Source organism: Lethenteron reissneri, chromosome 26 (genome assembly GCF_015708825.2).
Source record: "Lethenteron reissneri isolate LAM-NWPU_2019-01 chromosome 26, ASM1570882v1, whole genome shotgun sequence".
In the NCBI taxonomy this organism is placed as follows: Eukaryota; Metazoa; Chordata; class Hyperoartia; order Petromyzontiformes; family Petromyzontidae; genus Lethenteron; species Lethenteron reissneri.
In genome coordinates, this window is record NC_083804.1 from 11,756,563 (window position 1) to 11,900,741 (window position 144,179).

The following is a 144,179-nucleotide window of genomic DNA, read 5'->3' on the forward strand; positions in this document are numbered from 1 at the left end:
CAAAACATTTGCTTAAGATTCGGCGAAGCCATTTTGAGTTTGTGAAGTGAAAACTATGAGCAGAGACCACGCACTTATTCAATTATGCTTCAATTTAACTCTGCCCAACATTAATGCCCATCATCTGCATCCTACTTCATACATTACGTTTGGGGTTTTAATATTAGTTCGGTGCAAAATAAATGTGCCCTACTACTGTACAGTATCGTGATAGAGGGAATGTTCTTGTCTATCCCGAGTGTTTTTTATTCTGTAAAACAATTTAAGTTATTTTAAATGTATTGACTGGAGCTGCAGGTAATTTTTTTGTGTGAAAAATAATCCATTGAAAATGTTTAGTTATTTCGTCAAACAATGTTTTTATATTACCATATTCATACGTGTATATGCAATGTCGCGTCTTTAAATAAGAGGGAATAAACTGCTGAACTCCGCAATTCATAGCACCTGATTCTAAAACTGTGAGCCCTTGATTTTTTGTTACTTGTAAATATAAAAAAAAATCGCAACTGCATTGAATAACTCGGCACACATTGCACATTAGAGCTTCAAGTGCAAATTTCTTTTTCTTTCAATTAGCGGAGCACAAATAGAGGGTGAAACTGGTTTACATGTAGTTACATAAACCAATGTGAATGTAAAAGAACATCAATAATTGCAGGGATTACGTACAAGCCAGTTATTCACTGCAACATTATTATTTTTAGTCAAGAGAATTAAAACATTTGACACATTATAACGCTCGCTGTGAGCTGTATGGTCTGTCATTAACACACAGACACGAGGTCACATTAATGACGTGCCACCTGCAGTCAATGAAGCACAAATGCTCTTAAATTAACATCCTAATCATCAAACCATTAAGATTTTCTTTTGCAGACGGTTTTCTACGAAACCATATTCAATTCGCTCATATATAACTCAAATTGATATAATTTACCATACTTAGTGAAAGTTGCTGTTTTGTCAAGTTAGGATTCGTCAGAAATATGAATGTTTGGGTCATATGATACAATTGTATTAAAAATAAGTTCTTCGAGACCAGTAAACAATCAGTGCTCTGGCCATTTTTGTGGCTCAAAACGTACTTTATTTTTCGACACTATCAGGAAACATTTATGGTCTAGCCAATAACAATACAGAAATAAATTGCTGTACATATCGTTCTCAACTGGATGGCCAAATGTAGATACAGTACAATCACTAGAATGTGATTGGGAGAAAAAAAACACTGCATCGTAAATGTTGTAATTTACAGAAATTTGTCAATCCACTCCTGGATGACGATGAATCATGGCGGTTGTTTGACCATACCTCGCCATGCTAGTAATGTTGGTTAAGAAGAGAGGGGACACCAAGGTTGTTTCAGACATCACCTGCAATTTTTTTTAACCATGGCCAGGAATCAAATTCAGATAGACAGGTTCATAGTTCGTAAAGCGAAGTTCTCCTCCAAATATTATGAGCAATTGTGACACTTTGCACGAGAAACAGCAAGATCAAAACGTGCATAGTTTTGCTTTTTGATTGACCAGAACAGTGTAGAATGCCTCTCATGTTTGCCGATTCAGTGGTCTAAATTTCGTACGTGTCAAAAATGTGTGTGCCACAGTGGCTTTCTGTTCCCTTCGCCTAAGGATGTCATTGTGAGGCTTGCTCGTTTTCATGATGTGCTTGAAAACTGGCATTCACACACGAATCATGGGAACTGGCACGTTTCCATGTGATTATTATGTCGCAATATCTTCCAGCAAAATAACGCGAATAAAATGTGCAAGCAAGAAAATATGCTGTTTCAATGCGTTTACATTTTTTAATAGTATTTTATTTTGGAGGTGGCCTTAAGTATATAACATATATTTAAAGATTGATAGCGTAGAATGAAAAGTCAGCTGACATTTTACCGAATAGTTTACATTTATTCTTGTATTGGAGGTAAGTACTTTACAACATTGAGTCGCCTGCACACTCTGCAATCTTTTATGTGGTTGCATTGCAGACTTGTCACAGTGAACAACACCATAGTCAATTTGAATGCAAACTATTGGTAAACCAAGCAACACTAAGGTCAATCCAATTCACTCCAAATTAAAGTATTGCAAAGCCAATGTATTTGTCTGTCTGTTGTCAAGTAGCTTTTGGCAATCTTAGTATCAGCATTGTTTTGTTACGAAGCATACATTGAAGGCAGCATAATACTCTTGTGCCGATAATGCTTCGCACGTGATGCTCACCAATGAAAAAGGCATTGCCAAGGACAAGTGCTAGAGTAAATTCTATGTTAGGATGGCTACAACTGGAAAATGTCAGTGAAATATGTAAATCTAAGGCAACTATTGGAGGTGGATCAGGATTTTTTAAAAATGAAATAAACAGATGAAAAGTTTTGGAAAACTGAATTTGAAAAACAACATACAAATGTGCTGGAATAAAAACATGTATCAGTGCATATTCATGACTATGACATAATAATCTGAAACATGGACACTGGCAATTAAAATTCATAATATAGGTTTTTTTGGGTTAGATCACGTAAATATAAATGTGTCGTTAAACCCGCCACCACCCAACACAGCCAATTAGTAAGGTTTGTCACGTAAACAGAACATGCCAATTCGTTACTCGTCCAGCACACCGGTGTGTTGGAGAGCAAATCCACAACATTTACAATCTGAGTACGACGTTTCAACAGTAATTACAACTAGCTTCATCAGGCGACAGCTAAATCTGGCTATTGCCAGGCAAAAATGGCTGTCGCCTGATGGAGCTAGTTGTAATTACTGGCGAAGCCTCGTACTCAAATTGTAAATGTTGTGGATTTTCTCTCCAACACACTGGTGTGCTGTAGTAGTAAAGGATAGGCATGTTCTGTTTACGTGACAAATCTTATTAATTGGCTGTGTTGGGTGGTGGTGGGTTTTACTCCACATTTATAATTACACGATCGAACCCCAAAAAACGATATTATGGATGACATTGGTGGCGAAAGCCTACGTATTAAACTGACAACGAAAATGTAACAAAGGTAAAAAAAAACAGTGTACAAAGAAGCATGGAGAGACGCATGCTGGGAATTACACTGAGAAAGAGGAGCTTGGCTCAGGCAACACACCACACAAGTCAGACATCACATTGTTCAGGAAAGTAAGTGGGCTAGGGCAGGCCGCTTTGTGAGAAGGGATGAAGGACGATGGACAAGACTGGTAACAATAGAATGGCAGCCAAGTGAACTACGAAGCAGAGAGGTGAGATGGACCGTAGGATCACAGGAACGTGAGAGATGGTAATTGCATAGAGAGTCCTCTATCCAGCAGTAGCTTTGCAATGACTGATGATGATCATCAAGATACTACTCAAATTGGTAAACAAACACATGCAACTGTTAGCTTTTGTTTATGTCTCAATGACTAGACACTTGATATTGCCAATTCTTACTGTATACATGAATCATAAAGCACTTCACTGAAAACCATTGCCATTACACGCTGTGTGTCAGCTGCGACACATATCCTGCATACAAATCTATTGCTATAGTTCACTTGCAAATATTGCAATTGATTTTCACAATGAATACCATAAGCCCTTTATTGAACAGATCTGGACCAATAATGCAAATTTACTTCATTTAGGCAATGCTTGTCAATTTGCATCAAGAGCTGAACTTTTAGAGCCTAAACGCCAAGCTGACAAACAGCAATATTGAAGGTATTCTAGATAAGAGTTAATATTTATTAAAGTGAGCAAGCTTATACGAATTTGGGAAAAGACACGATTGGAGGAAATTCCCAAGTTGAAATTTTCACGGGAAAAAGCATAAAATAAGTGCTTTTTCCCATCTGCAGTTCTGTGGTTGAACACAGTATGGATGAGAGGCAAACAGAAATTGTTTACAATCCAGTAGCAAGATATCCATCTTAATAATTTAGTACTCAACACCAGACACAGCTAAAGATGGTAACTGATTGTTTAATTTGACTCGATGTTTATTTTTTCCTTGCGCTGATATGCAAAACATTGAGAAAATCAGATAACAAAGATAATACCAATTATTCACCCAGAAAAGCCTCGTTGAGTCTTAAATCTTTTTTTCAGGTGCACCCGGCATTGGGTTGTTTGGCTTTACGTGGGAAGAAACCAGATGACCTAGAGACAGCCCACGTAATACCAGGGAGTGACATTCAATCCTGACATCTCCTGGCCACCTCACACAACACCTGGCAAATTCTGATGCTCACCCATCCAAGTCCGAAGCAGGAAAAACTCTGTTCAGCTTAGAAGATTGGAGATAAAATGAGAGAGGCTGCAATCATTATGTTATCTTCTTGGAAACTGCAAGGTGGGCTTGTAAATCAAATATGTTTACATATTTTACACGTGGAAATTATCATACACTTTCACCATCAGAGCTGCCAGATTGGGAGATTTCATGCACAACTGGGTATTTTTTAAACGGTTGCTAAAAGTGAGTCAGAAAAAAAAACTACTTCAAAAAATGCTTGCTTCTTATTAGGATACGCTCTGCCAAATGGGGAACTTTGGGCTCAACCCCTTTTGAGTTGATCTGTCCAGAGATTCTGGTGCTATTTACTAAAAGAAAAACGAGCAGCCCTGTTTTTAAAAACGTAAAGGTATCTTGGTATAAACACTGTTTTACTTGGTTTGACCTTATTTTTTATATGGGTTTCTCCGGATTGTTACAAAAAATTTAACATCTAATTTATAGATTTCTACGACTTGGTTTGAGTACAGTGAGCTGCACTGTGTGTAGATATTTTGCACGATCAGCACATCGGGATGTAGCGCTTGTCAAAACAGTCAGTCTGACAAAATAAATGGCTGCAGACTCAGCCTGCAGTTAGCAGTCATTTAACATGTGCAGATTTAGCTAAATTGGCCACCTGCCCCTACTATAAAAGTTAACACAATTCATCCCAATTACTTGCTAAAACCCCTTTATTATTTTGTTCCCAAAGGGAGAGTCTGTTGGACTTCCTGTGTGCAGACAGCTGTGTAGAAGGCTCCATGGGTGGGACTTTTTTTGCTTTACAAAGTGAGGGTAATTATTACATCCTCACCAATATTTAGCCTTTGCAACCGACTTCCAGAAATAATATTTTCATTTTCCTTCTACAACTCTGAAGTCAAATCTGCTTTCTGAGTACTGGGCACACTTGTTATCAATTTGCGTTGTTAAAGTTTTGAGTTATTTTGCAGTGTTATGTTCTAAGTTACGTTCATCAATGGCCTGAAGGTTTGCTTCTGTTCATTAGCAAGACAATTGATCTATTTCCCATGATCAGCGAGTGGTTTAGTCGATAAGAGGTCTGCTGGGTGATGGGAGAAATCAAAGATGTTGATAAATGTCAATACATGATGCAGGCCTAGAGTCCTGACTTAAATTGGTTGTGGAAGGATTGGGACTGAAAACGTGCATACCATATTTCAATTTCTTATGGAAGACTTAGCATTCTATGAAACGTGCAAGATTGCCACTCAGGAAATACCCCCCCCTCCCAATCACACTAGTAACAATTAAAGTGTTGAGGGTGGGAATTGTTTAAACTGTTCACATTCTTCACTTAATTGTTCTGCATAAGAAGAACGTCTTACGCAAGCCATCACGGACCCATTTGGAAAGTAAAGTTAATGCTTTTTAATCATTGCGACGATATCTCTAGGTTTAAGCAACTCTGCGTACATTCGGAGCTGAAAAGGATTTCAACCTAAACTGTTGAATTATATTATCTGTAGACAAATTAGTCATATTTATTATTTTAAACGTTAACATTTCTAACTGCATTATCATGATTATGAAACTTATATTACGGGGCCTCCATTGCATTTCAAAATGCTCCTCACAACCTCCATCATCCCATGGGGTAGACACTTAATGTGGTTATGTAAAACCTGACACACCCATTATATTTTATTGACCTTCAATGTGACGCTCTGTAGGTAATCCCACCACTGGGCATGCTGTTTTCTGCTTCATTTCAGATGAATGCAACATGTGATCAAATGAATTACAGCAGAATCCCACTTATCCGACAATAGAAGTCACAGATAAGAGGGTAACGGATAAGAGAAGTTCTTCTTTATAACAACTCTAGAGAGGCTCTATTGACATCATTAGACCTCCTTTGCCAGTACCAAAAGATAATAGGGTTTTTTCCCCTTTGAGCTGTACGCCTTTTGCGTCCTCTGGTCGAGCACCAATTGGGTCGAGGCTCAAAAGAAACCCATCCCTTGGTGTGGACCAATCAGTTTCAAGGACAATGCATATATTATCATAGTATGTTTTTTTTTTCATTTTGACTGCAAGTATTGTGGTTAATGCAGACATGAATCCTTGTAAAAGGTTTCAGTTTTGTTGCCAGAAAAAAGGGAAAAAACCCTATTATTAGGCTCTATTGAGTTTCCTTTAAATTTCGATTTAAAGCTTTCGTGACTGCAGGGATTCATCTTCTTGGTTCTTTCGGTAAAGTCACGTAGAAGGAAAATAATAAAAATAAAACATAATAAAATAAAATAATAATATGTTTTATTATGTTTTATTTGTATTATTTTATTATTTCCCTTCTACGTGACTTTACCGAAAGAACCAAGAAGATGAGTTTCCTCTAGTGGAGGAAGCAGGTGTTTGTAGGGGTAGCACTGGCCAGATATCTTGGAAGAGGTGGGCGTACCCACACTTTACCTCACCACACTCAACCTGCCGATTGACTATTCATGGTGTACACATTTATAGTGCAGGGTGGACAGAGACAGGGGATCGAACCGGAGGCCTCTGGATTGTGTATCAACAATTGCACCATGCCAACATCACTATAAGGTGCAATAAAAAAAACAGTTTCTTATACAATTATCGTTATACTCCAGTCGGGGGTTGTAACAAGTGGCTTGTGTTTTCTCTAACAACTGGACCATGATAGTCCCTTAAAAGATTGGACACAGAATAAACAATGAGAGAAGCATAGCAAGAATAGACCCTGTGTGTGGCGTTGACTTCACGTCAATGGAGATTAGATCAATGGCTTTGTCGGCTCAGTCCTTTGATCTTGTGATATTCGTGCTGATCATGTTTAATAGAAGTCACATAGAGATGCAGAATCGACAGTAATTTTCTTGTGAACTACCAGAACCTGCGTTTGTTGATAACTTCCACGACTCGAGCCGTTCACCATTTACAATGCTTACTTCTAAGATATGCACACACACACAGAATTGGCTTCTGCCACAATAACTCTGGGCATAACGGAAATAAATACATTTAAATCTCATCACGCCAACAATGTGCCTCCTTTACCTTCCTTCAGCTCAAGATCGAGGCCAGATGAACTCTCTCCATCTGTGTCTGTCCTTTGGCAGCTTGGTTGCTTCAGCCACGCATATACCCCTTTGTTCAAGATTTTAAAAGTATATAACATCATATTCAAACAAATATTTTTTTCATTGTTTCATATTTGTCGACTACTACAACTTTCCAGATTAATTAAATACAAGCTATTTTGAAACATAGCCAACCATTTCTGCTATATTTTTTTTTTCTTTTTGGAGAAAGTTGACGGGTGTTTGGAATTTCTCCCAATATAAACAAAATTCCAGTGGGAATTTCCAAACGACAACATTCCCATGAACCGTTCCATAATGGCTTGGTATTTAGGAAAAATATATATAAATTAGCGGTAAAGAGATATCCTTTCACATCACGGCAACAGATCAAATCAATTCTAATTTACGTGGAGAGACCCGAGCAAGTTCCCTGTATACTGAGAAGAGAGCGCTCAGGATAATGAGTTACATGGATGGAATTTCTGCCAGCTGGCCTCTGGCTGCCCTGAAGCCTGACCCTGTCCCCTCTTCACTTTCCTGTTTGAACGCCCAGGGAGAGAGAGAGAGCAAAAGCAGAGAGGGGTCGGAAACACCATTACGAAGCATAAAGCCTCCTAATCTGGGTACAGATTCACAAAAGAGCAGGGATTATAATTATAGATTTTTTACCTGATTTTTTTTACAATACTGTATATCATCAACTATCTTACTGTCCAATATTATGATTTTATAACCGGCCCAGTAAATTCTGTTGTGTTTCTTGGCAGTGAAATAGAAATTTAAATATAATTGTAATTAATTATAGTTATGTGCACGAATGAAATGTAGATTCTGCGACTTTAATCACTTGAAATTTTTTTTTATAGCCAAAATCAATTCATGAGGCTTGCTTTAATTATGGCACAGTACATTCTAGTAAATAACAATGATATCTTCTTTCATCGTTAGCATGCAAGATAATATATCACTGATGAGGCAATCATCTCATTCAATGAGGGATGCATAGATATATATATTTTTACCGAACACATGCGGTATTAGAATATAAATGTTAGTTTAGCACTCGGGTCTGATGGAAACTAGGTCACCTTTTTCACATCTGCACCAACCTGGCAAATTATTTTTAATCACCACAGAGGGGCGATTTCCATGGGGGGGGGGGGGGACACGACAGTTTAACACTCTTTCTGCAAAGTGAATGCCCACTGAAGCAAAAAATGAAATTCACCTCAGTGACGGGGGATCTCTCCTGACGCTGCCGCATGTTGAATATTCAGATTTCGGTTCATGCGATTATGTCTGACACATCGTCACACTTACTTGAATTCTTCCAGAACTGAGTTCAAACTGAAGTTCCCTGAAGAAGCTTCCAGCACTTGGGAATGAAACGTCAGACATCGTGCCAATCAACACGCGTTACAACCTGGAAGAACAAGTAAGAGTTCTGTACAGCACAACCACGAAATCCAGCATAGTATGTATGTTGAACTTCTTTCACACCGTACGTAGCAACAGTGTTAATCAGAGGTGCGGGATAAGAACAACAAACTAAACACAAAAAAGACTTCTAAATAAATGAGTTTTCAATTCATATTTAAAAGTGCATGACCCCGGTGACTTCCCAATATCGGAAGAAAGAGCGTTCCAGATGGCCGCAGAAGCGAATCTTTAAGTGTGCGATGCAGTGACTGTCTTTGTTCGATGGTTACCCAAACGCTGCTGCGACGATGACCGGAGTGGGCGTGATGGTTTATGCTCCTTGACGAGATCAGAAATTTATTGTGGTTCGTTTGTGGCAAGAACTTTGTGTGTAATGAGCGCAGCCTTTTTAATGTATTTGCTCAGCAACTGGAAGCCAATGCATCTCGGTGAGCACCGAGCCACACATGGTCGGATCTTGCAGCAATAGGATACAAATACAGAGTTCGATGTCAAACATGCATGTTAAAAGAAAGGCTTCTCTCCCTCCCCTTTGAGCCATTGGGAACAGAGAAGGCTGCAATTTACATGTGTAAGCAAACACGCTGTAATTAATATAGTAGCAGTAATTAACATCCTCATCATAACATGAGTTGATAATTGTTGTGGTATATTCATTAATTTAAAACAATGTCTGGATTAATAGGTAATTAATGGAAGCAATACATTTTTACGACAACTTGATTAACCTGACTATAAAATGGAATTCTAAATTGTTACATAAAAGAAGGAATAATATCATATAATAAAAAAAACATGGAATTTGTTTGAACAATGCCTTGTATATCTGTTTTAGGGGGAAACTGTTCGACATTTCAAAGGCAAAAATCCAACCTTTTATTTTTTTACACTTTGTTCATGTGAATGTCCATGTTTCGAGCCTTCAAGGTAACATGGCTACGAGGATCTAATCAGGCAGCGATCCATTCTCAAACCTCTCCTCCCACCCCCATGAGAACACCCCAAAGAAGGTGGGAGTTCAAACATTTTTGAAGGTCAATTTTTTTTTATTTGACCTCCATAATGTTAATTACAGCAAGACAGAACAATGTCACATATCCAACTTACTCTGGACTGCAGTTATAGGTGGGTATGTGAAAGGTCAAGATGTGTGAACATCAATGAATATTACCGCTATACTATGCACAAATAGGTTATTGGACAAAAATAAAGAGCAAATTGCATTCCTGTACTTTAGAAGCTATTGCATATAAAACGAAGAATACATTACTATTTGTGAACAGGCCAGATTTGTGAACATAGACAAACATGCAGTTCTGATGGTAGTGCCTGTGCAGAGATCATTTCGTACAAGTGCTTGAACTTCATGTGATCACATGTATTTGATCAACATCTTATTGGGGCTTACAACACAAATCTTCAGCAACACTGCATTATTTTTGTCACCTATCCTGCGGATTTGCCAACTGAAATTTTCCCTTTTGTCATCGAAATGCACGGCATATGTCCTATTTACTAACCCTCTATTTGTATTTGAGCTTTATTCAGTTGATATGAAGGAGAAAGCACATACAAGAGGATGACAATCACAGACATGGCGTAATGAAATCAATTCATTCCTAGGAGTGCAATGCACAGAAGCAGCACTGAAGCATAAGGGATCGCAACAGCGTGGAGAGGCCTTCATCCAGCGGTGGATAAAGTGGCTATCAATTGTAATGATTAATTTGTTAAGGAAATAATAGTTAATGATGTTTAACTATTAAAAAAAAACATGTCAACCATTGCCATGAAACAAGAGACAACTACTTGACATATTCACTTACCGTCGATATTATCATGACACAGTCTCGCCTACGCACAGTGCGCTTTCAACGTCAATCCATCTACTCTGTTTTTGGTCTCGGATGTTTTTATTTTGATATCGCCGCTTAGCACACTACTAGCAAGGTTGGACAATTCTAGCCCATGCGCTGCGTATGAATCCCACTGGTCACATGACTTGGGGGGAAAGAAAAAAAACCCATCTCTCCTCCATAAAACAAAGCAGTGGTCTGTGTGCTTGAGCTGGCTCACATGGCTGTGGGGCAGAAATTACCCCACCCAGCCAGGCACGATGAGGTCACCCATGAAGGAAACACTTGGGAAGAGAGATGCCGTTTGTTTAACACGTAGTATGGCTTTCTGTGACCAATATTACCCATAATAGAGGCTTCTGGCAGTCGCCTGGTAATACTGGCAAAACATCGGACTCGAATTGTCAATGTTGTGGGTTTACTCTCCAACACACCGGTGTGATGTACTAGTAACGAATTAGAATTAGGCATGTTTTGTTTACGTTGCAAGCCTTACTAATTGGCTGTGTCGGGCAGTGGTGGATTTAACAACTTATTTAGAGTTACGCGACCTAACCCAAAAACCTCTACTGTGGATAAAATGTCATTTGTCCACAGGAAAGTCGGTGAGTGAGGGCGGACTTGTCACCTCGGGCCCGGGCAGACAAACAGCAGGCAGTCTCGCGATAACTCCCTAGAGAACGTGTTGAGCGTGGCGGAGTAAGGGAATTGTGAACTCTCCCTGAAATTTATCACCATCACAAGTTGAATAAGAGTCGGGGAAAGTTACTTTTGAAAAAACAGCTTTCGAAATGCATTTATTATGTCCCATGCAACTCTCGGTATGAATTGCAAGGTCCGTATAATTCCTTGTTGAACAGTGAAGCCTTTTAGTCTCGATGGGCGTCGGTCTCGATAGATTTCCAAACTATTAACCAGATGGACACTTTCTCTCTCTCTGTTGGCCTGCGCTGATGAAAGAAGTGTGATTCAGCACATTGTTTGCTCGTTCTGCAGTTGCTACAAATCGAGCATTGTTTAAACATAGTCAATAAGAAGAGACACCCCGTGTGATGGATTATCGCTCTTACAGAGGAATAAAAAATAGATATTTAAACATACACCTCACATTAAAATCTGAATTCACATCAAAGAAACAGGTCCTGTGTGTGCTGAAGAGCTGAACACTGGTGAAACATTAGTGCACGCCAAAAGCAGCAGGGTTGCTCAAGCAACTGGCTTGCAGGTTAAATAAATGTTAAATAAATTGGCTTACCTTGGCTACCACGTGCTTGGTATGCTGAGAGATTTATATAAACAACCACGCAGGCAGTTACTAATGAAACAAAGAAAAGCCATTGCGTTTTCAATGGTAAATATACACCACCAATGTATGCTTTCTTGTTATTTTGTCGACAGATCAGTCAATATATTGAACGGCGTGTCAGCAGCCTTTTGGAAAAGCCAACATTAAAATGGCAGAGTCATCAATTCAACTTGATAGAAACTTGACTGGTAAATTTAGCGAGTATTTGAAAAAAACGGTTTAGTTTTGTTATCCAAACTTCAACGGCTCAGCTTACGAGAACATATCTGTCACTGCAGTCAGACTTGGCAATCTACAGTGTGCTTTTTTAAAATGTATAAGATGAAAAGTTCTCAAGCATGCAAGATTTTTTCACATCCCAGTCAAGAATTTTGCATGCTGTGCTGGCTGCTTTTAGTGCGAAACGCACACACATTCCTGTATAAAATAAAAATCTGGATCAAGCGAGCATCTGTGAACCCCAAAAAGGGTATTTTGGGACACTTTTTAACTTTTAAAACAAATGGAAAAAATGATAGGGATTATGCAATGAGAGTGGGGAGGGAAAGTAGAAGCTCCACTGCATGGATTCGGGTAACCTACCCAGCCAGGTATAAATGAGAGGTATCATCCTAGCAACCGATACATTGCTAATTTCACTGGATGGAAAGTTTCCCTGTTGATTATTTTGCAACGACACTATAGACAAGAACATATTAGATATTGGCTGCATGCAACCTCGGTTCAATTTCTAATACACTCTTTTTCGCTTTTCATTGTCTAAAAATCAGGGATCAAGATATTTTTCCATAACGATTTAGAGTTTTGCACAAATGCGTTAGTGACATAAAATGAGAATATGTCTTTTCACTGTCTCATTCTGTCTTGCGTTTCAAATGATAAATATCATTATATGAGCGGATATGAGTCTCAAAATTCTTCATCATTATTACTTTCACTACCATTATAAATTGATGAGTGGAGTGGTGGCACAGTGATTAGAACACTGCACTATAAACCTGATCACGTGAGTTCGATTCTTGACTAATGTCAGAGGCACGTGATAACTGAATTCGTCCCAGGCAGCCCCTTAGCCAACGTGCATTAGCCAAAATAGGGAAGCATGATCAGACAGCCTTAATGACCAACATCGCGTGGGGATACCTTCATCTGGCTGCGCATGGCTGTAAATAATGTTCTATTTATGAAGAAAAATGGGAATAACTCACGTAAAAAAATTTAGACATGTGATTTAAGTGATATTATATTAAAAGTACGGTGCATAATTATTGTTAAACAAAGCAATACTGTATGCACATATCTTAGGACGTTGAGGCATAAGACTACTAAATGTACGAATACGTTCTTTAACATTCCAATCTTGAGCAACATAAACATTTTCCCAGATTTATTACGATAGCCAAGGGTTTCCTCTCTCTTTAGCTGCGCTGTGCTGAGGGTAGCACGGTAATAAACTTGTATTATAGTGGGTCAAGGGTACAGCGGTAATTTACTACAGATGTGCTGTCTCAATGACTTTAGTCTCCCAACCAGAAATGATAAAATAACAAAAAATCCCAGCATATGTCTGAACGCAGTTCTGAAAAACATGTTAAAGAGTATATCAATGGTTTCTGTTTTGTTTCCGATTCATTATATATGCTTATCAAGGAACAGTATTTTTCTGTCTTTATCATCATGTTAAAACAGATGTGTGTTCTTTTCCACAGCCTAGATTCCTTGGCTTTCCATGACTTGTTTGTTTACGAAGAGCTCTGTGTTAGTTCTGCCACTTTTTAATTGAAAAACATTGCCTGTTTAATGCAACTCCAACAGCCACTGTTATTTTTTTTCCAGCAATGTACACCCACGTAGAATTCCGTTAGGAAATAAATGCAGCTGTCATAAAAATAAGCGATAGGTTTTATATTTGTTTTGATAAGATTCCGTTTTCAGAACTCATTGCAAATCACACAAGAATGCACCATTTTGCTTCAGTCTGGAAATATTTGCATGCAATGCATTTGTCAAATGTTGAATGTCGCACTCTGCTGGAACATAATCTGAAGCCTACTGTTCCTGATCGGAGAGCAAATCAAAGGCATAATGCAATGTCTAGAGAGGGAAAGAAGTCAGTTCCTCAGAAGCCATGCAACACGCTGCAACATCACATGAATGTCACAAGTTTTACATTCACATGCCACTTAGGCACTGTTTGTTTTTGAGCTCCGCAAAGTTCGCGTCAAAATCAGAAAAAAACTAAAATTTTCCTGGCAAACGGCAATTACCTTTTTTTTTGCGCTAAGTGTGCATTTTACTGTCACACTAGATGATATGTGAAATGTGGCAGGGGAGGTCACGTGATTTAAGTCCGCAAGCCATTTTAAACGGATAGGGGGGTTTGTGCCGCACAACAACCAGATCTCTTGATGCTCTTTGCCTGGGAGCCGTGGCCACAGCTACAGAGCGAAGTCACGCCACGACGCGTGGCTTTCACTGAAAATTGACGGAGTGACCGTTAAGGGAACGGGCTTTGTCCCCCCCCCCTTAGGGCCCGATTCATAACGCCGCTAATTGGTTGCATGTGTAAATTCCAAGCGCTACAGCAGTGCTACCCAGAATTGCTCAATTGTTTCATCACATCTAATGGGATGTGATGCGAAGATATTCGATCGGGCAAATTTAAGGGGAGAGTTGGAAAAAAGGGAGGTCAGAAATGAGAGACAGCCTAAAAAGAAATAAGGCCGAGTGATAAAAACAAGTGGTGACAGACAGCAAAGCACGTGAGATGGCAATAAAGACTCGAACTGATTAAGAAATGCGAAGCAAGAAGAGGACAAAATGAAAACGACGCGCGCATGCCACTTCCATGTGTTGTGTGCGAATTGACATGCAACAAATAAAATAGTACAAGGGAAAACGAGCTTGTAAATGTGGGTTATCACGAAAACTTGCAGGTTGAGAGAACATTCTTTACAGAAAAGTAAATATGAGAACATATCTCTCTCTCTGTGGCAAGTAGACATTTGATGTCCTGTGGATAAACTGACCCCCCCCCCCACCACTGACATAATCACCAATGGAGATGAGTGTCTCCACATGCTGATTTTAACAAGGGGGACCTTTGACTTTTGTGTGCAGTATAAGCCCCGTGAAGCAGTAACTAAAAAGTTTAAGCAAATTAAAAAACTGTGTTGTGCACATTTAACGATGCACTTTTGTTAAGTCGGATGCTCTGTCCGTAGGTGTTTGCCAATAAAATAATTGGCAATTAAATCGATAGGAAGACGTGCACACGGGTAAATAAATAATTCAATACACTCTTTTTTTAATACCATTAATTAGATTTTGGCTGTTTCCAGTCACGGCTGTTTATTGTGAATTAGCAGTAACAATGCGGGGTCAGTCACTCTACCACTCGTGGTGTTTGCGTGCCTGTGCGCTGCTTTTCATGGCTGTAACTGAACCGCATTAGGTGGCTTGTCCCCCCCCCCCCTCTTTACTCTTCTGTGAGTTGTCTTTCATGCTCTTGTGAATTGAGCCATTATGGGAGCCGTTCCTTTTGGCCAGACCCCCTCCCACCCCTGCAGCCCAATCCTGGAACAAACTCGGTAGGTGGAGACTTCTTAGCATGACTGGCTCCCTATGTGTGTGTGTGGTGTATTTGTTTGCCAGTTTTCTATTTTCAATCGCCATCGGCGACTCCACAAGACATTCATCAGCATCGTGAGGGCCTCTTGTGTGCAGTGGCTTTTCAACAAGACACAGCGAAACAAATCTGTTTTTCAGTTTAACCGCATCCTGCTTGTAAAGCTGTTTAAAATAACTACAAATCAAGGCTGGCATAATGCAATATGCCACGCATGTTGCACTGTACAGCCATTTCTTTCCCCTTCAACGCTTCAATATGAATATGACCTGACCGCATTTCCTTTGTTGAGAAAGCCTGGCTCTCAAATTCTGGCAACCCACTCTTTGAAAAGAAAAATGGTAAATTACATCCTATCCTTTAATTACTGCTAACGTCTCTAATTCATTCCTTATTTTTTTTTGCAGCTACACGCCTGGACACAAATTATTTGAATTTTCTACAAAAAAAATTAACGGAGGCAATTTTGAAATGACACCAACGGCCGTGCAGAGGCCAAAACGTACACGCGGAGTCCGTGGCCCTGCATGCACATAATGAGCGGATTATATCATTTTTGTGTTCTGGCATAGAGGAAGGCGTAGCCATCGAGTCGTTTTAATTGAGGCTTCAATTAAAGGGTGACCTGCTTTCAATTAGTTCATTCCTACCGAATTTCTCATTGCAGAACGTTCTGAGCACTTTTGGATGTTGCTGGTAATCAATTAAAATGCTTGCAACATTGAATACAATATATATTTTTTTAAAATCATTGTAAAAACATGAACAGTGATGTATTTATTAATCCAGTTTACTTTATGCGTTTCACTATTAAAGCCATACCTTTTCCCACAAGTAATACCCCAGAAATCATTTAAACCAAATTTTTAAAGTAATAACATGGATTTTACAAACATATGACATATGTTTGTCTTGATTTCCCTGTGTCCTGTACTAAGCATCACTTACCACACTCAGACGTGTCCAGGTGATTTTTGTTCAGCTGAAATGCTATTTCACTTCTACCGTCTCATACAGCATAGAGATCAGTTTACCAGCACATCTTATATGGGTTATACCGGTAGCCGTGGAGCGCATACTCAATTTAAAAAAAGACAAAGATCCCCTGTATAGCCTTAACATATTGTTTCGGGAAATTGCTGTTTGCACAAGACGGTGCGGGTGGCCAGCACCACGCCCCACCGCCTTTGTCTCCCCAGTGGCGATGTTTACACACCGCACCAGGTACTAATTTGAGGCTGAGTCGACCTAGGGGAGGCCCAGGGCCGGTTCAGATAATAAGTCACTGGGTGTGGGCCATGAGCGAGAAATCGAACTGGGTCCGCTCTCCACACACACGCGTCCGCACACGCCTGCATTCTGTACGCCTGTTCAGCGGCGCCGGTGTGCTTGGCATGACACCGTGGGCACCCAGTGGCGGTCGCCTTCACACTCGATAGCCACGCCACTCCGTGCCTCTTGCGTGCCCCAGAGCCCCATGGACAGCTTTGCTTTGATTCTAGATTTGAAGCTTTCGTGACTGCAAGGATTCATACTCTTAGGTTTTTAGGTAAAGTCACGTAGGTAAAACAATTTTAATTAATAAAAGTAAAATAAAACAAATTAAAAAATTCACGACGTTTCGGAAGCAACACAAGCCTCCGTCTTCAGGTGGAACCGTCACAGCCACGACAGCTGTAGCAAGTAAATGAGAGATCACAAGAAATTACTTGATACAGCTGTCGTGGCTGTGACGGTTCCACCTGAAGACGGAGGCTTGTGTTGCTTCCGAAACGTCGTGAATTTTTTAATTTGTTTTATTTTACTTTTATTAACTTTTTTTTACCTACGTGACTTTACCTAAAAAACCTAAGAGTATGAAGCTTTGCTTTGCTGTCCATGTATTTTCAGTTGAAAAACTACTGTACGTCCGCAGTCACAGATGAAGCGTGCGTTGAGACTGCAGTGAGCAATTTGAAGCACGGTTGCCTCTTGAGGGTTTATACAAATGAGCCTAACAATTTGTGGAAAGTCAACAACGGTCGGTCACCCCATGCAGGGGCACAGACATATTTTGGAGGTTGGCGGTGATCTACGATTGAATGGTTCCCAGTGGTTATTGTAATGGGTAAGATGGGTTTCATTGGACTCTAGTATAATTGCTATATATTAAATCTATGCAACTACAGTACTGGCTACGGACTCAGTATTAAGTGTACTATTCACGCGCTAATGTTTGTCTTAAGGTTTTGTTATCGCAATCGGCATTTATTTAACTTTGTTGAAGTTGAAAAAAATGTAGACTAAAAAAAGCGTGTTTCGTAGCAATGTCTAAAAATGTTGGAGATGCCTGGCCAGCCATGACACCCAAAGTATACGTGGCCCCGATCTCATGGAAGAAACTGGCTTCTTCCAAGTGGTTGTGAAATGTCTGCCTCTGGCTCAAGGATGCCAATTGAGTTGATCACCAACCAATGGTCATGTAAGCATGGAAATACAGTGAACTGATCCGTGGGTGGATTATCTGCGCTGTGCAACACCCATGGTTCAAGTCAAGATATGCTTACATGCACACCGGTTCTATTATTATTCCCTGCTCCTCACTCATCGCAGGTCGTCGCTTCATAGCCCATGAGGCCGCAAATACATCGACAAGTAAGCTGAATTCTTTCAGAAACCATATAGAGTAGACAGACGACACGTGTGTTTACCCCATTTTACATAAGTAAACACAACATGGTTTTATAGCCTATCTGGCATTTGTTTTGTATTATCCCTCTTTTAGTTTCATCCTGGCTACCCCCTCGTCCCATTACTCCAGATAATCGAGAGTTGACCGTCCTCTGGCTGGGCTTAACTGCAGCTTAGATACAGCTCTCCTCTTTACACACAAATGGCATTGTGAAATCTGCTGACTGCGTGTTGTTGCGCTCATGGAGATTATATTTTCCTCTGATACATCCAGCAGCGTGGTGAAATAAATTTCAAGGTGCATCCCACAAGACCAATCCCTTTTCAACAAAATATTTTTCATTCCCCGATCGTATTTCCTGACGTCGATCCTTCCGTGGAAACGCGGCTCGCAAAGCACATCAGGAAATTGTTTGTTGTGAAAAAAAAGCAGCTTTGCAATTTCCCAATTGTTTTCTGACACGATGACTTGTTGCCACTGCCTTGGAGCCAAGATGATTGTTCAATTGTTTACATTGGACACGCCGTGCTTCATATTCACGTTGCCAAACATTTTGTAAACCGTAGACTTGGCAACGACAGTATGTTTGGTAGAACAAATGGCAGTTCGATTGCTTGAGTGCACAATGCTATATAGACTAAATTAGGAGTAAATAAACTACGTGCCAAGCCTGAATAATCATAGATTTCATATACATAATTAAAGATAAAATATTAAGCAATAAAATCATAATAATTTAAATCATAGTTGTACTTCAATACAATGTGACGTGCTCCACTTCTCATTTGTGTTTCCAGAATAAGTTTCGAGTTTTTAAAAATGTAAAATACCTGCAGAATATATTAGTGAATTGGCTCACAATTAAGAATAATTCAACGCATTTGTTTTCAGCGAATGAGACATTCAGTGCATTGTTATTAACGAACGCCCCTCTGCATAGCGAGGGTGCCGACAAAAATACATTTTGCTGTACGTGCCGTCCATTGTAACTTCCCTGTCAGTTAAAATATATAGCACTGTTTTATGTTCCTGAAATTGCAGCCATCCGTGTGAGTGGAGATTATTAATATTATTTTATTGTTTCGAAGCTTAGCCATTCTCAGTGTAATAACCATTTAAATACAAGTCAGTGTGTGCTGCTAAAATGGCTCCTGCTAATACTTTATAATAGAATGCATGCCTTGAGGGGAAGCTAAACGCTAAATATGGCATGTGTTATTTCACATAGTTCATCGACCACGGTTTACGAATTAACACTTGTTCCATTTTTTGTAATGTGGTAATAGCATAGTCAACAAACATGAAAGCAGCTCTTTGGGGAACTGCTTTTGTCACCAAAGCGCTTTTAAGTTTACAAGAACAAAGCTTGTCAACGTGGTTTCCTGCTCAGATAAGTGTGGAGAGGTGCCTAGTCGAGATCTGGACCAGTGGTGGATATTTCTTATTCCTGTGGCAAAGGCCCGTCTTCATACATCTCACAGTCATTGTGTTGATTTCCGGTCAGGCCAAGGTTCACTTTGTGGGTTCGTCATTTGGTTCGAGGGGCCCAAGGTTCGAACGGTCAAATTCGAGGGTCGGTCCGGGATTAGATTGGAAGGTCCATCGGTCATTTGGCTGTAATTCCTCAACTAGTCTCATCCAATGGTGAACTGTATTATGAACTGGTGACCTTAGTTCAATTCCTATCCATTTTGTCAATATCAGGGGGCGAGTGATAGCTGCACTGTCCTGGCTCCCCCCTTCCTTTGCCTACACATGGTGAATTATGGTCAAATAAACCCAATAAATGGCACGATGTGAAGTGATCTTCACGTATTATTATTACTTATGTGGGTGTGCATTATTATGAGAAGTAAGAAGGGCGAAGCCAACCACTGGCTGGGGTTGAACTCTGCCATCGGATTACTCTCATGATTATGCCACATGGGAGATATTGTCATATACTGTATTGCTCTTTAGCGTAGTTTGTATTCATTTTTGTGAGCCTTTCTGTCGAGATGTTGTGCCTTCATCCCAAAAGAGTACAATTTAAACCACGTTCTTGCATATCTAAGCCCAATACTCATAATTGCTCGCAGTTCCATTCACCAAGTTAAAACAAATCCTGAAAACTACTAAACGAGTTCTTTAATTTTCCTGAAAACAGTATTTGTAACATCTCAATCATGATGACTTTCTTAATGATTAGCTGTACATTATGTTACAATGCTTTTCTCGTGTGCCATCATTGGTTATCCTGTCAGTAATTGCAAAAGTTTGAGGTATATCCAATTTATGTACATACATGTGAAAGAGAAAATGTCACTGTCTCTTTCAATTGTGCTCACCGCCACAGCAGTGCTACCTCGGCTAACCCCATACCGTGTGGACTGTAGTCTGCATACACCCGCGTGTAAGTATTTATTGTGAAATGCCAAAGGCTATATTACTACAAACCGAGTCACCATAATGAAGCAATATAACAACCCATGTGTCCTAATTCACAAGGTGATAACCACTATTAAAATTGCACTATTTGTGAGAGCACATGTATTTTACATTTATTTTTCTTTCTCGAAATGTATTTATTAGATATCTGCACCGTGATGACCTTTCGTTTATTGTTGGTAAATTACAGCGGGCATGTGAGAGATCTCATCATAACAATGACAACATAAATACGCAGATAATGGTATCTTCCTTAACATATCTGTCTCTCCACATAAAACACGAAAGTATTTCTTACACAACCCACCAGCCGCATTAATTTTGTTAGATTAAAATCCTGAAAAACCCAGAAGAATTATGTCAAAGCACTCTAGACTATTAACGAATCATACCAGCTGAATTATAACTATATTTGATAAATGATCCTTATGGCGGTACTCCAGGGTACCAAATAATATTAAATGGCCGAGTCAATTAAATATTTTATTTCTGGGACACTATTTTTCCAGGGGTGTATTTAACTCCGCGACTGGGGTACCAATCAATCCGAATCAGTGCTACTCCGTGATGTCGAAACGCCAAACATTAGCATAAAGAATTCGTTATCGAAAAATTCAACTTTGAATAGTGCATCGTGTACAGCTCGTCGAGATGAGTAAATTGCCGTATCGCTGACCATAAAATGACTGCATTACGGACATTATGCGAGAGCCGGGGTACTATGGTACCCCGGGGTACCGCCATGAGGTTAAAATGTTAATTAAACTAAATATTTACGAATGTTTTTTATTAAACTCTATTTGTTGCGTGGGAAGAGCCTCATCTAGCAGTGGATTCTTGGGTCTTTCCGTAAAGTCACGTAGATAGGTTCAAAGAAAATAACAAAAAACTACGACGTTTCGATCGCAACACAAGCGGTCGTCATCAGGAAAAGGAGGTTAGCCTCTAAAGGCAAACTGTTTATAAAGGTTTGAAATGGGCGTAGCCCAAGTGTCAGCAGCATGGGCGGGGCAGCTGATGTTAATGTAAGTGATGGTACTCGAAGAGGCCAACGATGGCGCTGGTGGTGGGTTTCCACCAATTAAAGGGCTGCCAAGTAATCATTGCACCTCACTTTACACACTCACACTGTTGACGGTGGAGGTTGCTGCTAGAGGTGATGGTACTCGTAGAGGGCCACGACGGCACTGGTGGTGGGCTTCCACAAATAAAGGGCTCCTGCTAGTGGTGATGGTAGTAGTGGACAGTGATGGTCCCGGTGGTGGGCTTCCACCAATTAAAGGGCTGCCAGGTCTAAAATGGAAACATTACAGCGAGTTATGACTTAAATTGGTTGATAACGTCCTTCCAGTGATTGCTGAGTTTGTACCCATCTTCTCGTTTGAAATTGTGTCTATGTCTGTATATATGGATGGCTTCATGAACGAATCTTTGTTGATAGCCAGTGGGTTTGCGAAGTACCTTCGTCTTAGAGAAATCAATTTTGTGTTTTTTTCTTTGAACCTATCTGCGTGACTTTACCGAAAGACCCAAAGAATATGAATTCCTGCAGTCACGAAAGCTTTAAGTCAAGATTTAACCACCTCTATGGGGAAGGTTTTCACACAACTATTAGATATTTTAATAAACTTTGAGACAAGAAGGCTCATTTGATCGAGTCGCTCACATTTATGAAGAGATGCCGCGACACCAAGGTAATACCGATCGCCTTAACATTGACATCTGCTGCTGTCACATCTCCAAATGCTAAACGGATCTTGTTCAGGGCCGGCCTAGCCCTGATCTCAGAGAGAATAAGATTGCTCCGATTTGAACTAAATATTTTGGACAAGACTCTCCTGAAATCACACTTAACATTGATGGAAAAAATGTCTACATCTGATTGGGAACATGTAGATAACATGACAGCCACTTTAGCCACCTCAATGTCAGCTAATTTCGCAGTCACCCCTAAACACATCCCAGTGGATGATATCATTGCCCAGGTCGATGTAGCCCTTAGGGGTTTGGGACACATTATTGCAGATGTGGCAAGATCGGAAATCGCTGCAATCCTCAAAAACGCTAAGACACCTATCGGCAACATCAGTAAGGATGAGCGCTTTGAGCTTTCTCAATTAAAAAAGAGAGATGACATCATTATCCTCTCAGCCGACAAGTGAAATGGCACAGTGATCATGGACAAAACCACATACAATAACAAAATTCAGGATCTACTTATTGATGATAGCTATACAAAAATTAAAAGAGATCCCACCAACAGCCTTGTTACGAAAACCAACAATATCATCACTGATTCGACATCTTTAGTCGAACCAACCAAGCAGTTTTCCTTAAACCCTTCTGCTGCTAGACCACCAAAAATCCATAACGAAGGTACACCCCTTCATCCTATCATCTCCACCATTAACTAACCCACCTACAAACTGGGCCGATTTCTGTCTGAGACCTTATAACCATTCATTGGTAAGACCACCTCAGCTTTACTTAACTCAACTCACTTGGTATCATTAATTAAGGACATCTCACTATATCCAGGTGATTTGCTCATTAGTTTTGATGTAGTATCTTTTTTGCCAAAGTTCCTGTGCCTGACACCTTTGCAATTGTAGTGGGTCCAACTGAGTCGCAGATATTCTTCTTCAGAGGCAACACATTAATTACACAATACGTATATACAAAAGGGGTAGCTGCCCCTTTACCAGATACAGCCGAGGGTGGTGACCACCCAGCTAACTACACTACCATACAGGAGTTATGGCTATGACGGACCGGACTCGTACTCGGGTGCTGGGCCACGTGTTGGTGCCTCTTCAGATGTAGAACGTGGAGCTTCCAGCTTGCAGAACGAAGCAACCCCACCTTATATCCTCCCGGGTCGGGGCCGGCTCCGCCCTTGGCCCCGCCCACCTTCGAGAGCATTCCAGCTCTCTCTCGATCCCTCTTGAGAGCTCTCCCTGGACACGTGATCACCCCCTAGCCCCCCCCCCCCACCTGGGGGCCTCCCTATGGACACTCCGGATCACGTGCTTACGGGGTCAACCAGACTGCCATTGCCCGGGGCAACCCTGTCCCTGGGCTGACACTCTCCCGCTCCCTCTAGTGGGAGCCCGCACTACGCGCTATGCGTGGTACCCGCGCTATCCCAGTGCTCACCAAGCCCGCTAGGGCTGGTACTACACCCACCTACGGGGTGTACGCGATGACAGTGCATCACACGCCGTGCTCTGCTAGAGCCAGCATCACTCTGTAACACACACAATGCTGTCCGCGATGTAAGTACATTGCACGCAATGACCCTCTAGGGCTGGCACCATACAGTTACATCCCCAATGTCACTACACAATCATTGAAGATTTGGTCCAACAAGGACTGAATGCTGATGTACCGGCCCTGAACCAATCTACGTGACTTTACCAAAAGACCCAAATATTATGAATTCCTGTAGTCACGAAAGCTTTAAGTCAAGATTTTATGATATGGTAATCACGTGATGCATTTTCACAATCCACTGATGGATGAAGGCCTCCCGCACCCACACTGTGTTGACCATGGGGATTCTTTGACCATACTTCCCTCTACGCTGATCAATGATATTGTTGTGTCGATTGTGTTTGGATTACTTTGCACGTGGTGCAAAGGGTCACCTGGTGCGGTGTGTAAACATCGTCACTCGGGAGCAAAAGGTGGCCGGGCGTGGTGCTGGCCACTTACCCCCTCGTATGCTGAGCGAGCCTTCATTGGTGCTCACTAACAGCACTTGCCCCAACAGTCTGTTATAGGTTAGACGGAGGATCTTTGTCTTTGTGTTGTTTCATATTACCTGGATCAGACCAGAACCATGCTCCAGGAAATATTTTGGCATGCCACATCCATCTCACCTTCTTTTTTCCTCATAACTTATTATGAACAAATGCATAGGATAACAATAATATTAAAGGAATGTGGATGATCTTGAATAGGCTTTACCTTCTACATTACCCTGTATTCTAGTGGCAGTGCCTTATGCCAATAATTACTATTCCAAGCCAGACTAGCAGTAATCGTTTTGGAAAATATTGAGTGAGATATGAAAGCCTTCTTCTATATGGCACACAGCTGGCGCTGTGCAGTTGTCGCAGTGAGTGAGCACCCAATTAACATCAGCAGCGACTATAATGAAGTGTTTCTGTCGAGTTTTGTTTTCACACGTGTCCCGTCCACCATCTGGAAGGATGCAATTGTCACAAGTTTCGTTCTCCGTGTTTGCACCATTCATTCTGGAGACGCGTGGGGCATATTCTCAACATGCTGCACATTAGGGTTATCGAGATAATGGCACTAGCTGCTACGATATGTTATTGTACGATGTCAACGTTTAGTTTGGGTTTAAAAATATATATATTGCCATCTCATCACTATCGTTGATGACTTAGCTTGTCTTAATCATCTATTCCCCTGACAAAATATAATTAATTAACGATAATTAAATATCACAATAATAATAATTTTAAATATAGCTATTGCTATTAAATGAGAGCTTTATAAAACGTGATTGGGAGTAATTGATTTTTTTCCATATGCCAGGGTGACCAGCAACGTTGAAGCACAGTAATTTACTGCATGGCGGTTATATGACATCATTATTTCCATCGGCCATTTAATTGCGGTAATTATTTTTGTGTAACTTACCGTGTGTTTTACAGATTGTAAAGTTTTAATGATGAAAATACTTATGGCAGACATATGTTAAAAGTGAACTGCAGTTGAATAACTTTATAGCAATCCTTATTCATATTTAAAGTAAAGAACATCACAAAAATCAATTCATATTTTTGTAAAAATATAACTACAAAGTGAAGGGAAACAGATATCGCGAATATAATATAATGAGATTTCATATTGTATATCGAAGCAACTCTACTGAACATATCCTCAAAATGCTGGACATGCTCTCAAAGTGCAAGGTGTTTCCTGTTCAACTGATCACGGGTCAGTGCTCAGCTTTGTTGACTGCACTGAGAAAGTGGTGGGATTTCTACTTTTCTTACGTGGAGGCCAAACTATGCCTAAAACAACAATCCGTTGACTTTTGTGGTGCCACGACCGCGGAGCAACTCTGCAAACGCCGCGATCCCCTCCCGGCCCCCACCCTGAGCACATGCACACAGGCAGCACTTGCATCCACGTAGTGTCCTAGTGGGGAATTGCCTGGCACATCGGGTTTTAATCCGAAGAGCTTCTAGAGGGAGAGTCCCACGGTTTCCCGGTGCCAGGTGATTGGCCGACCCTCACAGGACGGGTTACATTGCGGTGCCCCTAAATTGGCTTAAAATTGTATGGGCGCAGAAGAAAAGGTTCACTGGGCCAACTACAATAAGTTATTCACGAAATTGGAAGAGGCGGAGGGTGGAATATTAGGCAAGAAGGGCAGACCAGTAGGTTAGAATTAATGAGCACGGAAGAACAATGGGCGAGCGGAGCAGCAGCACACTCTGTGGCACTCCATGTAGACGGCGCAGGTAAGCGGGTGATTGGCTGCATGGTACAATGCCACCCCGGGCATTTGAAGTGAGGGGATTAGGCCACGGGGGAGACGGTGGAGGGGGACGACGGCGCAGGTAAGCGCACGATTGGCTGCATGGTATGACGTCACCCTGGGCCTTTAAGTTTAGAGAATAAAAAGGGGGGCCCCGGACGATTTTGAGTCAGTTGTCTTCAACCTCCGGGCCAACAAGACCCACTCCAAATCTAGAATTAAGACCCACTCCCTGCCGTCCTTCTCCCTCCGACTCTCGCAGCAGCCGTGCGACGCCGTGAGTACAGCTACGAGGTACGTGGTAGGACGTTTGTGTAACTGGGTTCATAGGCAGAGTTAGGCCAGGCTCTCCTCGCGAAATATTCCTCCTCCATATAGTGTGTATTGGTGCCATTAATAAACTTTAGTTCAGAATATCGGGGCAGTGTGATTTCTGTGTGTGTGGGAAGAACCTCGGCGTGGTGTCTGCGATTGGTGTATAGCACGACTGCGTGGGGAGACAGGTGTGCGCCAGAGAGCGAGCACGGGGCCGCAGCGTCGGCGCGGTGTTGGTAAGTTGAGCGTGTGTGTGGGGTGCGCGTGTATTACAACATATACGGCCGCCATTGTTTACGCGTGCGTGTGTGTGGAAAACGCGCGCCTGCAGCGCCGCGTGAGTAATTGGGGCGGGGTACGATCAACCCGCCGGCAGTCGCGTGCGTTTACACAGCGTTTTTGCACAGCGGAATTAAGGCTTAACCACGGGGGGGGGGGGGGGGGGGTATGCGTGCATATTCATATCTGCCGCTGTTTCTTTCTCTTTAGCGCTGGTATGCGCATATTCATACTGTCGTCCGTTTCTTCTGTTCAGCGCCAACCTTTGTGAGAGAAATGCACGCCTGCAGGGGCGCGCGCGTGCACGCCTCCGCGTTCGTTTTTGTGGTGGTGTAATTTGAGCGCGCGTGAGATAACCGCGGGCGGTGGTGAGCCAGCCGAGTAGCGATGTCCCTCAGAGAGGGCGCTGGCGCGGGGGGAGTCAATCACCTGATCGGCGAGATCTTGCCGATGAGGAGGAGGGGGTAGTGGAGGGGGTGGATGTCGGCCTCCGCACTTTCCACAAAGCAGTATATATTTTACAAACCCTGCAAGGATGATTTGCACACTTATTATTCTGAGTCAGCATTCCAAATCACCTATTGCTCTAAGTGTATGCGGTGTTCATAGCTCAGATGCTATGAAGATAGATGATGAAATTAGACTTAAACTTTTTGAGGACATTGTCCGATTGCTATACTGCACTTAAATGGTCCTGCATGTCTACCTCACCACCTTCTACAATCTGGCCAGTATGGTGGAGTTTGGTCAAACAAGCCCCAGGAATTGCATAGTATGAGCAGGCCCTCATCCAATAGTATATTGGCAAAGGGCCATACATGTACACAATGAAGAGTCGAATTCCAATGTGTTTTCTGGTTGTACCGTGGGTTGTTTACCATTATGTCCGGCGTTTCGCTCCACTGAAGCTCCCAGCATGTGGAATTAAATGTCGGACATTGTGATCCACACACGGACAGCACAGAGCGAGAGTTAACAGAATAGAAATACTATTGAGAAAATCACAATCAGCAGTCTGAGCTTTGGAACCAGGCCCAGAGACCAGAATGCAAATGCGTAATCAATTGACTGGTTTAGCAGGATGGTGAGGCCATTGTAATGTTGTGGTGGTGTAATTTGAATGAATGGATGCTGCATTTATGTGCAAGGAGACTTTGTATCCAATCAAAACTCCATCTAGCCCTGCCGATTTTGTCAAGTTCGGGTGACTTTGGCGATTAAGTTGGGTTATGTTCGGTACTGTAGGAATCGACGAATCTCCCAGCACACGATGAAAAATGTTAGACATCATGCCAAACAGCAAGTGATACAACCCCAAAAACAGCAACTGACTAATTTAATTCATGTTTTGTTAAAACTATTTTGATCGGCGTGACTTTCGAACCTCGATTCTGGGTGATGGAATTACATTGACTAATGGAGGCAAAGCAATCTGCACGTGTGCTTGAAAACTGTCAAACTACAAAGCATTTGTAAATCATTCCATAAATTACCCCCCCCAAAAAAAAATCCTCCACGGGAGCCATTTGCATGACCTGGTCATTGGGAAAAATAACACGGAAAAAAAAAATGCCAAGCCCTTGAGTCCTCCATTGGTACCTCATTTGCCAGTAAAAAACATGATAATTGTTTTTTTACCCTTTTATCTGGCAACAAAACTGACACCTGTTTTACGAGGAGTCATGTTTGCATAGACCACAATACCTGCAGTCATAATGCAAACAAAAAACATAACTCTGATAATGTATGCACTGTCCTAGGCTCTAAGGAAAGCTGTCTCGGGTGTGGACCAATCAACTTCAAGGACAGTGCATACATTATCAGAGTTATGTTTTCTGTTTGCATTATGACTGCAGGTATTGTGGTCTATGCAAACATGACTCCTCGTAAAAAAAGGTGTCAGTTTTGTTGCCAGATAAAAGGATAAAAAAACAATTACCCTTGAGTGCTATTTCTTGCAGTCACTGAAGCGGCGTGCAGACATTTTGAGAGGAACGCTGGCACCAAACTTGTCGGACTGAACGATTTGGGGACAAAATCTAATTGCGATTTTACTGACAGATATTGCGATTTGGTTTGCGATAAAAAAATTAAGTCAAGATTCAATTCAATATTCACTGTGTAATAGATTTAAAACACGTGATGGAGCATTACCACATGATACCATCAAAATATGAACTGCTCTATATATTCTAATGCAAGGATGATAACTTAAAAAACATGTTCCAACATGTATTTATTAAAATGGTTTCATTAAAATAGAACAATCAAGCAGAGAACAATTGTTAAGTTAAACAAATAAAGATATATAAAAAAAAAACAATTCCAATAAAAAAGTAACGGGACTTTTCAAATCTAAAAAATCGCATTGTTTCAAAATTGCGATTTCGATTTGAAATCGATTAATCGTTCAGCCCTCCACCAAAGCAAGTCAGGTGTTCCAACTGCTCGCATCGTGTGTGCGACTGCTCTTGCAGTGCACCATTATTTGCACTGTAACTCCGCACGGTAACATAGCTTCCCTGTTCTCTCTCTCCCTTCTCTCGCCACCAGACGTTATAAGACCACACTCGTCGCTTGCTCTGCAGATGGTTAACCGTCTGTGCCGTAACATTTGATTAAATCACCTCCAACTCGTGATACAATTCCTTCCATATGTTACCAAAGCGGAATCTTTGTCGCGAGAAATGCTTTGAGGGGAAGTCAAGTTTCTTTTGGGAAAATTACTCGAATCCCAGATGCTTGAGCGCGTCTGACAAGCGAAAACCAGACACCGCTTGTATCGTCTAGGCGACCCGTGTCTGTGCTGCGTATTATAATACTTATCAAGAGGCCAGGTCTGAGCAACAGTGCAGGGATTTAAAGCAACATGTTTGACAATTACTGACGTTGGTATATGTTAGGGTTCGTAAGAAGGCTATATAAGCATTTCCTGTAGCCTTGGGGGCTTGTTAATTACTGGTACAGCAACCTTTTTCCTTCTATTCTCGGGGACAGGTTGAATCCAAATTGATGGAAACCTGCTTTTTTTGGTGAATTGTTCTTTCTGTGTGTGAGCTTAACTAACAAACACGAGGGTCGCTGTTTTAAGCTAGTGCATACATTCATCAGCGGAGTGAAATCTGCACACTGATCAAAGGTTTCACAATAAAAAAGCACCCAGACGGGTTGCCTGCGTTATGTAAAACCGGCCAGGAGAAAATAATAACATTAATGCTATACGGTTAATATAAAAATGAGTTAACATTTAATGAGAAGCGGTGTCGTCACGAGACGTCCGGATGAATGTATGCGTCTGTCTGCCTGCAAAAACCGATTCTTCATTGCCATGTATGGTGCCTGTGTGAACCGTTATAACCCCTTGCACTATTGTGCATGTCAACATGAAGCAGACCATCGCGAGGATCTGCAAGTTGAGCAAGAGTCACGCAAGGACAGCATCAAGGGGAGAGAGTTCAAAGAGCAGAAATGCAATTGAGAATCTCACAAGCAGCCATCTTGAGCTTTGGAACCAGGCCCAGAGGCCAGAATGCAAATGTGTGATCACTTGACTACATTAGCAGGCTGGCAAGCCCACTATAATGTTGTGGCTGCTTGCTGATTGACAGGGTCCCGGTGATCTGCCACCACCAAATGAATGGATGTTTCCTTTGCATGCATTGAGAGGAGTTTCCATCCAATCAAAACACAGCTCGCCCTGGCACGTTTGTCAAGTCAGGGTGACTTGGACAGCTTCGGTGATATAGTTGGGTCACGTTGGGCTACTGTAAGAATGCTTATTAACAAATAACGGTTCAGAGATGTATTATGCAAACATTATTATTGCCCTTGCCTTTTGACATAAACTCTAATTTATTTAGTTAGAATTGTGTTCTTGAAACGTTTTAGTTATTTTTAAGAGGAAAAAAATACTTTTCATTTTATTCCATTTCCAGTCAAATGTATTCCAGATATGAAAAGGACAAAGAGGATATAACTTTATCCAGGTTTGTTTATTTTGTTGCTCAAGCTTTAGGTTTTTTTTAACCTTGCGGATCTATTTAATTCAGAAGTTCAAGAGGAATTGTTTTCAAACATATAAGACACCAAAGTCAACGCGACCCAGTTGAAGAAATCCACATATGCTGATTTGCAAAGGTCTGTGTGGAAGGTGGATGAAACAAAAATTGCTGAAATGCATAAATTGTGATGACAGAGACAATTTACTATTTGCCAGTGGAAACGGCAGCCAGGATATTTCATAACATGTTATTACCGTGTCGAGAAATATTCACCTGTTGAAAATTGTTCCATATGTACTGCTTAAAATGCACTCCCACATTTATGGGAACTCAGGAATGCTGCATTCATGAGATAATTACAGTTTGTCTGCAAGGGGACTTGATTCTTGTGATCACAGTTACACTTGCCAGTTTTACAGACTTGCTGCTATTAATTAAAAGTGGGCGATCATTGCTCATCTATGCTTGATCACATCATGTGCTACCTCAGTGGCTGAATATTGAGATTTGGGAGTGAAAGGGTTAAGAACTCATTTCATATGAATTCCTTCTGCCTGTCCCCAGTGTATTGTGAGGGTTAGGAAAATGTCATGTCATTCACAATTTCAGTAAAGTATGTCAGATCTTCTTTAAAAAAAATCAGGATGAATTTGCCTCATGAAAATATGAATTCATTAGCTTTTGTACACGGTGGTCGTGACTCACACAAATGTGTTTCATCAGACGTTATTTGTCATCAGGTAATTTATTTATACGTATGAACCAGACTTAAAAATCGGTTTGCGAAATTAAGACAGCAAGCGTTACGTCTGTTGCAGACTAAGAGGAAGCATTCAATACACAGCCAGAACTGGGGAAATGTTCTCAACAGGATGACTATTTAACCTTTGCAATTGAAATACCATTGACAGCAAGCAAGGACATTCTATACGTCTTTTTTTAACCACATGCCTAAACATATCAGACATATAAAATTACTGCAATAATTCTGCTTGAAAAGAAAACTAGTCATAGATGAAAGAAATCACTGTTTAATTGTCCAACATTATTATAAATGGGACTTCATGGAAAATACTGTACACACAGCCTCACAATGCTTAAAGAATTAACAACGCTTACATTCATCGTAATTAGCTTCATTAATTGGTACCACATGTAGATGCACCTTTGAAATAATACGAACAACAGCAACGTCAAGGTAAACATTAGCAATATTTCATGACAAACAAACCTTTATGACTAAAGACAAAAACAAAGCACGTAGAAATCGCTGGAAACAAGAGTTCATTCAGCCTAAATATTGTTCGCAGGGAGAAAAATATGAATTGTATTTATTTACTTTATTATGCTGTCGGGGCGGGCGGGGGGAAGGGTAATACGGAGCATCCATAATAAATAAGCGAGGCGGTGCTGCTTTCCCTGATCCCTCTGACATTTCATAAGGTGCTTCGTAGGCCCTCAGCCAGCAATGCTTCGTACGCAGAAATAAAGCAGAGATCGAGGAAGTGTTAATCACCAACAGTGGGAAAAGTATGCTGACTCCTTGAAATGTTTGCTCGACAACTGTGGCTGCTGTGGCAATAAGGTTTGCTCCGGGTTTCACCAACAGGATTCATTCGATTCCGTGTGTGTTTATTAGTGTGCGTGTGTGTGTTCATGTAATAGCCAACAATTTACGTGACGTGAATAATGCTATGGGAAATTCAAGAAAACCTAAAATAAAGAAATGGTCAAAAGGACCAATTTAAATCAATTGTGCTCCAAATAACCTGAACATAAATGTTCTGTTTAAAATTAGCTTGGACAGTTCGCAGAAATATTTACAGTTTTACATTTCAGTGTCGACAGAGCTAAATGTTTTAAAGCTCATGGTTTATTGATGGTATCTAAATGTATTTTTTCGGTTGGTGTTTTTTGTATGCATTGTTTTATTTTACCTTTCAATATTTATGTTTCGGAATTTCAAAAGTGCTTGGCATATTTATGCACAGACACTAAATGTTTATAGCATAGTTTAATGACAATTTTGTTTATGTCAAATACTAAATGTTAAATATGTGTGTGAATTATGCTGAACCTTTCTACAGAGGCCGTGTCATTTGCTGCATTGTGCTGTTGACAAACATTAAGGGGTTATCAGTTGGTGAGCAATTTTTTTAAACAATTTACAAATCCATTTAACAATTCGTATTACTACCGTACCATAATCAAACACCTGAAGCATCACCAGATATGCAGCCTTTAAAACAAATTAGGAAATAACAAGAAAAAAACAACGCTCTTTAATAAGAGGCCAATAATTGTAACTAAAATAATTATACAAGCATTAAACCAATAGCTTTGCAATACGACATTACATTTAACCTGAACAGCTTGATTTGTAACATGATGGGGTGGGGGCAGGGGAATGGGGACCATGTAAATACATACAAGAGATTGATGAACCCTGTTTGATTATACATGTAACAAAGTACAAAGCTACGGCAATTATCCAGAACGATATTCTTTTTTTTTACCTTTCTAGCAATGTTAAGTCAATACATTGATAACTTTAACGTACTAGATACCTGTTTTTAAATTGTATACAAAGTAAATCATTGATGAAAATCGTCATAATTTTAACCATCATGCATTGCTGATATTACAACAGTTAGGTGCTTCATTAACTTGTGACTCTACAATGATTCACTTGAAAATGTGCCCTGTTGAAATCAGCAGGATGGGCTATAGAGTAACTCATTAAAACTTCTACACTGCCTCTTGACAAAAGCCAAAAAAAAATGTTTAACAATGCATGTGTGTTTGGTCAAGAATAATGGGGATCAGATGTTAACAACCATTTTTTCTATTGACTGTTGGTATATTTGTATGAATTAAGGGCTATCGTGTAGCTTTGATGCAATTATTACATAGCTGTAGTCTTAAATGCATTCATTTAATAATGGCATGGTATAGAGCTACAGATGCCAACAATTCACCCACGTTCAAAACAGTTAAATTAACATCACAGTTAAGAATATGAAATTATAATGGCCAAAGCAGTTAATTCATGTTGCCTATGCACGTGGCAGTTTTACAAGTAATACTCTCGGAAGGAGTTTTAATTTTATTTCCCACATGATGCGTGTTCATTATAACACGCAGTATCACAAATTCGCTTTGTCTCCTGTGGTGTTTTTCAAATTCTGCATCTCATTAAACCACTTGTTGTTTATCAAGCGCAAGCACTTGTGCCCAATGAAACCCAAAAGTTAGGGCACTCATAAAATATGGAAATGCTTCTCAAGGTAAAAAAATAAAGAATAAAAGAAGAGGTAATAAAATAAAATACATTAATTCAGAATTGAGCGTGAAGAGTGTGAACTTTACAACACCGCTCGCTCTCTTTTTTTTTTCAACGGAGTGCGGCGTTCACGCGTAGATCTCTTGGGTGGGCGCCTTCTGGTAGCTGCCGCTGGCCAGCTTGGGCTCGTTCAGGGTGTAACTGCCCTCGTCCTTCTTGCGCATGCGGTGAATCAGCACGGCCACCAGGAAGGCGGCCAGAAACAGGCCCACAACACCACCTGCGATCACCGCTGAAATGACAATAATAACAAAAACACACAACACGATTAACTACAGCGTAGATGTGTGTGGCTGTGTTGTACAGCGCTCCGATCTTTTCCGGGTTATACCGTGTGTTGTTCAGCATGATGTCCGACGTTTAGCTCCATGTATTTGGATTAATTAAGGGGAATTGTCGCTTTGATGCTTTGACTAAACAGCTGTTGTCTTAATTACATTCATACCAGTTTCCCCAATGATACAATTATTTTACATTAATTTGATTAATAGGGCATGGTATACAGCTACAGGTGCCAATAATTCACTAATGTGTGTTGCCAAAAAAAAATCTATTAACATCATCACAGATACATTTAAAAAAATCACATTTTGATGGTTAAACCAGTTAATTGATATGTTGCCTAAGCACAGTGAATTTCAATGTGCCTACTTAGCAATTTTACAAGTAATTCTTGAGAATATTCAGTTCCTAAATATTGAGGAATATTCTGCAAAATCTCCCAGCACGGCGAGCAAAACTTTCGTGCATCATGCCGAGCAACACGCCGTTCACCAGAACAACACATCTGACAGCAAGGTTATTGAATTCAAACTTTACTGGTGGACATTTTCAAAGTGTGCCGCAACAAAAACAATCTAAACCACCTTGCAAGAATGGCATGGTATGCTCATCCCCCCCCCTCCCCATGACCAGTATTTAAGGTCGTGTCTCTTAGAGCTCTCTTCACTTGATGCAGTAATTTTGCTGTGACGGTTCCACCTGAAGACGGAAGCTTGTGTTGCCTCTGAAACGTCGTGATTTAATTTATTTGTTTTCTTTTTTAACCTACGTGACTTTACCGGAAAAAAATGTTGTTGAACCAAATATAATTTTGCATAATGATACGTGCTATTGTTTTCTAAATGTAATTTGAGCTCCGTTTTTTTGCATTATTTGTTTACAACTGCGTAATTTTGTGGTTGCTTATGTGCTCTTGTGTGCGAGGATAAATTATACAAGGTAGTGTCCAAAGTCTGTAATGGTTAGCACATGGTTAGACTTCCTATCCAGTTCGCCAGTTTGATCTCCTGACACAGGCAGTTGAAACAATGGGGCAAGTTTCTTGAAGCCCCCTGCCTCTCTTCACACATCAGTAGAAATTGGTACACCAGTCCATCGGCAGATCGCACGCGGTGGGGTATAGTGTGAGTAACGTCCACCTCTTTAAAGATCTCTGGCCAACTATGAAGAATAGGCAAAAATAGAGGGGTAATACAAAACTCCCTCTTGTGGAACAGCACAAGTGTGAACAAGTATTTGCAGATTTGCATGGACCTTTTTGCCGTTAATGTTAATTGCAAAGAGGGATATTAAAAAAAAAACTGTCTAGGGATTGTTGTGGTCCAGCACCGGCTGCTTCAATTCTTTTGCCAAATGAGACCCAGCTGCTGTCATTCCATTGCCTTCACCAAAAGGACTGCCCCTGCTGTGGCTGAGGGCCCACCTCCCCACCTTCCCTCCTCACCACTCACCCTTTCCCCACCCTCACCGCATCGCTTAGTCCGAAACACCACAGTCAGCCGGCACACAACACCCTCTGGGATTAAAGTGCACATTTCTCATCTCTCCCTGCCACTTTACGACTCGGTGCTTCCGTTTTCCTTTTCTCTTTTTATGAGGCTCTGTTAAAAAATGTCTTGTTGCGCGCGTGTTGGATTTCGTGTTTTCTTGGTCGGTATGAGGTTGCGGTGTTTGGTTTCTGCATAGCGTAACCCTTAAAATGCCACTTGTCAGTTAAACTATTTGTAAGGAGGATTGAAACGTGGTGGCCACAGCGCTTTGTTATGCTGTAATTTCGTAAATCGTTTGCGTCTGTGTCAACTTCAAGGGTTAATATTGTTTCCATTACATCATTTAGTTGGTGTGTATCATTTACCTGCATAGTGCCATGAATTTGCTTAAAATGGAACATCTAGTACGCTTTCCATATAATACAAATGCTTACAACATAAATAAAAGCATTTATTGGGCGATAAATATTCTTCACACAGTCTGCCAATTAATGTTGTAATTTCTGTATTTGGAGAGTTGATGTCTCATGCATCACTAAGAAATCAAATGCATGGAAGTCAGCGCTAATGGGACAAGCAACGATTACATTGTTATTGAAGTTTAATCTGTCTCATTATGCAACCAGATTTGTAATTATGGCTTGTAAAAGTCTGGTGATTGTGGAAAATGCTCTTCAGTTGAGCAAATGTAGTTAAAAAATGGAGAACTAACCTTCATAAGCATTATTTAATCTGATCATTGTTTAACCTTTATTTAATTTACACTGAGGAAAATAAAACATTTAGCCTAATAGAGTTGTAATCTTAGTTGGCATTGACTTGAAGGTAAACTACATAGCATCTTCATCATCAGCCATGGTCTATCCTCTGCTGGAAGAAGGCCCATATAGAAGAAGGTCCTTACAGTTCTGCGATTGCAACAATCATTTCACTCTTGCACATACACTGATCTCATTGCTCAGTCTCTGCAGTGGTCTTCCTCTCAGATAAGTTATCTCCTTATGGCTAAAATCCTGTCACCAGTCTCGTTCATCAGCTACGATCCTTATAATGATGTGTCCTGCCCAAGCCCACTTACTAGTCAAGATGATGTCTCTAACTTACATTTGTTCCCTGATTCGTGAGTTCATCTTCCTCTTTCTCGATATAATTCCAAGCGTGCATTTCCCCCATGCCCATTTGCACACATTTGAGCTTTTGTTCTATCATGTTTCTTAGTAACCCATGCTTTTGACGTATGCGTCACAGGCTGGCAACATGCACTGGCGGAAAAAAATTCACTACCTTTTTCAACCCAATGTACCTGAAGCTAAATAGTATTCATTGCACAGTTGGATAGGTTACTGGAAATTGAAAAGTTAAAATGTGATGTAACAAACCCAAGTTAACCCAACTTTGATATAGAATTATTGCAACAACATTAACTGTGTACGTACATATTGTTGGTTCTTTCGGTAAAGTCATTGTTTAATATGTTTAATATTGTATTGTGTCCCTTCTACGTGACTTTACCGAAAGAACCAATAATATGAATCCCTGCAGTCACGAAAGCTTTAAATCAAAATGTGTACGTACAGTATACGATTGCATATATATGTTGACCATGAGTTGATTTAGATACTTGAGCTCAAGTAAAAAATTGTGGATATTACTTTGGCGTGGGCAAAAGTGTAAATCTGTGTGATGAGTCATTCTCTCTGGAAAAGGTTATGGTCTGTCCTCGTGAAAAATCCCACACCCCAATGGCAAGTTCAGACTTCTGACAGCATTAAACCATGCACTTTAACTGTTCCGTGTAAAGTTTGCAGCTTTTCGGTCATTTAAGGATCAGTGTGGTGAATGACAGACTTAAAACCAACTGCTTTTAACGAGCTTTGAGAGTACAATTATATGACACAGCTTCAAAATCTTTGTAAGGTTCTTGTAATATAAGTGTTTTGTTTTGGAAATTAAACGTTCTTGATTATAAACATTTAACAGTAAAATCATATATGCTTCGCATGCTGGAGTTTTATTTATCATGGTGCATTATCAAAAAATGTGACCATTTACATGGCAGCACTGTGAGAGATGGCGACCGCTTGGGGAAACCTTCATCCAGCAGTGGATTGATCTTGGCTGCTGATGATGATGTTGCATCAAACAACACCATCAGAATATTCTCCGACATACAGGAGGATAATGTTACCTATGTTATTTATGCATGTTATTTTACATTTTCTACGAGAAATGTTATGTTTTACGGTGATTGTTATCCAAGCCCATTTAGTTATACACTCGTGTGACATTCAAACAGGAAAAAAACAGCAATCGCTACCATTTCAGCTGACACATTGAAGAAATGTACTTACTTTGATTCATAATTTGTTTATTGTTGGGTTAGCTAGTGTTGGTATAACATCAAATGTTAACTCTTTGACTCCACCACCTGAAGAAGCCAAGCAAATCGAGTTATCACGTGGGCAAATATGCCAATTAATTGTTTGTTCAGTAAACCGGAATGTTTAAAAGTAAGTACTTCTTTACACTTTCCGACGACATTTCACTGGAGTACCAATAGCATTTGGAGACATGTCGAAATTATCACACATCTATTGAGTTGTTAGGTAGCATTGACGGACGTAAGAAAAATATTTGTTCTCAACTTCCCATAGTCGAGAAAGGAAGCACAATAAAGACCAAAAATGGACAGCGTTGGCGAGCAGACGCAAGCGAGATAATTTTAGAATGCGGAGCGTACTCGTGGGACTGGGAGGTGGTGTACTGTGGTTGCCACAGGTGCAGCGTGCTCCTAATTAAACTTGGGTCTAACCTTGGTGGGCTCCGAAAGAGTCTGCTGATCAGAGGGCTGCTCTTGTAACTCAAGAAGCCCCCCAAATCCCCGCATCAATGCGCAGGTTTGTGCACAAGGGGCGCACGGTGAAGACGCAGCACTTGTAAACGGATCCTGCCCATGTTTGTTTTGTGACAGCCTGGCTGTCCATATTTTCACTTGCAATAAATCTCGCGATAAATCATCACCGGATACTTGGAGTGTTGTCCAATCGTCATTGAGATTCATGTGTGTGTGTGTGAAATACGTAAGAAAAAAGTCTTCAAAAGGAAACGCACTGTGGGTTTCATCAGCATAGAAGCAAGAACTGGCAAAGGCTTGTGGAAAATGTATTCTTGTATGTAAATTACTAACTTCCAGCGCAGCTTGATGGATTACAAAATAGATCAGGGAGTAATGGGAGGCGGCTGGCAGATCGTGGACTAATGCACACATGGGGGTATTTATCCAGTGATTCTAGGATTTTGGGTTAAAATCCCAGCCTAATATCTGACATAGCAAAAACATGCTTCTCTTGTGCCGTGAGTTTCATGAGCTTGATGCAAGTCATTGTAAAAATAAACACTAGATCCATAGTAAACAACTAATTGCTGTTTGTGCTCAATTCACTGTGAATACACGCTTGTAGGGTTTTTTTTTATATCATTGTCAGATATGTAAACTTTTTGCTCACATAGAGCTTATAGGTATCAAAGAAATCGATGTGATTCTAATCGCATTGATGTGGGGGACTGTATTCACAAATTCTCTCATTTGTCATACACCAGGATAAAAGCATCGCTCTGGGGGTAAAAAAACTTTGTAGACAACATGTTGCAGCACAGTACAAAAATTCGAACATTTTTGGCGATTTCATTTCTCGCGGACCACAGGGTTCAGCAAATTTTACGATTTATTGCCAAATGGAAGCGTGGTTTATCAGAGTTTTACTGCATACGCTAATTATATGCAGCTGCTGTGTTTAAACTACAAACTGTATAAAAGAGGTTGACCAAATGAGGAAAAATACAACTGGAAGGCAAAAACGAGAAAACTAAATATAACACGTCGCTGATCGAAATTTCGACACAATCGGTAACATTTCTAAAGTGGTGGAGGGGCTGGCAATGAATTGTTAAACCCATATAAAAGAGACCCGCATTGGTTAGACAGCACAGCATGTGTGTGAGGTGCGGTGTGTGTGGATTGGGAGTGACATGTCAGGTGGTGTTTTATCTGCTGTCAGGAGGAGCTTTCCGGAGATGAACACGAGCTTCATTTTCTTAACGACGCTGGCAGAACATTCGTTAACATTTTTCATGAAAAAAAAGAGGACATGCAAAGATATATGAGATGAACAGTGGAGACTCAAATTGCTCCTCACTGCTCATGTGAGAATTGGGGGTGGTCTTCTGCATAAGTGGCCCTGCACCAGTTGTGGAAATTCCACATTCCTATGGCAAGAGTCAATCCTTTGATATGTACACCCCTCGTGATCACAATATTCGCACAGCTCTCTGTCCGTTCTCTAATTCGATTAAATCCTCCCCCCCCCCCCCCGAACGCCTTATTAGTCATGGGGTTTCTTGACCATACGTCACCACATAGGTCAGTGTGGGTTGGTGAAGGTGGGACCAAGGGTCTGGTAAGATAGCACTCACCACTGATGTTAGTCGTGAATGGAAATCGAACTCAGGTGACAGAGCTCACATCATAGTGCGCTAACCACTGCACTGCCACTCCACCCCTACAATATATGCATTAGATTGTACGTGTGAGAACTATGCATGCATGATTTACGCAAACCATATACCAATTATATGCAAATGTAATATAGATATAGACTAACTGAGTTGGACTAAAACTGCACAAATGAGGCAGAATAAAAGAGAAACAATAACAATGGGATGGTAAAAACTAATCAAAATTCACCGATTCTTGCATCAAATTGCAACTCCGAATCGAGTACATTTATCAAACCACTAGTAGGTGGAGGGGAGGAGAATAGGTGATATGTGAGGCAGCCCTGGCTTCCAATCCCTTCACCAGTCCACACTGACCAGCCTGCTGAAGTATCTTCAGCAACCCTCATCAGCGACAAGGCACGAGGAGGCCTTCATCCAGCGGTGGATTGATAAGATAAACCATTTTTGGTGCCTGCGCGGTACCCACCAGCGAGGACCTCGGTCTTCTCCAGGGGTTCCTCGTGCTGATGGTGGACGGCCGGGGAGCCTGTGGAGAGTGGTGGAAGAGCGGTCGTCCCAAAGTTTACCACGTCCTCGTCTCCAACACCCAGCACCACGTCCCGTACTGCCGGCACCTCCTGCATCGGTGTGCTTTCATGCATCTGGTAGACACATTAAACACACACATACAAAAAAATAAAAATATACATATTTTTACTTCCGTAATTTTATTCCGATTGTACTATCGGTGTCACGTCTTGAGATCAAGCGTGCGTTCCTTGTTCCACACAGTAAGGGACAGTGCTCTACTATTCATTCTGCAACTGAGGGTAATGTTCATCGCATGGCAGTCAAACTGATAATTTGAACTCCGAAAGCTGGACTTTTTCCATGTAGAGTGCAAAACAAAATTTTACGTAATGGATTTTGTGTGCAGTCACTGATGAATGGGCTGAGAGGATCCATTCTCTACACTTGAGAACATAATGTAATTTTCGGTGGCTGTCCTGAAATCGAACCCAGGATCTCAGTGATGCCAGCTCAGTGCTCTTAAGTTTGACTCATCAAGTCACCTCCATGTAAAACATATTTTATCAACTGACACATGAGCAAGTAAAAAAAATGGCATGGATTTTTGTTTTTGTTGAGAAAAAAAACAATGTCTGGTAACATGAAAGTCAAGATACAGTACATCTACTCTTAAGCAAATATTGGATGGAGCTTATATCTAGTGACAACCCTGATCCAGTGGTGAATATTCCACATTCCCATGCTAAGTGCTGATTGCAGGAATAATGTGATACATGGTCTGTGATGTAACTTTCTTGTAATCTTGCACAGGCAATGTTCTAAATGTGTTCAATGTTTGTAAACCATTAACAGACTGCAAACATTTGCAAAGACAGTTTAACACGTAGGCTTTCGCGACCAATGTTATTCATAATCAACGTTTTTGGGTTTAGATCGCGTTTATTTATAAATGTGTCGTAACCCTCCACCACCCGACACGGCCAATCAGTAAACATGTGTCACGTTGACAAAGACAAATAGTTCACTGCTTTAGCCCACCGGTGTGTTGAAGCCACAACATTTACAATTTGAGTACGACGTTTCGCTGGTAATTGCATCCAGCATCATCGGGCAATTCGCCAGCATCATCTGGCGAATTGCCCGATGATGCTGGTTGCAATTACCAGCGAAACGTCGTACTCAAATTGTAAATGTTGTGGCTTCAACACACCGGTGGGCTAAAGCAGTGAACTATTTGTCTTTGTCAACGTGACACATGTTTACTGATTGGCCGTGTCGGGTGGTGGAGGGTTACGACACATTTATAAATAAACGCGATCTAAACCCAAAAACGTTGATTATGAATTTACAAAGACGTTAGCAATTGGTCATAAAGACTTATACTGATACTGGATCTCGAATAGCTATGAGAGTAAGTATTTACAAAAATATATCTTTATTGCAGTAAAATATTAACATTCCTATAGCAATTCATGGAAATTAATGTAAAAAATCTAACTCAAATGTTAATGGGAAATGAATGTTCATGTTGGGGCTGTGTGTGTGTTTAGTATCACTTTTTGTTGATTTCTGACAGTGAACACTATTCATCCACTTACAAATTAATCTCTTCTGTAACAAATAATTTGAAGAAAATAATCACCTTTGACAAATTATACAGGGGACAGTTAAAGCAACAATTAAACATCGTCAGTGAAACCCCTTTTATTCTTAGTCGACTGTAACTCCCTACAGAAATTGATGGCATTTGATATGGTGGTGAGACCAAACCCTATCTGAAATTCACCTGACTTGTAGTATCATCCACCGAATCTGATTCAAAGATCCTGGGCACGCCATGCAGTATCGCTCTCACAGTGGCGCTAGTTACGCTGATGGCTGATGTCTCACTGTCCGTATACGTGGTTGCTGATGTAATTTCTGGATACTGTGCAGTGACGGTTTCACTCGTGGCCTTGTCATTTATTGTAGACGTGGCTTCTGACACTGAAAATTCAAATAGATCATCTCCAGACCGCTGGGCTGCTCCAAACAAATCTGGCGTCGTTGGTTCCGGCTCGGTTGAAACTTCGGTTGTAGTTGTCGTCATTTCCGATGTTGTAACAGCAGCAGTTGTTGTTGCCGGAGCCGTCGTTGCTAGATCGGCTGTTAGGAATCTGTCTACGGTTTGAGCCTCAGGGGCTGAGCCTTCTGTCGAGGTTGAGTCACTGTCTTCCGAGACTACACCCACCACATCTTTCAAAATTGTTTCTTCGCTGCTTTGTGTTGTTTTTGTCGCTGTAGTGACAGTTGTGAGCATTACATCCTCCGCTGACACCTCCACTAAGGGCTGCTCCTCTGGGGTATGTGCCGGCGTCATGACTGTGGTCTGTGCGAACGCGGACGCTTCCTCGATTACCGCAGCCACCTCCTTCCATTCGGTGGTTGCCGGAACCTCGGCAGACGACTGCGTGGTTGCAGAAGCCTCCTGAACGACCGAATCCGTAGATTCCTCCGCGGACGCCTCAATGCCTACAACGGGCACTATTGCCTCTTCTGTGGTTTCGCTGAGGGTGGCAGAGGATGGGGTTATCGATGACACTGTAGTTTCCAGGAAGCCGAGGGATGAGCCTTCGCCCGGCTCCAATACGGCCTCCTCCACCATGGGAACAGTGCTGCTCTGGGTGGAGGAGGGCGCGCTGGTCGGAGCTGCTGCTAAGGTGACATCTCCTTGTTCAGAAAGCCCTCCACCTGAAACAAGAGAAGAAACAACCGTGAAAGATAAAAGTGTAAGCCTGCAATTGCTTGCACATACCGATGCTGGCAGGAGGGCCCCCCACTCGAGAGGTCTCTAAAGAGCCCTTCTGGAGGGTATTTGGCTCACTGATCCATGCTGGCCAGACGTCTCGGAAGAGTCGGGAGTAACCGCACCAATCACATTGAACCTACCAATCGATTAACTGTGGAGGACCCATTTAAGCTCCTGTGTGAACAGAGGTGGAGAGATTTAAGAAGCTTGCTCCCTGTTCCAACTGCCAGCAACCTCTGGATTACATGACCATATGCTTATGATTGCACCATAGCAGTATCTTGAATACCTGTACAATAATAATGTCCCTTTACTCATTAAGGCAGGCCACACTGAGTATCATTATAAAAACAGGGTATTGCATTGGAATGTTTGGTCAATCCATTAATTTGAGTATGGCTTCATCTGGGAGTAAATTGGAGTACTGTAACAAAACCCATGCACACACACATGGAGGCAACACTCAAATCTCCATACAGATAGAGTCAATAATCAATTTCTGCACTGAAATTTCCTGCAGTCAAAGCCTAGAACACCTGGTATTGGCAGGCAGTCTCCTGTACAGTTTCCAACCAGACTCAAGCCTGCTTAGCTTCTGACTCTAGGCGACATCAGGCACATTCAGGCTGACTTGGTCATATATGCATGGACAGACTGGAAATAATACATGTTTACTTTACAAATTAAAGCTGATTTACGTATAAAATACAAGTATATTATCAATAATTACCCCATGGGTTATATGCAAGCAAATTTTCTCCAGCACTGCAGTGGTTAATGTTATAAGCAGTTTTCAACATGGTCACAGCTGGCTGTGTGCACCCAAGGTCTTGCCTTCGTGGTCTCAGCACGGTGGCATTTTCCGTGGCAAAGTCAGCTCTAGTTTAAACGCCTGTGCTGGCATTTACTACGAGTCATCAACTTCACATCTCAGTGGAAATGGGGCTCCAGCTGTGGTCACAGTTGGAAAAAATAAAGAGCAGCATTATTGGTCATTAGTTGTTATTTGAAAATATTTGTGTGTGTGTGACAAGGTGGGGAACGGTAGTGTAGTGGTTAGTGTGCTGTGCTACGAACCCGGCTCATGGTCAACACCAGTGACAATTATCTGAACCGGTCCTGGGCCTCCCCTAGGTCGACTCAGCATCAAATGAATACCTGGTGCGGTGGGCGCCACAGTGGCGAGATGTTAACTCCCTCGCCTGGCATACAGGAGGTCGTCGGTTCGATCCAGACCCTGACGCCTGTATATTTGGAGTCTGCATGTTGTCCCCGTAGCCACGTGGATTTCTCTCCAGGTCTTCCAGTTTTTCCCTCCACATTTAGAAACATGCGTTTAGGCTGCTATAAATTTCCACGTGATAAGCCATTTCATTGAGCTATCATTTGTGTGGCTAGAGATATATAGCTCAGTGGGCCTTACCTGGTAAAATAAAAATAATAAAACAAAAATAGTGTAAATGTCACCACTAGGGAGACAAAGGCGGTGGAGCGTGGCGCTTGCCATCCACCCCCTCCCGTGCCCTGCCGGCCTTCATAGGTGCTCGCTAACAGCACTTGCCCCAACAGTCTGGTAAGGCTATACGAGGAGATATTTGTCTTTGTAAAAAGGTTAAGGTAAAAGTGCAGCGCTGCATGCCTGTGCCACTGCCGACAGAAGGGCCTCTACTTGAGACTAGAGGATGTTTGGTTTACACCTCCACGCTGGCTGCTCGTCTTAGAAGAGGTGGGAATGCCCACACTTTACCCCACTATACGCGACTTGCCAATCGACACTGTGGAGTACCCCTTATACTAATGGGTTAATAAAAGCAGGGAGGTAATAAATACATTTTCCCATTGGTTTAACTGCCTCGCCAATCGAACCGGTGACCTCTGGATTGCAATTGCAGCACACGAACCAGGACAGCACAACAGCATCTCCTTTATGTAGTTTGTCTTGTTTCTGTCTCTTAGACCAATTTATTTATTGCTTCCTACAACTCACTAGATTAGAAACTTCTGACATGCCATTTAAGAATAAAGGTAAAAAAAATCACTTTGTTACATCTCTTACCCAGCCATAATATTCAGATTTCGCATCTTATGTATATGCATATTAAAAACCATGTTTTTAAATGTAATTGACAGACTTATTATTATCATAATCATATTACAGAATCGTGCTAACTAGTGGCAAGTTGCAGGAAGGCTGATGATGATAGTTGTGAAATAGGAAGGTGTACTGTATTTCCAGTGGATAGTAGGATTCTAACAATTGGATGTACTCTTGCGCTTCAAGATGAATCTTCTAGAATTTATTTTTTACAATGTGGTGGACGTAGCAGCCTCTAGCGACTGCAGGGGTAAACTCAATTGCATACAATATGTACAAATAAAACAACAATGATTATTACAAATGTGATGTGATGCGTGTATCATGAGCTGAAGAATCAACATGAATCCAACAATGATGCATTATTACACTCCTAAAATATAACTCAGTGAAAATGCTACTACTGCTTATGATGCTATCGGTGCTGGCGTTGATACACGTCGTCCTTCAATTTGTAGATAAGAAGCCAAAGAAATATGTACAAGGGGTTAAGTCTCAAGTTTTTCCTAAATCACCTGAGCTAAAAAAAGTGCATTATCTCAAGAGCTCATGAGAAGTTGCATTTGATGATTTATGAGTTTTGCAGTTGCGGAATGGAGCAAATAAACTCTGTCGATTCATCGTGGCTGGCACATTAATGCCAACTAGACATTGTTCTACTGGCCAGGTGCCTGTCTGATTATGGTGCCTTCCGTTCAATAACTTAAATCACAGGAATTTCAGTAAAAACACTTGATTTATCTAGCATTCCTAACGTGTCATTTCAAGTCCACCATTACCAAAAAGATATATTTATTATTGCACATGACCAAGCTTGAGCAACCGTTTGACAATGTGTTAATGGCTACAATATTGGCATTAGCGAATTAAATATGTGGGTAATTAAACTTGTGAACAGAATGTCAACAGTGCATCAGTTAAGATTGTTTTATTTGCAACCGGTACCGAAAAATCCGAATCTGAAGTTAAACTGCAAAGAACATTTCAGTCACCACTTTGGCAGTGATGTCACAAACAGAGACCACCAAAAACATGGAATCACTTTAACCACTGCTGGGAATAAATGCCATTTCCAAAAATATATCTTGTAATTTTTTTAAAATCTGTTAGTGGAAATGGTGATGGCAGCAAAGTAGTTTTGGCCTGTATGTGCTTGCACATGTACAGTCCATTTTTGTCAATCCACTGCTGGGTGAGGGCCTCCTCGTGCCTTGTAGTCCATTCGATCATACTTTCACCCCACTATTCAATGTGAGTGCAGAACAGCAATGGATTTTTCTGTGCTCCTCTCTGCGATTACGCCTGTCTTTTGTGCACAATACTAGTCCATGCTCAACCCGGCCGAGATTCTGAGATTCAGCACATCCCCGGATGATTTCATGACAGGACAAATGTATCCTGTGAATATAGATTTCATGAAAAAAATTCTTAAAATCAACAACGCTAAAGTACATCCGGCCCAAGTACATTTTTTGCACTCTGCTGGTGCAAACACATACCAGAGCCCCAGCCGGAGTTGGGAATTTCTCCATCCTCGTCGTCTGGCCCGTCTGCAGACGCCTCCATGTCAATGTCGATCACCTCCTCTGCATCCTGCGCCTCTGTCGGCTGCAATTCAAACCCACGCAAGAAGACATTGCGGTCACATTCACACGTGTGATGCACATGCACTGCGGGCACGGTTTTGCAATGAGGCTTTTTATCGCTAACCAGCCCCAACGCGTTGCTCAGCTATGTTTTTTCGGGTTGGACTGCGTTTGTACGAACCGAAAACACATTGGAGCTCCTACAGCACAACCGCGAAAACCCTACCCAAGTAGGAAAAAGCATCTAAGTGCACAAAGGATGGAATGGCAAGCATGTGTATGTTGGCACCCTCTCTGCTTTGTGTATTTCACACGGTCAATATCCATGAAAGGATACATGTGCAGCATTTTGTTGGTGCTTTGGAAAGCAGGATATTTTTGAAAATAAAATGAATTTACTAAATTGCAGCACTTTGCTGGATGATTGCCTCCAGACACTGTGTGAGGCATGGGGCTCTTTGACCATACTTTACCATGTGGGTTGGTAAAGGAAGGGGGGGGTCAGAACTGGTACACATATCACTTGCCAATTAAGTTATCTGTATTTGTATATGGGGAGCATGTGGTAGACTTTGTATGAAGAGAAAAAATGGTTGTGTTTCAAATTTAACAGCATAATACAAATGAACGCATGCTAAATCGTAACAGTCTAACCAGAAATAAAACATTAACATAATACAATGTCTCGTGTTGTATCGCCAGTATTAGTATACTGTATATACACCTTCAGAAAGAGGGTGTCATATATTTTTCATGCAAGATAAACTATGAAATAAAAATGCTGGAAATGTGGCATTAATGTTGCAGAAAGGGTGGTCCTTTTGGAGAAAACAGGAGTTGAAGTTTGAAATAAAGATGAAAAATGCTTTAAAATTTTAAAAGGCATCACAGAGAAGTTAAATATTTTCCAGTTTTTATCCAGCGTGAAGGCAAGTAAGAATTGTCTTGAAAAATATGCGCTGGGTAACTCTTGCGAACCTGAATCGGTATTTGAAAGATTTCCATTAAGAATGTCCATTACTGATACACAGAGCACATGATGCATGTGGTGGTTTATTTGTATTCTGTGAAAGGCATAGAATTGTATGGTTCATTTGGTGGCAATGGTTGAGTTTATATCAAATTAAAGTTGTCATTTTCATTTTTCTTAGCTTTGCATAATGTTGTCACCTTGGGTAGAAGAAAGAACATCGTGTTATTTATAGACAAAAACTATGCAAAGTAGAATTTACATCTTTATTCGCTTGAGAATTTAGAGATACCCAGCCTAAACCAGCCCCTAAAAATGCAAGAGTATCCTCTATATGTCCTGCATAGCGTCGTATATAAAACAAATGAAGCTTGCCAAGGCAGTAGATTCCCACTTTGGTATTTCGTGACCTTCTTATGTTATGTTGGCTCTTTTTATAGAGCTTGATGTTGACTTTCTAAACATAAAGAACATTCTCAGTACATAAACTGCCAACATGAATGTTCACCAACCTACCTCCACGCGTGAAATAATAAGGATTTTTTTCCCCAAAGTAAAACATTACGTGGGACGCTGCTGTAGCGTAACGGTTAGCACACTGGTCTTCTCGAGGTCGCTGGTTCGATCTTCCCACGTGGCATTTTAAACAATGAGTACGTTCCTTAAATACCCCCCCACTCCCACCTTCATCCACCCAGCAGCACAAATGGTTACACACCAAAGTTAGTTGATTGGAAAGTCATGTGTGGTAAAGTGTAGGTACTATACTGCCATCATGGCAGTTTAGGCCAAACTACTCTCTAGAGGGGCTCTCTGGGATAACCTTCTACATCAGCAGTGGTTTGAACAAGTAATTTCAGGGTTGCACCCTTTACCTTTGACATTGTGTGTATCACGGTTAAAATCTCGATGAGGAATGATGCAAATGCTATTAACTGAGATGAAGCCACAAACAGGGGTTTATTTATGTGGCTCTTCGATGGGTTTCATCCACAGTATCTAAGCAGCCTTCATTCGGGATCTTGAGCCTTAAATTTCAGTCTCTTCGATATTTAAATAACCATGGGCAGAACTCAATGGCAGAAAATATGACTGCTAATGGACAAAACTGATGATAGAGTGGCATTGTAGGTTACTGCAAGATCCGACACGTCCGTCCAGTGCTCGCTGAGCCGCATTGGCTTCTGGTTGCCGAACGGATACATTATGAGGTCCCACTCATTACACATGAAGTGATATCTTAAGTGTCACAACAACAGTTGGTTTATGCATTCAGAAAAGCTTGGCTGAGCTGCAAGGCCACTTTTCAAAAGGATCCTCTTTGAGACATTGCTCCAAATCCTAATTATTCGGCCATGCACCATGAGAAAACACACCCACGGATGAGCATGTACACATACAGCCCCTTATTAATCCACTGCTGGATGAGAGCATCCCCACATCCATGCACGTTGTGAAGGTTTTCTGACCGTACTTCACCACACTCATCTGCGCGGGTTGTTTAAGGTGGAGAGCATGGACGCAGGGACATAGAAACATAATACAATGACCACACTTCCCGATCTTGTCCACCATGTAGCCCTGCAGTTTATAACAACCTCTCTTATGCATGTCGGTCAACCACCCAAACGCTATCCAGGCTCAAAACCAGCTGAGCTTCCAAGATCTGACGCGATCGGACGCATTCTGGGAGTTTTGGTCACAGGCAATAGTGCGGATAACACTAATACAGATTACCATCTAGCTCTGCATGTCTCCCACGCGATGATCTCTGCATGGTCCTCGAACTCTGCCTGCAAGGTCAGTAGGGTGGTCGCGACATGGCGAAACTAAGATACATCACGCAATATTAATTCCAAGATGATCGTATCATTCGTCTTACAAAATATCATCATGTAATGTTTGTGGTTGCTCATATAATTTTGACTGAAATACTATATTTTATTCCCTGACAAAAGATTTATAAATGAAAAAACTCAACAATGCAAGTGTTAAATTAATTGCTATGATCTATTAAAACCTTGGAATGCTTTCTTATGTTTTCTGAACTAATTAATAGCATGGCGATGACATAATTATTTCCATAGTTCAATTCATTATTAGTTGTGTAAATAACAGCATGTGCTTTATAAGCGCTATAAATGTTTAGAAGACTTATGCCAAGCTTCAGTTGTATGAGCTTCAGTTCATGGTACAATACAAATGTGAAATACATTTACGAAGTTATGGAAATGTGATATTGTGTTAATCGTCATATCGTGAAAATGTATATCTTATCATATCTTGGAAAAATTATATCACGTAACAACTATAGTTACCATTATGCACCGGATTGTATGAATGTGGGAATCCACGTTCATTATGAGCAATGAAAACAGCTGGTAGTGATGATAAATATATTTTCTAGCCATGTGTATCTGCGTCTCCCACTGAATTTACAGACTGTAATTTAAAACATGTGGGCAGGCGAAAGGCATTTTTTTTACGTAAGAAAACAATATTGTGCCCAAGAGTATTTTGAAATGTGTTTATTAATTACGTTTCTGTTTATTTCTGTTGCGGATTTAGGCTGGTTGGATTTCACAGTATTACACATATCTACAAACTTACCAGTCACCGTCAACAAATAATGGCAATGAATGATATACTCTGAAATACCAAGAGAGTAAATAAATACGGTACAATATTTATTTATGCTTCAAATATTTAATGAAGGCCAGGAGGGAGCAAATGCCCTGTGGAGATTTTAGCAACGAGATCAGATCGTGTGCTCCATTGGCCATCAGGGTTGGCGACGGCGTGGGTGAAACCTTCATCCAGCAGTGGAAAAATCATAGCGGATGACAATGATATTTCACACCATCTGCAGAGTTAAATTCCATTTTTTTTTCTACAATGAAAGCTCAGCATGAATTGTCAACAATATACAGGATGTATTTTGCAATTGCGCCTTTCTTCAGAAGAAAAAGTGTTTTAGCGTTAAGTGAAGAGATGGAACTGGAGTGGTGTTTTGTGCCATTGAGCGCCACTGAGCCAGGTACATTTGCTTCAGTAGTCCGGTATTTTTTGTGGAGCATTACATAAATAGACCATCTGTTCTAAAATGCATTTTTCAAGATCAATGACGTCATTCACATTTCACAAGTCCAGGCCATTACGTACCAGCAGTTTGGCAAACATCCTAACCCACCCACATTTGCAAAATTAAATCATAAATGTGGCCCTACCACCTAATTTATGTTTGCTGAACATATCAACATTTTGTGACCGTAAGGACATTTTCCAGCAATATTTTCAAAGTGGTGTGGCCATTGCAACGCTAGCAATCGAAGCGCTAGGGCGGTTGACGCGCCATGAAATCAGATTGTTCTAATTCTCTAGAATCGTCAGAATATCAGCTGCCCAGTCATGACATAACCACCTAATTAGCATACGTCGCTTGCTTTTTTGATTGCTGAAGGTGCAAAGCCAGGAAATCACAAGTCACTGAAATTGGCCATGGACGGGAATTGATCGCAGGTCGCGAGGCATGTAATGTGTAATGTGCTCAGCGCTGCTGTGAATTAAAATATTACAATGTATCTATAGTAAATTAGGTTGAATCGAACAGCTGTAGAATACTCTTTAGAATAATTTGAACCAACTTGATTGGCATAATTCATGCATGCTATCAATGTATTTGAATCTAATTATAATGGTGCTTGGAAGATTATAAAAATAACCCTTGTGTTTATAAAGACATTTGCTGAGATATCAATATGGTGACTGCCATGGATCTATTCTTGTTAAAGAGTTCTGTCAAATTTCATGAACGGAGATTTAGAATATCCACAAGTAACGAACTTGGCACAAATAAAGTCACTACATTCAGTTTTTACATAAACAACTGGACTATTCATGTTTACAGTATCGTGTGTTTTACTAAGTAATGAGCCTCATGCGAATTTGTTAAACACCCAGCCATCAAATGGATGGAGTTAAAGTGTATTCCGAGATGACCGTTTCTCGTCACAAAACAGCCATTTTCTGAACCGCCTTTCCACAAGGAACAAAAAAAAACCGTTGTGATTTTCCATCCTTCGCTTACTGTACTCATCAACTGTATGGATTTTTGGCAGGAATGCGTCGGATTTTTTTAATGCTATCGGTTACTTTGGAAACATGTGATAATTTGCTAAGCTCTCATTGGCCCTCCAACACGCTGTCGTTAAGACTTTTGAAAGGCCAGTCTGTGTGCACATATCCACAGGCAGCACTGAATAAGGAGGAAAGTTTGCGTAAACACAACGGCTATTATGGACTTTTAGTGTTAAAATTTTTACGAGCATTTGCACGGCTTAATAAGGAGAAAACATGCACGAATCTAGACCCACTTTTGATTACACATTTGTGATCTGAATTTTAATAAATAACCACGGTTTCTAAACTAGCATTGTCGAGCGGTTCGGCATACAAATTGAGTGAAAGTTTCCAATCGTGATTCACGTAATAAAGTGCACGTGTGCCACACATATACTTTACTTGGTGATTTCACAGAAAAAATATTCTTGGTCTCTCTGCCTATGCTCTCACTCCCCTCCAACAGATTTCAAATGCTTCCGTATGGGCTATTTTCAATCACCCATTTAATCCTCACACTTCGCCTCTCCTCCTTCAGCTACACTTGCTTCCACTACACTACACCGCTGTCTTTTAAAATACCTGACGCTAGTCTATAAATCTCTCCATGCCCTTGTCCCACCGTATCTTGCCTCTCTTATCTCCCTCCATGCCCCCTCTCATCCTCTTCATTCCCAATCTTCTCTGGACCTCTGTCCCTCCTTCTGTCTGTGCCAAATCCCATTTTGATCCATCTCCCTCCTTGCACCCCTCCACTGGAATCAACTTCCCCTGTACATTAAGCAGCCCCCTCCTTAACCTCCTTTCATACCCCTCTCAAAGCCTCGCCTCTTCTCCATTGCCCATTCCCTTCCTCTTCCCGCCCCTCGCCCCTCCACTACGTCTCATCCCTCTCCTGCCCTTTCATGACCCCTATGTGCCCTCTGTTGCGGTCACTCACTCCTCGGCCCTCACACGCCTCTGCTATCTAAATTGCTCTTTTTTGCTACTGCATTTTAAACTATGTTCAGCGCCTTGAACTAAGGCACTCTATATATAGAACATAAGATAACATAATTCAGCGTGTGGATGGCCCATATTGGTTAAATATCCGTTTTGGCTTTCACAGTGTGAGGATGCCCTCGTCTAGCAGTGGAATGACAAAATGGGCTGTACATTTGTTGGAGGACAACTTCAAATAAATCCCCAATGGAGGCATGTAATTGGCTACCAACAACATGGGTACACAATGTCAAATAGGAGTGAAAACTGTTTATTACTTTTGCACGGACCTTAAAAGAAAAAAAGAGTTGGACACAAGAATCTAGTTTTTGCTCTCTGACCGCAGCAGAAACAGTGTGACGAATGGCGGTACACAGCCGTCGCAGCAGAGATGGTGTTTCAGTCCAAAAAAATCCCATCGTCAGAAGCCACAAGAGACAAACAATGGAGTCCATTTCATGTCTCACAAGAAACCCTTTTCTGTAATGTTCCAGCCGAGCCGTTACCACAGCGAGTCGGCATGCATTTGCTCGCCGTAAACCGCGGCTCCAGTGTTGTTCACAGCAACTAATTTATTTCTATATCAAAGCGATGCTTTTGCTGTAAATAAGAACGTTATGCTCCGAGCACAGCTAACCTTTGCAGCAGTCAATTACAAAACCTAAAAAAAAACTGCGTCGTTAAGGGATCACAGCTAACGTAATGTTGGCAACACGTGTTTTAATGTACAGCATATATATGAGTATGGTTTTCTAGTGTGACTTTTTTTGTGCTGCAGGATTTGTTTGAACCCACAAACTATGAATATGTTGACGAGGTGTGTGTGTCCCTTACATTGGATTCTGGATTAGCGGTAACTGGCTTCACGTTATGTACATAAACATCTGGTATCAAGGTGGGAGGCACTTCTGTTTGGCTTTGGAAACAGCTGGAACATAACAGAGAAGTCAAAGTATTTCCCAAATGGAAAGTTTATTTTATGACCTGACGCATGTAAACAGATTTAACATTATTTTAAACATGCTATTTGGGGTCAATTGACTTGGACATTATCATTTTACAGCTGTACTAAAATTTGTTTGAAGTTGCCATGCTAATTTTTGGCACAGAAGTCCACATGCAAAATCACCGAGTTATATCATTTTGAGAGGTTAAACAATTAGCATATGTAAATGTCGCCTTGTTATAGTGTGTGTTTGTGTCTTTACAAGATGTTTGTATATTAAATGTGCGCCAGTGTGCATCATGTCTCAAAGGTTTTTTAATTGTGACAGTGACGAGTTTGCACTCCCTGATTGCACGATGGCATATTGACAGAGAGAATGGAACAAAAGATGAAAAGTGCACGAAGAAGAGCAGAGAGGCGCATGGTTCCAATTACAATGAAAACACGAATCAGAGCACACATGCACGATAGAAACACAATATTGACTGTTACGGAATTTTTTTTAAAATAAGTAGGCTTGCGCAGGACACATCGTTATAGAATGGGTGATGGCCGGTGGTCAGGACTAACAGCAATGACAGCCAGAGGAGAGAACATGTGTGAGATGAGAATGCCCACTGCAGGAGTGTAGCGATGAAAGCAGATCGCTTGCAGGAGAAAGAGCAGCGTTTCTCAAACTTATTTGACCCATGCACCACTTAGCCGATGCAAACATTTCCGTGGACCCCCCCCACCCATTCCTGGTTGCAAAAGCATTCACTTATCTCTCTAAATACCAGTCGTCATATAAAATTATTCACATTACCGGAACATGGAAACATTTTTTTTTAAACGCAGCTATATGTTTTTTTTAGGGGGGGGGGGGGGGGGGTCGGGGGAGGAGGGCATTTAGATATTAGGGTTTGGGTAGTTTAATAAGGGTAGTTTACCTGACTTCTTTTTTACATTAAATATCATAAGTAAACTATGTATTAATGTACGAAACAAAAGGTCATTACTTCCGGATCAACCTGCATTTACATCACAGCCCTGCGGACCACCTGGAGGAGCCTTGCAGACCACCCGGTGGTGCGGGGAGCCACACATGGAGAGCCACTGATCTCGATGGACTGTCACACCGCGAGACCACAAGGGATGGCGAAGGCTTGAGGAGGCCTTCATGCAAACAGTGAATGAATCGTGGTTGATCATGGTTATTAATGATATTACATTTTTTAATTATACCACCTTCAATTACAAAAATGTATGACGCCATTTTTATTTAGATAAATGTGCATATTTTATGAGTAAAATAACGAAGCAGACAATATCCCTTCTCCCCATACCTGTCTCTTCATGTACAAAAATAAAATAGAATTTTCATAAGGCTCTGGCATATGTAAGAAAACATACTTTCATATTTTATGTGGAGGCCAATGAGGGGAGGAAACGTACTGCCTGTTTATAAAAAAAAATGTAATTACGTTCTCCACAATGACGCGAATTATTGTTTTGCATTATATATTTTCTGAATGCATTAATTACATACATGTCACTCTAGTTAATGTCGAATTAAAGCATGTATATACATTGTAATTTTGTGTCCAACTTTATGTTTTATTTAATGTACAGTTCGTTTTAACAACAAAAAAAAAGCATACCTGAATTAAGTTTGTAATAGCTCATACTGTAGGACAAGGAACATCAAAGCAGAGTATTGCAAAGTAAAGGTTTACCTGGTGGGTGTTGAAAATTACACGCAAATAAACGTGCACTGGATCACTGTCTGGCACATTTCTGACAGCCAGGTCTTTAAATATTGAGAGCCAACTGAATTGTATACTCAGATTGCTTAGCATTTGAGGTTGTGCCCTGTCATGGTTAACATATGACCTCATATTGAAACTAAAGGTGGACAAAAACAATGTTTTATATAGGTGAAACTGAGGCTATGTGTCCTTCAAAGGTAACAGCATGTGCTGGGATTTGGGAAACGATGTAGAGGTGTTGCGTACGTGCTCATGATCGAGCTGTGCAGGAGGCACCTGTAGCCGTGCGAAAGTCAGAGGTTGCCAAACTGACAGAAAGCCAATATTGTCACTCAACCCCTTTGCAACGACTTAGCTGATCTACTTGCAAAGGCTCACAAGAATGCTCAGACTTCAATTCCATTGCCACTAGAAGAGATTTGAACACCTTAAGATCGCTCGCGGCATGCTTATCCAGGAATAACTAGTGTAATTTCAATGAGAAAATATATGCATGTGAACTAAGCAAAGTGCTGAACATGTCAACATCATAAAATCAAAAGCAGCAATGATCTATACACTGCTGGATGAGGGCTTTCCAAATCTGTCGCCATCCCTCGTGGTCCCGTGATGCAACAATCCATATTGTGCCCACACACGAGCTGATTTTATCAGTCCGTCTCCGCGATGGTCGTGTTCCCGGGCAGTGTTCCCTCCTTTGGCTGCTGCTCGGTCGTTTGTCTCGACCGCCAGTCATGTCTCCTTGGAGCGACACGTCCTACCCAAGCCCACTTTTCTTAACAGAGAATAGAATTTTGATTTAAAGCTTTCGCGACTGCAGGGATTCATATTCTTGGTTCTTTCGGTAAAGTCACGTACAGTAGAAGGGAAGTAATAAAATAATAAAAATATAAAACAATAAAATTCTCACGACGTTTCGACTGCAACACTTTTTTCAAATTTTCTTGCTGTGGATTTCACACCTGATGATGATTGCTTGTGTTGTAGTGGAAACGTCGTGAGAATTTTATTGTTTTATATTTTTATTATTTTATTATTTCCCTTCTACGTTACTTTACCGAAAGAACCAAGAATATAGAGAATAGGATGTGTTTCACTTACACGCAATGTAAAACAAATTTATTTTATGGACTAACTGTTGTCAAATATATATACAAGTGACTGTAAATCATTAATATTTACCACTCTCATTCTGCACCCTCATTATATTCGGCGATAGTTTACGTTTTAATGTTTACTTTCGGATAATTTATTCTAAATGTATAGACCTCACGGCTGCTCTTCACAGTTGCAACATTATAATGACATAAAAAATTACCGCGTGTTTTTATTACGTCATTTTTGCCAAGTAGGTTTACATTACGAATTGATTAACACTCCGGCTTGATTTGTAAACCATACATTGGAAACTGAACTTTCCATTTATTGACATTAAAGTTGAGAGGAATGTCTTGCTGTGACGTTCCAAAGGCACAATAGGAAAATGTTTAAGTGAGTCTGGCTCACTCTGAAGGCAATATGACAGAAAACTATTCTCTTTTCATTATTTTTGGGAAAAAAGTTCAACAGAAATAATCTCACTAAGTGGCTCCATATTCTCCAACTACATCAAATGCAAGCTACCAAGAAAAGCACACCAGGCCACGGGTACGGATGTTGGGTATTCTGTCCGTCTGTTGAATTTATTAACATAATCTACAGTTTTCAAGCACAATTATATTCTATTCTTGCCTTGGGAAATACGTTCAGAAGCTAAATGCTAATGTCTGCTAGCCATGAGAGGGCTTCAGCACAATGTCCAATGTGGATGTTACATGCAAATTATATTTTGTTAAACATCTGGACCATCTTTACCTTAACAAACATTTTAAGTACACACTCAAAACTGTTCATTGAAGTGACTCAAATGGCAGTTTTTTATTTGCCAAATCATGTTTGGAAGAAATTATTGCGTCTATTTTTGCCAACCTTTTTCTTTTGTTAACATACACACAGATATTTAGACATTTATCAGCAAAATATTTCAGCGATCTCAGCATGCTTTGCATGTCAAGATGACATCACCATTAATCATATACCGCACATCTTGCGACGGCAGCTGCATCCATTCTCTTTCTTGCTGTTGAATTGCCTCGAACCAGAGTGAGTGTTTCAACTTTCCATCGTGCTTGTATGTTTACGCACACTGGCATGCCCAAAGCATTCCATTTTTGGTAGCATTTGTGTGCTCCGGCATATCCGTGATTGGAGACTGCACCTCTTTCTGGAAGAATACGTGTGAAACAACGTAAAGTCCTGAGTGGGTGGATATATAGGAGGGTGACAAGTTTCCCAATATGATGTCCCGAACCCGGATACGTTGCCTGATCATGTACTCCTATTTCTGTCTCTCGGTGCAATTCCCAGAATGCATCTCTCTACGCTTGATTGCTAGTGTCCGAGACTAACCGCAATGTGGCAGTCAAAGCTCATTTAAAAAAAAAACTAAGAGGTGAAATCCGTTGTGGAGATGGAGCTATGAATCGACTCGTAGGAGCTAGATGTATTGTTGCATAAGAGTATCGTGACTGATGGCGACAGCTTCGGAAGGGCTTTATCCAGTGGTGGATCGAGCATAGCTGGTGATGATTAGCACTTCTCTCCCGTGCAGGGCAGCTTGCTCCACCATTCCCTGACAGCCCCACAAATGAGGGATGAGGCCTGTTGGATTAAGGTGGCACCAAAGTGCCTCAGTGGAAGAGCTGCATTGAGCTCCCTGGGTCCCTAATTTGTGCTGTGCAGACAAGACACGCTTTGCATTTAAGCTCGGAGTAGATGTGTTTTTGTTATATTGAACACACACACACACCCATAAGAACAAATAACAGAAACTAAAATAGAAGTGTATAGATATCTCTAGGAAAGTACATACTAAAGTAAGATGTTTCCATTCTCTTCTGCCATAGTATGGAATCCCATTCCTCCAAACATCCGTGCTGATGTGTATAAGATAAAAAAAAATGCCCGCTGTTGCTGTACACCATCTTGAAGTGATACATAAATTAAACTGTTATGTTATTGTATTGTAATGTGAAGAGAAATCAAATAACTAATTTTCTGCACCATCTATTATGAAGCTGTGAATAAGTCCGTTTGCTGGTTGGCTAAATGGTAACAACTTAATCCTAATCAGTTAAGTGCTCACAGTGCAGCCCAGATACTGGGAAAGTGGTTTGGGAATACTACTTTGTGGGATTTCGCGGTCAGTTTGTACCGCATGCTGTTTTCGCATGGTGTCTGACGTTTCGCTCCACGCTCTGGGAGCTTATTCAGAAACCGAATTCAAAAACTAACAACACGTGGTACCGCCCGGAAACACATTGAAGAAATACGGCTTGGGAATAGATGAATCCCTATTGCCAGTAGAAGTCACTTGATCCCCCTGTCGCAAACGACATTACAGTAATTCTAGATCCAAACTGACAAATCGCCCACAATCAATCGCCCTTCACAAACTACTGAGGCCACACGAGTGTTAAGCAGTCACTCAGTAAACATGGCCAACGTTGGTCCAACGGTCCAAACCGTTCGATGTTTACCGGTTTGGGACTTCCAACTTGTTTTTATGTAGGTTTGAATTCGCGACTGGGCATATAGACGCTGACTGTGTTATGCCCTGTATGTATTTTGCAACCGTTGTGCAACTTGTAATGGAGCACACAGTGCCGTTATGATGTAACGGAACATTACTTATTGCAAGAATATTTTACTTCAATGACGGTGCAAGGTTGAAATGTTTGTCTCCTATCGTGTCCGTGTCACCGAATTTACTTGGAAGTTTTGTTTCTTTACAAAAATGTGTTCAGGGTTTCAAAACTCGTGGAAATGTAATCCCACAATCAAGAATTTAGTTTGCCTGTATTTCGTGTACCCAATGAAGTCACGTCAGTCACTTCATGTTATATAAATATAAATTTGTATAGATCGTCGCTCTTACCATGTATGCTCGTAATCATTGTGTAATAACAGCCATAGAGGGTTCACGTGGGGATTGGCTTGCCGGTCCTGCTCGTAGCCAATAAGGTTGAGATTGGGACCATGGCCCATGCGTCATCACGACAGGTCATCAGAAGTGATTGGCCTAGCCATTCGGGGCCCCAGCTAATGGGGAGCCGGATGAGGGGCGTGGTCCCGGGATTGACAGGGAACCATCGAGAAGGGTTGAAGCTGTCCATACACGATTTGCTGGGGGAACCACGTGACGAAGGTCTTAAGAGCGAGCGAGAGAGAACGATCGAGAGCAGACTGAAACTAACAAGAGCAGGGTCACGCGCGGACGGGGCCTCGGGTTGCCACGTGCGCGGAGGGGACTTAGTGCGTAGTCTGTCCTCTCTCCGTTGTCTGCCAGCAACGGAGAGTGAGTGAGGAAAGTGTATGGTGGAGTGGAAATAAAAAGGACTGATTCCGAAGCCGTCTCCTGGAAGATTATTACAATTGTATAGTCACAGTGTATATATGCCCAAGATGTTAGATTTAGAAAATGTTTCACGTATATATTAATTATTAAACCAATTCAATCAGGGGTTCTTGAATAGCATTGAGCCTTTTCCTGCCAACTTAAGAGTCGTCTTATAAATGAACGCAAGTAATTACAATTGCATACACAATATCCGGGATGCTGCCATGATGTAATGATTGTCAAACTGGACTTGTCATCTATAAGTCAGTGGTTCAGTTTTTCAGTGTGATAGTTGAGAGAGGGTGGAGGTTTCTTAAAATACCCCTTGGCTCTGTACAACCAGCAAAATAAATGGGTACACCACAGTAAGTGGATCAGCAGCAGATCACGTGTCACGGGACAGAGTTTGAATACTTCCAAAATATCCCCGATACAGGGCATCTCTAAAACTGCCTCTTGTGAAGATCCTTCCCCCAACATTGGTGCAATAAATTCCAGGGGTGCACCTTTACCTCGTTACGTTTTACACAACATACAAAGTTTAGCGGTGTCAAAAGGAGTAATTGCTACATGTTTGATGCCGAGTGCTTTATCGACTGCATTTGTACTTAACATGCAGCTGTACTTGATCTGCATTCTCACTTATGCTGTGGTCGCCTTGCTCTTTAAATGTTACATGCGTCATCTTTTTTCAGAAATGTAAGAAAAAATGTCTTGAACATAACTAAAATTCAGTTAATGATTAAATTTTGACTTAAAACTTTTGTGACTGCAGGAATTCATATTCTTTGGTTCTTTCGGTATGAATTTACCAGAAATAACCAACGAATATCAGTTAATGATTGTGCACGCTTGCAGTTGCAAAATGCCCTCTTTTCAAACTGTCTTTACCTGACCCTATAAAATACAAGCAGCAACCCTCTTTTCTATATTGACCTGACTATACATACTCGCTCGTGTTCACTTGCACACCAAAGTGTATTCGTTTAAAACTCCTGCTTGTGCATACTTACAATACAAGTGGGTCACATTCATGCCAGTGAAATACAAATAAACGTGGACCAGGATTCCAATTCAGGGCACTTTGCTGGTCAGGAAAATTTGAATTCACCCTCTGATTAATACATTAAGGAGTGGAAATAAAATATGTTTTGTCGAGGAGTACCTTTGGTTTGATTCAGATTTGATGGACTCGAATTTATTTCGGCAAAATTTTGAATCAGTTTGGCAAATCAGACCGACTAATGTTGGAAGTAAATGTTAAGCAATCAACCATATCCTCCTCGTCAACTACAATGTGCTGTAAAATATTAACATTTGCATCTTAATCCATCAAAGCCCTCAAATAGATGCACCGTGCTCATGAAGAGCACGCTGCTTAAAAAGGGCCCAGCCACAACTTTGAATTTTCTCCTTCACTGAGATTGTTTTGTGTTTCTTGGAAAATGTAACGTAAAGCTGCTTCTTGCAGATGTTTGCGCTTTTTTAGCAGCTGACTTATTACAGCCATCGCGCGCACGCAACCCGGCAGCCAGGGATGCGCAAGCAGTGTGGGCGTTGTGCACAAGACAATGAGTAATTGCTGAAACAAATTGACTGCCGTGACGGAGCAGGTAGACCGAGCCAAGGCGTTGCTTTCAAAATGAGCGAATTAGTTCCCTAAACGAGCACCAAAAAATCAATGACAGCATCAAGGAGTATAAATGTGTTGTGCTACGGCGATGGAAACAATGGACCAGTCCTTTGGGATGACTCGCCCTCACCATAGAAATGGGGAATTTCCACCGCTTGCACACCACCTCAATGCTCATTCGAGCAGGAAATCACTTTGACTCATCGACTGTGGCAATGGCATTGATAGTGAGCGTTTAAGGCAGAACATTTTAAAACTGTTTGTGTACGCTCTCTGGTATTTACTTCTGTATGTATCTATATATATAAAATCGCGAATCTGTCTGTCTGTCTGTGTGTGTGTCTGTGTGTCGCCGGACCATACGCAGTTTCATTGGACTGCGGTTGCCCCTGGCAACGGGTAGCGACGCCTTCGCCGCTTTCATTGGACGGCGGTTGCCCCTGGCAACGGGTAGCGACGCCTTCGCGGCGGGGTGGACGCCATTTTTAATTCCCGTTAAAAATAGGCGCACGCATTAACACGCGACTCTGAGGTAAATTCATCAAAGTTTCACGTCCTCTTCACTCCCCCCCCCCACCACAATGTGTGCAATTACTATTATAGGGTCGGTAGATTATAAAATTATAGCGATTAGACAGTATTATTGTAGCGCGGGGGGGGGGGGGGGGAACGGCACCCGTACCCAGCATCAGCCGGGTGGGAAAATCAGGCGAGGCCGGAGGCTCTGCACGGTACTAGGCCTCGACACCCACCACGCGACTCTGAGGTAAATTCATCAAAGTTTCACGTCCTCTACAGAGTGGTGAGGGAGGGAGAGTGGTGAGGGAGGGAGAGTGGTGAGGGAGGGAGAGTGCTGAGGAAGGGAGAGTGGTGAGGGAGGGAGAGTGGTGAGGGAGGGAGAGTGGTGAGGGAGGGAGAGTGGTGAGGGAGGGAGAGTGGTGAGGGAGGGAGAGTGGTGAGGGAGGGAGAGTGGTGAGGGAGGGAGAGTGGTGAGGGAGGGAGAGTGGTGAGGGAGGGAGAGTGCTGAGGGAGGGAGAGTGGTGAGGGAGGGAGAGTGGTGAGGGAGGGAGAGTGGTGAGGGATGGAGATTGGTGAGGGAGGGAGAGTGGTGAGGGAGGGAGAGTGGTGAGGAGGGAGAGTGGTTAGGGAGGGAGAGTGGTGAGGGAGGGAGATTGGTGAGGGAGGGAGAGTGGTGAGGGAGGGAGAGTGGTGAGGGAGGGAGAGCGGTGAGGGAGGGAGAGCGGTGAGGGAGGGAGAGTGGTGAGGGAGAGAGAGTGGTGAGGGAGGGAGAGTGGTGAGGGAGAGTGGTGAGGGAGGGAGAGTGGTGAGGGAGGGAGAGTGGTGAGGGAGGGACTCAGCCTCAAAACGAGTAACTGGTGTGGCGTATTAACATCGCCACTGGGGAGACAAAGGCGGCCGGGCGTGGTGGATACAAGTCCCGGGCAAAGCCGGGTAGTACAGCTAGTTGACTTTAAAATGTGTCGTAAGTATGAATACGTATAGTGAATTGAGTTTGGGAGAAGAAAAAACAACCTGAATGTACAACTCAAATCCATTATCCAACAAGAGAGCACAGTATTTATTTTATCGTATATTGTTTTTCACGAACATGCATAGCAAAAAGCTTTTTATCAGCTGCTATCATTACTTTTAGTTCGAGGAAAGAGTGTCTTTGGCATAATTTTGGCATGTTTTTCATTTACTCTTACTGAGGTTTTACTATAACCAAAGATGGGTTATTAAAAAAAGTATGCCCTTGGAGACTGCATTGACTGTCTTTTGTAACATCTGCTCCAATAGTTATTCCTTTTGCCTATTCATGTTTCACTGTTACAACAACATGGACAGCAGAGGGTCCTTATGGTGAACCTTATAAGCACACAAGGTTACTGAGATGTTTTGCCATGATTTAACAATCCACTGCTTGATGAAGGCCTCCCCATGCTGAGTCAGTCATGGAGGTTATTTGACCATGCACGCTGGTGAGTACAGCATGGGAAAGGGAGCGGGCGGGCCGGGGGGGTGGGGGTCACGGAGCGGGGGGGTGGGTGGCATGGCCATTTCAGATATCACCTGTGGCCAAGAGTCAAATTCATGACCCATAGCACAGTGCACAAGCCCACAGTAGTGGCAGCCACTCCCCCATACTATTTGCTGTCGAGATTCAAAATAATATCAGAGGGTTAGTTTTTTTGCCAAATGTATTGTATATTTTACGTAATGTTATCACAAACTATACAGCGAAATAACGTAAACAAGAAAACCGCCATGTGATGTTGACATAAGTGTTGAATGTGGCTATGAGCATTGCTATGTTTTATTATTCACACAACTTTAAAGGCAGAGAGAATCATCCGTGGAAGACTGGCATGTTATTATCCTTGTAAATAGGCCTTGATGGATACGAGTATTAATAAATAAGGTGCCATCCACTGAAGCTACAGCCGAAACCATTTGGTGAATGCAAAGTGGCCATGGAAGCAAGAGCTCTGGTTTGTAGACAGCACCAGCGTTCAGTTAGTCGGCAGTTTTTTTTATTGAAGGTGCGTCCACACAGGCCGTGGCAGGTGCGGATACTTGATGCACAAATGTAAAGCTCTCGGGTCAGTGTGAGACTGTGGTAACCCAGAACAGACCATGGCACATATGTAGAGTAGGGATGTACGCAGTGAGCGCAGTCGAGAGGGTGCAGTTGGGGGCGAGCAGGTGTGCGCGTTGGGGCACGAGGTTGGAGCCGGAGGGTCAGGAGATGGCGACGATGATTAGCGAGTGCGAAAGGCGCCAGTGGAGACGACAGCTTAAGTGGGGGCACGTGAGGACTCGGAAGTTTGAGGGGTATATAAAGAGGAGTGTGCGTGAGTAGCGGAGAGTTGTTTGGGGACCAAGAGAGAAGACATCTCGCCGTCGCCGGGTGGGTGTTGGCTGAACCCCCCGCCCGGGACAGACGGGTTGGTGGGTACGAGGCAGCGTGGGGAATAGCTGGGGGCAGTGGTGGGATAAGAAAGGGTAGGTGCGGTGCGGGTTAAGTGAGAGCAGGCAGGAGGGGGAAGCGGCATGTGTGATGACAGTGAGAGGCAGTCATAGGTGTGCCTACAACTGGTGCGGAGGGCAGGATTAATAAAGTGTAAGCAGGTGACCTATTACTCCGTGTCAGTGTGAGTAATTATATGCACTACACATAAAACGGCTCATTGCGCAATTCATAAAAACGAAGAAGGTATCACCACAGTGATACACTCCAATACTCCTGGTACAATTAACTGGCTCAACTACCTCAATGTAAAATTAGTTTTTAAGAAAAAATATTGTAGAATCTGAGTCGAGTCGACAATAGCCTGTGGAGTTTTAGTCCAGCCTTAGCTCGTAGGCTTTCATTTATAAAATCACATTCTTAGCTAAATCAGTGAATTCTAGATTTGAAGCTTTCGTGACTGCAAGGATTCATGCTCTTAGATTTTTTCGGTAAAGTGACGTAGGTAAAAATAAATATATAATAAAAAATTATAAATGATAACAATTATAGAAATAAAATAATAAATCACGACGTTTCGGAGGCAACACAAGCTTCCTTCATCAGGTTATTTTTCTGTACCTTTTTACACCTGATGAAGGAAGCTTGTGTTGCCTCCGAAACGTCGTGATTTATTATTTTATTTCTATTATTTTTAATATGTATTTTTATTATTTCTTTATTTTATACCTACGTTACTTTACCGAAAAAACCTGAGAGTATAAATCAGTGAACTCGGCAGAGTAACTGTACATCTTTGTATATGCTGTACATATAATGTAAAGCGAACTATCATTTTTGGTCGCCATAAGTGCACTGCAGTCTCCAATAGCATTATAATCTAAGTCTGCGATCTTCATTCAGACGATTCCAGCTAAGTTCGTCTCGTCATCGTTAGTCACGCTTTTGGTCTTTGGTTGGGCAATCATAGTCATCACTGTGCTAGATTTGTGTCAACACGGTCATCGTTGACTTAAATAAAACATAATAATGGCTGTTTAGTAAAAAATGTCGTCACTAATTTCTTCGACGTAAAGTTAACACTTCTTAGCGCTGGTGAAGTTGTAGGCTCCCAGCTAAAGCGAACAGGTCCTTGACCTCGCATTTCCTCACAACTAGAATTAACATGACAGTCAGAATAAAAATGACGAATTTAGTTGCTACCCTTTCTTATCCCATATAAACACGTTCCTTCGGAGTGGGCAGGTAGGAACTTGGTTGGACAGCGCATGTGTGCACTACAGACAGACAAATAATCCCTGGTGGGCAGTGTGGAACCTGTTGTTCCTACCTGTATGTATACAAGATAACTTGACTTTAGGTAGCCAGGCAGACAGCCCCCTGAACTATCGCCCCCCCCCCTCCCTTAGGCCCCTCCCCCCTTAGGCCCCTCCCCTGACCCCCTTTCCCTTAGGCCCCTCCCCTGACCACCCTCCCCCATATCCTCAGGCCCCTCCCCTGACCCCCCTTCCCTTAGGCCCCTCCCCTAACCCCCCTTCTGTTAGGCCCCTCCCCTGAGCACCCCCCCCCCCCATATCCTTAGGCCCCTCCCCTGACCCCCCCCTCCCTCAGGCCCCTCTGCTGACCCCCCCCTCAGGCCCCTCCCCTGAACCCCCCCCCCCCTCAGGCCCCTCTCCTGACTCCCCCCTTCCTTAGGCCCCTCCCCTGACCCTCCTCCCCTAGGCACCTCCCCTCTCCGTACCCGGCAGTAGGTCTCCACCAATCAAAGAGCTGTTTACCTGACTCCCCCCTTCCTTAGGCCCCTCCCCTGACCCTCCTCCCTTAGGCACCTCCCCTCTCCGTACCCGGCAGTAGGTCTCCACCAATCAAAGAGCTGTTTGTAAGGTCTCCACCAATCAAAGAGCTGTGTGTATTATATATTTATTTATGTACGACAGACAGACAGCTAAATAATCCCTGGTGGGCAGTGTGGAACATTGTCCCTCCCTGTATTATCAGTGTAATGGCACACTTTACGTCCGTGTGATTAACAATGCATGTCACTGAGTACGTGTATCCCAGAACAGCTGAGCAATCGGCACAACACAAACATCCGCAGTGGTTAAACAGTAAACATTAATTGAGATGATGCCATATACAAATTCAACGTTTTCCAATAATACAAGGTTCATAAATACGGTTCTCAGCAAAGCCACAAGCGATGTTGATCATCATTCGTTTGCGTTCTTGGCATTAGTTCAGTTATTAACATTTGTTTGTAGCTTGATCAACCAAAAATATTCTAATCTAAAGAGTATTTATATAGCAAAGAGATGAAAAAAAATACTATACGGTGCCACAAAATAACCAGATTTATTCGTGACTGCTCTGGGTAAATTATTTGACAATCTACGGATGGACATTAATTAAGATGAATGCATCATAAATCTGTCTTTGTATTAATACATTTTTTATTTGAAAGATTTCAAAATAATGTGCAAAACACAATGGCGTGCTTTCGTGCTAGCATCGACTCAACATTTAAATACCAGCCGTCATATCGTAAACAAATACCAGATTTAACGCTGAAGCCGCCACTTCACAAATAATTAATTCAGACGCGCATCACGCATACAACCGAAACGTGGCAATTAATTCAAACACACACGACGACGTGCAAGTGCAAACATCGTGTGCACTAGCGAAGTCACGGAGCTCGTGGGGTCAGTCACATGCTCATTAAGCATTCACTCGCCAGCGTTGTTGCGAGCCGCGATGACAATCCGTCCGTCAGCCATCCCGACAAAAGTAATCGCACAATGCGTTCATTAAACATTCACAAGCTTGTTACCCCAGGTCGCGAATTTCAATTTAGCGGTTGCCGTCTACTTCCAGAATCGCTGGCACGTGCGCGGCCCTCGTGTAAAACGTGGCGGTCAAAGCAACAGCGGGGGACGGGAGACTCGTTTCTCCCCACGCAATGCCGCAAATTGCGCATTTCCATTACGTTACAAAGCCACCAAATGACTCTCGGACCATGAGACACGCATGCTGATGCCGCAGCACGCGTGTTTTGTCCAGCCCAGGCAAACGTGGCGAGTAGAGCCGCCGATGTGACAATTGTCTACGATGTGGAATATTCTTCTGCTCACGTCTGGCTCATGGCTGCGTGTGGTTCCTTAAAATCGGCTGTAATGAGTCAATTGTGAGTTGTACTTAGTGCTGTGCTACACTGCTGTGAATGGCAGTGACAGAGTTTAAGATTAAAAAGTGTCAACCTATGCTGTAATGTTTATTATATATTACCAACATTTTGCATGTGTCACACACTGTACTGATGAAACGTCACAGACAAACCTCGCAACATAATTGAAGACCAAAGTAATACACGCAAATATGTCCATAAATAAAATGCATACTTTAAATCCGTAGGCTTTCGCGACCAACATTATTATTTATAATACAGGTTTTTGGGTTAGATCGCGTAGGTATAAATGTGTCGTAACCCTCCACCACCCGATACAGCCAATAAGGTTTGTCACGTAAACAACGTTCCAATTAGTTACTACTTCAGCCCATCGGTATGTGTTGCAGAGTAAATCCACAACATTTCCTCAAATTGTAAATGTTGTGGATTTACTCTCCAACACACCGGTGGGCTAAAGTAGTAACTAATTTGCGTGTTGTTTACGTGACAATCCTGTACAGGCGGTGTCTGGTGGTGGAGGTTTAAGACACATTGTGTCTTAAGCGATCTAATCCAAAACCCTTCATTATGCAGAATTTAAATGCTGTCCTCAAAACGCTTTGGCTATCCGTTGTTTTCGACAAGTTAGACAAATTACATTAATTAAAAAATTATTTGGTCCCACTCATTCTATATTTTAAAAAATGCATTCAATAAATAATTTCACAGGTCTGTCATACAAGGCCATGCATTATTAATGCCTTGAATACGATCCCTGCAGTTTCGTTCGGGTTGTTTTATATTTATATATTCTGTTCATAATTCATTCTAAAGGTTTGTTAATGTTTTAATATGTAATTAAAATGTGTAATGTTTTATTTAGCAGAACAATCACACACAAATCATTGCATTTGAGACAATCCAACAAGTGTTGAGCATAAAATTAACTGCTGGAATTTAGAACAAGGGTTAGGCCTGTGTTACCGGCAGATGACTTGGTTATAGGTTGCATCCTGTATGTCAACATGACCTTCCTGACAAGGCTGTTTTGGGCAAAAACAAAATTTCAGAACCCCGTGACACTTGTACGTTCTGTAACAAGGAAGATTACCATGAATAGGAAATGGAATTACCCAAACACATTCTCCGAAGTAAATTGCTATCTATATATATAAAATCGTGCATGTCTGTCTGTCTGTGTATGTGTGTGTGGATTTCGGACCATACGCACTTTCATTGGACGGCAGTTGCCCCTGGCAACAGCTAACGACGCCTTCGCCGCTTTCATTGGACGGCGGTTGCCCCTGGCAACGAGTAGCAACTTTTCTCCGCGAGGTGGACGCCATTTTTAATAGCGCGGGGGGGGGGGGGGGGGGACCGGCACCCGTACCCAGTGTTCGCCGGGTGGGAAAATCAGGCAAGGCGGGAGGCTCTGCACGGTGCTAGGCCTCGACACCCAACACGCCACTCTGAGGTAAATTCATACAAATTTCACGTCCTCTACAGAGTGGCGAGGGAGGCAGAGTGGCGAGGGAGGGACTCAGCCTCAAAACGAGTAACTGGTGTGGCGTATTAACATCGCCACTGGGGAGACAAAGGCGGCCGGGCGTGGTGGATACAAGTCCCGGGCAAAGCCGGGTCATGACTATGTGTGTATGTGTTTATGTGTATGTCTGTGTGTCTGTATGTATGTGTGTATGTATGTGTCTGTATGTGTTTGTGTGTATGTATGTGTGTGTCTGTATGTATGTGTGTGTGTATTGTGTATGTGTTTGTGTGTATGTATGTGTGTGTTTGTATGTATGTGTATGTCTGTGTGTATGCATGTGTGTGTATGTGTTTGTGTGTATGTGCGTGTATGTATGTGTGTGTATGTGTGTGTCTGCAGCAAGCGCGTGTATGTGTACCTATGGACGCGCGCGCGTGTGTTGTGTAGGGGGAACGGTAGTGTAGTGCTTAGCGTGCTGCCTGTGTCTGTGTGTGTCTGTGTGTGTGCGTGTGTGGTGTGTAGGGGGAACGGTAGTGTAGTGCTTAGCGTGCTGCCTGTGTGTGTGTGTCTGTGTATCTGTGTGTGTGTGTCTGTGTGTGTGTCTGTGTGTGTGTGTCTGTGTGTCTGTGTGTGTGTGTGTGTGTCTGTGTGTGTGTGTCTGTGTGTGTGTTTGTGTGTGTGTCTGTGTGTGTGCGTGTGTGGTGTGTAGGGGGAACGGTAGTGTAGTGCTTAGCGTGCTGCCTGTGTGTGTGTCTGTGTGTGTGTGTCTGTGTGTGTGTGTCTGTGTGTGTGTGTCTGTGTGTGTGTGTCTGTGTGTGTGTGTCTGTGTGTGTGTGTCTGTGTGTGTGTGTCTGTGTGTGTGTCTGTGTGTGTGGTGTGTGGGGAGCGGTAGTGTAGTGGTTAGCGTGCTGTCTGTGTGTCTGTGTGTGTGTGTCTGTCTGTGTGTCTGTGTGTGTGTTCTGTGTGTGTGTCTGTGTGTGTGCGTGTGTGGTGTGTGGGGAGCGGTAGTGTAGTGGTTAGCGTGCTGTCTGTGTGTCTGTGTGTCTGTCTGTGTCTGTCTGTGTGTTTCTGCGTGTGTCTGTGTGTGTGTCTGTGTGTGTGTCTGTGCGTCTGTGTGTGTGAGGAGCGGTGGGTGTAGTGGTTAACGCTACGCTGCGCTACCAACCCGGCGAACCGAGTTCGATTCCCGCTCATGGCCACCACCGGTCAAGATTATTTGAACCTCCCATAGGTCGACTCAGCCTCAAACGAGTAACTGGTGTGGCGTATTAACATCGCCACTGGGGAGACAAAGGCGGCCGGCCGTGGTGGATACAAGTCCCTGGCGAAGCTGGGTAGTACAGCTAGTATTCATATATTATTTTGATGAAATACACAAGCATCTTGGCGTGCATAATTTCCAAGAAAGTGGCCTAACGGCGAAGATGTAACAATTTAGCCAAGGGGGTGCACGTCCATCTGATTTACACCAATTCACACAAATGGCTGCGTCCAATTTCATGAAAATTGCATCTGCTGTTCCTCTAAAATTTCACCATTTAATGCTTCACTATCAAAGTTTTTGGGAAGAGAAACATCTCTAAATTGTTTCAGCACTGATTACATTTGTTTTCCACCTGAACCAGAAAAAAAAATTGATATTGCTTTTTTTTCCTGACATGTTGGTGAAATTAAAAGCGATTCCACTTCAAATAAAGCTTGGAACTTCAAAAGCCCTCTCAGTTGAGTTACCATGCCGTTCATACAAAAACGATCACGTGAGAGCTAGCAGACTGGCTGATGCAACTGCACACATTCATACATGCATGTACGTACACGCGTACACACACTTTCTGTCTTGCATGAAAACACAAAGATCGGGGGCTTGGGTGTCACACTGCATACACAATGTTCACAGTTGCATAAGACATTTTTTTCTCTCCCACATTCTCAATAAAGTTTTTCTTTCTCATAATGTGCGCATGCATAACCATTACCCTGTAATAATATGTAAGACCTTTTAAAGAGCAGCTAAATACCATCATGCTGTTTTCGTTTAACATTTCATTTTGTTGAAGAATTGCAAGCTTTGAGGTATAGAAATCTGTCTCAAACCGGCTGGATAACGCAACATTTTTTTAAACTTTTCTAAAAACATTTGCGCATACTGCCTCATTATTTATATAAAGATTTTATTCATGTTATGATTTTTTTGACGGCTGAGCTAATCTGGCTTATGTCCCACAGTGCACAATAACCCCTGGAAAATGTATTTCTTTTTATTATTCTGAAATTAATTGAAACTATTTGCTGTTCGTCGAGGAACGCGGTATTTGCTAGTCGCCTGAAGCTGCATCTGGAGGATTAGTTCTGAGCTGAAAGATGACTTTTTCATAACCTCCCTGCTATAATCTTTAGGCATGCAGAGAACGGCAATGAATACGGTAATAATTCCCAGATCCTGGCTGAGGTGTCAAAGTTTATTTACGCTGTTTTGTGGTGACATTGAACCCTGTTTTCGGCTCATTCGTCGTCCATGAAACAAAGTTGGTTTCATCGGCTCATTGCTTTTTTTTATTTGCAGTTCAACTTGTTTTATACCTCATGAGCAATTAAACGTTACCCACACTCCAGCCGAAATGGAAGTGTTCATCATCATTTGAATACTTTAAACAAAAACTAGAATTACGTGAGCAGTACGATCCGTGATTTTCAATTCAAGGATGTAACATTCACTTTGAACAGAGTTAAAATTAATAAAGCACTTGAAACGAGCATGATTGGAAGGTGATTAAGAGCCATAAATAATTAAAGGACAGAGGTATGGCTGAGAGAGAAGAATTAAGTTAATGTTGTGAGTTTATTTATTTCATTATGGTTGCAGTTAATGAATCCAATCACATCAAAATTTCAGGATGTGACTCAAAATGCACTGAAAGCTGAAATAAAAATCCATAGTGATTTCCTGCTAAAATAAGCATTGCAATGTTGCTCAGCTACTGTTTACAGCTCTTAGCCAGTGATGGTAATTCCACATTCCTTTAGTGGGGGGGGGGGGGGGGGCAAGTCTTACTACTGGACAACCACTTATGACTTCCCCAAATTGTATCGACCCTGGAGAGATAAAGGGATGAGGTGCTGAGTCAACCCCCGCTTGTGCCTGTGAGTGTACAGGCACAAGGGCATCCACCGCGTTTTTCTCATCTCGGAGTGATATCACAACAGAAATATTGGTTGACGATGCAGATGTCCATTTTGTGTGCATTTTGCAAAACTTAACTGGCTGATATTTGAACTCGTGTTGAAGGTGGCACACTGAATATGTTGACATTGGCAAATGGTTTGAAGATTAAAATTTTCCTATTTCACTTGAACACGCATCGCTTGTATGGCATGTATGACCTTTCTCAGAGGTTAATCTGCTAAACAAGTAATGCAACAACATAACAAATCAAGAGATGGTTATACGAATCGTAATTTTGTCTTTCACTGGACCGCAATGAAAACTTATGTAAAATTGTGCAACATAAGTGGAAAGAAAATCTGGAAAATGCGTCGCCAGAAGAAGAAAAAAAAAGAATGAAGCACTTTTCAGGAAAGAAGCTTGATTAAAGAGTTGGAGACAAGTTGAAAAATTGCCGTATAAATATTGCAAGACTGTTTATGGATTCGAAGCCATGCGATGTTAGGACCAAGGATGCATTCAGCATTGATGTAGCTGTGGAAGACAGGGTACTTATAATCACCAGACACAGTATTATCAGAAAACTAAGTGCATCTCACCTTGAAAACGTGTGACACATGACAATCATTACACATGCCAGCTATTTTGGATATATTTTTTTTATTAAGGAAAAAAACCCAATGCTTTTAAGTAACAACTTGAATATATTTGGGTCTACATTTCCTTAGGTTTATAAAAAAAATACGTGTTTAAATACTTACAATTGCTTTCCCCTCCATTGAAGAAGAATAACACAGCATGCTGTGCCTTTACATTGCTCTTATTAATAGTGCTGCCAGTGCCAAACTTGGCTGGGAATCAGTGGAGATCTGCCTGGGTAACAGCAAGCCCAGTCTCCCAAAGGCTTCTAATGGGTGGTAAACACAAGCTGTCTTGCGTACACGTGAACAAGGGACTCTAACGAGCCACGCTAATAAAGACAAAACATAAAAAAACATATCTAATCCCACACCGAGGACCCTGCAGCATAAACAGACAAGTGCCTGTTAAATTACATCATCACATATGCCACAAACGTAATGTATTTCAAAACTCCATATGGACATCCATTGCTTTTACAAATTATGAGACTGATCTATGTTCTGGGCGAGCACATTTAATCACCGATCGTATCTCAATTTTCCCACAGGACCTATGGTGAAGAACTGAGCACGCATCACTCTGCATGTAATCCACGGTCCCTCTATAGCAGTCCAGCCACACATCATGCTGTGTAATGACCTGAACGTATTGTTATACTCTCAGGCTTGGCATCCTTCAACAGTCTATCTTCTGGAAATATCAGATCCACCCGACATTGACTTGAAGATGACAAGGAGGGTTCACTCTTGAAAATATGACACATCTGCCAAGCAAGGAGCTCATATCCATGCTGGACTGAATTGAGCAAAAAAAAACACATTTTTAACAATGACTTCTTGTACTGTCATGAGTGACTGCGTTGAAACAATTACATGTGCTCTACTTGAAAACTTGGATTTATCTCAGTCGGGAGCATGGGAATTTAACCCAGAAATTAAGCTGAAATGGTTCGGTGCTTTAACACGGGTATTATCCCCCTGAGCCACCCAGGAACCTCCTCTTGTTATATAATGTATTTTAACCCCCAAGGAGATGCTGCCACTGTATAATGGTTAATACACTGCACTTGCAATTGAGAGGTCGTCCAGTTCGATATCCCAGCAAGGCAAATTAACCAATGGGGAACGTTTCTGAAATGTCCCTTCCTCTGCCAACCGAGCAGCATAAATTGGCAGATCGCGTGTGGTGGGGTAAAGTGTGGGTACTCACGCATTTTCCAAGATATCTGGCTAGCGTGGAAGAGGAGGCCAAATACTCTGTAGAGGGGACTGTCTCGAGAGCTCTCTGGGGAGCTCCCTATAATAGAGGCCTTTCTGCCAGCAGTGCCATGAGCAAGCAGTTGCATGGCTGCACCTTCTCCTGCGTGTGTCAAATATTTTGACAATCTGGTCTCTCTTTATTGTGACCATAGTGACCTGGAGGGGGGGAGGGGGAGGTGGAGCATGGGGACCAGCGGTCCAGATTGGAGGGGCCTCAATATCAAACGGGTCGAGAGCCACCATAGTTGTGGCAAAGCTCTAGAAGAGAAACCCACGCTGCTATACAGCAGCAGCAACTGCAAGACCCCAGGAGAGTGCCTACGCATGCCAAATATGTTCCAAACATTCCGACCATGCAGTACAAACTCATGGCCAGTCTTTTTATATGGATGATACATTTATGGATACACTGTCTTTTGTCATCACTTCACTGGTTCATATTTTTTTTATAACATAAGAGGCACTTCAAAATAGATTTCATATGCAATTTCCACAGAAGAAAATCTCGTGGACTAACGCATCTTCTTATTGCCTGCAATCACTGTTGTATCAGTGCTTGACACACGACTTCACAAATATCTCCATGTGCCCCATTGGCAGCAGAACAGCTGTGAACTGCAATTATGGGAAACTTTGCGCACAGCATGCAATGTCCGTTGCTTTAGCGCAGCCAGGTAACTGAAACACCTTTTATCTGTCAGTGAGTCAAGTGCTTCCCAGAGGATGTGGTTAGGATCCTGACATGGTTCTTAAATAACTGCCGAGATGGCTCCCACTGGGGAAAGAGTTTGCTTACCTCTGACATCTATAATTCGACCAAGTTTAGAATTATTACTACGAGGAATAGTACTGCAATAAAATACATCAGATTGATTGGTGCTAAAAATTCCAGAGCCTTAAAAACAGAATGTCCTGGAGGAGAGGCTATCTGCATGACTTGAGCACAAAGGATTGGTATGGACATGGCAGTGCCCATATAATGATATAAAAATGAGTGTAAAATGGAAATGTGCTTTACGAATATAACAGCTTTCCTCCAGCTCTCTCAAGTGTTATGTGACTGAAGATCTTCTCTACTTTACGATGAGAGGGAGTCAAAATAAGACTGATATGTCAGACTTATAAGCAAACAATGGGTCAACAATGTATGTGTCTTGGTTAGAAATATTGATATTTTTCTCCCGTGTTCGTGCATAGCTATTTTTGCAAGATTGCAGTAACGACCCTTGCCTCAGTCACCCTGTGTGTGTCCTTCAGGCTTGCACCATCAATCATCATGGGACAGGTTCGGGCATTCGAGGCGCCATTGATAACACCACCGCTCTATCAACACTCCTCCAAGTTTCATCTGCAAAGGGACTTTCATCCTGGTGCTCACCAGTGAGAGCTGTTTTTCAACGTCTTTGAGACTGCATCCAAGCAGCTACATAACGAGACATCGCTGCCATATACTCCATGCACACCCTCTAACGTGGCATATGTGTGACACTCTAAGAAACAAAGATCAGGTGAGCATCATTAATATTGCACAGTCGGTTAAGTGCTGGGAAATGGGGGCTTTGCCAAATCAACTGATGGCAAATCAACTTAAATTTAAGTGAGTGTTAGAGGGAACAACTGACATTAAACGGTGCCACACATGCGTACATATGACACCAATCGACCTGCCTGGGACACCTTCATCAAAATTGTCTCAATGTGAGATTCTTTGCTTTTCCAAAACACGGGACGAGGAGGTTGTGTCCGTAGCAAACACAGCCCCGTGGAGGAATTTGGATCTTGTGTAAATGTAACGAAGCCAAGAGACAATCATTCAATAAAACATGCAATGTCAATTGAAACTAGCATGAAATATGCAAGAGGACGGCGCACACGCGTTGCCGTGAAGGTGGTGGTGGTGGTGAGAATGGTGATGGGAGGGGCATGCACCGCCTACAAGCCAGGGATATGCAGCCCCTACCAACCTTCCCCACGTTTTTCTCCCCTGGCAAGAGAACTGCCCTCTCAAATTGACCCCGTTGAGCCTGTTCACTGTTAATTAATGGTGTGACATGCAATATGCCTTGCATCGCAACGGTGCAGCCTGTGCATTGGCCAACCGAAATATATCTCTCTTAAAACAAAGTACTGAACCTATATTTTCCATATATATCACTTATGTTTGCGGGCAATTCTAATTGAATTCATATCTTTTTTTATATACTTAACAAATCAGCCACTTTGCCAATCCACTGCTGGATTAAGACCTACCTATGGCACGTAAAACATGGCTCATTTTTACAATACTTCATGCTGGTCAGTATGGGTTGGCAAAATAGTTGTTGGGGGTGGATGGGGGCTCAGGAATGGTTCAGATATCACCACTTATATTAGCTGTATCGAGGAATCGAATTTAGGAATGCTGGATTCTGAGCACAATGCGATAACCACCCTGTTACCGCTACCCTGTTATCATTGCAGATGTCTAGTTGTGGTGTTTATTTTGATGCATAGCAGTTTTGGCAACACTGTGAGGTGAGCGCGCAGCCTATAAATGTATAATTCAGCACAAATGATGAGAATGGATTTATGAATTTAAAACCAAGTTACTCCTGGGATATCCATGATCTCGATCTGACCCCTTGGCATTAACTTTTCACAACGCTGAGGTTAAGATTCAATGCAATTGAACGAAAATGGACGTGTTGTTAAATATTGCACGATGAAAGTAGATTATGATTCGAACAGACTTAAACATTTTATAAAGCATTACTGTGTAGATGGAATCATGGCCTGGCCTGCATAACTGAGGAGACAGGTAACTAGCAACTTTAGCCGCATCAGCAAAGCCGGTGATGTTGTTTTGTCTTGCAGATTTATGAAACAGCATCTTCTCATTTCCGTTAAGAAAATGCATGAAAAGAAAAAGCACGCATCATAGAACGTTCTCTCTTTCATATCTATGAGCACAAATCCTGTTTGTTTGCATGGCGGTCGAAAGTAAACATAATTAGCCAACCACACAAAATACAACGCTCGTTTTGAAGTGTGCCGTTCTTTTATGTTTCTCAACAAATTCTGGGCAACTAATTTAACAAATACAAAACAGAAGGCAACATTTATTTACGTTAAAGGGCAAACAGCTCCCGACGTTAGCACTCTAGTTTCGTGATAATTAATTGCTTTCACCCATTTACAACATTGTTTCGGGTAATAATTAAAATAACTCCATGTGCAACGGGAGGAGTGCACAGAAGCAAAGGCATGGTGTGTAGGATGTCAAGCCCAAGGCAAAACTATTCAAAATAGCATCGTACAGGGATAAGCTCAGGGGCAATTAAATCACAAATGGTAATGATAAAGAACCACCACCCCGTGTAGACTGGCCAGAATTGTCGTGCTTTTATTGTCATGAATATGATCAGTAGAGTATTTAATGTTAACACCCTGCTCTCGATGGTATATATTCTTTTATAATTTCTGCACTTACAGTGCGGTAATGGTCATGTGTAAATGTGCATGAGAATGTATCAGTATTTACAAGTCTAAAATTAACTTTGAATATGTTCTATTACGAATGTTAACACTAAACAAGTTCACACGATTAACGCGTTCACAATTTAATCGAGAGTCAAATGAGCGTTGGGAAATGCTCATATTTGTTCGTGGTCTTGAGCCAGTGCAGATAATCCACATTCATATGACGGGGATTCGTGTCTCCAATAAGATAAACACTGTTACATCCCATCAAGACTAGGGATTGCACGCATGCGAGAAGACATCCACTGACAAGGAGTGATGAAATAAAGCGTGTGAGCATGTGCTAGGTGGATCATTTCATCCTAAAATCATAAGAGACGGTGGTGGCATGGGAGGCCTTCATCCAGCATTGGATTGATCATGGTTGATGATGATAGCATTGGTAAATCCAGAACTCACAACCTTTCAATTACGAGTCAAATGCTGATATAACAGCAATACTGCTTCCTATAACACCATATTATGTAAATACTCGGCAGGTAACCATGCATTGAAACATATGATTGTTTTACTGACAATATATGAATTTTATTTCCTTTTCAGAATAGATTACCAGTATTTATAATGTATTCAAATTACATACTAATGTGACGTTTTGGCTCCTGGCTTCCCCCTTCATCAACCAGCACCAACCTGTTTAAAGTATGGCCAAACAACCCCATGACAATTACATGCCCATCAAATAAATAATCATCATCATCATCAGCCATGCTCCATCCACCGCTAGATGGAGGCCTCCCCTAGCCGCCACCTCTCACGATCCTGCGATGCAACAATCCACCAGGCACTTGCAAATGAACTAGTTTAATTACTCCATCTCCTCAGTGGAAGTCCTTTCAGATGTTCATTGGTTGCCACTTTATTATTATTACTATCTGTACTACCCAGCTTCGCCCGGGACTTGTATCCACCACGGCCGGCCGCCTTTGTCTCCCCAGTGGCGATGTTAATACGCCACACCAGTTACTCGTTTGAGGCTGAGTCCCTCCCTCGCCACTCTGCCTCCCTCGCCACTCTGTAGAGGACGTGAAATTTGTATGAATTTACCTCAGAGTGGCGTGTTGGGTGTCGAGGCCTAGCACCGTGCAGAACCTCCCGCCTTGCCTGATTTTCCCACCCGGCGAACGCTGGGTACGGGTGCCGGCCCCCCCCCCCCCCCCGCGCTATTAAAAATGGCGTCCACCTCGCGGAGAAAAGTTGCTACTCGTTGCCAGGGGCAACCGCCGTCCAATGAAAGCGGCGAAGGCGTCGTTAGCTGTTGCCAGGGGCAACCGCCGTCCAATGAAAGTGCGTATGGTCCGAAATCCACACACACATACACAGACAGACAGACATGCACGATTTTATATATATAGATTCTTGAACGTTGTCCTTCATCTCTTCTCGCGAAGTGTCCTGCCCAACAAAAAAATGTTTTCATCACGTCTTGAATGACGTCATCAACCTGCATATGCTCTCCAACCCATGATTTTCCTCCTTTTGTCTCTAAATGTAATTCCAAGCGTGCATCTATCTCTCTGTTGGTTCCTTGCACAGTTTTCAGTTTGTTTCTCTATATACATGTTGCATTAATGACCGTGCTTTCGAATCATACACACATACATACTTACTCAGACGGTCTGCATTTTTCATAAAAAAACCCATAAACGTTAATATATTTGAAGTAATTGAAACCTTTGTTAAGTCAAAGGTTCTATTAATGGAAACTGTCAGTCAATGCTGACATTTTGTTCGGAGACTGCCTACACCTCACACAATTTCGCAAGCTTCACTCTGCGCGCCCACATACATACGGGCAGAATAAAACAGAAATAACAAAACTGATATGTTTTCTTACATTTATAAGAAATAATTGATATATTTATCACACAAAAACACTCCGATTGCTTGTTTTGTTTGTCAAAGAAGTAACAATCGGGAGTATATCATCCTCTTCTATGAAGATCTTGGGTTTCCTGGTCTCTGTGATTCTCTCAGAGCAAATATTTCCTTTCAATCTGCGCGAAAAAAGTTGTATTTGCACAGGATACGCCCGTAAACCCTAATACAACAGTGCACGAAGTGCTTGTACAAGGAGATAACAGAACATTTAGAACCAGCTAGAAATTTTAAATTTGTATTCCCGCCTGTGCACACATTCATCACACACCCATCACGCTTGGCTCAGGGCATTCATGTAAATGTATTGTATACTGTCAGCAATGTAAAGCTATGAATCTTATCTAAATAAATAAAAACTGCAGTATTCTCGAATGCAGATGGAAAACATATTTAAAATATTTTGTAATTACTGCACATCGCTAGATGTCACTATTGGGAGGTATGCCAAACATAATCAACTTTCTCAAAGGAACACATAGCAATGATGAATGGTAACTAATTCATGGGTTCGTTTCGAATTATTGTTTGGACGTTTCTGAGAAGAGACAATACCACGTTTATGTTTGAACCCAGGTGCATTTTCAATCTTTACAATTTACAAGAGCAATTCACCATGCAAAATACGTTTTCTATTGTCCTACAATTCTGTACGACCACTTGCCAGTCACAATCTCCATCTACACAGGATATTATGCACATTATTTAAAAGATAATATAGCCAAGTGTTGTAATCATTCATTAAGAGAATGCATATGAAGTTGAAATGAGATTAATTTCAAGGTGCGGTATATACAGTATATCTTGCATCAACTTGCCATCCTCATTTTGTGTTGTGAAAGGTAAGGATATCAGTATTCTACCAAGTACTCTACACATCATGGGGAGGCAATGACTGCACCAGAATAATTGAATAATGGGCATGGCAAATCTTTATCAAAACAAAATCTCAACTTCTTAGGATACATTATAACTTAATTTGGAAAACATCCCTTTCGAATTGCCTTCAGACTTTCATAAATGACTGTAAATTTGTGTCATTCACATTTACAGTAAACAAACACATCCTCCTCATGCCCAAAACTCCCCTACAATCATTTTGGACTTTAATACTATTATTTCACACATATGTATGTCTGTATGATGAACTTCTTTCGCACCGTACGTAGTCAACCATTCCTAATCGGAGGTACGGGGAAAGGACAACAAACTTAACACCAAAAAATTTCTAATGAAATTAGTTTTCAATCTAGATTTAAAAGTCCATAGCTCCAGTGGCTTCCTAATATTTTAAGGAAGAGCATTGCAGATGGCCAGAGAAGCACATCTAAAAGCACGTGATGCAGTGACCATCTTTGTTTGATGGCTAGCCAAAAGCCGCTGGGAGAATGACCGGAGTTCGCGTTTTGGTTTATGCTCCTTGACGAGATCAGCCAGGTCTTCTGGTTCATTTGTGGAAATAACTTTGTGTGTAAAGCGTGTAACCTTATAATGTATTCATTTGACAACCAGAAGCCAAATGCAGCTCGGCAAGCACTGGACGGACATGATCGGATCTTAGAGTACCCGTCACGACACATGCCAACGAATTATATTCATGCTGCAGCTTTGTAATGTTGTTGCCAGATGTCCCATAGAGGAGTGAGTTGCAATCATCGAATCTTGTCCATACTATGCTATACGCCACCATGTTGGCTCAATAGTGGTCGAATGTGTCGCAAAGCCCTGATAGGTCCTGACTATATTTTGGATGTGGTAATCAAACAACATATTCAGGTTGAGTATGGTGCCGAGGCTCTTTAGATGAGTAGAACACTGAATCCTGGAGTTTCTGACCGCCATACCTGATCCTCCCACATATTTTTACCTGAGCCTGAGTAACAACCAGCAAAATCTTCAAGGTTACCGAAGCTTTGCATATCTACAACTGGCCCACCACCATCCTGCTCACGTGTACTACCCAGCTAAATTGTGTTTGATTTTTAATATTTGCAACAATCTCATGCTCTGTCTTTTCCTGTCTTGCCACGAAATTCCTAGCATCATAATCAGACATCCGTGCTCCAATGCCAGCAACTGCTTTTTGAACTGCTTAATTAGAGTGCAGCTCTGTGATCCAAACAATAAAACAGATAGCACTCCAGCCTCAAATACCAATTTAATTACACTCACACGTATCTTTTCCCTTACAAAGTGGTTTCCAATAGCCAATCAAAAACCTGACCTGCAAAGAGCTATACGCCTTTTGAACTCCTTCTCTCAGCCCCCTGCATTATGGACATTACTGCCTAAGCCACCACAACCTTTTCTCCTACGACCGTGACTTGCGATTCTCCTACAGGAGCCCCGTTTCTCGCTACCGCCGTTGACTTTGTCTTAGCAAGGCTTATCTTGTGATCTCAGTGTTCAGACTCAGTGCCGAAAACTGATAACAATTATACGGATCCAGTCCTTGTCAACAAACCTACACCATCTGCATATCCAAAGTCTTCCACATTCATGTCACCTGCCTTTCTTCTTGGCTAAATGTGCTGAGTTGTTTTTTTTTTGTGTTTGATGATGAGAAAATTTGTCTATTATAATAGTTTTTACTATTTATGGCGGTTGTGTTGATGCGTGTCTTTGTTATTGGAACCAAGCATTGGAATGGTACTTATCTGAAATCTGACAACCCTGAGCTGATAACCCAGTGGGGGGGAAATTCCACATTCCTATTGTGGGGGGGGCTAGTGTACACAAAGGATAACCACTATTGACTTCTTGACTTCCCACGACTTGGCACTACTCGTTTTATTGACCTATGAGTCATAATGATCTATGACCAAATCACCCATAGGTGACCTGGCCACCAATAATAGCTCAACAAAGTGGCTTATCACGTGGAAATAAATAGCAGCCAAATACTCTAAATAACAGGGTGTTTGAAAATGATGGTCCCAATTTCAAAGCAGTATATTTCACGATTACAATTACACAAAAAGTTACAAGCGGTTTAATGAGTTTTCAAGTTTTACTAACCATTTTATAAATGCTCTATGTGCCCTCCACCTGCTGTATGGACAACATCGAGACGATAGTTGAATTTGTCCCAAACGCCTGTCTTCCACTGAAGTCACCGCTGCCGTGATTCTGTTTTTGAGGTCATCCAGATTAGTTGCTAATGGTGGCACAAAAACACGGTTTTTGACGTATCCCCACAAGAAAAAGTCGCAGGGTGTGATGTCTGGGGATCTTTGGGGCCAAGAGTATAGCGCCAAGTCTTGGGGTCCCGTGCAACCGATCAAACGTTGAGGCAGTGTGTCTTGCGAATGACTGAGGCTAGGGGCTGTTTGTGCGCTGGGAGAGGCATCTAGCGGTAATCATTTGAAACTCTATGCCCCGCCCTCTCTATGCCCCGCCCTCTCTATGCCCCGCCCTTTCAAGTGGTAAGAGTTTCATTCATGGGCGGTTCGTGGTTGCAGAGATATAGCGATTTCAAATCTGGTCCATCTTTTTAAACACCCTGTTATATGGTCTTATAACCCCCATAATTCGCAAGGCATGGGGAGACCATTATGGTTGCTTAACTTAGTCGACTAAAAACCGTTATTTTGTTAATTTAGTTATTTTAATGTACAACCATTTGGCAATCCACTGCTGAGTGAAGGTCTTCTTGCATTCACGTTTACACAGTGATAGGTGGAATATACATTTGTGCGTGTGTATGTGCGGACTGCAAGGAATACATTTTTTACAAAAAAGTAATTCTTCCTCCAATGTTCTGACAAAATGTCCTTGGCGTGCTACAGTAATGCGTTTTCATAATAAAACACTCAGCTGATACATTTACTGTGTTACGATAACTATTTTTCTTGAAAATTTGCCAACATGGGTCATTATATTTTCGTAACTTTTTGTAACCTTTGAGAAATAAAAAAATGTTTACACGTGCCAGCCAATGCTACAAAGAGAAATACTATCAGGGAACTAAGGGTGCTGACTAAATTGTATGCCAATTTGTCTTTGTTTGATGTTTCTTTTTTTGTTTTTTACTCCAATGTTTGAAAATTTCACATTTTATTCATGTAGCCATTTGCACAATTATTTATTATAAAAGCTTAATATATTTGCGTAACTAATTGCATTGTGGTCATTTCGTACATTTTATGTTTTCACAATAAATACTTCAAGTTGGTACAAAAACCTTAACGCACACTTTTTGATGAACAATTTGGGTTACACAACAGCTTTTAGCCACAACTCCACCCTGCACTCGACATTATGGCTATTTGTTAATGCTCCAAAAGAGCTATAGCGATTTTGAGCTGATTTTTTTGCAACAAAGCCAGAGAAACTCCAATTACTGAGGCACGCCTGTTAATGATGAAGCTTCATGCACTGCCCTTGCTCTTATGAACAATGCAATGCATTAAGTATTATTTCTTCCCCTTCCTGCCTCCCCAAAGCATACACTGAACTGCATTGCTAATTAAAAATTACATAGATAAATAAATAAATATTCCACAGATCAAGCAAACATTCCAGGCAGTTTTAGAGCTGTCAGCTGTCAGTTCCACCCAGCATTCATTTGAATGTCTGAGGGCCACATTGAATTTTCAGTTACATTCTGACAGCAGTTTGATTTAAGGCAGTAATTTGCTGCGGGACTTTACAAATTACCCAGGACAGGTGCAGTTAATAGGGCTGCTCAGGTGTAGGTCTTTTGCACTATCTCCATAGGCCATGCATAGAGGGAGAGCTGTGTCAATTATCTGTCAGATAAAGTAGACTTTATTGATTTGGAGTCAAGATGCTAGTTCGCTGCTCATTTTAACAAAAAGATAAAAGTGTAGCCCTGCAATTTCTAGCTCACACCAGAGCTGACAGAAGAACCACCACCAGAGGGAGCTCTGGAGAGCCCATCTCAAGGAAATATTGGCCTGCCCTTCCACACTGGCCAGATTTCTTGGAAGAGGTGGGAGTTACTCACACTATACCCACCACAGTCGTGATCTGCCATTGACAATGATGGATCCTTTTATACCTCTGGGCGGAAAAAAGTGGTGTGTGTGGGTGGGGGGGGGTTAACAGACCTGCCCATCGTTTTAACTGCCACGCCGGGAGATAAAAACCGACAACCTCTGCTGGATTTCCAAGTCTCTACTGCTAACCATTACACAGGTTACACCAGCATCCGTCATTTTAACTATGAATTTTAAAACACAACTGTGCTCTCACTAAACCTATTTCTAATACTTTCCCGTCCCCACAGGAGTGCTAAAAACAATTGCAGGTTTTAACCGGACAATTCTCTTTATGAAGACAATCTGTTGTTTTTGCGTGCGGCGCGTGTGTGTGGGAGGGGGCAATTGCTGGCTGCCTCATCCTTAACCCAAACACCCAAAGATAAACTACCCACCCCTCCTGGGAGTTTCTATTTATCAGCCACATAATCTGTTGGCTAAGCGCCTTATTTACCAAAATTTACATCTTTGTAGGGTGATAAAGTGGAAGATTGTGCCTTAGCGCTCCCAGGAGACGACGCGCTCCAATGTTCCAGGCATTAACTGAAAACGGCAGTGAATTTCCGTTCCAGTCAAATGGCTTATAGGAAAAAATAACAACCGTCTAAGATGAAAAACTTCCAACATATGATGAGAAAGAATATATACAGTAATTAATAATTTTCGGTTGACATTTAACTCCTTTGTTCTTGCAACAACAACAAAAATACCGATCTGTTTTGGAGGTGCGAATGTGAGAAGGCATTACAAGAAGTGTGGTTGCATTCATTAAATACTGATACGTGACTGCGTGTGCATAATTTAGATCTAGATAGTCGCCAGCTGTTAAAGAGCATACACATTCATAAAATGCAATGAAAAATATATAATAGACTTTTATTGCAGGGAACAGTGCATCATTATGGTAAGCTTCTGAACAAATGTGTAAGTGCTCCACTAACACCGTAATATTCATCAGTCATAGAGACTTTAATGTCCAGGATTTCAAAGAATTGTATCGGCATATTAATTGATGTAAGTAGCAATGGCGGCGCACTGGTTGTGACAAGTGCACATTAAACTGTGCATACAGACCCACTCGTCGCTAATTTTCGAGAATGGCTTTCTTCTTCATGTTAGATCTTCATACTATATTACTTATTTATACTGGATTTCTTCAGTATAAATAGATACATATTCTGATCAAAGGCTCCATGTTGGCGACATGTTAACTACCTCGCCTGGTATACAGGAGGTCGTGGGTTCGATCACGATACTGACGCCTGTATATTTGCAGTTTTCATGTTCTCCCCGTGGTCGTGTGGATTTTTCTCCGGGTACTCTGGCTTTCCCCTCTAAATTTAGAAACATGCGTTTAAAGTATTTGGTTGCAATACATTTCCACATGATAACCCACTTCGTTGAACTACAATGTATGGCCAGGTCGCTTCTGAAAGAGATCAGCGTAGCTCATTGGGCCTTACCTGATAAAATAAAAAATAGTTTAGTTTTAGTTTGAACGGAAGGCTGGGAGAACAATGACACAGTGTTAGCCGACTGCGCTATGAACCCGACTACCCGAATTCGATTTCTGACTACGGCTAAGATCAGTGATAAATGCATCAGTCTCCACCCCTCCACCACCCATTCCCTTCAGAGACTCACACCGACCAGAGTAGTGAAGTATGTTCAAACAGCCACCACAACCTTTATGGCATCAGGATACTTTCATTTAGCACTGGGTTGACAAATAGGCAGTACATTATTAATTATTATTCTTGATGTTATAAAAAAGGTCATTATTGTTTGTTGATACTGTAAGAAGTCTTGACTGTCCCCTGCATATTTATATTTATACATACATGTGTCACTCTCATACATGTAAAAAAATGTTGCATCTTAAAAAAAAACCTACCACAACAGAATGGTGCTCATTTGTTTTCTTAGGCTTCATTCCTTCTTGAGGGCAAAACAAGTCGGTACAAATTTCAAGATCTTATTTTGACTTTTATTTTCGTCACTATCAAAAAAAAAGGTCAAGAAGTGCTTGATTGCTCAAACAAGCACGGCACGATGCTGTTGCTAGCCTTGACCCATTGGGGAAAATTTCACATTCACTGCGGACTAATTCCCACACAGGAATAATACATGTATATATCCTTAAGAGATGGTAGGTTGAGTCCATCCCAACTAGGATTTCAGCTCACGGCTTTCCTGAATGCAAATAATACTCGCTGTTGGCTCCAGGATGAGAAAAACTACAAACTCCACGACAGGTTTTCCAGTCTCAGTTCATACGTGCAGCTGGATTCAATGAGTGACTGGAATGCACTTGGCAGTGACTTCATCAGCAGCACTGTCTCTGGCAGACAGGTGCCCCCAGCCCCTGCGTCATCATCACTGGACACTGCCTTCAAATTCCAGTCATGAGTGAAGCCACCTGCATGTGTTACTTGGAACGAAGACATCCCAAGTCTATTTTGTCAGCTCCCCGAAATCGAGACGTGGGCCGCAGTCGTGATGTACATTTCACGACGTATACTCTGAAAGTAATTGAAAATAGAAGTCTGAATGTCGTGCGTGTCATAATAACCTATCTGCAGTGCCCCTTAAATATACTATGCAACGCCACCCCGTTAGATTAAGGTTAGTGTGGACCTGTAACCAATCACATGGACTTCAAGTCAGACATCAGTGACTGCGTTTGCAGCAGAGAAGAATCACTTATTACTTTGCAAATTATAACCACCATAATTATTCACAAACACTGCTACGGAAACTAAAAACCATACAATCCAGAAGGATAATGTATTGGACAGCAGTGCTTCTGCAGAATTTAGACATATGGAAAACTAAATACTGTATTGTGAGACTGCTGTTATTGGTGAGACTAATTTTATCAATAGGATTGCTCACATGAGAACATTTAAGGGATGCTTAGAGAAAATAACTTTCAATAAGTATAAACCTAAAGCCTATTATTGGAAACTATTTCCTGTACGTACCAAATTCAGTATTTTTCTCCACCAATTGGCAGTTTCTTTGGCAGTGCTTTATGTTTTCATGGAGATTAAAATAACTTTTTTGTCAGAGGATCATACATGTATGTTCGAACTTCGTTCGCACCATACATGGCCAACCATGCTACTCGGTGGTGCAGAGGTACATGTTTGCCATGTACATTTAGACCTTTATAGATTCAGCTGATGCACAAATGCTAGGTGAATTATTATGTCGCGTGAATGCGAGAGGTGGTGGCGGTTTGGGGAGGCCTTCATCCAGCAGTGGAATGATAACAGCTGATGACGATGATGACAGTCTCTGTAAAAATACCTTTTTGTTCAGGTGTGTGAAAATTCTAAATTGCCAGAGTCAGTGTGAATCGTTCGTAAGGAGGAGGCAAAATAAATCTCCGTCAGATAACAGTGAGGAAACAGTAACAATTAAATAGAACGAATAGTAGCAATTTGGCAATAACAAGCGGATAATAGATATTGAAGGAACTCCAGTGAGAGCATTTGTTCAGCCCATCTAACACTAAAATAAGTCCAAGCTTAATTAATTGAGAAGCAACTGCATCAATGCCAAGTTTTTTTTTTTTACGTGAATTGACCATCATGATTTATCCATGGTAAATTATAGAAAACACAGAATACTAATTAATGTATAGACATACCACTCTTACTATACAAAACAATATTAACAGAATCGTCAGCCATGACCAATCCGATGCTGGATGAAGGCTCCCGACAAGCCGTCGCCAACTCTCATGATCCTGTAATGTAATAATACACCTCGCACCTGCACATGTGCTGAGTGCATCACTACATTTCCTCAGTGGATGCCTTTTCCGATTAATTCTGTTCCTCGGCTGCCACTCCGTGATTGTTCGAAACCATCGGCCATCATTTCCTGGGTTGCCCATATCCCCAATAACGTATATTCAAATCTCTTACGGTGAACACCAATGCTGGATTTTTTGTGTTGTTGTTGAGTTTTTTTATGTCATTATAAATGGTCGAATACGAGTAAGAATCAAAACGAGAAGAATTTCAATTGACGAACATTGGTGGTGCACGTCGCTGGGGGACAATGAGACGCGGGAGGGCGTGTGATCGGGTAAAGCGTGAGTGACACATGGGTAATGTGCACGTGAAGCCAGTTGGTGATGTAGCGAGGTGGAAGGCATGAGAAGGGGACACGGCATGAGGATGCCTGCAGCTGGCTGGGGAGAAAGCAACCTTTATTGAGAGGAAGGACCCAGACACAAAAGCCATTTAAAACGTTACAGAACCCCAAAGGTGCCACTAAACGTGCACTCAGAATTGACATGAAGGTGTGACGTATTTATATTTCCCAGGGAATAGCATCGAGTGAGGCACCATTGCCACTGGTGTTATTGTGCAGGGGGCTGTGGCGGTGGGTGGCTACGATGCAAAGGTGTTTGTTTGGACAGGGAACCAGAATGGGTAAACAGCAGCAATCACTTGGGCGTCGCACGGTTAATGCAGAGAAAACGCAATCCAGGCCGCAGGCAAGTTGCTTAGCACCCGTGGCGAATGGCTCAGAGCAATGGGCCAGTGCTCGAGTGAGCCGTGAGTTGCTCGCCACTTCGACGCTGTCGGCATGAGGTTGGAACGTGGCAGCACGCCGGAGGCGCAGTGTGAAGCACAGTCTGCCACTCGAGCATCGAGAGCACCAATCATACTCAATGAGACAACGTGCCCCCTCCACCCCCTTCCCCAGGCCAAAGCATAACAAACAGCGATCAAGTCGGAATAAAGTCCTCCAAAAATATACATCAATAAACCACGGCAAATGCACCACAACTGCCACAGCCACGAACAGGGCACGAAGCTCTGTATTTTCAGTAATGGTGCGAGAGTTGACTCGAGCACTTGTTTGAGATGTTAAACTAATTGTAGTATGAATAGATACTAATTATCGAGACGTATTGTTGTAGACAAGCTTTGAGCAGACAACTTAAAGCAGACGCAGATTTTTAGTTAGGTCAGCGTTGGAACAAGGATTAATTCTCTCTGGTAGGCCACAAATGCCACAGTGCACTGGAAACAGACGACGCAACAGGGGTCCATCACTCAGGATTTACTGTGTTGGAATGAACTATACATTTCAAAAAAGTGAATGTAAATTACTTATTCTACATGGGGGTGCCTCCATTATTATTACAGAGAAAAAACAATGATAGGGGCTACATCCCTACTTGTTATATATTTTTAAAAAAATCTAATTACTTTAGCCTAATGACTAGAGAGATGAGAAAAGACAGACCGCATGTATTTTTTAACAAACAAGATATGTTTCAGTGTTCAGTTACCTCAAAGTTTCTGAAGAAGGTGCTCCCAGAACCCAATGATCATCGGAAGGCATTCCCTCTGGGATTTAACATTTCCATAATCTCAGGTCTAAAATCCACATAGGGATCCCAGTCCGTGAAATAAATGTTCATAGCGTTAACTATTTAAATGCAAATTTACTATTCCTAGTCAAGTTTCGTACCAGTTAGCAAAATAATCATCTATTATACATGTGGTATTGGACAAAATGTATGAGACACTGTTGAGCAATGAATGCGATGTAAGTTGTAATGCCAGGTCTTTCCAGGGGTGCAATATGTGGCCACATTTTTTTTAAAGTTGTAAATTTGAATAATTATCAGTATTTTTTAACCTATTATATTCTTAAACTTAGATAGCAATCGTGAGGTGAAATTTCATTGAAAAGACACGTTTGAAAAATTGGAAGCCAAATGGTAATACAGTATTACATTCAATGTTAACTAAATAAGTGTTCATTAAAATGAAATTACGTTCAAAATGCATAGAGCTAGGAAATTGTGGGTGCAGTGAAAAGTAATAATTGAAAAAAAACACCCCAGGCACATAAACTACAAATATAACATGTTTATGTCGTGCAGGTTGAAATATATATAGTTTTAATATATGAAGTGCTGTAATTAAAATAATAAAAATGCAATTAACGTTATGAGAAAAAAGACTGGCAATGGCACATGTATAAGAACATAAACAAAAAAAATTTCGGAATCCAATTTTTTACTGGTCATTTCCAAAAAATATGAGTAATCATTCATGAAAAATCCATGAAGTATTAAAGAACAGAGCTTGAAATATCATAACTCACCTGTAGGCATAACTCACCTCAGTAACAAACAATTCCACTGCTACTATGATAAACATTTTGTGCATGTGTAACAGTGGGTGGTCATGCATGTTATATTTATCAAAATAAACATTGTTTTGATATATTGCATTCGAGACAGTTGGGCAGTCGGAGTGCATTTTTCATTTAGTAGGTAGATACCATCGGAGACAACTGCACCATCTTATTAATGATGCCTGGTTCACAGACTGTTTCATTTCTTAAAATAACACTCGGGCTCTTTCGTGTCTAACGTGAGTCAGTGCCCATATCACGTCAGCACTTTACAAAACTCCTATTATCCGTCATCCAATTACCCCTAACTCCTCTGTGGAAGCTTATTATTGCCATGTGTACATTTTCCTACAGCTTATTGCGATAAAACTTCCAATTTTATTTATCGTGGCTAAATAATTAACGTGGCAAATTCTCCAAATTATAATTATCTGTAAGATATGTGCAGATATTGATCAATAAAATGCCATAACTCCAATTATCCACACGTTTTTCGCATGTAAAAGAAATTGGGTGTATAATTCTTACAATTATCCACAATTATTTTCATTTTCATAAATCTGCGGATAAGTCAAGTAACATTCACAGACATTAGCTGTTTCCTCATCTGCAGCGTGATTTAACAGACATGCAAACAAGAAAACCACCCACTCAACTTCACAGCTGATGACCACAATATGCAGTTCGTAAGGTACACTTTTTTTGAGATGCCACATTTATATAATAATGCATTTTTACACAGGAGAGTAAGGTGAAAGAGAAAGTACTTTCTACATTAGGTACCAAAAATGATGCGACTCAGCATTTGAGAAGCAAGAAAATTGACTTGAAAGGTATTTTATCTACGAAAACACATTTGCAAATTCAAGTTAATCTAAAATGACAACAGTGCGAAGCAGTGGCGAAGGGGTTAACACACGGTGCTATGTACTCAGTCACCTGAGTTTGATCCGCAGTCCTGGCTGACATCAGTGGCGAGTGATTTCTGAACCGATCATCGACCACACCCCACGTCTCACCAACCAGGATTGATGGGCATGGTGAAGCATGGTCAAACACCCCCCATGACCGACAAAGTTGGAAGACCTTCATTTATCAGTGAAATTACAAAGGGCTTTAACTATTATGTATAAATATAAACACACGGCCATAGCTGAATTTTTTAAGATGAGATTTCAGTTGAAATTGCAAGTGCCTAACCAGAGTGTTGGTGTAGCTAAATACTCCATTATGTCAGCACCGCACGCATACCAAATGCATTCCAAATGCTCAGAGGACAATGACCTTGCATCATTTAGAGATCTTCAGATCTCATGACAATGCATTTCAATCCTGTCGCACAGTGTTTCAAGGGATGCTACCAATGTCTTAGGTTAACACACTGGACTTATAACCCAGAGGTCACCAGTTGATTAAATCACCACCAAGCACAGTAGGTACATGTCTTAAATTCTCCCCCCACCCCAACCCCTGCCTTTGTCCACCCAGCAGGATAAATAAATAGGCATGCCACAGTTAGTTGATCAGCAGGTAGCTTATGATAGGATCAAGTCAAGCCACTTTTAGTTGTTTATGCAGGTGAGAACTCAAGGTACCGGCATAATATCAAATGCAAGAGTGAGCTGGCTCAGGGTAAAGCATTGCTACTCCAACCTCCTCTAAGACATCCGGACAACTTGGAAGAGTAGGCTAAATACCCAATAGAGTGGCTCTCTAGAGCTCCCTGTAGTGGAGGCCGTTCCACCAGCAGAGGCATGAGCAAGGCATTTCAGGGCTGCACCTTAACCTCCATTCACAGTGTTCCTCCCTCTGTGCCTTAGTGTTATTCGAAAACCGTTTTATGGCGAAAAAATGTGCGAGGCTCGGTTCTTGCATTGTTTGCATCTGCTGCCCCCACGTCCCAGTTGACGGAAATGTGGGCGCATGTCTGCACCGAAGATTACCGCCGTGGGCATGCACAGTTCACACTGCATCTATAATGTGCTCAACATAAAACACAGCGACTACATCTGTGTCTGGTACCGCCAAGAGCTGGGGGTCGCAAACTGTCTTCACAATTGTCCTGAGGTCCCAGTACTCTCAGCGGCCTCAGAGGAGAGTGGATAAGAAAGCCAAAAGTGCACAAGAGGTCAGATGACAAAGGGGCCCAAAGGGCTGCCCTGCGAATGTGTCTCGGACCCAGCATGAGCTGTTCCACAGGCCTGGCCATGACTATTTTTAGCATCTGACCAAATCAATAGCAGATAGGAGAAGGACTTCCCAAAATAAATACTTCAACGTTTTTATATGCCCATTTTATGAGCTTACATTTTTGTATGAGGTATCTTATGGCTGTCGTATAAACATGCACATGTTTTTGTTATTGCAGTGAATGTAGCCAACTCTGCACGAGGGAATGGTATTGGTTGAAATGTGTTGTCAATTAATGCAAAAATAAAATGAATTCTAAAAGCTAAGCATTGTTTTCACCGTGATTATAGAATATGCTGCTTTCATTATGCCTCCGCTTACTCGAACCGGATTGCATATCTAAACGGAATGACTTTGAAACTTCAAGTTTAACAGAGCCCCGAGCAATGTTAGCCTGGTATTTACCCAAATATGTCCAGTATTTTGCAGAAAAAAAGGAATACAACGTAAAAATAAAGTAACAAAGCCAGTTACAATGATAAATAGGAAATACAAAAACGTGTGACTTTGACTCCGTTTATTATATTTACACATAAACAAATTCTATTGGAAAAACAGCTGTTGTGTATTAATGTTATCGTTGAATATATGCCTAGAATGCACTTTCATTGAAGTGCTACATTATTGATCCACACTGTGTGTAGGTGGGTGCGTGTGTGTGTATATTCCGTCGGTGGAGTAAGCAGAGATGTGCTGGTTAGCACATTGTGCTATGATCCTGGTGACCCAGGTTCAATTCCTTGCCATGCATAACAAGTGGCAATTGCTATCGGAACCTGGCCTAAGCCTTTCCTAAGCCAGCCCAGTCTTAAAGGTGTATGGTGTCCAGTGTGCCAGCATCTGCAATAAGGAGATAAAAGCAGCCAAGCATGCCACTGAATGCATTCTGGTGTGTGCTGTGACAACCTTAATATATTTAATATTAAATGGCAGTCTATGCTAAATAGGGGGATCTTTGCATATGTGTGTGTGTATGCATGACAGAAGAGAAAGATACACAATGCTCTGTATCCATTTTCTTTAGAACTGCCTTTTGTTTTTGGTTTGTTGTCCTTCACCCACATCTCTGATTAGCACGGTTGGCTATGTACGGTGCGAAAGAAGCTTAACATACATACATCCCGAATGCATTAAAATTAATTAGAAATATGGGCAAATATTTTGTACTCAAAACTTGCGCATGTGTTTAAAACATTTAAAAATGCATTACTGTATCAGTATTGTTTTATTTACTATACTAAACCTGCAATGGGCAATATTATTTGTGAACAAAATAAACTCCAATTAATAATGATACGACAATGACGAATAGCACTTTGTCAACCCACTGCTGGATAAAGGCCTCCCAATGCAAACGTGTGTCTAGTTTCGGCAGACTGAGCTGTACACTCAATGCTTTATCATTTATCCCATGCTAGGTGAAATAAATAAATTGGCTTTGTTACTTGAGACTCTGCGAGGAGATAGCTTCGCCTCCTCAAACAGGGCCCAAAGTCTTGCCGCAACAATCTCTCATGCACGATGAATTATGCAGGAGTGACCGTGACCCACCAAGAAAGGGCTGCGGTTTGAGGAGGGGGCAAACTTTGCCGCTACATTTTCTGTTGTCTGGCTACATGAGAAGGTAGTTGATTAAGCGATTGAAATGCATTGGCTGCAGTGGCTTAATTAAAGACACACTCACGAGATGGCAACATCGCGCGTTCACCAGGTTTATTGATGACCCAGCACTGATCGATTCACTCCAGTCACTCGCCACCCGGCAGCCAGTCATCGACTTATAACTCTTCTTCTTTATTAAAAATAAAACATAATGTTTTATTTTTATTATTGTATTACTTCCCTTCTACGTGACTTTACCGAAAGAACCAAGAAGATGAATCCCTGCAGTCACGAAAGCTTTAAATCAAAATTATAACTCTTTGATCGTTACTACCACGGTTATTGTGTCCTTGTACTTTGCTCGTTGAATCCTCCACCCTTGTTGAGGACTTGATCTACGAGACTGTTTCATCTCATCCACACTTTAATCTCATCCACACTTACTTTATTCAACCATCACAATATAGGTCACAATACCTCTTCTCTCTGTTCCTTTCCACATGCAGCTCGACTTTGGACTTTCAAGCTTTTGTCACTTTTCCCAAGTTTTTAATTAGTTATAACCTTAATCATATTAAGAATATTAACTCTTATCTACGTTACCTTCAATCGTGCTGCTTTGCTCCTGGAAGCTTGGTGTTTTGGGACTTTAGGCCTGTGCTTGGTAACTGTGATTAAAAGAATAAAGACGTGCATCTTTCCCATGATTCCTAGTCTCTGGAGAGCCCAACATTGGTGATCCGTAACATGTTGTCTCCACATTTTTAATGTCAATCCAATTACTTACTCGCATATACAATGGTAAAATGTGAACATTTATGATGACAAATGTTCATGCTTACTGACTCACTAGGAAATGTGTTGCTTTTTCAAGCCGGAGGCATGAGCCATCACCGCTTAAAAAGCTATGAGTGTTTTTTGGTCGCATAGCTCACTATCGGCTTTGTTCTAGGTGTACATTTTTCAGGACACATGGCCACGTCATCTCCAGAGAGCTTCTAACGAGTAGAGTACAATTTATTTTCGATGTCATAATCATGCCCTATCTATGGACTTTTTGATATATGTGGTTTATGCAAAACATGCTGTTTTTGCAGCCAATATTATGATTCATATTTGATTTTGAATAAGGTCACGTAACTATCTAGGCCAGATCTGTGACGTTAAGATCCTGCACATCCTTAAACAGCCAAATAACTGAAATTGTCACTGGTTAAATAATTTAACTAGAGCTTCTATGAAGAATTTGAATGTGCCATCCTGGTCAACAACACTTTCTCAGACTGGTTCCCCGTCATGTCAGGGGTACGCCAAGGATACATCCTTTCACAAATTATCTTTCTGGGTGCCATTGACTGTGTTATGAGATGCATCACAAGAGACTTCCCAAGGGAAATCCAGTGCCCCCCCTTCTAAGTGCTCGAAGATCTTGATTTCGCAGATGAGATAGCTCTGCTCTCTTTTAAACAAACCCATATACAGGGGAACACAACTCGCTTGAGCCAGTTTTCTAACCAACTACGCCTGCAGATAAATGTAGAACAGATCCAAGAAATTAAAATTAACACAGCAACAACAACACATACACCAATCAATGGAAAATCACTGGAACGGGTTGAAAATATTACATACCTTGACACTGTAATAAGCAAAGAAAACTCCACCTCAAAATATGTCAAGTCCAGGGTAAACAAGGCAAAACACACCTTCTTACAACTCAGAAACATCTGGAAGTCTGGCCAATACAGTTTAAAGACAAAGTTACGAATATATAACAGAAATGTAAAATCAGTGTTACTGCACAATAGTGAAAGTTGGAGAACCACCAAGATAGACATGAACTCCATATCAATCTTCCACAATAACTGTCTGAGGAAAATCTGTCGCATCTTCTGGCCAAACTTGATTTCAAACCGGGACCTGTACATCAAGACCTAACAGAGAGAAGACTCAGGTGGCTGGGATATGTACTGAGAATGGAACCCGAGTCCATAGCGAAAACTGCCCTACGGTGGACACCGCAAGGGAAGAGACCACAGGGCAGGCATAAGACCACCTGGCGACGCACCTTTCAAAACCAACTAAAGACCATGGGGGGCCTGTCTTGGTGTGAAGCAGAGAAAGCTGGGCTTGTTGCGGCCTTATGCTCCACAGGGAGGGAAGAGGAGTAAGCAAGTAAGTAAAAAAATTACAATATTGTTGTTTAAGCCCACCAGTAAGGTTTGGACACCAAATGTATGTATGAATGCATCGTTCGTAGCCAACTGTGCTAATCGGACGTGCGGGAATGATCACAACTACTGCTGAATGAAGGTCCTCCCATACTGATGTTAACCAGATATCACTTGCCACTGAAGTTGTTGGTAGCCTGGAATCAATCTCAGGTCACCGACTTTGTGACGCACTGTGCTGACCACTGCAGGACAACTTCCCCACAAATATTGTCAATATATTTAAGGAATGTATTTTTTTATACATGCACACACATTCTTGTAAAGATTATGCTGTGACGTGTATGTGGGATTTTTTTGTATAATGTATATACTTCAACTATAATTGTGACGAATTACATTTGTAAATGAAATTCTTCAACTCTGGAGTCTGGACACCTCAACAAATGAGCTGTAACAGCCCAACTGGGTCTGTGATTTATCATTCAAGACCACACGCAAAAATATGGTGTCAAATTTATACCTTGGCAAGGCACTGGCCGCAAATGACCATTTAGAGTTCTAGACAACTACATTATATAACTTTTGGTGAGAGCATGAGCGAGCGCTTCTGCAAAGACATTGAACAATAATCCCGCATTGCTATTCGCTACAATCACAAACTTTCGTACGTTAACAAAAAGACTCCCGCCTCTGTCTACCCAGAAACATAAATGGGCACAATGAGTTGATTAGCAGGTTCGCCTGTGGTGTGTTAAAGTGTGGGTAATCCTGCATCTTCTTCTGACCAGTGTGAAGAAGTAGGCCAAATACCCCCCAGAGGGAGCACCCTCTAGTGAAGGCCCTTCCGTCAGAGTGGGCAAGCAATCGGAGGGCTGAACTTTCACCGTGAGCAACTTTACCTGCTACAACATTGAAACTACAAGTGAGGGCATATCAATGCTGCTGCAACTGAAGCTAATTGTGTTTAATTCACTTAACTACATACTTAATGGCTTGTATGAGTAACATTGAATTTACCATGCATGTGAAGGTCACAAAGAATGTGACGTGTTTGCTGTGATATCGTTTATGCAAAATAGGAAGATAATCAGGCTGAATTTTACACGTGAAGATCGTGTTTAGATTATCCCAGCAGATGCTCAACAGTAAGGAGGTTTTGTGAAAAGTTAACCCTTGTACACGACGATGTCTCCTCTGCAATGCAACCCTCGCCCTGCAATCTGCTCCAATCTGAGCAAATGAAGCAGATGCATTAATTGTCCCTCGTCCTATGAAAGCAACTGATGAAAAATGGACAGAAATTTGGGGAGACTGAGAGAAGGCAAAAGAAGCCGAAGGAGACACGGCACAAGAGATGGTAGCAGGGAGATAAAATCAACGAGTTTAGGAGGCCGCTACTTGGCAAGAACAACGAAGGAACGGACGACATGGACGCAAACGGGGGGGAGGCTGACAACAGTGATAACAAGTATAGCGTCCCGTTTTTTTTATTCAGCTTCATATTTTCTGTAGGGGATTATACGAAATGTTATAAACACATTCGTTGTACAGTACTTATGATTTGTAAAACAGTGGACTGTAGCTATGAATGTGAAAAAACATTTTTTACAAACACATAGCACGTGCACCTCTTTCTGTGTTTTCGCAAACAGCATTAGCTTGCATTAGAATGGGTCAGGAATTTTTTTAAAAAGCACAACGAACGTGATTGTAGGGGTTGAGAGAGAGAGAGAAGATTAGAATGACAAATCTGTGAAAATCAAGAGAAAATAAAATTATTATATTTTTAAACCGATTTAACATCCCATTTGCAATTAAATGCCATAGTAAATGTACGATATGCAAATGATGACCTGACTGAGTCGAGGTGAAAGCAATTTCACTGTTGAGGAAAACTCCTCTGCACATTCAGAGCCAATGTCACAGTGATAACTTTTTTTAGGTTATGCATTTTTAATAATGTGGGTTTTATTTGTCTATGTTTTATAATATAATAGAAATATCCTGTGCATAAAACTGGCTCTGAAAGAACACAATTGCAAAAAGTGTAAAATTGTGTTTTCAAATATTTCAATAGCAATCTGCTATAAAAACAAACACAAACTTACTTGGGACAATTTATCTTTGATAAAAATGTAAGCATTCAACGTTTACATAAACGATTTAAATGCATTCTAATTTCTGTATAATCATAATTCGCTTCAGTCATTGTGGTCACTTGTCTTCTTTGCAATGTACGAATCTTCAACTGAAGATCATCATTTAAACGGTAGCAGACTAAATCTGCCGCTGAGATTTGAATTACAATGGAAACCGCCATAATTTCAGCTTGCCTAATTTCATCCTGTCAAGGCAAACAAGCCTACGAACATTTTATAATTTAGAACATTTTTTTATGCTGCTTATTTTAAGGGCAGTTGGATACTTAACAACTGCATATAATGTGGACATACTGGACTGCTAAATATACATTATAAAATTATGAAATCAATGCGACAAAGAAGAATGAGCCGGAAAATCTATTGTGTATTTGCCCCAAGAGGAAACGGAATGCTCATTGCTGCACGATCACTAAATTATGCTAATGCTCATCAAATGCCTACAAGGCTCCTCAACTGCAGAGTGTAGTGGCAGCTAATATGTACTTTGGATGCCTTCACTTTTACACTTTTGCTTTTAGGGTACATCTCAGTTGAAATATATAACGTAAAGTGTATGCATTCTTTGGCTGTGACAGTGCATAAACGTGCATATATTGGATACTTTAATACACGGTTTCGTAAAACTCCAGTCCTCGTGACTAACCATGCTGTATTTCGCTACATTTTGCTACATTTGCCAATTTTCTCACCAAATACAAATAAACTCGTTCCAAGCTGCACGCCCCCAATGAATGTCAAATACATCCCACGTGACGCGCTAACCAATTAACACTGTCTGCGTTAATACAGCCGATATTAAATGAAGAGATCTCAGTGTGCATGTGTTCCATGTGGCACAGACAGCACGAATCGCTTAATGCGTCACGTGGGGCCTGTTTAACAATCAATGGGCGCGTGCAGTGTATTTGAATGCCGAGTAAATTGGTTAATGCAGAAAGAAGTAGCGGTGGTGGTGATGGTGGGTCGCAAGGACTTGGAAATGTACCTACTTTAACTTACAGTAAATTTCCCAGTGTTTTTCAAAGCAATGCATTGTAAAATGCTGTTTTCTACTGAAAGTTAAAATATCACAACCGTTTATGTTGGCTCCGAAGAAGTGTCACTGTCCAACACATTAGACGAATACAAACTAGTTTTGAGGTGTCCTCAGGTTTGTAATTATGAAGCAATTCTTTTTACGGTCTTTCACTTTGTCGGTTTTGATGAATGCCTTGCCTTCCCCTGCCATGGTTGACTATACTTCACCATGCTGGTTGGTGAAGGTGGGGAGGGAGTGGGCCCAGGACTGGTTAAGATATTGCTTACTGGTTCATCCGTGAAGTATTGGCGAAGTGGACAACTTTTGAAGTAACGCATATGTACATTCATGTTCATGTGTACAAATAAATGAATGTCCAGTGCTGCTTTAACGTGGCTATTTCATGATTTTTGCTAAAAAGAAGGCAGCTCCCTAGCCACCAACGTGGAAAAAAATTCAAATAAGTTAAATACTAAAATCATCACCATGTCACACTTTCCTTGCATTCACGGGAAATGTGCGACTTCCACTTCTTTTCTCGTGCTGGTTATTTTATACTCTCGGTTTTCGCAGCCTATGTCATTTCCAGTGTGGCGCGTCGCATTAAAATCTTGCCAATGTGCCTCATTAGGGTATCTTCGTTTGGCTTTCCTACGCCTAAGGCATTTTCACTCGATGCTTAGTATATTCGCAAATTTCAACTCAGCATGGGTCGTTCCAGTCAGATTTAGCGCAGATGATAAAGGAGACATTTAATATGCACACAACATAGCTTAAGTTGAACCATTTAGATTTCACCTTTTATGGAACTGAAAATCATTATGACTCCATAATCAAACATTGCATTTACAAGCACATAATGCACATGTTTTATATTCTATATATCACCTACAATACTGCATTCACATATAAGTAAATTAGATAATTGCATGGCATAAAATCATATATTGCTAAATACTCACCCAGATCCTTTAAAATATGCTCATACAATTAGAATATTCATCATATGATGTTAAGGCATCATGCAAGTCACTATCCATGCCATGTAATTGAATTACATTGAGAGACAATAAAATCGGAAAATATGGATTAGATGACATATGCAGGTGAAAAACTCATTTAAAACAGTTAAGTAAAAGTAAGTGAGCTTGGGCAGGACACATCACTAGAAGGGATTATGACCTATAGTCAAGAATAATGATGCAGTAACAGGTAAGGAATGGAACACGAAGGAGATGGAGCAATTAATTAAGATTCTTTACAGGTGCTTGGTGGATTGTTACATCACGAAACTGGGAGAGATAGTGACGGTTAGGAGAGGTCTTCACCCAGCAGTGGATTGATAATGGTCAATGATGAACAAATTACTAGGTTAATTGACTGACTTTTCTGGCCCGTTAATGGTTACATTAAGCTCCACAATTCTGCCTTTCCCAGTTGAGTGACGTGACCTATTTTCTAGACTTCAACTTGCAATGTGAAACAAAAAAATCCTCCGTGACCTCCACACTAACCTGTGACATTGACTTCAGAATGCATTCACGAACAGAACACAATACTGCCGTTACAATTAACCATACTCTATCCACCACTAAATTAAGGCCTCCCCAAACTATCACCAACTCTCATGGGTCTGCAGTGTAACAATCCAGCGGCCATCTGCATGAGCTAATCTTCATCACGGCATCTCCTTGGTGGATGTCCTCTTGAATGCGTTCCATTCCTTGGTTACCACTGTCATTATTCTTGACCACTGGCCATTATTCATGAGAGTAATGTGTCTGGCCCAAGCACGTTGACTTTTCTTAACAGTTTGAATGATGTCTTTAACCTGAGTATGTTTCTCGAATGTGTTCCACTTTCTGTATCGCGATTTAATTCCAAGAATGCATCTTTACATACGTCTTTGCACACTGTAATATTTGGTTCTATCGTTGTGTTAATGACGATGGTTATTAACCGTATCTCTTAGCAGGTAATATGTGCTGGAGTCCAACACTGAAATATTCATTTATAGTTCACATAGTTACTGGTAGAAAATTGCTTGCGGAATATTTACGGTATCATTAAAAACGCTACATTCCAGATTAAACAGGAAAATGTAACACCATCTATAGAAGAAGAAAAAAAACATAGTGCCGTTACTGTATGTTAATTTTACGACTGCAAAGCGTTTGGAAAAAGAAACATGTTCAGCGAGCCAGCTTGATTGGTGAGTCTGGTAGAGGATTGGTTTTCAGGCGCGTTAGGTTAAGAAGTGGGAAAAAAAGCATTAAGCATGTGCATTAACTGCCGTGCGCGAGCAAATACATTTCATTTCTAGACTACCTGCAAGGTGGTGAACATGTGTGAATGCATTAGCCATTATCCTGCTGTGCGTTCCCAAATACACGGCACACACTGCGACACAGAGTAGCAGTAGTTTCATTGATTAAATGTCCATTGGCATCGGTCATCAATTTTTTTTACTGAATTCCAACAATAGTCTAGTTACACAACTAGGGCAATTGTAACAGCCGTATGACATATCAGACATCTGGTGGGTTGGTTTATTTTGGTCATTACATTTGCAATCATGTATGAATGTACAACAGGGACCCTGATATATGGGGAAGCAGCTTCGACAACTGGGCACAACCATTTATGGAAAAACGAGCTCACAAAAAACCCACATTTCTACCCGCTTAGTAATATATGTCACATATGGATTTTAATTAAATAAAACACTGCTGCGTAGGTTTTCGCGGTTGAATGCACTGCTCTCCGATGCGTGCTTGGGTTTTGCCATGTGTTGTTAGGAGATGATGTCCAAAATTACGCTCCACATGCTGTGAGCTGAGGCCGAAAACACGTGGTAAAAATAATAAGGGATCTTGGGTTAGATCGCGTCCGTATAAATGTGTCAAAATCCTCCACCACCTGACACAGCCATTCAGTAAGGGATTTGTCACATAAATCCACAACATTTGCAATCTGAGTACAGATTGTAAATGTTGTGGATTCACTCTTCAACATACCGGAGGGCTGAAGTAGTAAACTATTTGTCATTTTGTTTACGTAACAAATCCCTTACTGATTGGCCATGTCGGGTGGTGGAAGGTTTCGACACATTTATAAACTTACGCAATCTAACCCAAAATCCTTTATTATGAGAATAACATTGGTCGTGAAAGTTTACGTGGTAAACTGACGTGGGAGAAAATAAAAAATATTTCAAGTAAAATGGAATGAGATTGATTGTGCTATCACAGGACCACGAGGGATGGCAATGGTAATAGTGATGGCCTTCATCCAGCAGTAGATAGAATATGGCAGCTGATGATCATATTTGATAGCAGTCACAACAGCAATTAAAGTTATTTGCAACCGTTGGAAAAACACATTCCCTTCCGTTAAATGTTCCACAATTGGAGGTCACAGTTGGCACCAAGGCCCAACAGAGTTCGATTAATCTCATGCATCTTAACATTTTTTTTTTCAGCAGTGTGTAGATGTAAAGAACAAGTTCCAAAAGATAAATCTTTAATGTCTGAAAACCTTTGTGTGGAAACCTTTGTATTCTCAACAATTGTCATGGGGGAAATGGCAAAAGCTTTTGAAATAATCTATTTGGTTTAACTGTTGGGAATCGAACCAAATGGAGGGCGCATCTTGGTAAACAGATTTGACAGATGGAACCATGTTGTTTGTTTAATCGTATGGATTGCAATGCAATTTGCCATATGCTTTTTAATTAACCATAAATTGCCCCGTAAATTTTGGTCGAAATGTTTTCAATAAAAAGGGGTCCATTGGATGCGTGTTACTGTGTCTCCTGTATACCAATTCAATCTTGCCTGCAGCAATAAACCTCTAACATTAGACATTCTGTTAAAAGTAAGTGACTTTTTTCACCGGAGTACAAATCATGTCCATTGGCAATAAAAAAAATGTCGCGTTACAAAACGGTACAAGGTAAAATAATATAATGTACTGTATAAGTTATGCAACGGTGGTAAATATTTCAAGCTCATCGTGTTCTTGTATTTCCTTGTATGCGGTTGAATAAGGTATGAAATTGCTCTTTAGATTTCTAAAATTAAGTAGCTTTGTTTTTTTGCTGTAAAGACTACAATCACCACAGATACAAAACAACGTTTCTTGAATTGAATCATGGCCCGAAATCGCAACGATTCAACGAATCCGAAAGAGATGGAGATGGCAATCGTTGCATCCCTGAATACGATATACGTAACGATGTTGGTCGTGGGATCTGTTTGACCTTACGTCACTATGCTGGTCAATGTGGGAGGGGGTGGGGTGGGACGGGGGCTTTAATCCAGCATTAGATTGACAAAGGATAATTAGTTCAGTATTATTATTACCTAGCAATGGTTGCACAACACATCCGAGGTACAAATATGATGATACAATTGCTTTGCATGTTTAGTCTTCACGTTGTTTGTTATTTGTGCTACTGAATTCCATAGATCAAAATCAGCAGAAGTTTGATTTTGTTGAATTTCTAAGCGTAACAGTGTATTTTATTTGTCCCCACAATTAACAACTCTTAGCTAATGGCTGTCCAGCTTCTTAATATTTTCCATGTGCCTGTACTCACACTTTACCCCACCACACACAACCTGCCAATTATCTGCACCCATTTATATTTTAGGTGGACACAGGCGATGAGATTTCAAGAAACTTGCTTCATCATTTCAACTGCTGCGCCATGAGATCGAACCGCAGACCTCTGTATTGCAGGCCCAGTGTGCTGATTATTATTACGCCAAGGCAGCATTCAAATGTAATAGTTAAAGCAAACGTATGATTTAAAAAATTACACTTTTTAATACTTGTAAATTGCATATATTATTCATAATATCTCAATCATAGAAAAACACCCCGGCGGTAGAAATAATTCTGAAGGTCCTGCATGCTGCCAAATACAACAATTCTGCCAGCATCATTTACATTTTATTTTTGGTTCAATTTGTAATTGTTCTCTGATGGAATGTTACATTAGGATTTACTGTATTTGTGTATGTATATGGTGACATGTTTAATGCTCTCACCTACAATGTTCTGTAAATAATACCACAAAGCATAGAAAGCAAAGTGAAGACAAATACCAGTAAAAATAATATGTGAAGTTGAAAAACATATTCGCATCATTTTTTATGAAGATTGCTCAATAACAAATCGTGCAATCCTATTTGCAAAGGAAGGTGGCTTTTCGCATATGGCAATAATAATTGATTCCTGCTGGTTTGATTTGTTTTTTTAAAGGTCATGCAAGTGACCACATGGCCCAAATATCCCTCTGCAATATTGAACCAATGACAACCTCTAATCTGTTTGGATCATTATTTACTTCACAGTACCGTGCAAACTGCATTTTAATTGCAGCCGAAAATGGATGCGTTTCCCTGCAGGAAACCTTTCTTTAGAAGTTCCCTCTTTTTTGTTATCTACTAATGCAGCTGAAAAGCCTCACGGACACGGGTAATCAATTTATTTTCAATTAGCTGGGGTTATTTTTCTTAGTGGTTTGCCCAGTCCTCCTTAGCAATGACGAAGTATGGCCGAGGCTAACCTGACAAAGCCGTTATTATTTTGTAAGAACTTCACGGCAAGCGTGACCAGGGTCACTTTAGGCCACTGGAGAGATATCGGGCTAGGGGGCGCTCTGTCTGATTGGTCAGTGGTTAATGGACCTCAAAAAGGGTCATGCTGCAATGCGTTACATGGATGCTGTAAGTATTGCTGGTGTCATGAATTTTTTTGGTGGAAAGTCAGCAATTTTTTACGTTATGCATTACCAAGGCTGAATATAAAATTACAAAGTGAGTCAGATAAATTATGCAATTCCTCGCATTTTCACTGCTCTGTAAATCTAACGAAACATTTACGACTGAGGTGCAAATCTTACGAATACACGTGCATCATTTAATTAATCGGAGACGGTTCTGAAAAGATGAACGGACATAGTCAATGAATAGCGGTTGTAATTCAAGAAAAGTGCTGATTTTGTTTAAAATGAATATTTTATTATCATTGCTATTAAAATAAATGTATTACCATATTATTAAAACGTTCCATTTAGTATATAAATTGATATTTAAAATATATATCATGTGCCTTATCCATTATGCTCTCGCATCCCAATTGCTTTTAGAAAGCACACTTTATTACAAAGCTAATTGTAATGTAATTCTGTCCACTTAAAACAAAGTGCTCACTATTTTAAAAACAATCTGGAACAGCAAAGGTAATGAAACTTTGCACAAGTCATTAAGAATTGTATTTATATTTTTTAAGACAGGTTGGTGTAGTCAAAAAAGCAGTACTCGTTACTCTGAGAAAAAAAGAAAGTGATATATTTTACATGGTGGCAGCATATTGAATATAATGACTGAATTGACTGAATATAATGACAATGAATTATTCTGGGCCTTCCAGCTGCCGGTGGTAATAACTGACTTTGGAAGACAAAGCAAAAAAAAATGGTTATAGCTGAAGTTGTGATTTGAACAATATTAGCACGAACGAATGATTTATCATTTCCATTGATTCACATAACTGTTATTCGTAAAATGTATTTATTTAAATTGAGCAGGCCCTTCTAACATTTTTTTTATTTTGTGGGCAGGCAGGTCAAAGGACGTTTAAACAAATGACTTAAAAGGTTTGCTACAATCAGACTAATTGGGGCAATACATCACCATATATAACCATTAATATTTTAAGATCGGCCTCCACAATGCAGACGTAGCTTGGTTTACATGAGCAATATAGAGATTTTGGAAATAATGTAAACTTGCTTTGAGTAGAAACCAAAATTATAGAAAAATTACTCAGCAGTGGCAATATCTATTTTCCTACTTTCTCTGATGTTGGGATATTTCATTTTCAATATACAGTAGTCACATTGGTAGTACTGCTTGGATCATGCTCAGCATTTTGACATAAACGGAAGGTACATTCGTATTAACATCATAACCATCACCCATGCCTTCAGCTGATGGATGATGAAGGGATCTTCCTGGTAATGCCTTTACCACTAAGAAACTGTACATTTATAGCCCTTTGGTCAATCCAAGTCAATTCATCTCTATTTTATATCGCGCATTTTCATGGCAATTGCTATCACAAGACACTTTTACAAGCTTACAATGATCCCAGTGTAAGGCACAACAATTATTCGAGTCACAGTAAAATGTATAAATGCCGACTGAAGTAAAATAAGCAACTAAACAACACAGGTTTAGAAAAAGACAGTTCTAGGCGATTGTCATCATGATAACAAGGCTCATGAGAAACCATAAATAAATGTACTGCTGGATGAGGGTCTTATTTGACTATGCTTCCCCATGCTGGTCAACACGGGTTGGTGAAGTGTGGCAGCACAAATAGTATCTTCAACCAAAGTAATAGTTTACACTAAATGAAATGATAATTATTGCAAATACTCACGACATACATACATACCTAATATAATACACCATTTGTTATTTTTAAATGAACGGCATCATGCCATTATGCATTTTACAATTTCACGTCTCAACCGTTCAAATAACAATTGCATGTCGGCGATTTTCGTGACGACGAGAAATGCAAACTGTTTGGCGAACGCGCAAAAGCCCTTTCCTCTGACATTGACATTAAAAAGGTAGAGCCCCCCTCCGCCTCCCCACCTCCTCAGTCTTGTCACAGGGCTGGGCGGTAGCACCCAGGAGTGCACTGTAATGCAGTCTGACCGCCTGCAGCATTCCTCATTAACATGCAAGGACGTTTCTCAGTCGGGTCACGCAAGCCCCCCGCGTATGGGGAAAGCGGGCGACAAACAAAAAAAATGAGTGTGGAAAAAATCTGGATAAAGGCCCTACTTATCTGCCGCCACCCATGTTACATGTTTCATCCCATGCGCGTGGCAGTAATTGCTGCCATTCTCCCCCAAGCCCATCCCAGGTGCCACAGTTTTGCGTTTGCGTACTACGCGCATACGGTCACAGGCGCACACTCACACAAAAGCACGTGTTTTTGTGAGATACATAGATCCCTCTACATATGCACGCTGTGTTGTGTGTAAATAACAATCGTGCTGTGAGAGCTCAGAAGAGGTTAATTAATCCCCTTTTCAGATGGGCATGAGGTAGGGGGCAGGTTTTTTCCTTCCAATGTGGAAGGTAATTTGACAACTTTAAATTTAGTTACGACAACAAAAACACAATTGGTCCCTTCTTACACGATGCCTCAAGGGTCTTAAAGTTCCATTTAACATTGCATACTTTGGTTGTTTGTAGAAATTCCAAGTGGCCGTCTGAAGCTCTTGATTGAGTGAAAATTGGCCAGACAACTACAACATATCATTAACTTTTGGTTGCGACTAAAACCGTTATTCTAATTTTAAAAAATAAGTATTTTTTGTTTGTTTAATGTGTTTCTATAACCGAGTGGAACAAAAAAACCTTAACATTTCTTTAACTGACCTTCTTCAGCAGGAAAAGTTGGCAGGTAATTCCTAAAGTCCGAAATATGATTTACTAACCAAGGAGAGAGCAAGTCACATCTCGAATGACGGCACAAATGTGTGTGTTGGTTACATTCCGTTATTACGAAATGAAACACGTCTATTGGAACCTCCGCACAAAACCAAATCCGGCCCGTTCATATTTTAAGCAATGAGTCTCTCTATGTGTTGTGACTGATTCATTTATTTATCCTGTGCGTGGCTGCACTTGTACGCTTTCCAGGAAGCGCGCGTGACACGTGGCAAGCTATAGGTGGCAGTGTGCCGCACATGGAAACAAACACACAAGTCGGCGGTGCAACTCCAACGCCACGTACTGGGGAATAGCAGCCAATGGGAGGGGAGGCATCAGATTTGCTGCGTCAGTATTTTATATGGTTACTAAGAAGGCGGGGGGGGGGGGGGAATTCGACACTCGATGGGTTGTTTTTTTTTCCCGGGAAAGGAAAACTCGATATTTATTTTGTGTGTCAGAAAGGCAATTTGGCTCTGGGTAATAATTGCACAAGTCTGTCCAATTGTTATTTTTCCCACGGCCATGCAGTGCCTAGGCATATAAAGAATATCTCATTTACAGCGAGAACACAGCAGTTTTGTCCTGGATGATTCAAAGGAAGTTTGTTTTCGGTGATTCTAGAAATCCCATGATCATTTTTAAATCTCTGTTTTTTTATATAATGATATTATATTTTTAAAAAAACATTACGAAACTCTTAAGCATAAAGAATATTAAAATAATTTATCTTCCTCAAGCTCATATTTACAAGACAATACAAGATACACATGGGCGCGTGTTTAAAACTATTTTGAACCAAAAATATTGCGCAACACTTTTGTTGCCCATGGAATCTATCAATCGCGCGTTGTGAATAACGTTAATACATGAGCGGCAAAGTAACTGCTGAAACTGTACGGGACTGCATCGTGGGGTTTCTCTAGCCTGCAAATGAATAGTGATAACATAATCATGGGGAGATGCATGCTTGGAACGACTTTAAGAGACAAAAAAAGAGGAACACATGGATGAGAGAACACACGCAGGTAAATTACTTCGCTCAAACCGTTAAGAAAGCCACTGGGCTTTGACAGGGCACGCCGCTGGGATGGGATGATGTCCGATGGTCAAGAATGATTACGAGTGGCAGCTAGGGAAGGGAAACAACGTCCGAGAAGGTCGTCCACTGAAGAGATGGAGCAATGAATTCAGCTCGTGTGCAGGTGCTAGGTGAATTCGTACATCGCACGCTAGTGAGAGATAGCAACGGCTTGGGGAGGTTTTCATCCAGCAGTGGCAACTGTGGCTTTCATTGGTGCGTTATGCGTGCGCTAAGTGGAGTGCTAGGACAATACTTATTGGGAACCATCATCTTCAACATCCGCTTTTGCAAGATCCATTAGCGCGCTCTCCCTTATGGTATTGGGATTTCGGCTCTAATCAGCCGGCGTAAAATGCAATCGACCCAGCGGGCGCTCCGTGACATGTCACCGAGACCCAGAACAGCAGCAGCCGCAGGCTCGCAGCCAACTTCCATCCATATTTACGCGAGCTCACCCCCCCAAAAAAAACGTTATGGTGACCACGTATTCATGTTATGACAAATATAGAAATGAATGTCCATAAAACATCAAATGTATTTTAATTACATGTCGGCCACAGCGCGGGGGCAGGACGCCATCGAGCAGTGGAGGTGATAAATGACTCTTGCAGTTGTTTATAATGAGCTCGATTGTATGGAAAGGGGGAGAGTGTGTTAGAGAGCATATTGGTGAATTAGGGCGTCACTTAACGCCTCGCTAACGCCATCAGCTGTGATAGGGATGTGACACCACTTTCACAATCGACCCCATGCAATAACACCCCCCCCCCCACACCACACACCCAGATCTCTCAATCTTAAAAGCACACACAAGCAGAACTCCGTTCCGTCTCCACACATACATTAAACATGCGTTTTAGCCCATCAACATATTGGCTTTCCAAGACCAATGTTACTCAGATGAATATTGTCAATACGGCTTTGTAAATGTGCTCTACAGGGCCATTGTCAAACACGGTGCCTATAAAGCAGCGTTATTGACGAATGTGTTAAGGTAATATAAGCAAGAAGCATTGTATAAGCAAGCAAACAAAATTGTGTACGGGTTTCGAGCTGGGTAAAACATACGCTCAATGTATATATCTACGTGTGGAGGGAAAGAACAAAAGTTCCGCTGAACATTTGCGTTTTCCCATACCGCTCCACAGCAGCAGCAGCGGAGAGGGGTTTACAACATGAATTCTCTCACTCTGAAGCCTTCAAAAGCTCACGGGATTTACAAAAGAGACGGATAAACGTGAAGCGATCGGAAGAACAACACCCCCCGGCCCTCCTCCTCCTGTCGTGAAATGAAAGGAAGAAGTCGCTGCTTGTTTTGGCTAGGCTAATAGATGAATGCGCGGCGCCACTGAACGCGCTCTGCGTTTTTTTTCTTCTTGGTTCTTTCGGTAAAGTCACGTAGAATGGAAATAATAAAAAAATAAAACATAATAAAATAATATTATATTATTTTACTATATTATTTTATTATATTATTTTATTAGATTATATATTTTTATTATTTTATTATTTCCATTCTACGTGACTTTACCGAAAGAACCAAGAAGATGAATCCCTGCAGTCACGAAAGCTTTCAATCGAAAGCGCTGCCTGCGTTCTCGAACGGACGCGAACCGCGCCGAGGATGATGCGCGCCGCTGCCTCCGCTGCGGCCCCTCGACCCCCCGCGGGCACCGCCACTCATCCCGAGCCCTGCGCTCACAGCGCGCGCGCAGCGGAGTGGCGCTAGCGACGGAGCGCGAAGGCGTCATTGCCTCCTTGTCATGAACACGAGGAAGGAAGAAAGAGAGGCGGGGAGGGGTGGGTGGGTGGGACGCGCATTCGCCACGGCAAGAAACAACGTGAACTCGTGAAAACTGCCGCGCACGCTAATTGAACGTCACTCCAACGAAAACCGGGCGGGGTGTGTGTGTGTGGGGGGGTGGTAATTATTCGCTCTTCATCATCCTCCTCCACACCCTGCCTCGCGGGCACCTGATACCACGAGATGATGGTTCCATCGCTCCATCTCCTAGGTTGTACTCCCCCCCTCCTCTCTCTCGGTGTGCATTCCATCCATTGGCTGCCACTGCGTTATTATGCTGGACCATCGGCCACCATCATCATAATTTATATATTTTTTTAAACGCGCCTTTACTTTTATTAACAGTAAAGACGATGAATTTTACGCGCGTTCGTTTCTCTCAACCACGTGCTTCCCTGTCTATCAATGCACGGGTAGTAATTACCAGAGGTGTGGACTCGAGTCATGTGACTTGGACTCGAGTCAGACTCGAGTCATGAATTTGATGACTTCAGACTCGACTTGGACTTGCATAACAATGACTTTGTCCCACCTCTGAGATGTGGACTCGAGTCATGTGACTTGGACTCGAGTCAGACTCGAGTCATGAATTTGATGACTTCAGACTCGACTTGGACTTGCATAACAATGACTTTGTCCCACCTCTGGTAATTACACGAGTGCCTTATTCGCGCAATTTGCGGTTCTTAACGCAGTTGCTGCCTCTCAAACACAAGCTGGTGAGGGCTGCCTACACCACGGGTGAGTGTACAAGCCGACGGCAAACTTGTGTGTGTGTGTGTGCCTGTTCTCCCCCTCTCTCTATCCCCCCAAGCCGTTTCAACAACGGTAACTTATTGCAGATGCCGCCTTTCGAGTTGCATATGTTATTCATCTGACATTGCTCCGAGCGCTCGCTCCAACATTCCCAAACCACACGACACAACAGACTTGGTCAAGAGTCGCCGCACAATCCGGAGCGCAATTCGATGCCGGCTTCAACTCTGCATGCGCGTGCGTTGATGTACGCGCATCATCCTGGGTAGGGGGGGGGGTCGCATCGTATTCCACCGGATTCGTGCGCGTTGTTCTTGCGCATCATGTTTTGGATGCGCCGTCGAGTGTGCGTGCTGCCCGTGTCTGCGCAACGATGTCAGGATGTTTGCTGTTGGCTGCCGCGTGGTTTCGTGACTATACAAGGCTGCGTTCCGATGCTATTGTGACTTACCGTCTCGCACAGGGCTCCCTCCAGTAGACAAGCCAACAGTCCGGCCAGCAGCAGCGACCGCAGTAGTGGTAGACTCTTCATTGCCATCTCTCTCTCTCTCTGCACGATGTACGGTAAATCTCTTGCCTCTCGAAATAGGGGTAAGCAGTTTCTATGCGTTGTCACCGTCCGCGAATAATTCACCGAACGAAGAGGAAGCAAAAGGAAATATATTGTTACGGGGTGAAATAAATATTATCCTACCAAAAAAAACCACACAAACGTTACGGGTACTGGCTACTGCTGCTGTTGCTGCCGGAACCGAGGATGTGATTTGTGCTGCTGCTGCTGCTGAGCGGGGAGCGTCCTGTGGCTGTGATGAGTCGCGGTGCTGCAATGCTGCACGTCTGCTGTGTGTGTCTGCCGTCGGGGCTGAGGATGGCTGTGTGCTCTCTCTCTCGCCCGCCCTCCAGCCTCTCTCCCCTCTACCCCTCTCCCTCCCTGCCGCTCTCTCTCTCTGCCCCTCCTTGCTTCTCCTCTCCCTCCCTGACTCACTTCCTTCACAACCCCTCTCGCCTCCCCTCCCTCCCTACCTCTCTCTCTCTCCCAGCCTCTCTCTTTTTTTTACGATCAGTGGGAACAAGAAGATGCTCGGTGTAGTCGGCACTTTGCTTCGTTCATCATTTAGTTTTTTTTGTTAATGCTTTGCTTTATGTTAAACTCCCCCCCCCTCCTTTTTAAATGAAAGATTTCACAAAAATTTCAAGCTCTGCTCTCCTCCTTACCCCTTCCCTCTTTTTTTCATCCTTTATTTGTCGTAATCTGTAGCCAAATAAAGAAACGCACCATTGACAAACATTTTTTTCACCCCTTCCCTCTCTCGACCCCCCTCTCTCTCTACCCCCCTCTCCCTACTCCATGTCTATGTTCCCCCTATGTTTTCTATGTAATATTTGTAATACTATTATTATTTTTTCTTGCCTCTCTTCCCCGCCGTCTCTCGGGGCGTCTCGCGCACAACGGAGATTCCTTCCCCATCTTCCCCATCCTCGACGCGTCCCTCGCATTCCCATGGACTGACGTCATGATTGATCATGGGGCCGAGCGGACATGAAAATTTGATGGCTCGCTCGAAACGTTATCCGGGTCCCCGTCTTTGTTGCCGCAAAAAAAAAGTGCCGTGCAGCTTGGGTTTCATCTTCATTGTGGAGGCTACTGGTGGTCAAATTTAATGGGGGGGGAGGGGGAGGTGGTGAGAGTTGGAGGTGATCGGTGGTGATGATGAGTCCTGGGCCTGCACAAATGTACCCCCCACCCGCCGCCCCCTCCCCAACATCGTTGTCCACATTACACATCATAACCATCATTACCAATACCATCATTTTCTGTATAATCGTCACTAATTGACGATAAAGGTGCAGCCCTGCAAATACTTGCTCACGCCACTGCTCGTGCAAGGGTCTCCACTAGAGGGGGTTCTACAGAGCCACTATGCCGACTTTTCCACGCTGATCAGACATCTTTACCTCACCACATGCAACCTACCGATCGACTAACTGGTGGATCCATGTATACGTCTTTGTACAGAGGCGGGGGGAGGATTTAAGTAACTTGCCCATTTCAACTGCTGGGCTGGGAGATCAAACCAGTGATATTTTGATTTCTCGTCTCAGTGTGCTAACCATGAAACCTCCAATTAGCACGGTTGGGTACGTATGGTACGAAATAAGTTCAAAATACATACGACAGCATCACGAATAACACCACTTTATTTTGGTTCATTAAACATTCTTGTCCTCTATGCTAATTGCACCAAGTCATGAGACAAATACATTTCTATTTGGGGCATTGTGACATTGAATTGTGGCCAGAAACCGCCTCTTAAAAGACCGTGTCACATTACTACTTCTGAAGTCACTTTCCGCCACTGATCCACAGCATATGCCACTCCCTTTTACATGTCCTGCAAACAGTGTTCGGCAAATTGAAATAAATGCAAAACAAATTTTGTCCTCAGAGCTGGAATAAGCTGATAAGCTTACTTCCAAGTTTCATATTATGTGTTTGTGCAGTCACCTGCGATGGGGTTGTTACCATCATCTCAGGAAACTTGGGAACCCTGTTTTAATCATTTTTCCAGATTGGATTCAAATCCAGCAGCTCAATCGGGTATTTTGTGAACAATCGGACATCGAGTCACGTTTTTGTTCCCGGGTGCTTTTGCGCACAACAGAGTACATTATATGAAAAGCCACAGGTAATGGAATATACATTATTTAGGTAGATGACCTTTATAACCAAGAGTGTGCCTAACAAGACCAAAAGTATCTTATTCAGGTAAGCCATATTTAATTAATAATACAATATGGTCTCAACTCCCATCGCAGCCTCCATCCTAGGGCATACAACATGATCTCCCCCAGTGTTCTCGCACTACCCTATAGTACCCGTCTTTAAAACTGCCACCGCTCCACAACTTCTCACTTCTGTGTCCTCACACGGAGCATATGAGGCATTTCCAGGACTCCCCCTCCATGATTTCCCCAACACTAAGCTGTATTCATTTTATCCATACACATGCTCTTCCCCCATATCCCATTCATACTTTCCTCATTCACCTCTTATTCCTAATTTAATCAACCTTTCAGTCATATGTTTAATCCAATTAATTTGACTGTTGCCTCCTGTGTTGGTATTTCCTGTTTACCAGTCGGCTAAGACAGGCCCTCGTCTGCCTCGACATCCCCCCAAGATTAGTGTGTTTCACCAGACTGCTAGGAGCCGGCTCTCAGCCTGTCCACCAATCTAAAGAAAAAAGTTTTCATTCATCCGCGTGTGTTAAATGTGTTTAATTTACAGCTCTTTGTCAATGCCCTGTTGGATGGATGCATTCCTCTTATGTCGTCTCTGCCATAGGGGTTGTTTACCCATACTTCACCATGCTGCTCAGTGCGGGTTGAGAGGGGGAGCAATTCAGATCTTAGCCTTGGCAGGAAATAAGTTGATATTATTACATAATTCATATTTACTTTTTATAAGGCGCAGCAGACCCAACAAAGAGCCTCACATTGCCGTACAGAAGAAAGAAAACATCTCTAGTTTATCTAACATATCCTAGGAAATAAATAGGTTTTCAGTTTATTTCTAAATCTATCCACGTTCATAGTGCAATGTGCTAGCCACTGCATGACAACTTCCCAAATGTGTGATAACTCAGTAAAATCAAAATAAGTAAATACATTCATTACGATAACAATTCACTCCACTGATTATAACATAATCTACCATAGATCTAACATAAAAGTGCATAGACACAACAACATACGGTGTTGCCTAATGACACCAGACTTTACAACATATGATATGAATTAAAGAGTTAGTCAAAGTGGTCTCTCAATCACATCAGCATGGGAAGAAGTTTATTGTCTCGGCCTTGCTGTGCGCTGCATTTCACCACTATCCAAGTAGTTAACCTCGCATTCAATAAACTTTCAGAGCCAGGGTGAACATCCGACTCCAACGTATTTAATTAATAGAACGAAGTAAAACTGGTGGAAAAAAAAGCACAAAATACAGCATCTCTTAATACTGTACAGGGTGTTGTAAAAAGATAGACCCGATTTGAAATCGCTATATCTCTGCAACCACGAACCACCCATGAATGAAACTCTTACCACTTGAAAGGACGTGGCACAGAGTTTCAAATGATTACCGCTAGATGCCTCTCCCAGCGCACAAACAGCCCCTCGCCTCAGTCATTCGCAAGATGGTGACTCCGCAACACCAGGCGTTTTGCATTCTGTAGTTCAGCAAGACTGAATCCGTAATTGCGGTGTAGCGTGCGTTTCAAGGGCGTTTTGGCATTGATCCGCCAATGTCAAAGAGCATTCGTCGTTGGTACCGACAATTTGAGGAAACAGGCTGTTGATGTAAGGGGAAGAGCACAGGGCGACCACGCACCTCAAAGGAAAACGTGAGAAGAGAGGCGATTTGGACGAATTCCACTATAGTCTCGATGTTGTCTGTACAGCAGGTGGAGGGCACATAGAGCATTTATAAAATGATTAGTAAAATTTGATAACTCATTAAACCGTTTGTAACTTTTTGTGTAATTGTAACATGTTGCCATCATGAAATATACTGCTTTGAAATTTGGTCCATCTATTTAAAACACCCTGTACTTGCAATATCAATACAATGAATGAACACTGCAGCATCATCACATTGTCTTAGATAACATGAATCTGAACAATAGGTCCTGGATGGACCAGACACCTACATTAGCACTGAATAGCTATACAACAAGAGAATAAGCTACTGTGTTAAATAAGGTCACTTTGTATGATCACCATACTGCAGCCTAAATGTACAGCGCTGCATATAACACTGAACTGCGGATGAGATATTTCTTCATCCTTGCTCTCAAGATCGCGTTAAAGTTACATGGGCACAAGTCTGGCTCGACTTATCCAACTACAAATTCTTGGGTTCAAAGAAAATAACAAAAAATAACAAAAAACTACGACGTTTTGATCACTGCACCTTTACATTTGTTGTCAGCTTTACAAAAAAAGAATGCCCCTCTATCTATAATCTGAGTCTACAGACTTTCAGCGGGGTTGACTTTGAGATGTTTGCAGCATGTGGCATAATATTAAACACCAATGTTTGAGAATATAATAAAAATCCAGAAAAAATGTGTAACCCACTGGCTGCACTGTCATCTACTGGCCACCTTTTAGGCATGCACGCTCAGAGTCTCGCACATAACTACTGTGAGTGACCCATCAATCTCGACTCCAAAGGGCGAGATTTCAGGCATGCGCCATTTAGCATAATGAACCATAACAACTAAAGTTATTCGCGATTATGGCTTTCCCACTGGTGAACGAGTGAGTGTCGTAAAAATATATAAATAACAGGACAATTGACCCAAGGGCAGATAAATGACTACCACTGTTGTGCTCGGAGCGGGTAATCCCTACAGGAAAGTGAGCTTTGCTTTTTGGGCCAAGTATAATTGCTCCGCTTATCTTAAGTGATTTATCGTGGCAGTATCAGAGTAATCAATGGTGAACCGCAAAGGTGTCAGTGCCATCACTTCTCCTCCCCGGTGAGCACACTGTGTTCCAGCGATAAGAGGTACGTCAGACCCTTGAATAAGTTTTCCTGCCCGGCTGTCTCTTCACTCCTACACATTCAACAGGAATTAGTCACACTACTAAAATAATTATTCAATGCCTTGGAAGTATTTTGTCATACTTTGTCAATAACCATTGAATCGAAGTTTATATACATATTTTTAAAAATAATCACGTACAGGACACTTTGCATTGTGGAGTAATGTGTATGGATGCATTTTGGTTTTTCGTATTGTATTATAGCGGCAGAATGGTTTTGTCAATGACAATCATATTGTTGCAAATATGCCGCAAGAATAGACAAGGGAGAGCTTATTTTGTTATATAGTTGTATGTAAATGAAATTTTCATTCGTTAATATTTTACTTGATAATCAATGATGCATAAAACATGGCTATTTAGAAATTTCAGAATGTGACTTGCCAGAAATGGGTTAAGCTTTTCCTCAATTTTATTCACACTCATACAGATGTAGTAACGTAGAATAAGTCACCGGAACGCATAGCGCTGGGCACTGGTAGAGAGTGGGATTATGGGTAGCAGCCCGGTCTACTAGTGGGACACGTGGGCGAGCCCGGTGCCTTCTGGGGGAATCCAGAAGGGAGCGTGGCCGAGGGCGGAGCCTGGACATGTCCCCTGGTGAGGATAAAAGGCGAGCTCCGACTCACAGTCGGGTCTGTTGTAATCTGGAGTGGAACTCGTCGTGCTGCCGTCATCATGGTCTTCGACTCTTCGAGCTGTGGGTCAGGAAGCATGTTGGCTGTCCTGACCCAGTCTGTAGTTATCCACTATGGCTATGAAGGCCGGAATAAATGAGAGAGAGTACCTCCTACTAGTGTCTCTGAATTAGCACACTACACAAACACAGGCTATATATTCTGACGATGTATCGTTTCATATTGAATCCAAGGCTCAGGCACATGCATCAAATCACCTATGTAAGGATCAATATTTTCAATGTAAGTAAATAATATATTGTTAAGTTTATGCACATGCAGAAAACCAAAACTGTGCAAACAAAACGTGAACAAAAATAAAATACAACTGACATGGTTTAAGAGAAGAAAATAACGGATTCTTAATTCGAATTGCTACCAAAAATTGTAACATTTCATCAAATCACCTTAGGGTGAATCGTTGCATTCCTCCCATAACTACCACCATGCATTACTTAGAGATGGTGACATCACCACAGCGCTTGGTGCCAGGCTAGGTGCTACCACATACACATTACAAAAATGTGCTGGAGCCTTGTTCCTGCGCTCCAAACACAAAGACGGGGTTGTCCACTCCACGACCGCAACCCTTGACCCTCGCATCTGCCTTCTCGCACAACAGAGAAGGCGTCATGTTGTGCAATGAACATAACATCATTTGGGAAATGTCGCTGAAGGCATTGCATCACCCCCAAGTTTCAGAATGGCTTTTGCAAAATGGCATCATAGTTGAAGATGACATCTGGGGTCCTATCGATTGTCTTTTATCCACATGAGGTGGTGCACCTTCCCAGGAACCCTGATAGCTATAAAACAAGGCAACAACGTGGTATGGCTTGGGACAATTCTCCCACTGCTTATAGGATCTTTTGATAGTTTGGCTGTTGAAGCCTTTGGCATTCATACTGAATTGCAAGAATCATAACATGGCCTAGCTGACTGTTCGGCAACTTGCAGCGACCTTCAGTTGTGAATATATTCATTAATTTTCTTAATAGTAGTAGTATTATGCAATGTTTTCGAATACGAAGCTTACATTTAAATAACATAAAACACCCTCAGTTATGTCTCCACAAAAATTTCATTGTTTAATTTTATCAGTCTATTGACCTTCTCGACTTATTGAGACCCAGAAGGCCAAAACCAGTCCATAAATTTCTTAAACAATAGCTGCAGGATAACTAAAATCAGTCGAGAAGGCCAATTGGCTGATAAAGTAAAACATCCATTTATATTTATAAGAATATACAGAATAGAAGCCAAATTGTTCTGATTTTTCATCATGGTAATCAAATCAAATTTATGTTGGTCCCACAGAGCTAAGATAACCAAACGTAACCTACAGTAATTGTTTTTTGGGCAGTCATTGTAACTGAATAAAGACCATTGACTTCTACACTTAGTAACCTTTTTCAATGGCGGGTATCTGAAATGGGGATTCGAACCCAGGAAATCAAAAGTTCCGGATCACTGTCTCTGAGCAGCATGACCTTCAAGTATGCTGATTTTTCTCTGACAATGGATCCTCTGTATGCATTGTTTAGTGTGCAGGTAAGGGTGTGTGTGTATGCGCACGAGCAGAGTTTTTGGTTTTCTCAGACAATCCTCGTCTGCAATTATGGCAGAGGGACAATCAGCAGCGTCAGAAGCCGTGCTTTCAAAGTGATGTCTTCTCGAGTGTGGCCCTTTTTCAAAAGAGTATTGTTGTAAGCGTGGGTGCACAGAAGATGAAAGCCTCACTTAAGAGCCCTGGTAAATGTTGGACAAGGTGTCGCCAGGTAACGCGAGTGAAGATTAGTCTATAAGTGGGCCGGGCTAACATATCCAGTATGTGGATAGATATAGGTTTACACAACGTTTCACAGCACCAGACAATACATTTTTACATAATGTATATAATATAGGGGCTTCTATGCGCTGAAGGACCATCCAACAAAAGCCATCCACTATCGGTAATGGTGGATGGATTTTGCCAATAAGATTTTAAACACCAGCAACTTCTGCTAAAAAAAGCATGATTGCTGATGAGGCCCAGCAGGTTAAATCCAGTTCAGAATAGCTTGCTTAAAGAAATAATGCTCGCTAATATTTGTCCGGAAGACCCGCAGCTTGACGTGCTAACAATGTTTTTTTCATATGAAACAAGGACGTTTGTGTTTATATGTTGAGTCCGTGTGCTTGTGTAAGTGTGTGCAGAGTCCAAATATCCGAGTCTGAGAGTATGAATAACTGATCAGCGGGGGATATTGTTCTCTCGTTTCCCTTCAAAGAGGTAAAGTGGAGCCGTCCACTGCTTGCTGAGAGCCTATGCATGATTATGCACGAGAGAGAAGACATCAAACGCTACTGGCGAGGAGGTTGAACGGCCGAGATGGGTGGGGAGGGAGGTGGTGCGCGCCGAGTCGGATTGTGCTTGTGCGCAACAACTGATGGACCGTGTGGGGTGCAACTTCCATAAGCATATTTCCAGGCACGAGAGGCAGGATCATGCTGAGCGAACCGGTACTGCTGCAGTAGCCACCTCTTGGTCGTCCCCTGCAGGCTGTAGTGCAAAATTCCGAAAGAAGTGCAGGGTGTCGAAAAAATGTATTGTCCGTTATTAAAGATATGCAATTGAACAGCATCAGTTAATGATTGAGGGGTTTCATTTTTTCGTGAACATTTAGGAAATAATTTTGTTAAAACAGTTGGTTCCGTTTATTTAAACATGTCCGGTTTTTCCACGTGGACTATGAACTTTTTTCAAACTTCATCAAGTGTGACCTCTGGTACATTCTCCACTTCATATGAAACAATGTAAAATCCTGGCATGTTTTTTTTCTATTGGGATCTGCATACGATTATTCTCTTCCAGTCGGTTTAAGATTCTGTCTGTGTCATTCCATGGTTCCATTGTTTTCCCGAAGTCCTATATCCCATTTGGCTGCTTGCATGTTCCCATTCTTGCTATGACGCCTTTTTGTAATTCCAATTCTCTTCCCTATCGTTTTACAGCCTTACGTGTATTTCATATTTATATGCTATTCTTTATAATTGTCAACGCAGAAGTGATGTACTGAATGTTTTTGCTTCTGGCCTTTGGAAGTCACTTCATAAGTAAAAACAGATAAGCTCGAGTGTAAAGAAAGGATATTTGAGGAGGGAGTGACATCTCTACCACTGTGTGAATCATAGAGCTGGACCCTAAGTAGCCTGAAACAAATAAACGGAAATATTTTATTCAAAAAAGGAGACACAAATGATGGCCCTATGTGCCTCCCATTATACATACAGGTATATACATTGATCACAAAGATCACTGCAACAGAATAGGAGATTTAGAGGCTAACCAAGCAGGTGAGCAGGCTGGATTTAGGAAAGGTTTTTTCTATTGGCCACATACACACTAACAATGATATCTGCAATAAAAAAAAATCTCAATTGCCCTTCTTTACAGCCTTTGTTTTCATTGTATGTAATATTACTAGAGATAATTATTACAGTTATCTTAGAAGAATAATAAGTAAAATGTAAAATGGAGAGATTTATTCTTAGGATTAAAATCAGACTGAAAAAGGAAAACATACACATGAGTTCGTTCGACGGGGTAATTTCCAATGGTCGAGACTGATAATGGAGTGGCAGCCAAAGAAAGGAATACACCTTATAGGACCACTGAGATCGATTGATGAGATCGGCTCCTGCATGTACGTTTAACTTATTTCGCACCGTACGTATCCAATCGTGCTAATCAGAGGTGCAGGGGAAGGTTAACAAACTAAACACAAAAAGCAGTTCTAAAGAAATTCGTTTTCAATTTAGATTTAAAAGTGCGTAGCTTCCGTGGCTTCCTAATATCAGAAGGAAGAGTATTCCAGATGGCCACAGAATCGCATCTGAAAGCGAGCGATACAATGACCATCTTTGTTCGATGGCTAGCCAAAAGCTGCTGCGAGGATGACCGGAGTTTGCATGATGGTTTATGCTCCTTGACGAGATCAGCAAGGTCATGTGGTTCATTTGTGGCAAGAATTGTGTGTGTAATGAGTGCGACCTGATGTGCAGGAGCGAGATGGATTGCTCTATCACGAGATATTGTGGAATGGCGATGATTTGGTGAGGCCTTCATGTAGCAGTGGATAGATCATGTTTGCCGATGTTGGTAAAAAGATACACGTACAAAATCGGTTGCGTGAAAATGTTATCATTATGAGCATTGTCCCTTTAAATCAACGTTGGCAACACACATCGTATCAAGATCGAGAGTGCCAGGTGTTCGCCACATCTCAGCTATGATTGCCTCGAATACTTTTGGTCTAAGGAAACCACTTTGTAAGAGAAGACAGATATGTTTGAGTGTAAAGAAAGGGTACTCGAGGAGGGAGTGATATCTCTACTATTGTGTGGATCAGAGAGCTCGACCCTAAGTAAGCAGCAGGGAAATAAGAGACTGGCATTTGAACACAGGTGTCCGTGACAGGGATGCAAGTATTTTCGTGAAAAGACAGGATAACCAATGCAGAGGTCTGGAAGGGAACATGACAGATAAATGGTGTAGACATGATTAGGAAAACTGCTCCGCTGAATGGGACGTGTATAGGATGAGAGTGCCAATTGCTGAGACAGACACTGGACTGGGCTTGCAAGTCTGACGATCAAGCGGAAATCCTAAGAACAAATGGTGGGAGACTGTCCGAGCAGATCTTTGAGGCCGTATGTGTTTGTCTACTGTGTAGCAGCTGCAGAAATTGGCCGAGGGTAGTAGAGAACGTTGGCAATGAGATGTGGTGGCATCAACGGCTTTGGCTATGTTGACGTCTTGATCTATTTTGTAATCATATGAATTACAGATTATATAGCGCCTTTCGTAAAATCTTAAGGCATCAATGGGGGGGGGGGGAGGTAAGAAATGGATAAGTTAATATCAAAACATCCTTCTGAAGAAAGAAATATATTTAATTGGCACATTGAAGATCCTAAACGAAAAGGACTCCCTGACAGCTTTCAGCAGAGAGTTCCACAATTTAGGTGCCACAGAAGCGAAGACCAGATCACCCATGGACTTCGTTCTGTTATGTCCTGTCTAAGATTGAATGAAGGTTGTCGGTTTTAAACATCTGAAGAATTAAAGGAAATGCGTTGCCAACATGTTATATTTCCCATGTAAACTACTGTAATATGCTTTGATACTTTATATATGTAAACGCTATGAAAAACTAGAGCATAATTACTATTTTCATACATTTCAAAACCATGCGCCTCAGAGAATTGTAAATGATCCGACTTAATTGTTTTGATTTAGGTATTTTTTTCTGCACTCGGCGCAATACTAAACGACCTTCACTCACAGTCCAACATCCACGTAATAATACACACAGGCAGACGCCAGTTCATCGTCACAAACTGTGCTTCTAAAGTCACCTGAAATCAGAATCAGAAGATTTAGTTATTCTGAAGGAATCCGGTGAGCTATGAAGCTCTTTTTCACAGATTTTACATAAAAGGATCATGAATCGCTTGGCCAGCCCCTTGTGGGTTTTTTCTTATATTTTCATATACGCACACAAAAAAAGGCGGTAAAATGATGAATCGTCAAAAGGCTTCATTCAGTACAATGTTTCATCAGACAAGCCATCAGTCCACTACTTTTTGGTTAATTACAATTATTAAATAATTATAATCATTAAATAATTATAATTATTTTTAATTTCACCTACGTGACTTTACCGAAAGAACCAACGAGTATGGATCCTTGCAGTCACGAACACTTCAAATCTAGAACCATCAGTTCACAGCTGGATACATCTTCCTCAATGCGTCGCTATCTCCCACGTTTGTGCGATGCAACAGCCATCATCCACCTAACGACTCCCCGTGAGTTGATTTCCCCGGTGGACGCCTCTTCTGCGGAGTTACATGACTTGGCTGCCACTCCGTCACTATGCTTGACCATCGGCCAATTAAACTGTTATCTAAATAAAGTATGCAGGGTCGCTTGTGATGATAAAATAACACAGGAAGATCCCCCATGTAGCCTGTAACAGACTGTAGGAGCAAGTGCTCTTAGTGAGCACCTATGAAGGCCGGCACGGCGTGGCACACGAGGCCGGCACCACGGCCGGCCGCCTTTGTCGCCCAAGTGGCAAAGTTTACACACCGCACCAGGTACTCATTTGAGGCTGAGTTGATATAAAGGAGGCCCAGGACCGGTTCAGATAATCATCACCGGTGTCGGCCGTGAGCGGGAATCTGCTACACTACCGTTAAAACAATCCCACTCTCACAGATTTAAGATTTTATTAAAATGCTAAATGCAAAAGTTCAAGCTCGTTCTGCCCACCAACCCATCCCTTCAGAAAACTACACAGACTATCGTGAAGCATGGTAACATTTCAATGATCAACCCAGCGTGGGGAGGCCTTTATCCAGCAGTGGATCGTCAAAGGGTTGTATTGTACACAAAATACATCATTTAAAATATATTACTTCAGTACGAGGCATCTGTTCAGTCTAAGAACACATTTTGAAATTAAATGTATTTTGCATCGCCTTAAACACATTAACTAGAGGTCATGTTTAAAAACTACAAACATGATTAATAGCAACTGTAAGCATTGAATTCATTTGTCTGAACAATCCTATTGTATAAATGTTCGTAACTTGTTTTGATGGAATGGAAAAAACAAGAGTGGAAGGAGTGCATAATACAATGCATAATACATGTTACTTCTTGAACAATTAAATAAAGACGCTACTTTTATCAGTGAACCCTCACTCACTGAAGTTGAACGCGCTGATTTCCAGGGCAAATTATTTGGTGATGTGACTCTGTGGGAAGTTGTACACAGGTACAAATAACTTTAGGTACAAATAACGCAAAAAACACAACACATTCGTCAATAACACTGTAATCTTAAGAGGACATATATTGATATATTCGGCGACATTTCGGTCAATACACCTTCTTTATAGCATAGAATGTATAATCATCTTTGATGCGCTCTCAGCATGTTGCACAACATCCCCGTGTTAAATAAACACGCCGAGACACACGATGTCTTGAACGTTTAAACAAATAGAGTCTAAGCTATGAAGACACAGGGAAAAAAGACATTTACTAAATGAAATGCGGCACGAATGAGAAAATATAATGTGGCATTTTATCGATATTTGTTAACTTAGCCAGGAATACACGTCATTACCGAGTGTACATTGACTTCTACAACATGGTATTTACCTTCATGTAGGACGGATTAATCCAGAGTTCATATTATTCTATTCTTCATGATAGAAGTTTGTTGGGTTAGATCGCGTAAATATATAAAAATGTGTCGTTAAAACCCGCTACCACCCGACACAGCCATCTAGTAAGGGTTGTTACATAAACAGAACGTGCCAATTCGTCAATAGTACAGCACCACCGGTGTGTTGGAGAGCCAAGCCACAACATTTACAATCTGAGTACGACGTTTCGCCAATAATTACAACTAGCTTCGTCAAGCTAACCCAAAAACCTTCTATTATGGGTGATATTGGTCGCGAAAGCCTACATGTTCAACTATTCTATTCTTGCGTATGGAAGAATGTTTAGGCACTAAATGCCAATGTTGAGGTCTGCTAACCACGATATGGCTTTGGAAGCAATATTTAGTTGATACACCCGAAGATCTCATCTGATCGATCAGTTTCTGGCCCTTAAAAAGGGCATCTTTTTCGTCAGTTAGTTCTCTTTATGGAATACTTCCACATTGCCATACATCAATAACAAACTCAACACTTTAGAGTTGTCTAAAGTGTGGACCAGAGCGGGCAGCCTGTGCATAGAAAACGTGGTCGGAACAGAGGTTTCTCTTGCAGAACCCACCACAATATACTTTACTTTCTAGGGCTGATTAAACGAATCGCCACAATTCGTCGTGGTCGTGATTTGCTTTCTAGAATTTGTTGTTCCACTTTTGGTGAATGTAGCGGCCTCTGGTGGTTGTATAGGTCACGTGGACCCGTTAGAGTAAGCATACTACTTATACAACTTGTATAACACATTGGATTCTTACACGAACAATTTTCGATGCGTGTGTTGTGACTTTATGAGTTTAAGAATTGCTATTTGTGGAGTTATCAACGCCTCCTGTCGTTAAACAGCCCTACTGATTTCACTTTCCCACTGCTACTTGCCCATGGTAATTGGACCAATACAGACAAAATAATAGATTTATCAGCTCGGATTTGGACGCATATACAGGAATACCCACGTTTTTACGCCCAGGATGTGTTCCTGAAAACCAGATCTAAAGTACGTAAATCGAAGCAAAAAGATAGGATGGTGGATCATAACGTGGTACAGAACCTACATCTGTACTGCACAACAATCGGTGTGAAAAGCAAGTACATAAATCCCTAACCAAACCACGTTTTTTTGCATCCACAGTATTTATGTATCCACGGTTTTCCTTAGACATACCAGTTTGCTAACCGTGGTACGGAGTTTTGTGTACCGTGGTTTCGCACGGCTACCGGCACTTGTAATTTCAAATCACCCGCATCTGTGTGCCACCTCCCAGGTCCCACCACCGCTCTATTCCCACCACTAACGCTCTCTCTCTCTCTCTCGCATAGTGTGGACGTTGTCGTATTGCTATGCATTATTCTGCGTTTCTTGACCTTTAATTCTTATTTACATGCATTCATTTTGTCCTTAATCACGATCCCCAGGGCATCCAACCAAGAGGGTGGGCAAAGCCCCTCTTTCGTTAACTCATCGTCATCACCATGGACTTCAATCCTCGCTATTAATGGTAAATTATATCGATCATGTTTGCCCTAATGCCCTATTTCCCTTAACGCTTTAATATTGCCGGCCGTGGTTTTGCCAACCACGGCAGTTTTCAGGAACGTAACCCTGCCCCCCCTGATTGGCAAAGGATTGTTGCACATTATTGCTATATTAAGATGTTTTAACCTTGTCTGTTATACTGTATGAATTACTATTAGTTGTTTATCATATAAAAAATTGTTTCTATTTGTATCACACAAAAATAGTCGTCATGGACACGGTGGGGGGGGGGGGAAACGATATGAATATAGTACGTGTACACATGACAGAGACGACTAGTCAGGAACGCTCACACTTGGGTGCCATCTGGCGCCTCTATGTCGCCGTGCATCGTAAACAAAGTTGGACCTGAGTGGCAAAAAGTTCGTAAATCTCGAGCACGTTATGGCTAGGTACCACAGTGCGTTAAACGGGATTGGGTAATCGATAAGTTGAGTAGTGTTATGGCGAAGGTACATAAAATTGGGGGGGGGGGGGCGTAAATCGCGATACTACTGTTTAATCAATCAATTGGCCTAACGTGGGTCAAATATGGCCCAACAGTTACAGCCACATGACGTTGACCCAAACCTTGCATGTTTACTGGGGAACTAATAAATAACGAACAGAGGCAATCGATCTCACAACGTAATATATTTGTTCTGCTATAAAAAAAATTATTAACCATTTTTATTTTACGAGGTAAGACCCACCGAGCCATATTTCTCTTTTTCAGAAGCGACCTGACCACAAATGATAGCTCAACAAAATTGCTTATCATGTGGAAATTTATAGCAACCAAATACTCTAAACGTATGTTTCTAAATCTGGAGGGAAAATCCAGAGGACACAGATACAACGCCATGCGACCACGGGGAGAACATGCAAACTCTAAATACACAGCAGGCGTCAGGGTCGGGATTGAACCCACGACCTCCTGGAAACCAGGCGAGGTAGTTAACATATTGCCACAGAAGCACCTTAATCGGCCTATGAGTCTTTCGGAGTAGTGTTTAAAATAACATTTTCAGTAGGCAAACCGTTTTGATGTTGGTTTCGTTCTTCAGGGTGTCATCAGCACGCCTGGTGCTTAAGTGTTCCATCCGTTGTCTGTGCTTCCCGCACCAAAACCACTGGTCTCACGCCACCACCAGTTAGTCTCACGCCACCTGCTGGTCCATTATACAAATTACCTAACCTTCTAAATTTAAGAAGTTACCATTATTTCAGGCACTATATATGTTTGTTGCCGTAAAACATATTTCCATTGTGTTGGCTGAGTTGATCCCAAACTGGAGTTGGCATGTTCAATATTCCACGAGAACTACTCCAGCCAGATATACTGTACATGGCATTACTCATACATGGAGGCCTACTGCCCGTTTTGTGAGTCCACTGCAAAATGAGGACATCCCCATGCTTTGCAGGCTGTGACGGACATTTAACCATTCTTCACAAACGCTGGATTGGTGCGGGTTGCTGAGGTGTGTAAGGACGGGTTTGGTGGGATAGAGAGTGTAGAACAAGGAATTTGCTACTCTGCCCTCTACTGCCCACAACGCCTAATGGACCTGTATGTATAAGCATGGTGGTCAACCATCCAAACTAACAGGGTGCTTAAAAAAATGTTAACACTTATATTGGACTATTGTTTTTAATGGAAAAAGAACGGATAATATAACATGATAACAAATGTATGTTAATAGCTTCAAAAAGTCAAAGAGTCTCCACCTGTTCGCCATCATTCTCAACACATGCCTGAAATCTTCTCCAGGTGGTCTCCAAAGCCCGGAGGCACATTTCTTGTGGTATTGTTGCAAAATCTCAGAAGTGTTAACATTTGTTTTGAAGCACCCTGTATATCCAGTCGGCCCTGCTTAGTTTCCAAGATCTGATGTCATTGGACTAATTCCGTCTGATTTGGTAAAAGAGGGCATTCCACGTTTTTTTTAATAACTCCTATGTATTTACAACGTGTACCTTGGATTGAAGTGAGATCTCCCTTGCAGCAGGTACTAATTATCTCTGATTTCCAGAAAAAAATAGATTGCTGACTGAGTTCGAGTTCGGCGAGATGACACGTTAATGTTGCGCTGTTTAAAATCATGATTATTGTGGGCACGCTATTATCTTTCCCCCATTCTGCTTCCCTCCTCAAGAGATGTGTTTATCTTCAGCTGTCACCCATAATGAGGGACATGTCCTTTAGTGCAGAACCTACGCGGGTTTATCTGATCCAAAAATCCATTTTGGCCATGTGGTATATGGTTGGTTAAAATACCAACACATATAGATGTATTATATAACAATGCAGTGAACAATTCTTTCATTGCAACATCAAAATATTACAATACCGAATAAAGTGAAGAAAAGGTAAATTGTCATGTTGGCCTGAACGGTTATATTTTGCATACGTTTAACCATGCAATGTTATGCAAGTGGTAGACTTTGTGATTAGACCGAGTCATTACTTATCAGCTGCCTTGATAAAATTGCTTCACTGACTATATATTTCAGAGTGAAATGGATTTCTTGCACAAACATTCATATAAACCTTATTTATAATGGAGTGTGAACCCATTTAGATGAATTCTCTACTGTTCATCTTTTTTATCGGTGTAAAAAAAAAGATTCCACCACTGCATGAAATGCTGAAAAAGATTAACATTTTGGATAATTGAACTTATTCGTTCATATTATTATGAAACTAAGAAAACGGCTAGAGCGAGCCATATGTGACAGCCCGCCCACTGTGTGGCTGCCCAAACTCATAAGCAACTCAACATCAAAACTAGGCAGGACTTAGTGGGCGGTTTGACGACAACAGTATTCAGGTGTGTCTTGACTAGTCGTGCATGTGTGTTCCTGTATATGATGCTTGAAAAAACGTGCACCGCCCTAATGGAACATCTTTGCCGGTTAGAAACAGTTAGGCAAGCCTGCCTACGATCCATCCTGGGTTTAACCAGGCTAGATTGTGTGAGGAGCTCACAAATCCTTGAAAGATCTGGACAAAATCCCATCGGTGAGCTCCTCCAGCAGGCAAAGGCTGCGTTGGCAGGGTCATGTATCTGCATTCCCATAGAGGGGGCTAAATGGGTGCGGCACTGGCGAGAGAAGAGACAGAGTAATGTGGTACACGCGGCTGTGGAGCTGAGTGGACTTGCCGATGACTGGTACCAGTGGTATCAAGATCGGCCTCTGTGGAGGAAGACGTGAAGGATGCTCCTGGGCAGTTGGAGGCAGTCGCCCTCCAGCAACAATGAATGACAGAGGAGCGACGCTCACAACAACGTGCGGATCGCCGGGCGGATAAAACATAGCAAGTTGGCACAGTAGAGGGCATAGGTGGTGCATCGGCCAGTCATCTCAGTCGACCCATGGCACCTGGGTCTGTCCCGTGACCTGTCAGCAGGCGTTCGACACTTCACATAGCCTTAACATGCACATAACCTGGCACAAACGCCGTGGTGACGTTACTGCCACTGAGTGACGAATGGTGGTTGTTGTTATGATGCTAAATTCCCTCGTGAACACATGACACCATCAGTTTGGATACGACCGAGGTAGGTATTTCAGGCATTATTTATCCAGGAAAGCATTCCTGAGTCTCAAAAAATTATTTTCAGGAGGATTATATTTTCGCATACAGTATTTGCCACATTCCATGTCTATTTATTATTGTGTTACTATTTCATATCAAGGAGTGATTTGCACTCATTGGTGCACACAACCGGGCTCACACGCTCATTTGCTGTACTGCCATCTACTCGGCAGGTACAGGAGTCTCACTAAATAACACTGTGTATTTTATTTTTGTTCCTGGGTAGTAAGTGTTATTTCTTAATTGCTTATGCCTCAAAAGTACAGAAAATGGCTATTATTCCCCACAAACTTTGCTTTTATGACCAGGACAGTGATATTTAGAAATTTACGTATTTTCCAGAACATTCCAGATAGATTCAGTGCTGAGTAAACTTGGAGTAACTTATAGAACATTCTATAACTTTCCAGTAATATAAATAGTAGTATAAATACGGGGGCCTTAAGCCCACCAGTTCAGTTTAGTTCCAGCTGCCTAAGTGGATACATATATGCATTTTTCTGAGATGGCTACAAGAGGCTGCAAACATCAGGCGTTTTGCTATGTCTGCGGCCAATTTATCAAGACAAGAGCGAAAAAGTACTATGTGGAAGCATCTGCTAAGATGTGTGAGGCAATATAACGAGAACATGATGGCAGACGACATTTGGCGGCTGATTCGTGAAAGTAATTTACAGTATAATCGTAAATCTCGAAAAACTACTCACTTCTAAATTTGTTGTCGTCATTTTTGTATTACTTTAATATAAATACATGTTAATTTAGATTCATATGTTGTTTTTTCTGACTTTATGTGAACGAAAAGACACAAATTCGCCCATTTTCTCATTGAAAATAAGTACATTTCAAAATATCACTGTCCTGGTCACAAAAGCAAAGTTTGTGGGGAATAATAGCCATTTTCTATACTTTTTAAGCATAAGCAATTAGGAAATATCACTTAGTACCCAGGAACAAAAATTGTGTTACATAGTGTAATCTGCGTGTGGTCCATCAACCCTTTTCTCCAAAACTTTGGAGGAGTACGGGAGTCTGCCACCACGAGGAGATCAGAATTGTGCCACCACACCTGCCCAGAGAAAGCCGCTGTGTGTACTTCATTTACGACCATGTGAGTGATAGCATTGGGTGCGTGCACTACCTAATGTCCGTTATATATTAAGGCTATACGGGAGGGATATTTGTCTTTGCATAAGAATGAGGATTTTTTCAGTATGCTTTCATTAACACAATGCAGTAATACGGTGGCCACCTGTTCTGGTTTTCCCAAGATTATCCCCTCTTTAAGGTCGCTATCCTGAGAAAGCTGTAAGTGTTCCCGAGACATTAAAAGCCCCCCTTTCTGTCAGTTACTCAATATTACACCACTTGAGACGTTGAATTGAATGTACATGTAGTTCTCCCTGCATCCAATATTGTAATATATTCTTATTTTCATACTATGTCCCGTTTTTTTGTATCTAATAGGTGGCAACCCTACTCAGAACCCATATAAAAAAAATCATAATTATTGTAATTATTGCTAGCCATGCATGTAACATAAAAGTGTTGCATGGCCTGTTTATGGGTCATCACCCAATTGTTTAGCAAATATGTTTTAATCAACCTCTAACAAATATTTCAAGGTTGGCTAAAATTAACTTGTAAAGGCAACAGTATCTGAAGGTATACTTTCAGCATCATTAAAAAACACCAACATCTACATTCATCAAATCCAGCAATATAATAGGCCACTCAGAAATTGGAGGACTGTTGTAATTTTGTTGTAATTGTCATGCAGATGAAATGCCACATTCATGATTATAATTGCCCTTGGGTCATTACAGCTGCATATGTGTTGTCTCGTGGGTACCGCAATGGAGGCATTATAGCTCTGTAATTGTGTCATGAGAGACAGTTCAATGCTATTATTTCCCAGAAGAAAAAAACACTCACATATACTGATTTAACTTGATTGTACTTTTTATTACATCACAATTCGTGACGAATAATGGCACTGGATACGTTTTACTAGAGGAGCACTGAATATGACCAACTTGAAATACAAAGGAATGGCAATCATGAGATATATTTTATATTTTAATGCTAAAAGAGACAGCGCTTAATATTGCCTCTGAGGAATTGGAAAGCTTTTGATGCTGTGCCCAAAAAGCAGGATGTAAACATGACTGAATATATGAGAGCATTTTCCCCAAGGCATGGCTGTAGTTCACTTTGACAAATTATTGAATTAAATATATCGTTGTAGTCTGTCAAATGCTCTGTGCTCAATAAGTAGGTACGTTATTTTTGTATGTGTTTTGTAACTCATAGTGTTAATGTCACACAATGTTAAATACATCTATTCTAAAATAAAAGCCGAACACATATGGCTTGCTTGTAAACAAGCCATTCACTGAATTTTTTTGTGCCAACAGTGATTGGATGATAGTATGGCCACTGTGCGGTACAGTAGATTAAGGCTTCACAATGTCATTGTCAATCCTAATGGGCATGTCATCTCATCACTCCATTTCCAGAGTGATCAACCTCTCATGTATGTTACCTCCTTTCGTGGACATTCTGTCGACAGACTCATCCATTGGTTATCACTCCTTCTAGATGTGCCCTGTCCAAGCACACTTACTTTTCATAATTCAACACGTCTCGAATTTTCAATCGTTCTTTTTTTACAATGTAACTTTTTTCTCAGCATAATCCATAGCCGGTTTTTGCCCGTGATTATTATTTGTTCACTTTTTTGTCAAAGCTCAGGTTTTTAGTCCACATGGCACGGCGAGTAATATGAACTGATTGCGGTACACCTCCATTCCCAAACTCTAGAATTGTGCCCTTCTCTACACTTTCTATTGAGGTTTTTGAATGGTAGACAATCAAGGCTGTTCTGTATGAAGGAAAGATATGAAATTTGCAGTTTGTAATAAGAATACGAATTATTATTATGCCCTATATTTATCCAGGCAAGCCTCACTGAGTGAAGACTTTATCAGGAGGGTCTTGCACTGGGATGTTGGGTGAAGAAGCCAGAGTACCTCGAGAAAACCCACACATGCAAAGGGGTAATATTCAGAGCTCTGTATATGTTGATTAAATCCACTCTCTATACTGCCATAATGTGGACACCTTTGTGTTGCCTTGATTGACTCTAGATTATTACGTTGAATACAATTTTAATTGCATTGCAATGATCGAAGGCAACATTCATCATATTATCCCTATTTATAATTTGTTAGCTTTGTTCTAAATACTGCATGGTAAGATTTGCATGACTTTTTATTGTGCATTATATTCATAGTGGGTCACGTGTAAGTTATTTACTTATGGGTAAATTATGTTTTATATGAATTTAGATTTCTTTTTTGAAGTGTGAGAATGGCTTACAAGGTTACTTACTGCTCTCAGGATAATGAGACATCGCCTCACTGACTATCAAGAAAAGCCTCGCATCTCATGACTTTTTTCAGGGGGTTCCTATAATTTTACGTTGAGGTTAATTCCTTCTTAAGGTGTGTTTGCATGTCGGAAGATTCCAGAGTATCGAGAGAAAACCCACTCAAGGTCTTCACAACTAAGTTCACAAGCCCATTTGCTGTACTGCCATCTCCTGGTCACCTAACAACCTAGCAGGTTTTACTAGTAGGAACCTCCTGGTTACACCAGCCCACATGGGATTATTGTGTTCGTCCGTCCGTCGTGCATCCAAAAATGGGAGGGGTGGGGCTGGGTGGAGAAGAGAGGGTGGGGAGGGGCTGTGTGGGGAGGGTGGGGCTGGGTGGAGGGTGGGAAGGGTGGGGCTGGGTGGGGAGGGGCTGGTCACCCCGTGGTGCCCTTATAAAACTCAACGTTTAACCTACAGCTTGTGCCCGCCCTCACAGTCGGCCATATTTGCGGAATACACCACGCCGCCGTTGACCCTGGCCATTGACCGAGCAACCCAACGTTCCTACCAGCTCCCTCCGCAGGAATGTGTTTGTGATTCAACAACTGATGTGATCCACCTGACCTTGCCCCCATAGTAAAATATGACACGCATATGCCCCCATGCCTGGCTCATGCTAACTTTAAGTCGAGACTTAACCTTGATAGTAGAAAAAAATCCTATGCAGTTTGATGGCATTTGCCCAGCCATTTAGTGCACCAAAACGCTCACTGTAGATCACTATTTGCATTACTCGTGCCGACCATGAGGATTTATAAAACACAACCATCAGAGAAAAAAAAATACTGTAGACACTTGTCACTGCAGCTAAAGACTTCGCTCTTTGTCGATGCAAAACACGTTCTTGACAGAGTTATTGGGAAATGTGCAGGTTCCAGAGCCAATTGCTTTTATTATTCTGTCCCTGAAGGTTTCTGGAATTAAATTTGTAAAACTCTTGAAACATCCGCAAACTTAAACACTGCAATGAAGTCAAACTCAGGTCACCAGCTTCATACTGCAGTGTATGTCACCACTCCCCCGAATGATTTGCATCGTGCAGCACTTATTTGTATTGATAGTTAAATTGATGCAGGCATATACAGTACGGTTAACTATGTAGCAACCTTAAATGTAAATGGAACCTTAGCGTTAAGTGTATCGCAGATGTTCTGCTCATTGAGGCTCAGTAAAAACTGCATGCTATATAATAAGCACGAAGTACACGGTGCATTTTCACACAATGAAAATTAAAATCACGTGAGGAAATGTGTGGGATTCTGCGCGTCATGTAGCATTAAGCATGAACAAATTGCTTTGCGAGATGGAGGTGGCTTTCATTAAGTGTGTTTTACAATTTGTACTTGTCTTTGAGAACAAACAAAGTTAAATTGCAGACATAGCTTGAGAGGAATGCCGTATGGACATGGTAGCATGCTGGTGATCGACTCAGATGGGCAATTAATTTCTAAAGTTGCCTTTCTTTGCTAAAATATAGCCTTCATCTCTTTCTTCGTATAATGGAGGAAGGGGTAGGGAGAGGGTGACCAGTAATTGTCATATGTCAGCATTGGCCCTTAAAATAACCAGTTACCACTGGTGATCATAACAAATACTTATCACAGTGGTATTCATGGTTGATAGGTGACACGCGCGAGCACCAACACCCAAATATTGTGCACAAGATAAACAGGGTGTTATTTTTTGCACTTGCATATGACATTTTACATGAAGGTGCTCTTAACTTAGTGATTATTCAACACCAATGAATGGTCTGCCGCCTACTAACATGTACACGTTATCGAATGGGGCGATGGCTTTCCGTCTGCTTGCTGGCCTCCCTCCTTGACTGCTACAATGCACGTTGCTCCATGCACACATTAAACAATGCAAATTCAAATCTCGAATAATGCTGCAAGCACGCCTTATTGCATTTTGCATTTCCTCACCAATTACGCTTAATTGAAGTGTGTACACTTCTTGTTTTACAAAAATACGTGCTGTATTTGATATTTGCATTCATCGTTGCAATGATGTTATTGTACTTGTTTTGTACCAGCCATTGCTTTATTGAAGCAGCAATCTTACACTTTAATGTTTAACGATAACAAATGTGCAAACCTCAGTATTACAACGTGTGCATTGTAATGCTGGGCATCACTACTTCTATTGGAAACAAATACATACAGTTGAATAGATGTTATGAAAAGAAATACACACACACGAACACACGTGAAAAGTATTATTTTTATGTTGTAAATCAATGAGCAAATTACGATTATAAATTAATAATCTCCTGAATTGATCATTGCAAGTGATATATTGTGGTAACACCTGTGAGTATCATTTAGATGTATATGTCTCTCGCTGTAGAATATTTTGATTTGTAGATGAAATCCAAATCATTTTTTATTTTTCTCGATTCATCAAAATGTATAATTCAGTACTTTTACATTACACATATAGTGAATGTACTTGATCTCATCAGATCTCAGAAGCAAAGCAGGGATGCCCATGGATGGTGATTATAGACGCAATCACCTTGCACAATAGGTTTCCATAGACATCTGCGGGGTTATATTATGAGCAGCAGTGGGCTCTGCAGCAAAAATGCTTTGCTGCATTGCATTTCTATGTGTAAAACGTCGATGGTCCTCACCTTCACCAACCTGCGCTGAGAAGCGTGGTGAAGTATGGTCAAATAGCCTGCCCACCACACGTGGGGAGACCCTCATCCAGCAGTGGCTTGACTACATGTACAGTATGTGCTTGTAGTCTCCAGTATACCATACAGCATGAACGTTTTAGTCTGTGCAATGCCAATGATACATCCTTCTAATAGGAGTTACCTTGAGGCAATGTTCTACCAAATACATGCGTATCAGTAATGCCCCCAGCTCAGAACACATGTGCGGATAGTTTGCAGGATCTGGTCAATATAAATAAATATTTATCTTGAAGTGCTTGGTCATACATTTGTTTTTGGCTTCAACCAACTCATAAAGTGGAATTGTTTATTTGAAAAGAGCATTTAACAAGTTAAAACAATCTCTTTTCAAAATTTACAATATTATGTGTCACTAACAAAGACAAAAGTAAATTATTTAAGTCGCAAACTGGTTGGCATAATTTGAACTACTGTGGGGCAATATGTCAGCACACTTTAACAATGATCTGCGAATGATAACACTGCCTTCAGTGGTTGCTTCCTATGTGCAGTGGGATTGAGTTGCAAGGTGACAGGTGTGGCCATGGAGAAAGGCTGCTAAGCTGGAATGGTCCTGGTTCTGGAGGCTGCAAGCAAGTTGATTGCCAAGCTCTGCAGTGGCCGACGACTGTCCCTATTGATAGGTAATGCAGAAGGCCGTGGATGAGAACAAGATGGCATTGGATAGCAATCTTGTACTTAATACGGACATTTGCAGGAAAGTCAGTGCAGGCATTTGAGCATGGCAGAAGAGTAATTATGGGAAGAGTGATTTTGGAATATTAAATTATATAATGGAGAGCAACAATCAAATTGCCCAAAAAGAATGGTTCCATTCAGTGCATATTACCTGCTGTAGCATACGGACTGGAAACATGGACACTTCCAAAGAAAAAACTGAAAATCACACCAAGAAGCATTGAGAAGTGCATGCTGGGAACTACTATAAGAGCAACAAATGTAAGTATTCTTGGACAGGTTACATCGCCAAAAGGTATACTGAGGGACCAGACAAGTGGTTGCATGGCAGACACGGGAAGAAACACACCTATAATAATGAGATTAGCTCATGTGTAAGCGCAGAATAGATAATGGCATCACAAGACCATCATTTAGCAGTAGATAGATCATACGATGATAATGATGCTAATGAACTAAATTAGAGTGCTGAGATCTTCACCAACTTATTGACCTTGTCAAGTTAATATCTATTACCAGAAAGATACTCCAATAGATTGCTTAAACATTTCAACCTGATTTAAGTTTCCCCAGGCTACAAAGATTCGCAAAAAAAAAATTTTCTTTTGATTTCCTAAGAGCACAAAATACGACATTAGGCTACAGAAAATTGATGTCTACCAATTTAAAAAGGACATGGCTTTGTTCGCCAACTATATCTTTGCTATCATTCCCAGAAATGCAGAAAATAGCACCATGACATGGCATATACATATAGTAAGATACTTTAGGCTGCTAACAAATTTCACCCAACCAATATAAATATATATGCATTGATGTATGTATTTTTCACCTTTGTTTACACCGTACATAGACAACCGTGCTAATTGGAAATTTCTATATACAGTAGTTTGTCTCTTGCAAATTTTACATCTCATAACATTTATTTAAGAATGTGGACTCTTATGCATTGTGGGTTTTTTTAAATGATATTTTTTTACATGTTTCACTTTAAAACGTTTTTGGGTGGGGGGGGGGGGGGAAATCCCTGCGGTATAATTTAATGAAAACGTCAATTCATGTCAAATATGTTGCTATGCGACCATGCAAGAGAATATATATGAGGTAATTGAAGGAGAGCGATGTTAAAGGCCTGTTGACTGAAACGTTTCCCTATTCGGTGGAAATTGCTTTTTTGAAAATGCAATATAAACAGTAATCTATTTTGCTGCACTGTTAGCTTATACGCTTATGAAAATATCCACAAACGTTATATATCTTTTTTTTTTTTAAGTGGATTCACTTTTTGTTATATTCCCAATATCTGCAAAAGACTTATGAATAAAAAAAAAAACTTTTCATTTGCAGTCCAGTTGATATATTATACTGTATATGTTGACACACACACACATACAAAATCCTGTACATGCACCCGATTTACTGTTCACATTACTGAAGAATATTTTCCTGAAATACGTGTACATAATTGATTACGCACATTATTCAGAAGGTTAATACAGGACTTGCAGTCATCATATTCACTACCAACAAGCAAACGTTATTTCTTGGCATGTCTGCGAAGGAGATACGATGCATAGGAAGATTACCACAGTGGAGGGGAGGGGATGCAATTAAATACGGTATAATCATAGCTAATTTAGACTGAAGATAGAGCAGGCAAAATGGGTAACAGTATCCGGCAATGGTTAGCAGTTGTACCAGCATTGTACTATGCACCGAGCGAACTGAGTTTGATTTCCTGTCGCGGCTAATATCGATGGCGAGTGAAATATAAAACGTCCCCGACCCTTTACCAACCCACCCTGATCAGGTTGGTGAAGTATGGTCAAGCAATCTCAATGTACAATGATACATCGTGTGGGGAAGCCTTCATCCTGCAGCGGATTGCCAAAGGGGCTGAAAATGAAATGGAAATGAGCACGGCTTTATTTGATGAGATTGAGAATGGCTGATAATGATTCGTAGCAGGGCACACACGTCCCGTGTGGCGAGATTCTGGTGCGTCCAGAATGCTTTATTGCCGTTGTCAGACGATGTTCATCTAATCCATGTGAAAACCGTACACAACTCATGTTCTTCGGTTACATTAATTAGCCACACGAGGTTACCCACAAGACGTCGGTGAAAAAGAGCTTAATAGCTCATCGGATTCCTCCGGCATAAAGATTCTAATAAGACAACAGACAAGCAGTGTTTCAACTTGTGGGACGTGATGCCACATCGTTGATGTTTTGCGATTCGCGATTGCATTACCGTGTTAATAAGTAGCTTAAGTGATTAAGAATCAAATGTTCATTATGATCATTTATGAATCCCGTAACTATAAACTTTTTTTTTTATTTGACCAGGTAAAGCTATATGGCTAATCATGTGGACATTGATATCAGCCACATACTCTAAATACTCCAGATGGTTAATGCCATTGATAATGATGATGATTAGCGATTCTGATGTTACTATTACCATGACGGATATTAAGCATTATTTTAATTGATATTTAATTACCCCTAGTGATTTGATTAATGTTGCCGATGTATGATTATTAAAATGTCTGACAATGCTAAGTGATGAAGCAGGAACTGTATATGATTACTAATTGTTAATTATATTTTCAACTATAGTATTGAATAATCATTTCTACAGTAATTGGCATGTAATAAAATCAATAATACTTAACTAAGCCTAAGAATGTCTAATTGGATAAAATTTATATATGGCCGCATGATGATCGCCTTTCATTTGAAGGTTGAACTCCCATTTGGAGCGCCTCAGCCCATCATCACTCCGAGGAAGGTAGATAAATAAGCACTACTTTGTGGGAAATCAACCATTAGGAGATCGGCCCCTGATAACGTGGAATATTCACGAAGAGCATAGCTCCTGATAACGTGGAATATTGACGCTCCGCATTCGATAAAGCAAGGGAGACACTGTTTCAGGATTATGGGCCGTCCATAAACGACGTCACGCACCTGGGGGGGGGGGGGGTCAGACATTTGTGACGATGTGTGACGAGGGGGGGGGTTGTTTGAGAAATGTGACGTCACATCAAAATGCGCAACTTTAAATAAATATAGACAACACGTTCTACTTAATTAAATAGACTTTTTAATAAATGTTTTCTACTACAACATCAGAGTGCAGCGCCACATTAAATACGCACTACAATGACAATAGTTTAAAGCGATTTGAAGCATCTTTAATTTTCAAAATGGAAATATGGTTTTGGGGGGGGGGGGCAGAGCTTTGTGACGTCATATTTGAGGGGGGGGTCTGACTTTTTGTGACGCCGTGTGACGAGGTGGGGGGGGGGGGCAAAAATCGTCCAAAATCGCGTGACGTCATTTATGGACGGCCCCTTAGGTGGATTGGGAGCAGCCCTGTCAACCCTCGCTCAAGTAACCGCTGGCAGAAGAGCCTCCACTGGACGGACAGGCTCGTCAGAACTCTCCCCTTGAGGGTCTTTGGCCTACTCTTTCACGTTGATCGGGCCTCTTTGAAAGTGTGTTTTGGGTTAGATCGCGTAAACAATGTGTCGTGAAGCCACCACCACCCGACACAGCCAATTCGTAAGGTTTGTCACCTGAACAAACACGTGCCAATTAGTTGCTACTTCAGCAACATCGGCGTGATGGCAAGTAAACTCCACCACGTGTGCAATTGAGAACGACGTTTCGCAGGCGATGGCAACCAGCTTCGTCGTGCGATTTCACAGGATTGTCAAGGAAATCTTCTTAAATCGAGCAGGACGATGCCATCACTGTCACCTTGTCAGATGCAATGACCGTCGGGGCGGTTTAATGCCATCACATACATCACGACGGATGGTGTTCATCTGAAATAACGCGGTACATATTTCCAGATGGGTTAATCGCAGTTCATCGCTGTCAGCATATCGGGTGCTCAGGCTAGAGGGAGGGGGTGGGGTTTATTGTATAATCATATAAATGATAATTAGATCGCCTAGTGTGGTGGTGTGAGAAAAGGAAGTGGAGGGGATAATTAAAAAAAACGTGGCCCCCTTTATTTCAACTGCCGCCTCGACCACGTGGTTGTTAATGCTGATGACCATTAACAACCACGTGGTTCATATTCTTGGTTCTTTCGGTAAAGTCACGTAGAAGGGAAATAATACAATAATATTAATATAAAACAAAAATTCTCACGACGTTTCGACTGCAACACAAGCAATCATCATCAGGTGGATTTCACACCTGGTGATGATTTCTTGTGTTGCAGTCGAAACGTCGTGAGAATAGTTATTGTTTTATATTTATATTATTTTATTATTTCCCTTCTACGTGACTTTACCGAAAGAACCAAGAATATGAATCCCTGCAAATTTCGATTTAAAGCTTTCGTGACTGCAGGGATTCATCTTCTTGGTTCTTTCGGTAAAGTCACGTAGAAGGGAAGTAATAAAATAATAAAAATAAAACATAATAAAATAATTCTCACGACGTTTCGGCCACAACGCAAGCACCTGAGGACGGCTGCTTGCGTTGTGGCCGAAACGTCGTGAGAATTATTTTATTATGTTTTATTTTTATTATTTTATTACTTCCCTTCTACGTGACTTTACCGAAAGAACCAAGAAGATGAATCCCTGCAGTCACGAAAGAAGCTTTAAATCGAAATGTAACCACGTGGTTGTTAATGCTGACCATTGATCACGTGGTTGTTTTTGTTGTTAATGCTGACCATTGATCACGTGGTTGTTGTTAATGCTGACCATTGATCACGTGATTGTTGTTGTTAATGCTGACCATTAACCACGTGGTTGTTGTTGTTAATGCTGACCATTGATCACGTGGTTGTTGTTGTTAATGCTGACCATTGATCACGTGGTTGTTGTTAATGCTGACCATTAACCACGTGGTTGTTGTTAATGCTGACCATTGATCACGTGGTTGTTGTTGTTAATGCTGACCATTGATCACGTGGTTGTTGTTGTTAATGCTGACCATTGATCACGTGGTTGTTGTTAATGCTGACCATTAACCACGTGGTTGTTGTTGTTAATGCTGACCATTGATCACGTGGTTGTTGTTGTTAATGCTGACCATTGATCACGTGGTTGTTGTTGTTAATGCTGACCATTGATGCTGACCATTAACAACCACGGTAACTTAATGGACATAGTGTTGATAACGTTGGGTGTGGGAAGTTAAAGCTGATAGGAAGCTGGCAAAGTTTGTTGAGTCGCTGTGGCCTGTGACTGTGGGGCTACGTGGTTGGGCAGCAGAGGGCAGTGCGGCAGGGAAACAAACCCCAGAAACAAGTTGTACGTACTTTCTATGCTCCCCACCTTCAAACGCTCCGTGTTGACCAACGTGGTTGAGGTGTGGTCAGATAACGACCCCAACCAGCAGTGGATTGATGGGAGGGGTTTGTACGCGAAGTGCAGTTTAGTGATTGAATCATCGATGATGACGACGACGACGTTGATGGCTCAGAGAGGCGGGATTCTATCACAGGGGCCACGATTGCTGCCGCATTGTTTTGTGAAAGAGCTTTAGAGCTCATCGGATCCCTCCAGTTTATAAAAATATAAATATTCCTGTTCTGTTACGAGCAAGGGTTTGGGGGTCCGTATCTTCGCCAAGTCATGTCCCCATGGCCGCCGTGGCTTTGCATTCAAGACAGGGGAAGCCGTGTGCCTTTTGTTGGCATTCGACTGGTGTTTGTTCAAAATGGGGAATACACAAATGCAGTGGTGTTAACGGATGGAGCACACACCCACACACGTTGATAATATCTAGGGAGAAACGCGCCTGCGCAGAGAGTGGCCGCGTGGCCTAATGGATAAGGCGTCTGACTTCGGATCAGAAGATTGCAGGTTCGAATCCTGCCGTGGTCGGTTTTTATTTTTTT

The 144,179-nt window shown here is 41.5% G+C and overlaps 1 protein-coding gene and 1 non-coding gene across 2 annotated transcripts; one reads left to right on the forward strand and one right to left on the reverse strand.

Moving 5' to 3' along the window:
- Window positions 1–31,788: 31,788 nt before the first annotated feature.
- On the reverse strand, window positions 31,789–113,696 carry LOC133347687 (syndecan-3-like). The gene is made up of 5 exons (XM_061560181.1): window positions 113,251–113,696; window positions 47,299–47,407; window positions 42,703–43,646; window positions 40,873–41,047; window positions 31,789–34,348 (listed from the first exon to the last, which is right to left on the reverse strand). The coding sequence occupies exons 1-5, from the start codon at window positions 113,335–113,337 to the stop codon at window positions 34,185–34,187; spliced, it is 1,479 nt and encodes a 492-aa protein (XP_061416165.1). The 5' UTR covers window positions 113,338–113,696; the 3' UTR covers window positions 31,789–34,184.
- A 30,396-nt stretch (window positions 113,697–144,092) lies between these two features.
- Window positions 144,093–144,165, forward strand: TRNAR-UCG (transfer RNA arginine (anticodon UCG)). Its single transcript has one exon. It is a non-coding gene; the product is annotated as a tRNA-Arg (tRNA).
- The last annotated feature ends 14 nt before the right edge of the window (window positions 144,166–144,179 follow it).

What these genes read in the sequence shown, in the direction of transcription:
- LOC133347687 (XM_061560181.1), bottom strand. Translation starts at nt 113,337, where the DNA reads ATGGCAATGAAGAGTCTACCACTACTGCGGTCGCTGCTGCTGGCCGGA. An exon ending in CAACTCCGGCTGGGGCTCTG is followed by an intron (nt 43,647 to 47,298) that starts GTATGTGTTTGC and finishes CTCTTGTTTCAG; the next exon opens with GTGGAGGGCTTTCTGAACAA. An exon ending in TGGATGATACTACAAGTCAG is followed by an intron (nt 41,048 to 42,702) that starts GTGAATTTCAGA and finishes TGTGTCTACCAG; the next exon opens with ATGCATGAAAGCACACCGAT.